The sequence below is a fragment of the Notechis scutatus genome, chromosome 1, assembly GCF_049901735.1.
Source record: "Notechis scutatus isolate UNSWTSFEM ecotype Mainland chromosome 1, rNotScu1.2, whole genome shotgun sequence".
Lineage (NCBI taxonomy): Eukaryota > Metazoa > Chordata > Lepidosauria > Squamata > Elapidae > Notechis > Notechis scutatus.
Genome location: NC_142009.1, coordinates 66,141,410 through 66,285,588, shown reverse-complemented (window position 1 = coordinate 66,285,588; position 144,179 = coordinate 66,141,410). Strand labels below are relative to the sequence as shown.

The window sequence follows — 144,179 nt, the reverse complement described above, 5'->3', positions numbered from 1 at the left end:
TTGCTATCTATTGTAACAAGAACAAAAATTAGAAAAGCCAATGGGAATATAGTAATACAAATTTTATTAATCACTTGACAAAAGATGTACTTCATTGTAATGTTATCAAATGCTCAGTAAAGACTAGCAAAATGTTAGAAGTTACAGTGCTACCGTTTTTTTCAAATTAGGTATGAATCTCTGTATTACAGTAACACATTAAACACATTTCAATAGCCAATCAGAAATGTATACTGTAATCTACAAAACAGCTCTGGATATAACCTGCAAAGAAATGTTTCCCCTTCTTTCTCTCTAATTCTCATCTTGTCTCTTCCTTCACAGCCATTTCTTGGTTTTAAACTCATGCACTGAATTCTTACTCTATGGCAGACCTTAAAATAAATGTTTTGGAAAATCAGAATTTATTACCACCATTGAGTACTACATCAAATGTTTGCAGGCGATTTCAGCAGGTCTCAAACACAAACACAATGGATTTTTAACATCTGAGTATTGTTAAACATTTGAATCTGTCCCACATGCAACCTATATCTGCATAAGAAATCTATTTTTCCCCTTTCTGACTCAATTTAAAATCTATGTTGATCTATTCATTTATTCATCTCATAACTGAGTTGCAGCTCAAGAAATATATCTTTTAATAACATTTGGAAAGGATGCAACCATTCTTCTTTTCTAATTAAAAGCTTTTCGGTGTCATTAAAGAATTTTACCACTGTTCAAAACCAAAATAACTGCAACATTAAGAGATTAGCACTTACATCATATGTCAGTGAATCTGCTTCATTGGCTACTGTAAGGCCTGCCAATTCCCCAAGGCCAAGCTCACTCTCAAGGGCCTCATCTGTTCCCATAATAAAAGATTTCCCAGAAGAAGGAGGGAATGTTAAAGCTTCTACTGAAAGACAGAACACACATGAATCCAAAACATGGTAACGCATTGCATGAAGACAACTTCAATTACTAATACCATTTCAAAAACAAAAAAACCTGGGACTTCTGAGGAAGAAATGGCAAACTGAAGACGGCTCTGCTAAAAGACCACAGTGAAATAAAGAGCTGGTGAGCAGACCATCTTTTTTGTAATTCCTCTCCAGACAAGGAAAGAACTTGAGATCACCCACAAGTGTTCCCTACAGTTGTTCCTCCTGAAGAGATTGCAAACCAATGATCTCTCATCAGGTTTAGAACTCTGGAAGACAAGGGAATAACCATCTTGCTCAAACTACACTCATCAGCACTTTGAACTACACCTTTATGCCTTTTCTTTTATTTGATTCTTTCAAATACATTACCACAAGATGAACTTGCAAGATATAATCTTAGATCAGTTCATTTCATAATTTTCTTAATTTCTCGTTTGCTTAATTTTATCAAGTAATATTGTCCCAGAAAGATTTTAATGATATCATGATGTTTAATAAATCTAGTATTGGACAGTTTTAATAATTCTTATCAAGCCATTTATGTTCAGTATTTTTCTAGTGCCTCAGAATATTTTTCATAAATTATAAGTAGCTCTCATTAGCAAAAACATTTCAAGAATCCTATATAAGTGTATACAAATCTTCCTATTCAAATTATGCAATTGCTCAATTTTCCCTAATTCATTATTTTAATCTAGTAACCAGATATTTTTAGATTAATAGAGGACACCAAAATGATCAAGGTTCACTACCTTGCATTATTTTTACACTATCTTTTAATTCTTAGTTTGATGAGTTTTAGCATAATATTATCAATATGATTCTACTGCTACTTCAAAATATTTACAAAATTCCTGTTTGATTCTTTTGTTTGTAGGTTTCCATTTGTTTGTAGGTTTCCATCTGTCCAGTTTAAATTTAAAAGCCATTTGAATAATGTCTGTTAAATTGAAAAATGGTATATAAAGTGCTACCAATTTAATGACTTGTTTTTGAAAATCTAGCTTTATTTGATTTATTTAAAATAGTTATATAGCCACTCATCTTATATCAAACACTGGACAGCCCCCAATCAATAATTAATATATATCTTATAAAACCATAAACTTTAAAAAAACTAGCACCAATTCTAGTTTCATTGAACTCTGGACTAATTTAACAACTGACATTACCAATTACCAAGAACTTCTAGATTTTTTTTTTTAAGGATGCAATAGGTGTCTATATTTGATATAGAGCTGTCATTTTACTATGGAACCATTATGTGGAGAGTTCCCCCCTCAAAATTAGTCATGTAAGGCAGACAGAAAATACTTAATAGATTAATAGAGTTGGAAGGGACCTTGTACTGTAGGTCATCTAGTTCAACCCCCCGCCCAAGCAGGAGACCCTACACCATTTCTGACAAAGGGCAGTCCACTTTTAAAAGTACTATCAATTGTATTAAAGTTTTTATAAACCTAGGTTGTAAATTTTGATCAATTACTTGGTTAGATTTTAAAATTTTGATCTAATTAACTAAAATTAATCCTTTGAATATTGGGTAATACTGGGATACATTAAAATGGGGGGACCCTCAAGCATGCATTTATTTATTTATCCTATTTACTTTAATAAATAAAAATTGCAGGCTTATACTAAGGCTATTTAAAACAACTTGAATTACCTAATACAACATTAATTTTTAAAACAATAGTTTTATTAAGATAAAATGTTAATACTTACAAATATTAAGATTGTCTTAGAAGTTAAACCTAAGCTAAGCCTACACCTATATTTTATGTATACTGTATCCCCATACTTCTTACCTTCATCTGTTCGATTGATCTCTTGCTCGAAAAGCCGCGAAGTACTGGGTCGCGTGGGTGGCACAACAGAAGGCTGTAATGCAGGGAGATCATCAACATCTCTCAAATTAGCAAGCATATCTTGCAGTTTTGACCTGTTGGGTCCTGGCCAAAAAAAGTGCAAAAGTTGGATTAGTATTAACACTGTCAAAGTCGTTCTGGCACTAATGGCAATGGGTGCTACCTTGAGCAAAGAAAAACATGAATGTGATTCAAGTAGAGAGGACTAGCTTCAGTAACAACTAAGTTAAAAGCATGAAATGAGGTGCTGAGAAGAGATAATAATGAAAACAAAGGTGTGCATACGTACATTCACACTTTTATTCACTTTATGAACTTGCAAAATGTAAAATAAAACCAGGTGAAAGCAAATGATAAAACATTTTTCTGAATATTAAAATACTTGTGAATTGTATTTTTTTTTGCACAAGTTTTGAAAATTTCCCCAAATGGGTAGGGCTGCAGCTTTATCAGTTGTGCAACAATCTTTTAAAAAGTGATTTACTTAAAAAAAAAAAGAGAGAGGGGAAAAATAAACAAAACCAAGCAAGGATAACTGTTTTTGCTCTTCCTCAAACTACATATGGTGAAGACCCCATGCCTTTCTCAACACTTACCTGTGTTTTGCTCCATCATTTTCCCACATCCCTGTTTTGATTGTTTTATAAAGGACTGAGGCTGAAACATATCTTCGGTAGTTTTTCCTGTTGTAAGTTTAATTAAGAATGGGAAAATATCTTACCCACAGTCCATAACTGTTTTTCCTATTCTAGTAAATACAGCTATTGTTAGTAGCTAAAAGCATTCCAACACAAATCTGAATGTAATGCTGCTCACAAGGTCTTGCTACAATAGCCTTGCCAATCTTAGAAATATTCTCATATCAGTTATTTGACCCATTATTATTGATGAAACTCTTAAATGGTAATAGGACTATGGATATTTGATTTTACATAAATTTAATTCAAGTTTAAAAACTGCAAATATATAATATATAAAATTTGACAATTATCATTGACCAGAGCAAAATTAGATCTAGTTTTATACTTGAACACTCAGGTCCCTCCAACTCAGATTTCTACATTTAAATTTTTGTTCTGATAAAAGAACTTCATTAGTTTTAAATTAATGTAGCTTATAAAAATTAATTTCCTTTTCAGTAGCCTTTTGTCCCGAACAGATGCTGTACTACAATTTCTGTAATGGCAAAATGCTACTTGACTTCACACCATTTTTATCAGCCAAATTTTGTTTGGAAGAGACGGAAGGAGCCATCAATTTTGCCCATCGTTACCTCTAAGGCTTCAAAAGAGAAATGCTGTGAGTTTCATAAATGATTGGGTTCCACATAGTTTACCAAAGAATTTCTATTCAAATCCTCCCAAGTCTTTACCTCACACATGGACTACACATTATTAATTTGCATATTAATTTACATGCCCACTCTTTTTGTCAAGTGTGGCAAACAATAAATCTTGCAAAATAGCTTCCCATTTATCAAGCTTAACATGATTCATCTGCTAGGTGACAGAGGCTGCAATACTGGTGAGGTGACAGAGCATAAAGCTAGATATCTGTATCTATGACTGAAGAGCGGAAGCCAGCACAAAGACCATGTTTATGTATTTGGGAAGTCATTTTGTCAACTGCCTATCCCACATTTCTAAGGGATATAACTCACACTGGTCAAGAAGTGTTCTCTAAAACTCTGACGAGAATGTTTTCACAAAAATATGGATGGGAAAAGAAATATAATTTGCAGGTGCTAATTCCACTTGTGAAATCAGTATTGGGAATTAATCTTGAAAAGTAAACTTTTAGGAAGCTACAATATATGTTAACAATCAGCAAGATGAATTAACTAAGCCATGTTATACTTGAAAACTGATGGAACTCCGGCAGTCTACGCTACTTGAAATATGGTATTTAAAAGCCTGATACTTGCATTGTGTGTATTTTCAATTCACATTACTTATTCATCTTATTCTGATTTCCAAATTATGGAATACTGGACAAGAATAGATAGACTCAAAGTGGCAAATGTTCCAAAATCTAATATGAAAATAATTTTCACTGTGAAATCCATTAACTTAGTTAATAATAGAATAAGAATTGCTACACATTTTAAAGTAGGTACTGCTTAGTTTTTAAGCTGAATGGCTCAGACCAGCTCAGTTGCTTTAAGCCTCCATACTTAAAGCAAAAAAAGTATGAACGTCTGAGAAGCTGGGCAAACTTCCAATTTCTGCTAATAATGTTGTGTAATGTTTTGACAGAATGACATGGTAGGGGATAGGACTGCTACAAGTTAGTTATGTGCAATCTCAAATTAGTGAACAGGCCTTGTTTATCTTTCCTGTTAAATTCAAGTGGAGGAATAAAAGGAATTTACTAGGTGATGAGCATGTTCTCTCAAAAGGCTTCATGAGATACACGTTTCTCCTCTTAACAAATGTCTCCCAATGACTTCTGAAGCAAATATACGCAACTTGCTATTCATCATATCTGAGAGACTTCATTCATTCTTCATAAGTCATCTTATTCATTGGTTTGTGGATATGAACAAGTATGCACAGCATATTACATGTATTTTTCATCAAATTCCAGTGTCCAGTGTGCCTTTTGCCATTATATTTATGTTATGTTTAATACCAAATGTTTTTGCACTGTCTCATATTAACAGTAATTCAATTAAAATATGAGCTATTCTTTTTAATTCCATGATAGTAAGAGAGCCAATACTACAAACCACTTTAGAAAAAATACTAAAAATTAGCAATTAGTACAAAATAATGTACCTAACAATTGGCAATAAGCTAATTCATTAAATCAGTGTTGCAAACATCTCAATAATTTAAATTAACCACCTTGTAAAATGTCAACCTCAATGGTACCCTTCATTATTATGTAAGCTTTTGTATTATTCTATATGCATTTATAAATACAATTTCTGTATATGAATTTTAAATCTATGACTTGTATATTTAGAAAATGTCTGCATGATGATTTATATTTTGAAAAATGGAAAACAGAATGATATACAGGGCTGGAAATTAAATTTTGAAAAGTGATCCAATTGTTTGTCTGTTTATATATATCATTTAACTTAATTCAGTTATTATATCAACAGTAATTTTAATAAATAATATATTTTTCCATTTCAAGCCCTGCATTCAAGTTATGAGAACAGCATGACTTCCATGAAGCAAACATTAAAATATAAACAAAGGTAGAAATTAATTTATTAACTTATCACTCTTGTTAAGGATATGTCCAGACCAAAATTTTCTACTCTCAGTTTTTACATATTGATTTCATTATTTATATACTAAGTGTTAGGAATGTAAGTCACCTAACAGTTGGGTTGGAAAATATATAAACCAAGATAGACATTTTAATACTGTCTCTTTAAGGGAATGCTAAAATTGTAATTGGGTGTAGTTCTTCAAACGGCCATAAGATGAAGCCAGAAACCTGGGTTGTTCTGTTGTTGCTGAGAGTGTTGCCGTTCCTGCATTTTTCCCTATTGACTGTTACTGATCATCGTTATTCTTGGATTTGATGTAAGTCTGTTACTGAACTGTTTTTGATACTGGACTTTGTTATTGGATTATCCCTGGACTGAAAACTGACTGCTTTAACCGTGAATGACTTGGACTGTTGAACTTTGCTTAACCGTTTTACTGGAAGTAAAAACCTGCATTTTACTATACAGTGTAGCTGTGTGCTGTTTATGCGTTGTTCTTCACCACTCTCACTATGTCTCCCTGTGTGTGCTCATTCTCCTAACGGGGAATTACCTCAACACTAAGTTCATTATCTGAGTTGTTCCTTTTTTACTGCAATATTCCCAGCACTACAGAAGTTTCTGTTTTGAAACATGCCATTAAATTCAGACAGTCTACACCCAACTATGTATACATACTTAAAATACTAGTATGCACAAAAGGCAAGAAAAACAGGGAAAGCAAGAAATGTCTTTTTATAACATCCATTAAACATTGACTTTATGTAAAGAGAACTTCCCCTAAGGCTGTCATAAAGACAATAAATCTGTGAAAAAAATCTGCACTGAAAGTCAAAAGGCTGCCTTCAGATTAATCAACAACCCGTGTTATTAAAAACTGCTCTACAGAAAAATGGAAAGTCCCAAGTCATCTGTAACATACAGAAATATGGAATGGCTCTTTGGGACTTGATCATAATATAGACAAATATAAATTTAGGTAATATAGAAAGAGAGAAAATATTAATTCCCACTTATTGCAGTATTATCTTTGACATCAAAATCCCAGAAATGCAGATAAGGAGAGATGACACAATGCTATTTATACTACAAAAGTTCTCTCACATAAATATTGCCTGGTTTGGACAAAACTTAGCAAGATGTGTTTTAGAGTTGTCAAAAATCCTATTCAATGTATTTTGTACATTGTACACAATATTAGTATTACCAACACGTTTAGATTTCAAGTAGCATTAATTTCCACCCCTGATAACTGTAAACTGGAAAGCAGTCAGGAGCAGCAAAGAAAAAGAGTAAGTAGTTTGAGGAAAACATTGAAATAAAGATAGCATTGGTGAAGTGAGAGAGGCAGGATTTGTGAATCTATGGTGCAATGTTTTCCACTTACTCTTCACCCCCTTTTTCCCCTTGCGCTCCTTTTTGTATTGTTCCTTCAGTTTGGTTATTACTCCCTGGTCCACATTCCAGGCTTCAGGCATGAGACACTGGTCTTCCTTTTCTAGACAAATTAAAACAAATGAAACATCCTTTTTGTGTTATTTAGTTTCTTAAAAACGCTTTATTTTTGGAGTATTGGCAGCATCTGGTGATGAGTGAAATTTTTGGCACCAATGATGTTGCATTTATCCACTCAATTTATACGGCTGCTCATCTCAAATACATGACTCTGGGTGGCTGATGAATACTTAAATCAATATTCTAAAAGTGTATAATAACATTATAAACAATATGAATAGCAGCTGAGAAAAACAATAAAATAATTAACATAATTGTGATTCAGGCTCAGCTACACATCCAGAGCCCTAGGCTCAACGACAAAACCAAGTTTTAAGGCTTTATGAAAGGTCAGCAGAGAGGATGAACCTGAGCTTGAGGGGAACGATGTCCCAGAGGGTAGGCAAAACACAAAGACTCTCTTCTTGGATTCCCTCAGATGACACTCCATTACAGACAGAACCTGGAGCATGCTTCTTCTGCCAGTTCTTACTGAGTGGGTAGATACCATCAGGAAGAAATGGCCTCGCAAGTGGCCATGAAGGACTTTAACGGTATCTACCAGTATCTTCAATTTAAATCTGGAAACATATTGGCAACCAATGCAATTCACGGACTAGAGGTTTCACATATTTTGAACAACAAGCATCCATAATTGCCCACATCACTACATTTTGCATCAGCAGAAGTTTCCAAATTCTCCTAAAGTATAGCCCACATGTAGAGTACATTCCAGCAGTTCAATCAGGAAGTGACCAAGGCATGAGTGACCATGAGCAGGGTCTCCCAATCCAGGAACAGGGCAACTGGCACATAATATACTGCCACCAAAGATTAAATTAAATTTGATGGTCTTGTATTTCTTTTCATATTCAATCTTGTTCACTAAGAAAGTGTTCTAAGTCAAACCTACCCTCTAACCATCTCTTCTGTTTCTTAGAATTATAGCTATAATATATCTTTGATTTAATCCAGATTATTCTACTTGTTAATACATTTTTAGAACAACAAATCTGTAGCTGGTGCTAATTTTTATTCTGGTCAGAATAGAAAATATTTCAATTGTAATAATTTCAAAAACTTCTGCTTGTGTATCTGAACATCTTGTCAAACTTTTCTTCTACTGTATAAGTCTTCAGAAAAGAAAGCTAAAATTTAAAGTGGAAAAAAGGTGCATGGTTGCATCAACAATATTAACATAACAGCAAATCTAAGCATTTTTTCCTTGTATGGAATTAAAAAATATATTTCATATTTAGTTTACATATTGTAAGATACAACACAAAAAACATGCCACACAACTGCTTTCTGAAATTGCTCTGAATTATACATTGATGAGTCCTGGAGAGGAATTTTTTTCTTCCAATTTCTCTATTTACTTATTTATAGTCCAAGATGAAATTATTGCATTATATCTTTCCTAAGCTTCAAGTTGTACGTAATAGTAATTACTTTGAACAGTTACATTGATAAAACAAATTGCCCGAAAGAACTTTAACTAAGAACTGCGTTACATAGTAGTAAGAAATACATCTGAATACTTGAACTAAAGGCACAAGGCCTGGAGATTTGCTAAAACTATTTCAAATATTGGACAAATATCTACCGTGTTTCTCACAAAATAAGGCCGGGCCTTATTTTTTTTTGACCCCCCCCAAAAACGGCTAGGCCATCTTTTCGGGGGTGACTTAATTCCCCCCTTTGCATCCTCGGGTGGGCGGGCAGCGACGGCTTGGATGTTGACCTCGGCATTGGTGGGGCACTTCGTATCGGGAGACCTTCCACCTCCGTTGCTTTCCCTTCTCCCATGCTGCTGCGGCGTTTAGAGCAATGCCGTGGCGTTTGGCACAGCCACGCGTGGCCAGCCAGGGCTCCTCCCTGCAACCGGAGCCTGGTGGAGACACTTTGCTTCAGGCACTCCTGTCGCTGCCTTCCCTTCGCCTTCAAAGGCAAAGCCAATTCTTTTAAAAACGACGCCCTACCGGTACGACAAAGCCTCCCCTGCCCGAGAGGGCAGCCCAACCCCACGTGGGGAGGCGAATCTCCCGGGGCCGCAGCGCAGGATCGGCCCCCCGGGAGAAGTGCCCAGCCACCATCCCTGCCTGGCACCGGGCAGAGCATGAAGAGCTTTGCCTGGGGTGCCCAGCGCAGCTGACAGGAGCTCTCGCCAAGGCAGCAAGTGCCTCCCCACCAGGCCCTCCACTTATCCCGCCAGGGCCGCACCAGAGCCGTGCGGGCTGGGCAGAGCCGGGAAAGCGCGCCACGGATGCGTGCCCACCTGCCAAGCAAAAGAGCCGGGCCGACCCAAGGTTGGCTTCCTTCCCAAGTCCCTCCAGCCTGAACCCGAAGGGGCCACCGGGAGAGGCTGCCCGAGGCAGTGACAGTGCCCACTCATCCGTGGACAGGGAGGCGAGGCAACGGCAGGCTGCTTCCCTGGCCAGCAGGTCCAGCAGAGAGAGCCCGAAGCCGCCTGTCCTTTCCACCCCTTGGGCAGCTCGTCCCTGTCCCCACGCATCTCCATATGCGCCAGCAGCTCCAAACGCTGCAGCGGCATGGGCATAGGCGCTGACTCGGCGGGGCTCAGCTCGGAGGAGGACGTGGCGCAGGCCGTCGCCTTGCCTCCTTGTTTTTAAAAGAATTTGCTTTGCCTTCAAAGGCGAAGGGAAGGTGGCGACAGGAGCACCTGAAGCCAAGTGTCTCTGCCGGGCTCCGGTTGCAGGGGGGAGCCCTGGCTGGCCATGCGTGGCTGTGCCAAACGCCGCGGCGTTGCTCTAAATGCCGCGGCAGCATGGGGAGAAGGGAAAGCAGAACGTCTCCTGATACGAAGTGCCCCACCAACGCCAAAGTCAACGCAGGCAGCACCATATCCGGGTATGCAACAAAAGTACTTCCTAACGGCAAGCCCCCCCGCCATTCCCCATTTTGCATGTTTAATATAGGCCTTAATTTGGGGAGAGGGGCTTAATTTGATTTTATGCCGATAAAACATGCTGGGACTTCCTATTGGGGGAGGCCGTATTGTTGGAGAAACACGATAAATAATTTGCAGTTTCTGCAAATATATTTAATAATTTCAAATGATACAGGCAATCTTCATTTAGTGACCAGAATAGGTCTAACAACTTGGTTGTTAAGCAAAGTAATCACTACATGGGAAATGTGACCATAATGTGATCTTACTTCACCTTTCCTGTATTTTGCAGACTTGTGAGGTTGTGGATGCAGGTATTGGTCACAATGTTAATTTTTAACATTGTAGCAATGTTACTTTTTAATCAGTGTCATAACTGTGAACAGTTGCTATCTGAGGCAGGTGCTTGTGAAGGCTACCTGTAAAGCAAGTTTCTTGAAACTGTTTTTCAACTTCAGTAGGGATTTTTGGTTATTTCATGACATATGACCTGCTTATACAACCTTGACTTAGTAAGAAGGAAACCAGATGAAGGTGAATTACAGCAATCTTTATTCCTAGGGTGAAGGACCTAATAAGAAAAAGATACAGATTTAAGGGGTTCTATATTCCTAAACCCAACAAGCTGATTAGGTACATCAGGTGAACAGTATTGCTGCTACATTGGCCAGATACTATGTATGGTTTACTTCCCAATGCCACTTTTTTTGGAGAATCTGAGTAAGAAGGAAATTGCCAAACCTCCAACCAAATTGGGGAAGGTTAGGAGATGAGGGACGTGGTACTTTTGATTTGTGTTCTCATTTTCATCTTTGTATATCTTATAGAGATATGAACTTAAACAACCTCTTGAAAAATAAACTCATTCTAATGTTTTAAAAGGAAACTGTTGTATGAAAACAGGTGCTCATTAACCCATGCATGTAAGAACTCTTTAATTGGATAGTTATATATTTCTCTCTAATTTCAGTCCTTTGCAATCTTATCCTTTAGTCAGTCGAAGCGGATTCGGTGAGATTTACCTTATAGAAAATATGTGTGTGATGGTTCTGTTAGCCACACCTTTAAACCATACTACTTAAATGATAGGGGAATAAAAACTATAGATGGCATATGGGAAATTTACCAAGGTGATAGTAACAAATCCAAATGCAAAAAAATAGTAAAAGGTGAGAATTAGGAAGGGACGAGGTAGATAGATTAACAGAAGTAGCTTTCTATATAACAGCGTAAGAGAAACTACAAGAATTAACCAAGCATGACTACATAGAACTTCAAAGGAATGGTCAATTCCTATTATATGTATGAAGGATACAATGGAGAACAATGCCAAAGAAAAGGCCGGTACTTGAAAGGCTATAAAAACTGCAGCAAATGGGTTAGTAATGATGAATAGGGTAGATTTATACTAGATATTAATAAGGTAGCCACATTTTTTAAAAAAATCCATTTCAAATTTACTCCCCTGAAAGAGCAAAAATAAAAGCACAAAATATTGTAGAGGAGATCTTATATCCAGATAATGTACATTAAAGATTGGGTTCATATAACACACTTAAACCTGAATCTGGGTTAACATAATTGCTATGTTTTTATTATCACCCCCATCAGGGGTGAGATTCAAAATTCCCAACAACTGGTTCGCTGCCCAGTTGCTGGGTGGACATGGCCATGGTGGGCGCGGCCTTCCGGAACTTCCGGGAGGGCCATTTTTTGCCTTCCCAAGGGTCCAGAGGCTTCCCTTGGGCCTCTGGGCGGGCAAAAATGGCCTCCTCGGGGCTCTGGAAGCCGTCTGGAAGCCAGAAACAGGCCCGTTTCTAGATTTCTGGAAGGCCCATATTCCCCCCTCCCAGAGCCTCCGCGCGGACCCTGCACTTACATGCATCGAAAATGGGCCATGTAGAGACTCCTGGGAGGAGCAGGAGGGACTAGCCGGTCAGTTCAAATACTGGTTCGGCAAACCAGATGCAAATTTAACATCCAGTTCGCCCAAACTGGTCCGAACCGGTAGAATCCCACCCCTGACACCCATGCAAGTGGTGTTGGTTAGATCAAGAGTGGTGATATATTGGACCTTGTAAGATTTTTCAGTTGCCAACAAATCTCAGTTTGGAGAAGTAAATAGGCAACAAATTCCAGAACAAGAAGAAACAGATGTCTATGAGCAAGAAGGAGATTGGCCAATCAAAAGTCTCAATTATACATTAAGCTGTATATGAAATTAAGAAATAGATTCTTTAAACCTGAGAAAAAGCAGGATTTGCCAATATACTTTGTCTAATGAGATGAATAGATTTAGGGCTAGTCTAGAGATCTAAAATTATGGGTTTGGACCCCCTCTCCTGGAAATGATCAACTTAAAGGGGAAGTTTAAACTTGAAAAGGCAAAGTAGAAGGACTGTTAAAACTTGACAGGACTTTGTTTTCTTGTTTTGCTTATGTAAGTCCCATTAGCAATTGCCATACAATCTGCAATGAATTCAAACTATAAAAAATAGGCAACAATAACTTCAATATTTTAGATATTCTGTAAAATTAAGACACAGCTCAAAAGTTGAATCTCCAGAATTAAAATAACATTTCCCCTATGATGCTTCTCCAGTTCCAGGTAAATGACTGCATTTAGGCTATTTTCTTTCTTTTCTTACCCCAGTCTGTACCGTTTCCTGAACTTCTGGATTCCCCGTCCCCTTCATCAGATGTGGCTAGGAAATCAAACTCCTTCAGGGCCTCTTCAGTATCTCTGTCTTCATTATTGTCAGGCAGGACTCTTTTTCTCACAATCTATGGGAGACATTTTTTCCTTCTCGTTATGTGCTGTTTTTCTTATGTTTGCACCTTTTAGACACATAATATTGCATATAAGCAGAAAGATAAAGTATTTTGATACCAGCTAGTAAAATATAGATTAATTAGTCAATACTTGATCTAACCATGCTTTGAATAGGTTCTTATATATTATAATCTGTATTTGTCTGTGTTTGTCTCATATAAATCTATGGACATTTATTTATTTATTTATCAAATTTGGAGACCGGTCATCTCATTCAGATTTGGGGAACAGTTAAGCCTCTCATGACAACTATTTTGTGTGAGTACAAAAACCAGACTCTTAAAAACAATTTTTTTGCTGGAACCCCTGGTATAAATGTAGACCTCAAAACTTATAAAGCCAGTTAGGCTTTTAACTCTCATATAAAATTCAATATAACTGCATAGCTTTTTTTCTTTCTCATCTTGGGATGTTTCTCTACATGCCGAACACTCATTAAACAACCTATTTAGACTAGAAAGTCCATTATTGAAAGAATATTCAGGCTGCTATATGGCAGCATTTTACAATTAAAAATTTTAATATGTATGTTTTGAATAATCAAGTGCCCTTTTGGTACAATCTTCATTATACTAATTTGTTTTTAGCTCACCGTTGATGTATCCATGATTGTTCGTTCTCTTCCATCAATATCATCATCTTCCTCTTCATCGCTAAATTCTGCAGCAGCATTTTCAAGGAATTTAAACGTTTCTAGCAGAGAGGCAGAATCTGTCAAATCTGGTTTTCTAGATAAAAATTAAAAACAGCAACACAAATCAACCTACCTTAATGCTTCTTTTCATTAAGCTTTATAAAGTCCAACAACATGCATCACAAGTTTCATTTTTATTATATCTACATATTTGAAAGTAGAAAACATAGCTCAAGACATAGTAATAATGTTATATAAGTTTAGAACTTACTTTTGGTAGCATCAAAATATTTTTGATTTTAAGGTTTCATTACCAAACTGAAACCAAGGAAGGGAAGACTATTTTTGCTCTTTTTCTCCTTTACCTTAAAATTCAGTACAAGCAGCCAGGAGGACTAGGGATAACCATTATTATTTTCTCCCCAACCCTAGATCCCGCTATTCATATTTAGATGCTTTTTAAAAAAACAACTATTTATTTATTTTATAAATTTTATATATTGCCATTTTGCCAAGAGGCAATTCTATGTAGCTAATAATCAAATAAAAGCAATAATCTGATAACAATTGTGAAACTGAAGATAGCATAAAAGAGAAAACACACAGACATATATGAAATTGTAACAGTGCTTCTATCACTAAACAGGAATCTCAAAATGTTCATTTTTGTAATTTACATCTTTTTATCTTAAGATTAATCAAGAAAATAACTGCTGTTTAAAGCAATAGATATTTCTAGATTGTTTAAGATTGTTTAAAGATAGAAATAACTGTGCAACCTCTTCTGTTGATACAATGAAGAGCAATTGGGGGCAAGAAGAAAATAACTGAAGATACAAGAACAACTGTCCCAAAACTTAAATTTACTGAAAAAATTAAATTTCAATTTTTGTCACTATTTAAAAAATAAGAGAATAAATTTAAAACAATTACTAAAAGAAATATCTCCCACAATGCTTTATTTTCACACCTAAGTCCTATAACCTGCATGTTATAATTAGTTCTTTTTTTTAAAAAAAAAAGCACATAATACACAATTAATTGAAATGAGAGTTTTTAAAAAAGAAATTGGACAGCCATTTGTCTGAAATGGTATAGCGTCTCCTGCTTGAGCAGGAGGTTGGAATAAAAGACCCTTCCAATTCTGTTATTCTGTTACATCAAAGAAAAGTCATTTTGGAATACTTCTTCAAAACATAAGCAAAGCTACCAGTTCTAAAAATTTTACATTTGTTAAAGACATTATCAAGATAAGAACAAAACTTAAATACAGTACATGTTTACTCATTAGCAAATTCAGGATAACTTATTCCTAAGTAAATACTGCATATTACAAAATATATAATGGTTTATGTTAACACAGTTTCATAACACAGTTATGAAAATTGATTAAATGGTACCATGTTGTACAAATATTAGGAAATGTAGGCCAATCCCACTTTTCCCAACCTGATTCCTTCTTAATACCTTGATCCTTCAGTTCCAAAAACACACAGCCATGATGAACAGATTCCAAATTATTTTATACAGTACAAGTAGCCCACAGAAATATTGAAAATATTTGCATAATTATTTTTAAATGCAGTTGCCAGCCAAAGTAATCATAAGTATCACAACATATACTGAACGAAGCAATAAAAAAAAATTCCAATTCTCTTAATTGATGGCACTCATAACATTTCTGTAATTTTTTTTAAGGCAACCTCTAGTTGGGATCTACCTTGAGATAGTACTTTCCACAGTGTCTGAGACATCAGGAACTGCTGTATTTCCCTCAAAAATTTAAAATATCCTTGTTACCCCTGGGAGTTCACTTGGCACCCCAGGGTGCTATGGCACCAAGTTTAGGAACCACAGCAGTAAAATCAAAGAAAATATTATCAAATTTAAAATAAGTAACCATATAATACACAAACTTATACTTATTCTGTGAAGAATAACTACTTATATCTTTCACAGAACTAAGATTTATTGCCTACTTTCAGTAAAGTTTTTGTGAACTAATTTAAGGTAAAAGTTAGATTTCAGCTCTATGATATATATTCTCTATGAATCATTGGTTGTATGAAGTTTTGAAGATGGAAGATCATAAGCAAAAGAACCTAATTCTAAATTAACCTTTCTCAAGCAAAGCTTTCCAGATGTGTTAAAATGATGATTCTCATAGTTGAACCAACCTTGATTTTATGACTGCTCTAAACCTTTAGGAAACGCACAAAGGGGGATTAAATATTTTTGTTTACCATGAGAATCAGCTTAAATTGTTACAACTAGTACTTCTGTTCTTGAGCATGAAGAGATATTTTATAACATTTGATGCAATGGAGGAGGTTGAAGATGTAGGAAGATGATCAGTGAAAATCCAAGTCTCTTCTTTGGCTTAGTGCAAGTTTATTCTGTTCAGGCAAGCCACAGGCTGCGAACAGTAAGAAGTAACAAGAAAGAAGACAAGTTGGGATGAACTGGCCTGTTATTCAGAAGCAAAGTTCCATCTAGCATATCAAATGCAAGTTTTTGAAAAATATAGTTCTTCCCAAGTCTTTATATCAGCTCATCTGCATGAAAACTTTTGTAGGGATGATATTTCAAACTGAAGTTAAGTCAATGAATTATGAACCTATGAAAATTTTACAGTCTATCAATATAAGACATATTTCTATTTTTTGAATTTTAACAAAATAAAAAGATATTAAATGAAAGTAAATTTTAGGTCAAGATTGCCTAACAAAAAACAGCTTGTAAGTACCCCTCTTAAAAATCAGAATGTTTGATAAGTTTTGGATTTTATTATATATTATATATCCAGTATTAAAATAATGCATATCTAAAATTGGTTGCTTGATTTGCAAAAAAAAACCCAACAACATTAAAATAAAGAAGCAGTGATTAAATGAAAACTATTTGGTATACCATGCAAGGCTATACCAAAACATATGGCATTTCATTGATTTGTCCTTCTTTTATCAAAAAATGTTAATGGCAAGATGCACCCTTCATTTTCACAGCAAACACTGGAAATGCTAGATATTAATATCAGTTAATTGTTTAGTATCCCTGTGGGCTTCATGCTGACATATGGTACTTATCTTTCATAAAAGAAGTCTGCTGATCTGAAGAAGTGCAACATTTCTTTCATTAAACATTATGAAACATATGTCAGTAGTATTATATCTGTCAAACTATCAAAATAATGTTTCCATGGATAGGCTTGAAATCTTCCAGGTTGCATTCGAACTCATACGATGCTCTTGAGTATATAAGTTTCACTGGGATCTGTACATTAGCAAATATATTGGCTTGCATGAAAATACCACGGACAGAATAATTAATTTTTCCTTAAGGAAGCATTAGGTCAACTTTAAATTACTTTGAGGAATAGTAAATACAAAATTTGCTCTTAAAAGAGTTTTCCTTTTCCTGAGTCTTCTTTGTTTCTTGATATATAACTATTCTGGTACCAATAAATAAAAACACATTCCCACAATTGCATTTCCTAGAGGAGTAAAGACCTCTAAAAATGCAGAGTCCACGAATTAAGCCTTCCTACAAACAATTTATATTTTATTTTCTTCCAATTTCCATCCATGATAAGTTCTAATTATTCAACAGAAGCTAATTACTACCTTACACTATAAATTACTGGAATGCCATTGGGAAAGTGAACAGTGATCATCATTGGGTCTTTTGATTTTTCTCTCACATAGACTATGCTAGTGTTGAGAACATGACATACCATAGTATGTCTTTCAGGACTAGCACAGTATTGATTAGAGAAAGAAGCAATAAAATCATGCAGTGGGCTTTTTCTTTCATTTAATATAATAACTGCATAGCTTACAAAAACAAAAATGAAGAGAGACTGCTCCTCCCTTTAAAGAAAGCATCTACATTTTACCACATAGGTGTAACATATAATACTTCATTTTTAACACAGATAAAGTACAATTTCTACAACTTCTCATTATTAAGAACACTTACCCAATCATCACTTTTTGTTTAATCTCAACATCAGTGCCGTTCACCATTGATTCTTGGTTTTTTTCAGTTTCTCTCTCTGGACCATCACCTGAGAGACCCAGCAATGTCCGTACTCGTTTTGATTTCACATCCAGGATTGTGTCAGTATATCCCACCTCTTGCAGGTATCTATATGAACAATTATTCAGGAGCTATCAAATTTGTTAAACATTTGATACACTCTACCCAGAACTGATCAACCATTTAAATAGTAAGAGGAATAATGTGGCTTTGCCTGACACAACAGGCTTACAAATCAACTTGTACCAGCTGCAGAGGGGATGTCTCCTGCAGTACCAGCCTCTACAACTCCCATGAAAAGTAGAGAGCTTTTCTATCCATGCGTACACAATTATTCATTATGTTCGTCAAGAAGAAAATTCCTCACACATCTTCAAGTATATTCTTTTATAAAGGGGAAACCAAGGGAACCAGCAATAATTGGCTCCTCTTTTCATCTTTCCCTCAGTAAAAACTTGGGAGAGGTACTGAATCTAGGGCAGTGAGCTTTATAAGCCAAACATTACAAGAAATAAAATCAAAATAAAGTTATAAAAACTGTCAATTTTACTACAGTGAAATTTGCAAGTTAAGGAAAACAGGTGGAAAAAAGAGATACTAATATTTTGCTTATTCCCACCATATTATGAAGTCATTATTGCGTTTATTATTCTTAGACAACTTACTGTCTGAGTAACTGTCGCCCTTGTTTCCATATTAATTGACTATTAGGTTGTGACTGAACTTCAGTTTCATTTCCTTCATCTGAAAAACAAAGACAAGACTAAAATTAGTATAACAATGTTAGAAGAAGTCACTTTAATGCAAATTTATCTTCTACCACTGATTAAATATTCCTAGCCTATTTAAATAACAGTGAAACAAAATAAAAAGATGTATGAAATTTTAAATAAATATAAATTGGATATTATTGTATGGTTACTCCCAAAAATATATTTCTGTAGAAAATTGAATACACTATATAGCATGCTTAAAGGCATGTTTAATGACAATGAAAAAAATTACACCAATCTAACTATATACATAGAATATACATTGAATTCCTACAACTTCAAACAGAAAATAAGAAGACTTTAGGTTATCAGCACTGAAAGGACAATATTATCATTACCTGCAGTGGTTTTCTATTCTAAAACAAGTTGATAAGAAATGAAATCAGTGTCAATTTGAGTTTGAAGCCAAGAAATCGATCCAGTTCAATTATCCAATCACCTCCAATGCAATTAATCTGAGTCCCATATTGTTTATATTGCTTTTAATATCTGCTTTCCTAGTTATTAAATGTTAAGTAGCCAATATTTTACTAATTCTATGTAAAAGGTTTATGCATAGATTTTTGTCCAGTTGTTAATTGTAACTAAGTTATTTTTCTGACTAACAAAAAATGAAAAGAGGCCTATCAAGTAATTTAACAATATGATCACTCATTATTATTGTAAAGTTGTAAAATACAGGCACAGTTGAGACAAAGTTAGTATCAAAGTTACTTAAGTTATAGGACTGGACTGTCTGTATGGCAGATTAAGCTTCACAACCCGTGTTCTCTTATGATCCCTAAACATTGTTTTATGCTAAACTATTCCAGACTCTCATTCTTTACAAAATGACAGCTTTGCCTTCCTCTGTAAAATTAATTCTTACCAGAATCATAATTTGGTGGCTTCATATCTCCCTGGTTCAGCTCTGTACCATATTTTAATTTGTGATATTTAGCTCTATAAAGGAAAGAGGAATCAATTAGGGTAGAAAAGTGTGACTATCCTCTTTCTCTTTCATATCTACATATTCCCACAAGCATAAATATTTGCTGCTTTTAAAAAAATATCAATGCTTTATACATACTTAAAGTATATAAAGTACACATGTGGGTAAATTAATTTCAAGCAGTTTTTATTAAAACCGTTTGACACGTTACAATCACAAATCCAATTCAGCTATGCTTAACAAGTCTGCAAATAATCTTATGTACAGAAAAACTAAGAATTGCTGCTAAACCGAAAGACATAAACATAAAGCTGCTAAGAAAATATCACAACACAATCTACCACATTAGAATCTCTTTGAGGTTTGGGTTTAACTTTTGCTGATGGATAATAAAACAGATTATAACTCAAAAGAATTTCATACAAATAAAAACAATGGAATCTTGAGATATCTTAAACATTAGAAATTTATTATCATGTACTGTTTGTGAAAATCAAGGGTTTAATAAAAAAAAACCCTTAAGAGATAAAAGAATATCAGTTAAGTTTATTAGGATACTTTTATTTCTTAGGGGAAAAAATTCTTTGATATTAGCATAAAAACAAAACAGATGCAGTTTGATGGATTTTAAAATAAACGTAGAACCAACTACTTCAAGGTTCTTACTCAAACATTCTTGTCCATGGCTTTTTTCTATATGGGATCAGATTAATTTATAACACTAACTTAGAACTAAAAAAAAGTATTTTAAAAATATTTTTCGGTTTTATTTTGCATTATTAACAAACAATTAACAAAGCAATCTTTGAATAATGGCAAACAAACCAAGAATGCAACTAAGGAAAATAAAAATAAAAAATCTACTGTATATTTTATACTTATCAATAGTCACTGGTTATTACAGTTATAAATATATAATTGTAATATAATCAGTACAAAATATTAGTGTAAAGATCTTTGCCATATTAACAGATATTGCTGCATCCCTTGATTGATGGAAAATATTGCCTTTTTCAAAACAGATAGATTAAACGAATCCAACAACCTTTCTTTAGTATCTGGAATAATATCACATTTCCAATATCTCAGTAATGTCAATTCTACGAATAGTATTTGGGATAGAAAATGAGAACTTTGCAAAGTTCCTACTGAAGAAAAAGATGGAAACCATTTATGTCATCTCCACTTCAAGATATTTAGCAAAACCTTTACAATTCAGGGGTCTTCAAACTTAACAGTTTTAAGACTTGTGGACTTCAACTCCCAGAATTCCTCCTCCAGTTGTGTTAGTTCAGGAATTCTGGGAGTTGAAGTCCACAAGTCTTAAGCTTGCCAAGTTTGAAGACCCTTGCTTTACATGAACAACTGATATGAATAAAAAAAATAAACAAAAACATTTTATATACTGATGTATATATACAGTATGTATAAAACCAAAATTACACTAAATAATCTTGAGCATTTAAAATATGTGTAGGCAATATGATGTCTTTAGGATATTTTTGACTCACATGGGCATGTTGATTTTGATTGGTCGGAATCTAAAAATTCAGAGTATTTAGTTTAAGAAAACACATTCAGTCCAATTGATGTGGTAGAAATTAAAATTAGAATGGTGCTTTATTTTCATTTGCACTCTGTATTTACAAATTGATTTCTCATCTCTCTTATCTCATCATCTCTTATCTCACTTGATCAGAATTTTCGGAATGCAATAAATCACCACAAGCTTATTTCAAATTAAGTAAACTAGTAAATCAAATTTCAGTGGTAGAAAATTTTATGAGCTACTTATGTTTCTAATCTTATGTATTAAGGTCCTGCCTAGAATGATGTTTTTGTTTCAGACAATACCTGTTTTGTCTGAAACGATTGTGTTTTGACAACTGATGCACCTTTTAAACAGTAGCAAAAGGATATATCTTTTGTGTGGCAAGTTAAATATAAGATGTCACAGAATGCAAAGGAAAAAGGAGGATTGAGTTTACTTAATTGCTGCTTACTGTTTGGTTTGAATGAAAGAATGGGTATTGCTAAGTGAAAGCTTTTAGGACATGACTTGAGATTTGGGTGGCATGAGTATCTGTGGCATTATTTAAAAAATCATTATGTTAGGCATGCCATACTGAGAGTATGGAATAGATACAAACTCAAATTGTGCCCCAAAACACCTTTGTGGCTCAGCACAGGTAGACAATAAATAACAGGCAAACACAAATAGCTAACTTATCATGAGATATTAGAATTATGTCAAGGAAAATACAAAATAAAATCAAGAAAAAAACTAGTGGTTCAGTTGCCAAAGTTTTCTAATAATAATTGTAATTATTAGAAAAATTTAAAATACAAGAGTTTATAGTTTTGAACACTCTAAGGGTTAGTTTGAAATGCAATTTTGTACAAATGATGAACATGTAATTGCTAAAACAAAAATCAGTTGAAATTTGAAACAGAAGAAAAAAATAAAAGAACATATGATAAAGTGGGCTAAAATTTTTGATTATAATATACTGAAGGAACAGTAGGTAAAATATGCCTTAAATGATTGAAATGTATACTATGTTATAATCTTAAAGAGAATTTTATAAAATGATGTAGCATTGGTATATGATATCAAAGAAATTGTCTAGAATACATAAAGGCACTTCAAATTCATATTGGAAATGTGAATATCAAGAAGGAACATTTTATCATGTTTGGGGGACATGTAAGAAATACAAATTTCTTACATCTTCCCCTTTTAGCTCTCTCTTTTCTTTTTCTTTATACTAGTTTCTATTAGTTTTAAACCTTACTTTTTAAACTTTTAATAAAATTATAAAAATCATGAATTAAGAGTGGCTAGGATTTTTTTACAAATAGTTTCTATTAGATGACTTGCACCTAGCTATAAATTATTTCATAACATTTTATTTTGCACTGGAGAGAAGAATAGGGAAAAGACAGTCAATATTGACTTTGATATAAAATAGTAAATAGTTCTTGCATTTAACAGTTAACAGCTCATAAGATATCTACAACTTAAGCACCATACCATACCGTTCTTGTTTAAGAGCATATTCTAACATTTTTATTCTTCGCACTAAATCCTTCTTCAAATTCTCTTGACCTTTTCTTTCTCCTTGAAGGAAGGCAATTTGCGCCTAAAATAAATAATTTCAAATAGAAAGATTAATAGAAAATCAAACTGTTTTCTTACATCAGTTCCATGACAAAGTATTTGAAAAGAATTATTCTTAATAAAGAACTAAATCCCCAGGCAAAAAATTTTGAGGCGAAGTATTGCTGAAATATACAGTATATGATTATTCAACATCCTGGTTTGTTCATTTGTAACCCATCAAGTAACAGTACTCTGAGAAAAACCACAATAATTGATTTGTCCATCTGACTGAAGCATACACCTACTCATGCTAATTTGACATTCTCTAAACAGATCATTATATCATGGTATGTTAGGGACTTATCATTACATCAAGGTGTATTAGGGAAGGTAAATATTTGGGCCACCAGAACTTATTAACTTGCAATTTTAAACATCCTGTGGCATGTCAGCTTGGGCAGCCTGACATTGAATGTCAGCAATAAATATGAAAGAAGTAGTAGGAAGGGCACTTGTTATCCACCTGTGGGAACCAGAAAATATTGTAAAGAGAAGATTTATATCTCTAGCATAGTAGGATGCATTATTTTAATAAAGAAGAAATAAACTGCTACTCAATGAGACAATAAGAATAATTAATATTAATATTACATGAATGTATCATACTCAGTGTATTTTCTAAATTATTCAATACATTAATGAAGAGCAATAAATCTAAGTGTATACTGTAGATTTATTTATCACAAAGACAACAGTATAATACTCAGCAATAGAACAAAAGTAATTTAATAAAAAGATATAGTTTAGCTAAAAAGCAATGAATGCAACTGTGATAATTTCAATGCTTCAAAGAATTTCAAAAAGGAAAAAGATTACAGTTAGAGGAATCGTAGAGAATACGCTTTTGTGCTTGACAAAAGCACATTTTCTACAGTTCCTCTAGCCCAATTGAATTCAACAGTGTGAAAAAATGAAATCCACCTCACCAATAGTTCTTGAAAATCCAGTGTGCTGTCCAAGCAAAGCCGTATTCACCACTTGGAATGATGGGGCAATTGGGGCTCAGGATTGGATCATACCTATGCAACTTCTTTTCTCATATGGATCCCAGTACTTTCTCTGATTTACAGAGCAATTTAGTGAGAGAAAGCATGAGAAGAGATGTCTCTAGCACCACTGAAGTGGAACAGGGAATAAACTCAATTGAGTATTGATCTACAGATATTATTAGTGTCTATCTCATAGTGGTAAAGATGACAAAACATCAACATTTCTCTGTCTTTATTGTACCTGCATATAGCTACCCAGTGGGCCTGTTTACAGTGAACCTGTCTCTCCTGGGAAAGGTAGAGCTGGATATTCGCTTAGAGAACTATTGAGGGGAATATGTTGAGCATCAATCAAATAAAGTTGCTTAGATTCACTTCAGATTGGACCCTGGCCCTGAAGCAGGTCTTATGGAGTTGACTAAGCTAGATAAACAAGGTCAGGAACAACTCATAAGGTAGACTTCATTTGGAAAGACTTAGATCCCATTGTGTCCATGAAAGTAGACAAGTGTTCTTGGAACTGTGAATACAGTCACCCATGCATTAGTTCCATTCTTGTTATTCTTGCACTCATCTAGGGTTTCAACATCTTTTGTGGCTTCTTTGAGTGAGCCCTCAAAACACTGGGGGGATTCTCTAGGATAGTAAAGGAGATATAACTGGAAGAAATTGGTGACTTCGGAATATTTGCTGAACCTCATTTTGTTCCGCATCCAAAATAAAAGTCTGACATCTATAGAACAGCAAGCCAGTACCTGCCTTACTGCAAAGTTTATTTATATCATGCCATAATAAACAGACTCTCAGGATCTTACAGTAAGCACAACAAAAAGATGATTAAAAATCTTATGCTGAATCTACTAACATAAATGACAATAAATTTAACAGAATAAAATAAAAAATAGTGCAATAAATTAATAAAATTACAATGATCTACAGGATAATAGATTCTAATAGTTTCTTAAAGGCTGGTAGGGGAGGAGACTGATCTCCAATTGGAACTGTGGATCCCGTCAAAATCTGAAAATGTGGAATCACTAGCAATTGTTCCTTACAAATTCTATTAGGTTGAGCTAATAATTGGGAGAAAGTGAACCTGTAACCTTCCAAATGATTGCGAGAATGGAGCCAGCTCTCGTGGTGTTCAGGAATCTCATTCTCCAAATCATGCAATTGTGAGAATGGTGCCCACTTGGAGAATGGTGACAGGCAGATTTAGTAAGCTGAGTATGCCTGTCAGTAGCTGCAGAAAAACCCTAAAGATAAGTACTATGCACATGCTGGTAGGCTTTGTAATCAGACGAGGCCCCTCGGGCCTTATGGGATGGGTGGTAAGCTGATGCCTCCCAAGCTTAGTTTGGTAGTGAATAGGCTGAAGTGTCCTGGGCCACAGCAACTTTGAGCCTGCAGGTGGGCCAGATGGGCAGCTGAGGTGGGAGGAGAGATAGGCAGGTGGGGATAGTTGCAATACCCCTGCAGTCATAAGTGTGAGCAGACTGCCAAACACTTGAATTTTCATTATGAGATCACAGCGATGCTGGAGCAACCATAACTTCAAGCACAGATTGCAAACCGCTTTCTTCAGCACTGTCATAATTTCAAATGGTCACTGAAAACATGCTTAGTGAGGAGTCCCTGTACACCCACTTTGTTTGTTACTAGAACTCCCCCCCCCCAGGCCAAATTGCACAGCTATGTTCTCAGGACCTTCCAAAAGGAGACCAAAATCAGGGCCAATCTGACCTCAGGGGGGATGATGTTTTAAAAGGCAGGTGCCAGTAAATAAAAAGATCTCCTCCTAAGTTCCATCTAATGCAATATGCTCTCTACTGCTCCATCTCACTGTACATAGAGGCAATTAGGGAAAAGTGGCCCCTGAAATAATCACCATCAAGCATGTGAGGCTTTACAGGTCATTACCAGCACTTCGAATTGAACTTGGAAGCAAACTCGATCTTAGTAGTGTGGAGCAGAGATCTAGGTCCGCTATAGCTATTATTCCAATATCTTTTTTCACAAGTACTGTTACCACAGAAGTTAATCTCCCATTTTTACATTTATTTTTTATTTTTGTTTCCAAAGAACAATTTTGCACTTGTCTCTTTAAAATTTCACTCTGTTATTTTCAGACCATTTTCCTAAAACAGAAGACAGCAAAATAATGTGAAACTAAGGCATTAGCTATCCCACCAAAATTTCTAGCATTTGGAAATCTGATAAACATTTGCATTACTATATCCAATACATTCATGAAAATAATGAAAAACCGATGTTTAATTTGTGACATCTCACTTGAAACATGTAACTTATGAAGAACTACTTCCAATAACAATTTTGACTATAATGCAGACCAACTATGCATCTATAGTATTGTCATGTCATCCAGCCCATACTCAGAGTGCTTGCTAATATTTATAAAGGTAAGGCATGTCGCCAAATACTTTGCTGAAACCTGATATCAATTAAATAAGTTGCAAATCAAAAAGTGAGATAAGAGGGAGGATTTGTTCTTTAATGAATGCACACCTGATAAATTATCCTAGCAATTACATTGTTTTCAAAATGCCTACAAATCAATTATCTGCTGTAGAATCTTTCCAGGTATTGATGTCAGAATGACTGGTTTGTAATTTGTAAAAATAGGATTCTTTCCCTTTTTGCAGATAGAGACATTTGTTCTCCTCTAGTCATCTGATAGTTCATTTTCTTACATGCCTCAAATACAAAGCATAGATATGGCAAGATTCTTATGTCTTTTACCATCCATAGATACAATTCATCACCTCCTAGAGATATAGAATTCAAAGTAATGAAGCACTTACTGATGATATTCTTATCAAACTCAAACTTCAATCCTACCTTTTCACATAGCCTTTCACAATTTCCTAGTACAACACACAAAGGTTGTTTTTTAAGAAGACTGTCCAAAGCCATTAGTTAAGAGATCTGCTTTTCTGTACCTGTTACCATTTGGCCTCCTTCTTTGAGCAGCTGTATGCTGCTAGCTTCTTTGTACTGTGAGCCTAATTACTGAAACCATTTTTGTTCTCAGCCTAATGCTCTGTGCTTTTATTTTCCTGACAGCAGCTCTACACTTCAAAGTTATATGCCTGTATTCTTCCTTTGTTACCTGGGCCTCTTTCCATCCCTTTATGTGTCCTATATTTTCAAATATTCACTAGGTTTTTTTTGTATAGACATACTCATTTATTTTGTTGTTTTCCTCACTGCAATCATTTGCAACTATGCTTTTAGTTTTGCCTTCTATAGGAAATCTTGTCCATCTTGAGTTCCTTCTCCAATTAGCTTCTCCTGACTTGAAAAAGTAATTTATCATTACTTAAATAATTTTTCAGTTACAATTATTTTTTTAGACTTACTTTAAGCCACACCTTAACAATATTTAAAGCATTATTTAGTATTCTGTTTATTATTCATAGGTCATCTGTGAAATGTTTATTTGAGGAGTGGTGTATAATTCCTTGCACAAGTTAGTCTCTGCTCTCTTGAATAAATAATGATTGTTTGATTCAACATAGGAATACCCTAAAGAGGAATATGTTTGCTTTGCAAATGAGCTTCTGTAGCACAAATTGGACTAACATTCATTCTCCGAACTGAAAAAGAACAGTTATTAAAAATCTGGAGAAGTAGAGTTAGACAAAAATTTCTATTTATTTGTGGCCAGACTGTTAAACCTGTTAGCATTTTCAGAAGTACTTTTATCACATTTCCCACTCCTGCAGACAATGGGACAAGCGGTTTTTTGCATTAGTACACCATCTGCCTACTTGCACAGTTTGCCTAACTCCTAAGAAATATAACCCACAGCATGCAATCAGCATCGAAGAACTCTTTCTTTTGTGTGCCGGACAGAACATATAGTCCTTAGAAACTGAAAATAACAGGGGCTTTTCTGCTGATCTTTGAGTATGGAGAAGTTTATATTAAGAAAATCCCTGGATCTCTAGAGAAATGCCCTTTAATGAAATACCTCCCATTCTTCGGGATAGAAAATGAAATATTAAAAATGATAGTGTGACAGAATCAAGCAAATGAAGATAACCAGCTGTTAAAAAAGTGAAGGGTATCCAAACTTGCAGTCAGAATTTCAGAATGTGTGCATCAATAGGTTAATAAAATACACATTCTAGTGAATAATACTACTTGAATATCACCTAAGAAGAGTTATTGTTTCATGCTCAAGCATTCTTTAAAATATTTGCGCATTAGCAAAGGAAAAAAATCTTAACTGCTATTGGATATATACGTGTAAAGGTAAGGGATGTGTAAGTGATCTACTAAACCAAACTTTGTATACATGGCATGTTAGCAGCTAGTCACCTACTGCATGTTCATTTAATTGTTCTTCACATCTAAAAGGGCTAAACTTTTTCAAAATTCCTGATCCTACAACAACAATTAATATTTCTAGTTTTCTGCTTGTACAGAAAATTATAGAATGGTAACTTTAAAATATGGAATACCAGACATTTCAGCAATTTTAATTCCAATACAATTATTAATAGTACTTTTGTAAGTTGCAACTTATGAAAATTGAATAAAATACCAAGGAATATATTTTCTACCATTACTACTTGTCTATACTATCTTAGCAAAGTCTTAGAAGATCTGGCTTACTCCAAAGTAAATACACAGCAACATTCAAATTTATATTCAAAAATCAAATGGTACAGTCAATAGATAACAAACCATTACAATAGGTAATATTCAATTATTTAACATTATTTAAACTTCCTCAATCCATATAATTCCAGGCAGCATATAAACCACCACAATGACAATCTTCAGCCATAAAATAATCAACAATACAAAGTGAGAATAACAACAACAAAACCAGAAAAGATTATGTTTACACCAGTAAAATACCCTTGACTTAGAAGCCTACTGAAATAAAATTGTTTCGACAATTTTGTTTTAAAATGTCAGCAGATGGGAACTATTTGGGAGTAGCAGGTTCCATATGGCAGGAGTCACCACCAAATAGGCCTGTCTCCTAGTCTAAACTCCCTTGTCTTCCAATTAGGCAGAAATATGGAACAGGCTCTCTTCTGATGTTATAATTGGGAAGGCTTAGTTATATTAGGGAAAACATACAGGGCTTTACATTAAAAAAACAACAGTAATCAGCACTGGGACATTGATTTTTAAATATATTTCACTATTAATGGGCATCTCTGAGTTCCTACTAGACAAAGTTAACAGAGAAATAACCAATTTCTCTATTAATGGGCATCTCAGAGTTCCTATTAGACAAAGTTAATGGAGAATGACCATTCTTTCATGGATTCTCTCATGGAAGGAAAAGGGAGGCCATCCCACAAGATCCTTTTATTTCTATCCTGCTTTTATTATTTTGACAACTAACTCATGGCAGCAAATACATTGAACGCACTTTCCTCCTCCTATTTTCCCCACAACATCAGCCCTGTGAGGTGGGTCGGCCTGAGAGCGAGTGATTGGCCCAAGGTCAGCCAATCAGCTTTCATGGCTAAGGCGAGGTGTGGGGGGGGGGGGAATAGAATTCCACAGTCCCAAAGCTTTCCAGTCTGGTAACTTGACCACCAGACCAAATTGCAGGGATTCCCTTAAAAACAAACTGTGTCAAGAGCAGCCATAAAATGGGACCGAAGCTCACTTAACCAGTTTGTTCACTTAGCAACCGCTATGGGCAAATAGGTGGCAATATTAAATACATACATACATACATACATACATACATACATACATACATACATACATACATACATACATAAATACATAAATAAAATCAATCGATAAATTCTGGGTTCCGTTGTACTCGTAAATCGAGAACTACCTGTACGGCTATCTTATCACACGGGCTTATTCCGCAGCCAGAAACGGTAGCAATCTTTGCCATTTAACCTCCAGCCACCGAAATGATTTAACCACATGTTTTTAAAGAAAGGAGGGCAAACACGGCACACGCTGGATTTAAGGCGAACTAAACCTCGAAGGCAACATCTGGGTGCCCAACCTCAACTTTCGCACCTAAGGTTCATCCACCGCAGGACCGGGCGGGTAGCGGGGCGCGCGCGGGGGGGTAGGACAGGGAACGAATCCCATTGCAAGGTAGAGGCATCCAGCAACCATCCTCCCAAGTTCCGAGAGCGAGGAAAGGTTGGCGAGGGGAAGGGAAGGCTTCCAACGAGCACCCGGGGCTCCCTCAACACCCCCCCCCCAAAAAAAACCTCCGAAATGCCACCGAGTCCATCGCCGCCTTCCCCGTCGCCCCGCGTCCAGCAGTTGGGAAGGCACGGCGTGGGCGGAGAACGAAGCCTTCTTGACAGGTGCGTGGGGGGGGAAGGAGGAGGAGAGCAGGCGGCCCCTGAGCGAGCAAACCTGCCGGGAGCAGAAAAACAAAAGAAAAAAGAAAAAAAAGAAAGGAAGAAGAAGGCAACGGGAAGGAGGAAGGCTACCTGCAGTTCCGCTCGCTCCGCCTCCCACTCGGCTCTCTCGGCCTCGAAGCGGCCCCACTCGTGCTGCAGGAAATGCAGGATGCCGGGGACGCTGTATTGAGCCCGCGCTGCAGAGGCCGGAGCCGGCCCTGCCGAAGCGCTGCCAGCGGCGGCCGCCGCTGCAGCCGCCGCAGCCGCCGCTTCTCCCGACTCCAACCCCGGCCCGACCCCGCCCGGAGGTGGCGGCAAGAGCAGCGCGTTGTTGTTGTTGTTGTTGAAGAAGACGCCGGGGCCAGCCTGCTCGTCCATGGCTGGAGCCGTCGTCGCGGGCGGGAGGGATCTTCCGCTCTTCCTCCGCACTTGGCCCGAGCGGTCGTTACAGTCGCTGCCGACGTCCGCGGTCCGCCAGCGCCGCTCCCCCGTCCGCCTCGCTCACTGGAAGCAGTAACAAACTGGGCGCGTCCCCTCCGCCGTCAGCGCCTGACAGCCACCCCCGCCAGCGGCTACCGGGCCTCGCTGGAGTCAATTCCAAAAGCGGGTTTAGCGCTTTGAGGACCCGAGGCATCTTGGGAAATGCAGTTCCCTATCGGAAAGAATGGAGTAGCTGCGAATTTCTAACAACAGAACAATAATAATTTGGTGCTCGCGGGCTGCGAAAATGTCGAGTTTGATTTGCAGACTTTTTAAAAGTTAGGTGAAGAAACTATGCTGTGAAAGCGAATAGAATTTAGGACCTTTGAGTGAGTCGATTGGTTAAAGTGATGTACATTGGTGTCAAGGATCCCAACAAATTAATGGGATCGCAGATGGCAGTAACCAATGAAGGGGGGAAAAATCTTGGAATAATGGTAAACAGTTCAATGTGCCTCCAATATTTTTAAAAGGCCAAAACAATATTAGAATGAATAAGAAATGGACTTGACAACAAAGAATATTACAATCCCTTTGTTAGCATCACCTAGAAAATTGAAATATCCTAGGAAATATTAAAAAGGCAGAATATTTCCCCTAAAAAAAGTAGAAATGGATAATTCTTTCAACACCTTTATATAAATCAAGAATGTCATGCCTCTCCGAAAGGTATAGTGAAACTAGAGGAGGGTTCAGAGAAGGGAAATTAAGTTGATCAAAGAGCTGGAATAATGTTGCCAAAACACACTTCAAGCAACAGAAACAGATATCCTTAGAAATCATGAGACAAACACTGGACTTACTGGCTATACAGCTATTTCTAGATTGCTGTTTCTGGTGATCAGTTAATCATTGATCTCAGATTATGAGTTTCAATTTAAATCTGGGTTATAGAAAGCCGTGTAATTACTGAACGTTTATACTTATCTTTCATTGGCAGATTGCCCAGAATTGAAGGGGTAGAAAGGAAAGAGGAAAAAAGGGAGTAACAGAACAGTATTTGCATTGCTATTGATTGGCCTGACCTGTTGCTATCTGAAGAATTTGAATACAATATATGTTTTTATTGGCTTGTCTCTCTCCAAGCAAATTAAGGTATCAACTGGGGATATTTGCACCATACAATTCCAGCCTCTCTGGTTTCTCAAGCCTCTCATTTGCTGCAAGGGAAACAAGTGGCACAGCTGATCCTAGTTGGATTTGGCTAATGGGTAGTTGATACTCAAAGGCAGAACAGTGCCAGAATTGTGGTGGGGCATTTAGTGTAGCGTTGTCTTTTCTTTTCTACCTTCTTTCTATCCAAGAAACTGGTCTCAATATTTACTGGCTCTTTCCCTGAGACAATTTAAATCAGCCCTTAGTCTTTTAGTTGCAATTGCCCACTGCTATGAAAGTACACCCAATGTTTTACAACAACCTTTATGAGAGTGGGGCCTCACTGTCTTTTGTTTTCTGCAGCTTCTGCCATCTGAAATTTCCACATGAGCCATATCCTCCTGAACCACTTAGTGTCCCACCAGACTTTGATCACCAAAGAGGGCTCTGTGTTCTCTTTCATACATGCCTTGTAAGCAGTGGTGGGATTCAAATAATTTAACAACCGGTTCTCTGCCCCAAGGATTTCTTCCAACAGCCAGTTCACCAAACTGCTCAGAAAGTTAACAACCGGTTTTCCCAAACTGGTGCAAACTGGCTAAATCCCACTTACGTTGAATAGAGAAAGTGGAATACATTCCAGCCTTTTGGGGTTCTTCCAGGTTTCAAGATTAGGAATACTGTATTACTTTTATTGTAAAGCTATAAAGAACTTTTGCAAGTCTGAATGCTCTTCCTCTCTCCGTCCCTTTACCTTTGTGAGAACTAGGAAGAAGCTTATCTGGGATGTTTCGTAGGGTAACTTGCTAAAGCCTCTTTTATGTCACAATTGACTTGGTAATAGCTTTTCCTCTTGTCCCTCAAGGCCTTTCTCTCTTCACTCTGTAATTTCATACTTGTCAGATGACTCTGAGAATAGGCCTAGTCCATCTTTGGCAGCATCGTCATTGCTGCCAGGCCATTCCTTGATGATGGGAAGAATGAGTCTAAAGGAGGAGATAGTGTGATAAAACCTACCAGACTTCAAGAACATAGAGAGGCAACAAGACAAGAAAGAAAGAAAGCAGGGCTGGTACAGAAGAGATTCCCGAGTCCTGGTGATGGGGAGAGTGTCAAAAAGAAACTTAAAAGAATTCTATCTAATTACACCAAATGTAAGTTGTGCATGAGTATTACTTTGATAGGCTTTAAAACTCGGTTACATTTCCCTACTAACCATAAAGATCTTGCCATAAGTTCAAGTAATCCTTGTTTCCTAATTTTGCCCTCACAAGGCTTGACATAAAATCCTTTTTAAAAAAAGAGTGCAATTATGGGCATAGCTAGTTAGAAGCCAATGTAGCTACTCCCTGTCCTGCCCTCTTAACAGGTGGGCATATTTGTTGGGCTATGTATACCCAGTTTTCTAAAAATGATTGTGTGGCCTCACTGCATTCTTGAAAATAATGTCATAGCATCCATAAAGGCTTTGCAGCATAAAAATCCTATTTATTCTAGTTAGAAGAATCTAAAAAAACCAAATGAGACATAGAGGTTGGCAGACAGCAAAGAAGCTAATCACAACAATTAGTTTGCTTATCTTTAGCAAATATTGCAATTCTGATTAGTGAGAAAAGGTAAATGAAGAAAATATGTCTCCAATTAAAAAAGGACTCCTGGTTTTAACTATTTTTGCTTTACATTACATTTGAAAATGATATACCTATACAGTATTTTGTGTTGCCTACCACGCGTTTTTTCTACGATGCTTCCCCCAATTAATTCCCTTCAGGGATTTTGACTCCCAAATTCAGCAAAAATATAAAAATAAAATTGATCATGTTTATTACAAAATGTTATAGGTTTACTTACTAGGCTTATAAAGAACTGAAGTATTTATGAGTTCTCATTGTTCTTCATGCCTTAGCCTCTCTTTCTGGGTTTTTCTTCTTCTTCCAGGAACACTTCATATTAGAGTTCGGTAAAGAAAAGATGGCAAAATAAATAAAACCCTGCACATTCATCTCTTTTGTTTTACAATTGGATCATTCCAGCTTCATATACTGTTGCAACAAACTTGCCACTGTCGTGAATTTGGATTCTAAAACTAATGGAAGAGTATGCTGATACATATTTTGCATACCGAAGCTCAATCAGGGTAATCTTAGCTAACTTTTTGTATCAATAAAGACATACTTTAAGGTTCTACAATTGCAGGAATTAACTGTGCAATGCTCGCAGGAAAGGAAAACAAGGGTTTTGGAATGGCTTTCACAACCCTTAGATTTTGAATATAATAGAAAATCTGGGGACATCTCAAATGTGTAGGACCTAAGAAAGAAGAAAAGTAGGGAAAAAATAGCAACACAAGACTAGAAAGACTGGTTGACTACACACACACAAAATGGTAACTATTATTTCTCCCAAAGGAGACATTACAAAATAGTGACAGAAAGGTCAGTCAACCTTTTTGTACCTACTATATTCATTGTCTTCTTATTTTGAAAATATAAACAGCAGCACTTGAATGTTGAGCATGCATTCAAATTTATAGAAATATTGTTTCAGCTTCTTCTCAAACTTATAGTTTGATGAAGAGCCTCTAAATTTTGCATACAGTTGCATTAGAGAGTTTATTGTAATAAATAAAACTTGAATAATTACAGTGTTTAATTTATTACAATTTCTTTAAAATGTAATTAGTTATCAATATTAATTTCTAGCAGTTGAAAAAATAATAGTGACCATAAATATATACCAATTCTACTGCTCCCTTTTAAAGTAAGAAATATTAAACAATTAAATATTAAACAATTAAGAAATATTAAATAAAAAATTAAGGTATAACAGGAAAAATGACAATTTTTTTCATTAAGCAGCCACTGTTTTCTTACAGAAAAACCAATTTTGTTGTTTTGCAATATATATGGTTTGTTGCAATTTGAATCTTACAACAGGTAGAATTAAAGCGGGATTTTCATATGTGTCATGAAAATGGCTTTAAGTAGCTTAATGATAATAAAAGAATATGATCAAAAATATTAGTTCAGGAGACATAGATCTACTCCAATCTCTGTTCTGAACTACTCTCTTATTCTAGGAGTAGACGTGTGATATATATTCATTTGTTGGTGCTTTTATACCATCCCAATTCAGCAACCTGTGAACTGTACTGTAACTATATTTTAGGGGAAGAACAGCTACTGTTAAATATAATTCTAGACCTACAGCCTTCCCCTCTTCCATGATCTTTAGATATGTTTGTCTAAGCTTCATATACATTCTAGCAAGTCTAACCAATGTCCTGTTTGTACCTCACCTTGTTAGTCTTTCCATTGTAAGTCACAAAATGTTTTTAGGGAGTTCAGCTTTGAGTTGACTTTTGCCATAAAAATAAAATAAAATAAAATCCTGGCCAGCCAGGTTACCTCATGAAAATCATTCTGAGAACACAAACACCATTTTTGCAAACAGATAGCAATCTGTGAGAAGAGAACAATCCTGCCCTTCAGAAAAACTTGTAATTTAGAGGCCTGACCTCACATAGCAGAGCCTCACAAACCAGACTGTTCTTAACCCCTGCATGAAAAGTCTTTTAAGGAGAAAATTAAATTGGAGAATGCTCAGACTATGAGCATTGTGTTGATAAAGTCTGAATATGTACAGTCTTCAACTTAAAGACCATGCTCTAATATCAGAGTAAAATGAACCATCAGATCATGCTCTCCAATGAAGGCATTTCTATTTGCTGAATTGTTTTTAGACATAGAAATATGCTTCACAGTTCAAGTGCATCTACAAAATAAGTAGAGTAGATATCTTCTTTATCATTCAATGCAGACTATTTTGTTTATGCCTATACGTGGCAAAAACCCATTCAAAAGTATCTCTTGGTTTATTACAAAATAGTACCCACTCCATACTTTATGAAGAAGATACAATTCAAAGAGAAATTGAATGGTATTCTGTTATAACAAAAATTTTAACCAAAGGGGGTGGGGCAAATGAGAAGGATTTAGCCATAATTTAATGGCGCTGCCCTACAAATTATTTTTAAGTCTGAGAGAAAATGTTTGTACACTAGAAGAACTGGATTGTCGTCTCTTCTCCAAATGTAAGCAATGTTTTAGTAAATGATCCTGTACTTTGGGAATCTTTATCTTTAATAACTAGATGCACAAAGGGAATACATTTAGGTGCTTCATTTATAGCTGGATAAGAGGTAGTAGATGCTACTGGAGAACCATATGCAAGACTGTATATTTTACTATTTTTAAATTCCACCTCAAATTGCTTTCACTGAGACAACCGATATACTGCTATTGCTCCTTTTTAAAATGCTGTATAGGGAAGCAGTGTAGTTCACAAGATTCCACAGATAGTGCCTATGGAAAATATATACCCAACTTTCAGAATTAACGAGAACTCAACATTCTAAAAAGAAAGACAAAGACTACATAAAATACATTGTTAAATGAGACAGTTTAACACAACCTCAGGTGGTCAGCTTACTCCATTTCATAAAAATCTATATACATCCAGATATCACATCTTTTTGCAATGCGCAGATTTCAAACCGTTAATGCAACAATCCCCTAGAAACATACATTGCTAATGCAGAGCCTGTTGACAAACAATGAGAAATAGAGTATGAGATATACAGCAGCACAGAAGGAATGATGTATTTCTTGATGTTTTATGATTGTTCCAACAAGAATCAGAAAAAGCTAGTTTTAAGTTTAATTGTTGGCGTGGAATGTACTGTGGGTGGTGGTTGCCTGGCAGCTGCCTTTGCTTTGCTTGCCTGACTTGCTCGTACTGCAGTTTCCAGTCGTGCTTTCAGTTCAGGAGCTGCTCCCATTACTGTCTTAAATGCAAGAGGATAAAGGGGTCCAATGCGGGTGAGATCCTGGAGAGCAAATTCATGAAGTTCTTTTGATACCAGGGATGCAGAAGAGAAGGCATTTTCATTCAGTAAATAAGATATGAGTGTAGGGACAAGAAGAGCAAGCAATTGTACTCCTGAGGGGGGGGAAAAGAAATCAGTTAAACTAATTAAAATTCAAGAGTGACAATGTAGGATATCTTCAGCATGTTGATATATTACTGTTAGAAAATAAACATCTCCAAAATAATGACAATACATTTCTTCTTGATAATATTTAAAAATGCCCAGTGGTAGAGAACAGAACAACTATTTTTAGGGCCTTCACATCATTCAGTAATGTGCTCAGTTCTAGTCTAGAAAATATTTCTCTAAAATGCTTGGTTACCATGGAGATATTTATAGAATAAAACTACATTTAGCAATATACTGAAGAGGAGGTGACTTTTATAGATATGCTATTTGAATCTGTCACATGGATAAGAGAATTAGAATATCATAACCTCATATCTCAGATCGGTTGCCACAGAGAGATGTTTTCTCAAGAATGCGGAGAGGCTCTCTTCAGTATATATGTATATATATGCCTAGTTGTCTCATGCATTTGAAGACAAATACACCTATTTAAATGAGAAGGGTATATCCACCCATCTAACTACATTTCCATAGCAGGATGATAATTTGTAAACATGATAACTTTTACATAGAAATTATTTATTAGAAATTCTAGGTTTTAGGGCAATATACTGCAAACTAGAATCTTTTTTGGGTTTTTTGCTGATTAGATTAATAGGTATCCTTAAAATCCAAAGGACATTGTTTTTCCTCAAATAGCTCACAGAGCAGATGCTAAGCGTTAGAATGATCTAGCTCCAGTTAACTGTTTCCCAGAATTTTAATTGCTCTAGATGGCTCCAGTCAGAATATTGCACAATATACTTGGAATATCACTGCCTCGAATTTAGGAAAGAGAGGTTAAGTGCTGCACTTAACCAAATGTGTGATACAATGTGAAATATATTTAATCCATTGTTTCCAAGAACGCTTCAAGCTTTTACTGCATGCTAACAAGACAAGTATGGTAATTCACAATCAAGGTACTTACTATTCTGCTCTTCACCGAGAGCAACCAGTGTTTCAAGAACTTTAATTCCCTCTTGGATTGCTAAGAGTTCTGTTTTGTTGTTTGGACGGTTTTTCTCCACACCTTTCAGTTTCTCAACCATTATTGGTGCCAGGGAATGTATATATGGGGTAGAGAGAGCACGGTTTGTATGTTGAAATATAGAAAGTAGAAGATGGTAACATTTGGCTTGAACCTAACCGCAATATATAAATATAGATGTGTTAGTAAGAATTTGCCATAAAATATCACACTCAGGTAATGTTAAAAGAAAAAAGGCAAATAAAATTGTAACAATGGACCCACATTTATTATCTAACTTGCAAACCTTTCCATTATGAAAGCTTTTCTTTAGCTTATCTTTCTGTGGGTCAAAAATTACATACTTCATTCATGACACATACAAGTCTAATCTCATTGGATTCAATGAAATGCTTTTTTAAAAGCCTAACTAGTCATAGTAAAAAGGATTTTTGGAGAGGTCACATAGTATTCAGCCTATAAATACAGTCTATAAATAATATAAATACACATTCTCATCTAAAGCATTCTATCCAATATGATCCTTTTTCAACAACATTAACATTAATGTCGCAATGGATACAGAAGTTTTTCTCAGATAAACAGGGTTGTCATTTTTTAAAAAAATTCTAATCCTCCAGTATCTAATTTTATTAAATTATAAAAAATAAAATTCAGTTTTAATTTTTAGGGTAAGTATGTCAAGTTAACGAAGCATACACCAGAAATCTTTATTTTTTTAAGTTGCTTTGTTGTATTGTTTTATTTTATTTTATTCTAAAATAAAATTATTCTAGGCAGAAGCTAGACCATGCATCAGAGCTTCAAAAACAAATACGGGTGCCTTCTGAAACTAAAAGGGTCCAATATTAGCATCTATTAGAACCTGTTAGTTCCAGAAGGAACCTGTATTTGTTTTTGAAAACTGATCAAATCCTGTAGGTCCTTTGGGAAGCTGCTGCAAAGAACTCAAGGCCAGAGAACAATCTGATCATGATATGGTACTGACAATAACATATATGTAAAATAATATATAAATGGATAAAAGCTAAATGACTTACTCACCCAAGGATCAGATGAATTCAATGCTGTTTTAAATCTGTTAATGCAGCCATTTTGCAATGCTTGAACTCCAATTATTTCAGTGCTTGCAGACCAAAGGAAGAGCGTAATTGCAGTAAGCATACTTACTTCATCTAAAGTAGGCTTGGAGGCTTCTGGGGGGGGGGAAAAACCAAAAAGATGCTGAAAACTTATACCAAATAGAGTTTGGAACAGGGAAATATAACTGCTATTTTCAAAAATGAAGATGTTGATAAATATGCAATGTTCCTAATTTCAAAAATAACAATCTTTTAAGGATTCTATCCTTAAAATCTATCCAAATATATATTTTATGATTAAATAATAATGGTATAATGAAAATGAAAGTGGTCCTAAGACAGTAAGAACATATTTTGTTAACTTTGTGAAAAAACAGCTTTGAGTGAATTGAACAATATGAATTTTTAAAAGTGACATTCTACAATACTTGCTGAATTTGATTAATCACTCTCGCCTAATGAAATGCAGAATTTCATATACATGTGAATTCCTTCAGCATATATGGCAAAATAAATACTCTAGGCATTAAGGAAGATTCTGAACTCTGTTCCATCAAAAACTGTGAATACAATACTATTTGCCTTGATTTCCATACTTTTTTCTATAAATCTAAAACATGTGGTATAGTGACATAATTGTAGCAGATTCATTTCCTAATGCAAACCACTAGCTCTAGTGATAGCATGAAAATTACCTGGCTGAGAGTATTCCAAGATTGAGGCTAGGGTGCTGCGGATAAGATTTGTCCACTGTTTATGAATATTCTCATTCATGGTCATTGGAAGGGTTACTATATTTTTCAGTCCCTGAAGTGCTGCACTGACTGGTGGTAGGACCTGATTTCCCACAGTTTTTACAGCAGTATCTTTCAACACTTGTATTATTAGGAAGAGGATAGTGGGCAATATAGTCATAGATCCTAAAACATAAACATAAACCAGATACTTTCAGAATGCGTAAGAGGTATGATCAATGCCAGAAGCAAAGTATTCATGAGTAACTACCGTACTGGGCTCTTTTGGTGAAAATTTTCATTCATTCATTCAATTTGTCTGATTACCCATCTCATCTAAGTGACTCTGGGCAGATCACAACAGGTAAACAACACTCGAACAACCCAGCAAAACAAGTTAACAAAACCAATATGCAAATATATAAAAACCATAATCAATCAAAATCATGATCAGGGGCAGAATTTATTGTCATCAGCTCAACACAGCCATTGCAAACACTCGCCATTATTGCCATGTTTCCAGACATGGCAGTAGAACCATGTCTTCAGGGTATTCCTAAAGGTGGGTTGGAGGGAGAGAGGGGGAATTAGGGCCCATTGTCTGGGGCAATGATGGTCCACAGGTCCTTTTTATCATGGCATAAAAAGCTTTCTTCCTGGATCCTGTCAATTGAAACTTTTTTCATGAAGGGGACCTGTAACATGCCTCTCCTGATAGCGGGTAGATGTTACTGGGGAGAGGCAGCCTCTCAAATTACCTGGTTCAATGCCACAGAGCCGAGGTCACCAACCCTGGGCCGTGGCCTGTTCAAATATGTGCATGCAGCTCCATTGGTGCACACAGTAAGCAAGTGCACAAGCATGTGCGTGCAGCTCCATTTGGTGCGTGATAGGCACACATACCAGCCGCTTGAACAAATGGAGTTGTGTGCGCTTGCCCACCACTCACATGGAATTATCATCCTCTCTCCCCCCCCCTCAGTCCACAAAACCAGAAAAGCTGGAGACTGCTGACATATAGGGCTTTATAGGTCACAATCATCATCTTGAACTGAACTGTAGCTGGAGAGCAGAGGTATAACATGCACTGATTGAGAAAGACATATAACTTCATGTTGATGCATTCTGTACCAGCTACAGATTCCAAATGCTCTCCAAGGGCATCCCCATGTAAAGCACATTACAGTAATCCATTCAATTCTTTCAAGTGACCAGGGCATGAGTGACTGTAAAGGTCCAGGAATAGGCACAACTGGCATACAATATGGAATTGTATAAAGGCTCTGGCATAGCTGCCATCTGCTCTTTTCAAGCAAGAGATGTGGCTCCAGGAGAACCTCCATATTGTACACCGAGTCTGTTTGAGGCAGTGCCACCCTATCCAGTATGATTTCAAAGGTGCATTGATACATTTGTTAGCAACTCTTTAAAGAAATTAAATCTTTTGTCTGAGATTATGCAAGAATGCTGGAAAGATGTGTTTGATTTAGGGAGGTGCTAACTAAATGATTATGCACGCACTTACACAGACCAATTCAGATAATTGATTAGTCCTATTAAATATTAACCAACAAGGAAATACAGGAAAGTGGACACATGGCAAAAAATGTACATAAAAGATATGTCATGGAAAAGTAGTAGGAGGAAGTGAATGTGGTTAATGTCCCCTTTTTAAGGTGTAACAAATATTGTCCTAAAGAAAAGGAAATGCCAGAACTGAAATGAAGGAATTTAGGACTCTTAAAAAAGAAAAGACAAACTTAAGCCTACTCAAATGTCTCAAAGGCCCATAGAATAAGAATAAATATCAAGGGTTTTCAATTCAATGTATAGAATATGAAGGATGTGTATTTGTGTTTATTTTCATAGTCATAATGTACACTGAAGATGATATTTAATTTCGTTGTACAAGGTGCAGTGACAATAAACTAAACTAAACTAAAACGCATCTTAAAATCGGTTTTAGATTTTTATGCTTGTTTTTGTCCACTCTATCACCAAGCAACGTTCTGTCCATTATTAAGTGTCATACGCAGCACCACTTCCTGAACTCCCGCTGCCTCCTTAAATACTCTACATGCACTTTGTTTTGTTTAAATGTGGGGTTTTTTAAATTAACATTTTGTGGAACCCACTGATTAAATTTTAAGAAAGATCTATTATACTACCAGCTGGGGAACAAAGAGTGGGTAGATCAGACAGGATGGCAATGGTGGCAGCCACGAGACGAGCACTTTCTTCTGGGAGCTGGATTTTGCTGAAAGAATGACTTGGAGAATCTGACATTTTTGTGCTCAAATGTGGCATGTGTCGCACAAGGATAAACATTAGCAGTTCCATAGCAGCAAATACAAGAGATTTTCCTGGCACAAGACCACCGCTGTCTCCTCCTTCACCCAGCCCACAGCTACCGTCTTTTTCTTTCGCATCTTCTTCATCTAAGAAAGACAAAAAAAATGGAGTAATAATATAGTAATATGAAATTCATGGCAGACATTTTAGAAAATGCTACCAAATGTACATGTTAAAACCTTAAGTTTAAATGAAGCAATCAACTGAAACTCATTAGTAGTCAAAAGCTTACAGATTGCATTTGTTTTCTATTTTTTTATAGAAACTACTAAAATCAGGATGAGATATCACAGAAGTTTATGCTACTATGGAAATTAAAAAATGAGATGGTATGAATACATTCCCTTTTAAATCAGTAAGAGATAAACACTGCAAGACCCCACCTTTTTTTTCTTTGCTTCTATCATAAATTGCATCAATGCATATCACATTATTCCATTAAGAAAAGCTTTTTATTCTTATTTCCCCTGCAAGTTAAAAAAACAAGCAAATAACGAAAAAAATATACACAAACCTGCACATACAAAGTTAAATGTGACAGATTTATTTTCTGACAAAAAGGACAATAAAAATGTTTTCAACATTTTCAACTGTTTTTCTTATATTTTACATAGTAATTCACCTCATACCGATGAAGTTAAACACATATAGGATACAAAAATCATGAGAGGACATCAAATCTTCTCATGAACAACTTCCCTTAGAATTCCAAATAAACAGTCAGGCTTATAACTTGGCAGTGATCTGGGTTTGTTTTTCAACTTTCTTACTTTCTACTCTTTTCTCTTAATTTATTTTAAATTTGAACTTATGTATAGATGCTATTAAATCTATATTTTAATTAGCTGACATACACAAGTCCAAATAAATTTAAAACGTCATACATGACATATTGCAGCTTTTCAGAGTAAAAAGTATTTTATTAAATATATTTCTTTTTAATCCTGCAAATGTACCTGGACGTATTTTAAATATTTTGTAAATTCAAAAATGAACATCCAGGACCACTGCAGACATTGGTCAGTTAAGCCAATAAGGTCAGTTAAGCCAAGAAGACAGTTTTATATAGCCTGTCTCATTATTTCTCTAATCTGGACATCTGTAACATGAAAAACAACAAGTATTTCTTACTCAATGTATTTCTTTTTTCTTGTAAATGATCTTGAGCAGCTCTTATAATCTGTTGCACAACTTCTGTAACTAGGAGTTGAACTGAAGGAGGATTGCAGGTCAACAAGAGTCGATGGAGCACACTCAAAAGTTCGACACCAAGTAGCTTAAAAAATTAATTGTAAGCAGAGCTTCAAAAATGATGTTTTCAATATTCTTTTCCATTTTTTAAAATACATTTGTATTCATTTATCAAAGTATAAAATACAAAGAGAAATTTAAAAAAGTAATAAAAAACTGGGGGGAAGAAAAAAGAAAATATCGAATAAAGAGGGAAAAAGAAATAAAAAGGCATTGACTTCCAACTCTCTTTAGCATAGTAAAAGATAACAATATTACAACTTCAACGTTTTACTTTTATACAACATTATATACTAGCCATTTCGGTAGCAACAAGCCTATCTAATCAGCAAAACAAAATTAAAATTTCAATTTTTTTTCCATTGCAAACACAAATCTGGATGCACCTTCCAAATGGAAACAAATATATTATCTGCTTTGGATAAAAGAATCAAGTGAACCACCTCTGCTTCTCCTTGCTGTGGGGAATAATATATGCGTTGATTTACTCATTTATCTTTAACCATTACTTTTCATTGGTTTTCTTTTAATGTCTTGGTTAGCATTTAATTGTTGGAGGTCCAAAATAATGACTTATTTGATTACATTTTTTTTTCTTAATAGCTATTAATAAGAACAATAAGGGAAGACATCCACTAAGCGTTTCCAGTCCATGAAAATTACATTTTCCTTTAATTTCATTTTCAAATAATCTGTTCAATTTTCTGCATGCTTAATGGACTATAATCATTTGTCTGCCACATACCTGATCTTCTGCAATATGGGTTCTAGCACAAGAGGAATCAAGTAAAGTGTGCACTGCTTGCAAGCAGGACATGACATGTTCAACAGGCTCTTCTGGTCGAGGAGAACATAGAAACTGTATGCTAACACCTGGGGAGAAAATTACTTTAAGTTTATAAGGAGTGAAATAGTATTTTTTGCAGATTTTAAGGCATAGATGAAGTACAGGTCCTAATAGTTTTTACATGCAGAAGCTGTATATTAAATGTTGAGTTTTTAGTTTCAGCAAGACAGTGTTGCATACTATAAAGAAAGCTCTGGGTATTTTTGAAGCTAGAATGGTTCTGTTCTAGTACTGCCATAAACCTAAAAATAACAATCCTGTTATTTGGTAATGTGTGATAAAACAACGGATACACTACAGGTAGTCCTCAACTCACAACAGTTCACTTAGTGACTGTTTGAAGTTGCAACAATGCTGAAAAAAGTTATTTAGGATCGTTGTTCACATTTATAACCGTTGCAGCATCCCCATGGTCATGTGATTTACATTTGGATGCTTGACAACTGACTCACATGTACGACAGTTTGCAGTGTCCCTGGGTCATGTGATTACATTTTGCGACCTTCTGACAAGTAAAGTCAATGAGGAAAACCAGCTTCACTTCACAACTGAGTTCCTAATTCAACAACTGCAGTAATTCACTTAACAACTGTGGCAAGATAAGTCATAAAATGGGGTAAAACTCACTCAACACATTTCTCACCTAGCAACATAAATTTTGGGCTCAATTGTGATCGTAAGACTTCTGTAATAGACTGAAAAGCATTACCTAAAATCAAATGCATTCTATCTTTATTTATTTCTTGCAAAGTTTTGGTGGAAGGTGGCGTTTCTGACGCTGGGTTTAACATAATGGGTGTGGCATGCTTTTGTGGAGGTGTTGCTGCTGAGGCATCTTCTGTTGTTTCACAGGCATTAAACCCTGTACTGTTTAGCCATAGTGCAACTGCATGTAAAATTGGGGTCCATGAATTCCGATAATGCAGTCTAGCTGTATCAATAGTCTCAGGAGTGTAAAATGCTCCCCCTGTAAAAAGAATCATAATGCATTTTAATAAGGGATAGAGACAATTTCAATTATAGTATAATTTTAATACATGTTTGTAATATATCACTCAAGACACAGAGGCACCTGATCCCTCGTCTGGATTTAGAAGACAAACAAAGCTGGACCGCCTTGGTTCTAGGATGGGAGATAGTTTATATATATAGGCTTATAAGCTAACATGAGCTATCAAAAAAATACCTTGGAAGGCAGCAGTGGAAAATCACTACAGTATCACGCTGTTCTCAAAAACCTACACAGTTCTGTTGACTCATGCCAAAGTCAAGGGGATCTTTACAATACAGGTGGGTTTCCCCTCCTGCATGGTTCACACACCCACTTTAGATAATTGGGGATTTCAGCATATGTGTAAATATTTTCACTGAGTCAGTCCAGATACAAAGTTCCTAACAGCTTTTGTGTGGCAGCTTTCTCCTCAAAAGTATCTTGCTTGGTTTGTAATAGAGTGTCTCGCCTTTTCACACCATGTGGCTCATGCTGGCTTGTGTAGCTCTGTCACAATCTCAATCCATTATTAGAAGCTGGCTCTCCAGTTTCCTCAAAGTGACCCTGGACAGCACCAGGGTCCAACAGTGTTAACTGCGAGCCATTTACAAACGGTACTACTAGCATTCAGTGGAGCCTGGATTGTGCCAATGGCTGCAACTGTTGCCTGCAGGCTGATGGCGCCAAATTCTCAATTGCAACAGTGGATGATTGTTCACAGACCTCTCAAGCTTGCTCTGACTGCTAAGTAGTTTGCGAGCAACCAGCAGAAAAATCAAGCAGCCCCTTTACTGAGATTGTGAAAGACCAATTTGGAATGAAGAAACTGGGATGAGCCATGAGGCACAAATGAGGGTCAATGAGCAGTCCCAAGGAATAAGGCTAAGCACCATAAAAAAGCCAGACAAAGCCCCACAACCTAGCAAGTTCCACTGTGGCTAAGCAAGGCAAAAAAAGAAGCAAATTCAAGTACATTACAAAAACAAGTGCTGTGAGAAGTCTTGTGGCAAGAAGTGGCTGATCAAAGGCTCTAATTAAGTAATGGCTTGATATCCAGATATCCATCCTTTACATTGGAACAGAACCTTTGTAAATGTAAGCATTTTGGGTGGCTACTAATACATGTGGGGACATTAGTGATATAACACAAATAGCTGTAGCTTATATAAAGACAGGATTCATGACATGGCTGCTTAATATGATTCCAGTATATCATAATGATTGTCAAATTATCAGAAACATTGAACTATTGGTATCACTTATGTTTACCAAACTGCTTCATGCATGAGGACTTGAAGATTAAGACATGACTAAAATGAATTTCAAAGCACTATACTTAAAAGGGAGATGATATAAATATACTGCTGATACATGCAAGTGCTAAGTAACTAACTCATAAATGGCAGTTTAGAAGGAATTAGGAACGATATTTTTGCTGCACCTTCCTTCTCTGCCCAAATCAGTGGTGGGATTCAACCGGTGTTATTACCGGTTTGGTAACTATGTTTTGTGTTTGCTTGCAAGCGCTGCGCACACATGTAAAAGAACCTTTAGCTTTGCACAGGTGTGCAACATTTGGAAAGCCACTTCTTTCCTGCTTTTTCAACCTCAGCTGTGCCGCACAAAGCAGCTGAAGTTGAAAAAGCAGGAAATAAAAGACAGGTAAGAGCCCGGACGGGTGGGTGGGCCAAACAGCAGCAAACACAGAACCGGTTCAGTGTCTGCTGCTCTTCAGAGCTACCGGTTCTATGGAGCCGGGCAGAACCGGTAGCATCCCACCACCCCTGGCCCAAATCCTTTTGACCAATTTTTTGCAATGTTCTATCATGTCAAAAAGGATAGACTTCCGTTTGTCGCTTTATGCGGTAGGGATTCGCGAGCTGCGCGATCCCTACTGCGCTAGCCGCTTTGGGCTCCGATCCGAAGGGTGCAGAGCAAGGCTGCCTGCAGGGGCAGCTGAAGGTAGGGGGATCCGGAAAAGGGTTTGGGGGTGCTGCAGACCCCTCCCTGGCCGGCAGAACTCCCTTTACCAAGACGGTGCAGCGGCGTCCGTAATGGCCGCCACAAAGAAGCCGGCAGCTGGGCAAGTATGTACAGGAGGAAGAGGAGAAAGTTTTTAAAAGTGAAAGTCTTCTTGGTCGCTCCAGGACTCTAAGATATATTTAATTTAATTCCTGAAAATGATGGCTTTTGGATGATTCTTTCCACAAGAGAAAATAAGCGGCAATTTTGAGGTGCTGAAAGGAAAGTTTACTCTCCCTCCCGACGGAATTAATAAATGGATATTGAGAAACCTGTTTTTTTTTCAGGTAAAACTAGCTTTTGGGAAAAGTCGGAAGGGAGAGGACAAAAATATATTTATCTGGCTGGATTTTGTTGGAGGAGATGCCTAAGGATTTGAAAACAGAAATAAAACCTTAATAAGGCTTCAAAACACAGATTTGAATTTTCCTTTGTCTGATACTACCCCTGGAAGAGAAAGGGGGATTTTGGCTTGGCTTGGCTTGATTGAGGATTGTGGACTTTGGGACTGTCTTATTTTTCTTTGGAATATTTTGGTTGGTGTGAGAAGAAAGAGGGAAAAAAGAAAAGAAAAGATCTATAATGGCTTTTTCCTTTGAGGAACTGAGGGATGAATATGAGCAAACAAAAGCAGCCTGTAAAGATGGTATGGAAAAAGCTTTTCTATTTTTAGAAATGGCGTTGGTTAACTACAAAAAGACAATCCAGATGGAAGTAGAAGAACAACAAGAAGAAGATGAAGACGCCATCTTTAATGAATCCCAAAATTCATCTAAGAAAGAAGGAAGGAAGAAAGCGAGGAAAATGAAGGACTTAAGATCTAAAAAACATTTAAGAAAGAGAAAAATATGATGCAAAATAAATACAATGATAGCAAACAAGAGAAAAAGGGAATACAACAGAGAAGGGATGCCAGCAAGACAGAGGTTAGAAGAAGGGGGTAGGAAGATTTGGTGGGGGAAGAAAGAAAGGGGAAAGGCGGAGAAAAGCCACAAAGTTTTAAAATTAGATGGGAAAAGAGGAATCTTTTTAGGGATAATGGGTAAAGCATAAACTTTATTAAAAAAGATTTTGCAAGGTACATAAGATGGTATTGTAACATTTGTATTAGAAATAGAAAATTAGAATGGTTTAAGAGTTAGTAAGAAATTGAAATGTTGAAATGTTTAATAATGATTGATTTTTAAAATGTAATAAAATATTGAAGGGAAAGGCAATGAGAATGCTATAAGATTTATTATTTAGATTTTGTTATTAAAAGTAAAAATTAGTAGATAGAATGTACCAAGCAGAATCAAATTGGGTATTAGGTGTTATTTTAAATGTTAATCTAATTAATTTAGGAGAGGATAGAAAGGCATCACACTCTGGTTAGTGATTTCAGGAGAAATTCTTTTTTTTTTTTTTATTATAAGGAATGAGACAGAGGGATAATAAAGGATGGGCAAAAGATACAAATATAATGATTTAAATTAAGATGGACTGAATAAGATAGAATTATGAAGAGTGAAATGTGTGGAGAAGTTTATGTAGAAGATACAGAATGGTTAACAAAATAGGTAATGATTTGTAAGATGAGCATGAATATAATTAAAGCCCATATAAAGAGAGGTACCTGGGGCCAAGTTACTTTACTAAAATATTTTTTTATGTATGTTTGTGTCTGTTTATGTCTTTGAGAGTATTGGTGAAACCTTGTAGAAACACAGAAAGAGAGTGACGATAATCAGGTCAGAAAGAAATAGATGAAATAATAATAGTGAAATTGGATAAAAGTAAAGAGAAGTAAAGAGAAATTGGATAAGAGATGTTTTTACGCTCACATGGAAATGGTTCAAAATAGAAATGTATTGTATAAGATAAGGTTTTATCTGACTTGTTAAATTTATAATGGAAAAAGGTATCATGTCAAAAAGGACAGCAGAGGCAAATGAATTGGTATAATGTTGAGTTTTCTGCTTTTTACCTTTGCAACTGGATTCTGAATAAAATTTTCATGCCTTACCGTCTGGAGGAAGCTGACTTGCAAATTCAGCTGGTAATGTCAAAAGGGCATAGTCTTTGAGGGCAGCTAACCAGAGACGGCTGAGAGTGGGCAGCTCTGGTTGAACAAGTGTTATCAGACTATCTGGTGGCAGTTCATCTACTGTGCCATAATCATCATCGTCATCATCTCCTCCATTTTTTGCTGCTTTCTTTGGTTTGGTCTCTGCTTCTTTCTTAATCTTCATAGCTACAACATATACCTTTAGGTAAAGCGCATGCAACATATTACTAAGTGTGTAGAGAAGATAAAATATGTCTTACATATCATTAAATAGAGTACATGCTGAACTCTGATAACATAAAAAAAAAAACTTTAAAAAGAGAATTTAGGTGATCTGAATTAGTTTTACTAGTACCATTATATTATATACTGTAAAGAAAGTGTATAAAACAATTGACTAACACAAAAAAAATAGTAATTACATTTTTCATCAGACAAATTACAAGTCCTCCGATTTTCGTTCTCATCACAATCCAGGAAAATAACTCATTATTTTCTTGACTGTTTGGCATTCAGAGAAGAGACGCTCAGAAAAGAACGTTACCTAAGATCAGCCAGCAAGTCTGTACCTGCAATGTATTTTAAAACTTTGCATACCATATCATGCTAACTCCCAACTGTTGTGCTTTATGTGTGCATTAAATTCTGTGGAAGAAATGAACAACTCTAACATTTCTTAGGAGATTTACATGGGCTTAAAGCATCATGGCAGTATATTTCAGTTTAATTTAAAGGCTCCGCAACCATGAAATAAAAAACAAAAAACTTTCAAAATAGCTGTATTAAATTTTTTTAAATGAAAATGTATAAGAGAAAATCCTAAAGGAGCTTAGGATTTTGGTAAGATCTCTACAATATACCATAACACACTTTATTGAAAAGCAGGACTCTCCCCTGCCACCACTGTCTTTATTCTTAATTCTCAAGATCTCCAGTGGGGGATCAAATTTTAAAAGATCAGCATGAAGATAAACTAAATTCAAACCTAAGTATAGAGGGCAGCAAGACTGGAAATTTACAGAACTTGAGTTAACTGAAAAAATCAGTAACCAATTCTTCATTGCAATCTGTATAATACATACAGTCCACCTCATTAGCATGTTAATATAATCTGGGGAAGTGAAGTGTGCAATACAGGACATAAGCTAGCTTTCGGAAGCTGTGCATCCAATGGACAGTACTGATAAACATGGGTGATTTCAATCAGAAGAAGGAAGGCAGATTTCAGGCAACATTAAACTTCTCTAAAACGGTTTAAGATTTACTATCCTCATCAAACAACTCCGAACAGCAGAATATGGATGTTATTTAGATCATAATGAAGTCTGGCAGTAACTGAGTCAGTTAGCAAAATGTTAGAAATAAAATGAAGTGCTTTTCCTATGACTAAATTATGAAAGTGACCACCTTATAGAGGCTATAAGTTCTAAGAAACACAAGATGCCATATAGTCCATTCAGGATCGAGAATCTGGGAAAAGACATTTCAATAGGGTTTGAAAAAACATGGCACAAATTCAGACTTGTCTTTGGGCCAAAAAAAAAATCTCTACATAAACAACAACCTTGTCCTTATGAAAAAAATCAAAGGCCCATCTGAATGAAGGACATAGACAAAATGTTGTGCCAAACTCTGCTATGCCATGTCAAAAAAATGAAAAAGGCATATTCTGGAGACCAACAAGCAATACCAACATGGATAATACTGGACAGAACTGTTACACAGGGGAGATACACTATGGAGAAACAAATTTGATAAAACCTTTTCAAAACTGTATTATAATTGGGTGAAGAAAAGACACTAAAGCCATCCATTAGGGCTATTGAAATTGCCACAGAATTGATCTTTAGCTGAAAGACCATAACTTAATTCATACATTTGAAAGTAGTCCCATCTAAATGGTCAGTCAAATTATTCAGATCTGGTCTAGATGGGAGACAAATATTTTCCTGGGGAGTAATTTATTTATTTATTTGTATCCAACCTTTACTAGTTGTACAAATAACTCAAGGAGGTCAACATATGCACACCTTCCTCCTCCCTTTTCCCCCCAACAACCCTGTGAGTTGAGTTGGGCTGAGACAGAGAATGACTGACCCAAGGTCTCTTGGCTGGCTTTCATGGTTAATATGGGACTAGAATTCGTGGTTCCCATTTTCTAGTCTGGTGCCTTAACCACTAGATCAAACTGGCAATGGGAAAAGCTGATGGCCTCCTGATTAAGATGACCTTGCAGCATCTATAGAATAGCATGAGATCTGTCCTGAATGATTCTGGTGACATCCACAGAATCCATAAAAACAAGAGGAAATAAATACAAGAAACTTTGGAGACAATGGAACTAGAACTTATTTTCTAAAGATTAATAACCAAAGCACTTCTGCTGAAACAGGGAAGAATAATTGTTAATATAGATGGTGCAGAGTTTATTATTGATTATGTACTGTTATGTGTCCTATTATTAGGGTACCCCAGTAAGAGAAGCAGATGGCTAGGACTAAAACATGACGTTTCCATTTGTGCATTGTCATTGCCAGTGCCTCAAGAAGCCAGCCAATACATTGCCTTATTCTACCATAAAAGTGTGCATAGCTGCTACAAAAGAAGGCACAAAATGACATATAGTCACTAGGTTCTAGGGAACTGCACTAACATGCAACTTATCAGTAGAGTGATCTTACTGTTCTCTGGATGAGACCTATCTGTAGTGCCTATCATAATTCCAGTAATGGGAGCAAACTTTGCATGAGTGATGGTATCTTGAGAAAAGACTGTGCTATTTCAAAATATCTGCTGTTCGGAAGTACATGCCAGATAGCTAGAAGGCTCAAACCTACTCTGGTCGAGATAGTCAAGCTGGAAACTAGGAGCCATATCAATTCTAACAATGTGAAACATGTTGACGTTATAGTAGCTTTTTTCGCTCTGTCAACATGACAGTTTATGCAGTTTAAATCTGAAAGTTATTTTCACCACATTTCCTACGTTTTAATGGTGTTTTGGCCTTGCAGTTTTGAGCTGTGCAGCTAGGCTGCTTGTTGATTGTTGACATAACTGACATTTCTGCCTTGAGAAATATTGACTCCTAATGTAATGTCACATTGGAGACTAATCATTGACCAGCTGGACATCTGGAGAAATAAAAGATGAAGCTGGTACCTCTCGTTGAAGCAAATTAGAAGAGAAGCAGAAGCTTTTAAATTGAGGGAGCTAACATAGAACCTATGTGTGAATCATAATGGCCACAACTTTAAGCAATAATTATTCTTTCTGTGCAACCTCAAAAACCAGTCGCTATTTCAGAGTGTTATCAAACCCTATGGAACAGACTCAGACTCAGAATTGGAATTGAGTACTGCTAGCAAGAAGAGAACTAATGGTGATATCTTCCTCCCCCATTCTGCCAGTGGAAGTACTCAGCTAGGCTGAATATCTTCCAAGTATCACTCAAGTAATTGTTTTATACTTAAAACCTAAAAAAAAAAAGATGTTGCTTGTAATAGGAGCAAGCAAGTGTGAATTTGTTAATTAGCTAATTTTGGCTGCATTTCTATGCTATGAAATCAAGAGAGTTACAGCAGGGAACTACAGAGTATTTGCACTGAATGCCACAGGAAAGCTAGAATAACTAATTGCTAGATGATAATTGCTAAACATTTACCTCTGCCCAGGCTTTGAGTACTGCCAGTTTTTCCATCGTAGTGGCACTCTCCCTATACAGCTGGCTGGAAGACCCTTTTCCTGTTTGTACTTTGTCCAAAGAAGAGACAAGAAGGTTGTGAACACGACGGAGGTCATTAAGGTCACTTACTACGCCACTTCCAATCCAAGCACTGCATACCTAAAAATCAATGAAAGCATGGATCCAATAACATATCAATTCAATTCAAATCTCATCTCAGCGAAAGACAGAAAGGCTGAAACAAAAGAAACGAGAATATATTTTCTAGGAGAGATTAATACAAATAATTATCCCCTGCCTTTTGAAAAAGCAGAAAGAATATCCTTCACACCAAAATGGGAAAATCCCTATGCACATATCTTAAAGACCTCCAAAGATAGTTAAATAGCATGATGATACAGATGATCAGAAAATTTAAAGAGACAAGTTGCTTTCTCAGTGTAATGTTCTAAGAAAAATACTGACGCAATATTTACACTGTATATTTTTAGAGTCACATGTCAAAATTGCTGTTCGTTTCTCTCTCATTTCCAGATATTGCATTTTGAATTTCTGAAATTGCATTAATGCTTTTCTTTGTACCTGGCAAGCTTTTGCTGTTATATCTGAAGGGGTATCCTGGGAGAAAGCCGGTCTTAAAGCTGCCCCAACCTAAAGAAGAAAGAAAGCAAAATATCTTGTATCTCAGCAACCAAAATTGGAATTCCTATATGTCTAGGTTAATTGTTTCATCTATCAGTGTCATTTTCATGGAGGAAAATGGATTCAAATTTTAGGAGCACACAGATCCATAAAGTACTGTTATTTTTTTAAGTAGGCTTTATGCCAACATTTCTGTGATAAGCAATGGTGATAATGGTGTCAGTTAAAAAGAAAGTGAGCACTTCATGTGATTTGAATGGATTCTAGTCAGGTTTATTAACATTTTAGGTGATTAAAGAAAGAGCTACTATTAGGACAGGATGGAGAACACAAGATCACTATTTGATACAGCTTAGAATAACAGATATTCTTCTATAGGTTCTTTTAAGTTCAAAAAAGTATTCATAGGAAACAAAAGATATGAAAGAATAACCCACACTATATATTTTAAAATGTAATTATCTTAAATTTGTAGGAATCTAGAGCATCAGCTCGCAACCTTCATATGAAGTTCTACTTTGTAACTGAAAGCTTCTGGGTACAATGGGAAGCAGAAACCACTCTATGCCCTCAAATGGACCCTTGCAATTGCAATACAAATAATTACATTAGTTTTGAATATGTGTCATATTATAATGCAATATGAATAACAACTCTTAATAAGGTCAAAATCTCATAAAAGTGCCAAATCTCATAGAAATTTTCAGTTCTAACAAAACATCATGAAATTTTTATGTATTTCTTCAAATGAATGAATTAATGATGTTTTTCTGAGACACACAATATAGTCTGCGTGCAATATCCACCTAGAGCAAAACAAAACAAGCAAAATCAACATTCATTTAAATTGATGAATTTAAGATAAATTATGGAACATTTTCTTGGAATAATCCAAACTTTTATGAAGAAATGCCTAATCTATCAATCCTCACAAAATGAGATCAAGAGTAAAGCTCTGACTGAACTCCATGTACGTATACAGACCATTGACTATTTTCAAAAAGCATCAGTGTATACAGTTCAAAACTCCAACATAAATAATACTGGGATGAGATACAAAGCTTTCCCCATATGATTTTAAACTGGCATAAAACCCAAAGATTATCTTACATTAGCTTGATACTGTTCTAGAATTACATGGCCTGGAAACTCTGGTTCAGGAACTGCTGCAAATTTCTTGATAATGTCTTCAAGTGTTTGGAGACCAGCCATTCGCAGCTGATTGCTGTGGTCAGTTGCTGCCATAAATGCCATGCGAATAAGATCCGAGAGATGAAGCACTAGAAGGTCATCTGAAAATAAAAACAAGAAAAGAACTTATCTCAAAAGCCACTCACAATTGGCCAGCTTTGATTCAGAAAAAAAACAAGTTGTGCGTTTACTCCAGTTTCAGCAAAGCAAAGCCTCCCCTAAATCCTGAGCAAAAATATTGTTTCAAATGCCAGGACCTTTCTTGTATGCACTGTTCTTCTCGGGACAAGAATTTTTAAAAATTCTTGATGAACAGAGCTTATCTCATGTTCTGCAAAAATCTAAACCATAGTTAGCGAGCTCATAGTACCTATTATTCACAGAAGAGCATGTGATCACTTCTAATATTCAAGGCACTGGCTAATTTGGTTAAGGGAACAACAATGCACAGTATTTCTGAAACAAAAGCTTAATTCAGACTATAAAACAGAACTATTCAAAGAGTACATAAATAAGGAACAGCCTACAATCGTGGCTTTCATTGCATTTAGCATCTTTTAACATTTTACCTTATTTCAATATTAAATTGTAATCACAATTAGAGATTAAATACATTTTTATTGAGTTTAGAAAGACGAAATTCATATACAGATTTCGTGTATTATAATGATGATGATTTATTTTATTGGAAATTGTTTCTCTGGGGCAGTTTTTTGATGAGATACAGATCTCTATATTTTTGTAGGGAACATCAGAAAAAACTATATGGCATGAGCTATGAAAACAGAAGATGTCTTCTGTTAAGGAAGAATCACTACTGGATATAAATAACTTGGCCCATTTAACACTCAGTCTGTAAAATCACTAACAAAAATGACATTCAGTATCTTGTTTTATAAGATACGTATATCAGCGGAAATATCTGCAAATTTTAAGTATGGTGTCCCAACTTTTAAGCACATTGGTCATTCAGATGATTTTGAAAAGCTCACGATAGCCCGCAGGAAATGACTTTTTCCATCTTTGTATCACCACCTTCATCTTCCTTACATTGAAGATTTCCCAGTTGAATTAACTATACTTTGCATTATACCCGACTGCGGAAACTATGATGAACAGTTTTATAATAAACCATGGTCTGAGATATATTCAAAATGTGAACAAAAGCAGGAAGGAATGATATAAGAACAGTATTCAAAAGTGTACATGAGACTATTAAGGAGCAAAACATAATTTAAAATATCTTACTTTATCCAAATTTCAGTTGTAGAAAAACAAATCTAAATAGGCAGCACATAAAGATAATCCTCAACTTATGGCCACAATTGAGCTCAAAATGTATGTTTTTAAGTGAGAAATTTGTTAAGTGAGCTTTGCCCCATTTATGAATTTTCTTACCACACATTAAGTGAATCATTGCAGTTGTTAAATTAGTAATACAGTTGTTAAGTGAATCTGGTTTGCCCATTGACTTTGCTTGTCAGAGATCACAAAACTGGACCGCATGACTCAGGGACACTGCAACCGTCATAAATATGAACCAGTTGCCAAACGCCTGAATTTTATTCACATGACCATGAGGATGCTGCAAAGGTCATAAATGTGAAAAATGGTCACAAGTTGCTTTTTTTCAGTGCCATCGTAACTTCAAATGGTCACTACAAATGGTAACTGTTATAAGTCAGGGACGACCTGTGCTGTGATGAGCAATTTAAAGTGTAGAATAGACAAAAAAACCCTGCAGGCAAACATACTTGTAACCTATCCCTGATGCATTTCGCTATATTATGATAAACCATGTAAGACAGTTTGAAGCATAATATGGCTACAGCAATCCATTTTTCATCAAGGAAATATAATACCTGAATATTCATTCAAGTTACTTGAAAGTGGCTAAGAAACAAATTCAAGGAAAAAGAAGAGGAAAAAATGAACAATTCTTTACTTTTAGGGTCTCTAAGTTTGGCAGAGCGGGCCAGAGCTAGATCAAAGTGGGCTTTATTTGCATGTTCACAGAGCATGATAATCCGACACAGACAATCTGCGGCAAATACTCGAGTAGCCCAGCGAGGAGCCACAGAGGGCTTTGATTTGTCTTCTTCACCCAGTGTAGTAAACATTATATCATCATCCATTTCATCCTTCTTCTCCAAATCTTCATCTTTTTCACCTCCTAATGGAGCCGTAGTTGTCATATCTGTATGTAATAAGAGATTTATTATTTATACAACATATTGAGGACCAAGACTTGAATGAAACTTCCAAGATTAGTTATTAAAATCATATCCTATAAATGGCTGGAAGAACAGCATTGTTTTCATCAGTTGAAAAGACAAGAGAAGACAGCATTCGCAATCTAAAGTGCCAGACAAGAAATAATGGATGGAAATTGAACAAGGAGAGATTTAACCTGGAAATAAGGAGAAACTTTCTGACAGTGAGAACAATCAACCAATGGAACAGCTTGCCCTCGGAAGTTGTGGGAGCGTCATCACTTGAGACCTTCAAGAAGAGATTGGACTGCCATTTGTCAGAAATGGTGTAGGGTCTCCTGCTTGGGCAGGGGGTTGGACTAGATGACCTATAAGATCCCTTCCAACTCTGATTATCTGTTATCTGCTATTGGAATGCCATCACAAAGGCAGCTTTATTTCCGATCATTACCCACCTAATGGTTCCAAATGAAACTAATAGCTCATGGGAACCTTCATATAAAATGCAAGTTATTTCAGGTATTGCAATTTCACAATTGCAGTTTTGCCTTTAAATAGCCTGGTTTCTCTGAAAATCATGATAAAGTTGTCAAGAATGTAGGCAACATATTAACATTTCTACCAAGAAAACAATGACACATAAAGGAGAAAAAAAGATTTGCAGTGCTGTACACAGTGTATAAAAAGAAAATTTCTGCAACTATATCTCAGTTACAAATGAAAGCAATTCAGAACAAAATAACATTTTAAAAATCAAGAAATTAGTCTAAGGGAAAGAATTTAAAGTAAAGAAAGTATATGGCCAATTAGTTAAACTATCAGCTTTTTAATTCAACAAAGATAATGAAGCATGTTAATGCTCTACAAATCTTAGCTAATTGTATTATGTTGCAATGAAATATTTTAAAATATGCCTAAATTACTGAAATTATGAGGTCAGTTATCTAGTTATGGAAAACACAATTAACATTTAAATACATTTCATAGATGTACCATTAAAAGTTAGAAAAATATATGAATGAATGAGTTATTGAGCTCACTTGCTTACAACCTAATTTTACAGATAAATTTCAAATAACATGATTTTTAACATTTAAAAATGTTAATGTAGCACAAAACTTAAGAATCACAGGATTTTTAAAGGGCCATCTCTCCAAATACTCTTCTCCTTCATCTCATTCAAAACATTAATTTTAAAGATTCTTTAAAAAGCCACATTTATGAAGGTATTTATTAAGTCCCACTGCACAAACCAAAGAATAAAAATCATTAAAAGTTGTTTCCACTGTTGTCTGAAGTAATCAGGAAGTATTTATCAGCTGTCCAGAGTTCATTGGAATTAGGTGGCTCATAAATTCAAATAAATAAATAAAAGATGTTGATTTATCATAGATGACCTTTTCATAATTTATAAAAAAGATTTTCTGAAGACACAACAGATTGCAAACTGAACAGTTCTTTAACAGTAAACAAAGAAATCTCTATAGAAAGAGGAGACAATAAATATTTTCTTCACTCATTTACCAAGTCATTTTCAGATTCTTACCGCTAGATGCTGCGAGGACATCCTTACATAACATTAACCAGTGAGAGAGTTTTTCCACTGCCAGAGATGAAAGCATATGGCCCAAAGTATCATGAATATCAGAACACAATTTCCGATCAGTCTCACGATCTAACATTCCAAAAAGAACTCCTTCCAGTCCTGTCTCTGTTATTTTAATTCCTTGATGTCTGCCATGACTATCTCTTCGAGAGCAAAGTCCTAGGGCAAAAGGATTAATATCTGCAAAACATATATTAGGTAGTACAACATCTGAGATTTTTCTAGTGAATTATTTAACTAATTAATACAATGGCTATGATCCATTAAAGAAACCAGAATAATTGTTACATTACAGTACCATAGATCTTCAATGTGAACAAAAACCTGCTAAACTACAGTAAGATTCCATCTAGATTTGCACAGTCAGATTGAATTAATAAGATCTCTTCGATTCATCTTTCCATATCTTAGGAAGCACCCTTCTATGTTACACAAAACAGTTAATTAAAAATGCAGAGGATAAAACTTCTATTTATCTCTGCAGGCCTAGGCTCAGCAAATGCCTTTCCCCGGCCAATCAAGAGAAAACTACCAACAATCTATCAACCTGTGAAAGGAGAGAATATTCATATAATTTGCAAAATTGTGTGAGAGAAAAATATAGCTGAAAAACAAAAACAGGAAATAGGTTTAAGAAGCTCCACTCTTTGGTCCAATACTTACTTGTCCCGTTATTGTCTTTATCTCCAGTATTTTTTGCTAAGCTCATGGCATATTCACAAACTTCTGCTGCTTCTCTTTGGGCAAGCTGCCTCAAACATGCTACTGCAGCCCTACGTAGAAGCAAGTGGGAGCTGCATAGGTGAACCTATAACCATCAAAAAGCAGCCAAAGGGGGCTTGGTTACTTCAAAATGTTTGTAGCTTCTACAGATTAATGGCAATCACTTGCTGCTACATATTATGTAAGAGCATTTCAATCTGTGTTTCTCAACCTTGGCAATTTTAAGATGCATGGACTTCAACTCAATTTATGACAAAGCTGAATACAATTTTCAAACAGAGATGTTAAATATTTTTCTTCCAGTAAAATACATTTAAGTCGTCCACTTTTACATAACATAGCAACGTCCTGATCTTTACTCACAGAAAGAAACAATATGCAGATTGTCTAATTATTCTGCAAGGAACACTTTTTGAACCAATTAATTTATTAACAATTATACTGAAAATCTTCGTGTTTTTGCATTTCAGCAAAGTGTAACAAAAGAATTAGTTTCATGAAAGGTTCATAAGTATACAACACTGTGCCTCATCTTCATTCAGAGGATAAAAGCATTTTAAGAATTTGAAAAATCTAAATGCCAAACTGACTTTTTTAATGCACTCCAACTTATAGATTATACTTATTAAACTTATAGATTAACAGAAAGATCTGTATACAATTTATTACAAAGATAGAAAGTACATTTTATACATGCTTGCAACAAGCAGCGATCTGACAATGTTGGTGTCATCATGAGCATTTGTGGGACACTATTTTGGGATATAAGAGCCGTGGTGGCACAGTAGTTAGAATGCAGTTTTGCTGACTAATTCTGCTGTCCACCAGTTTCCAGCAGTTCAGCACTTTGATTCTCATCAACTCAAGGTTGACTCAGCCTTCCCTCCTTCTGAGGTGGGTAAAATGAGGACCAGATTGTTGGGGGCAATATGCTGACTCTGTAAACCGCTTAGAGAGGGCTCGAAAGCACTGTGAAGCAGTATATAAGTCTAAGTGCAACTGCTATTTGCTGTTGCTACATAGAGGAAGGACAAAATATACTTACACAAAGACTGGGAACAAGACTGGAAAGGTTAACATGTCGTGGTGCAAACATGTGAAGTTGCTGGAGACAGGAAATGGCAGCTGCTTGAACAAGAGAGTCAGAATGATCTTGTGTAATTGCACATCCCACCAGACATGAGGAACGAATGGTAGAAATTGTAGCTCCATTACCTATCAAAATTAGCATTTTTAAATCAACTTTCATAAATTGTGAAATGAAAGACAGCCAAATGAGTATCTTGCTATTTAATACCCCAGAAAAGTACAATCCTCTAAGGAAATATAAAGACTCAGTTTGGGATATTCACCACATGCTAAATAATACATTTCTGAATATTTTCTCCCACCATCAGATGTCTATTATTATGTTTTTAAGTTCCTGTAGTGTTGAAGTTCTATCTATTCTTTTGAGTTTTCTCTGTGTATTATGGATAGATTTTATTTTGTTCCTTTTCCTGCCAAACTCTCCACTTTTTTAATGAACACTAGAGAACTTGTGATCTTTTGGATTATTACTTCAGAGATATTTGCTTACCTAAAGAGAAATAGAATGACCACAGTTTTTTGGGCAGTTTCCTTTTGACTTTCTTTGGGGGGGGGGGGGGGGGGGGGGGGGGGGGCGTAAGTTTTTGTGGGGTTCCTTTTTGATTTTTTTTGTAGGGGGGGGGAAGCTGGCAGGGAGCATTAGAAATCACAATCAAGTGACTTGGCTGACCACGGCAATAAAGCACTATAGCAACTTTTAATGAAGCAGCCTCAAATTTGTCAAATTTCAGTGTCATGGGAGTCATGGTCCTGGATTTTGGATGCATTCTGTCACTTAGGCCATCTGAGGTAAGTTAATTAAAAAATTAGTGCCTATGAGGTACCATTTCACCCAACTGAAGGCTACAACCAATCAAATCACAAGAGTTTTAGATTGTATAAATATGTTTACATAGTTTTACTTCCAATGTAATGTTTTAATCATTTCATTGTACACTATATTAAGATGCAGCTTACACAAAACAGCATAAAACTATCTTAAATAATAAATTGAGCTGCAAAAGAAAGGAACTGAACTCTATAGTATAATTTCTGAGGGGTATTCTCCTCAAGACACATTTCAAATGGTAGCAAATCTTAAAGAAAACTCTCTGATAAGAATTATTAAAAGATCAAGATGAATTCTCAGAATTTTGCTCAGAAAATGACCTGGACCCCAGACAATTCAAGAATCACTAGTATGGTATATCATAAAACCAGCCTAGAAACAATTGGACCTACATACAATTACAGTTGAATTGAAGAGCCAGTTTAGTGTAGTGGTTAATCAGGAGACAGTGAGTTATAGTCCCACCATAGGCACAAAGCAGCTGGGTGATCTTGGGCTAGGCACTTTCCCCAGCCCTAGGAAAAAAGCAGTATCAAACTACTTCTGAAAAATCTGGCCAAGAAAACTGCAAGGACTTGTCCACGCAGTCTCTGACAATCAGACACAATTGAATGGAAGAAAAAAAATCATCTTGACTGAACGTTGGTGGTTATAATTCAGTTTATTACAACATGGTTAAGTGTAACCCATAAATTTTACCAGTCAGGTATCTGTGCCCAAGAAGAACTACCAGTTTTCTCTAGTCAATAAAATCTTGACAATGTGAGTTACATAATTAAAAGAAAATGTTCTTAGATATAATGTATATAGTACACATAACACAGAATAAGACTAGAGTTGCATCTGGAAGGTAAAAAGAATAAAAATAGTAAACTTGCCTATCACTAAAACCTAGGGATGTGGAGCACTTTGGATTTAAAGCCAAAAAGTGTCTTAGAACAAACATTTGTTGGCACCTCCTTAACGAAAACAATGTCACTCCTAGAATCACAATAACCACCTGGGGTCAAAAAAAGTACAAGTTAGGAGTTTAAGAAGGTACCAACAGTGTGAAAACATGCGTTTAGGAATGGTTGTAGGTGCACTGTCAGTACCTTTTCAATTTAAAATACCTATTTTTCCAGGGATCGTGCTTCTACTTTGCAATCTCAAGAAAAGTAGTAGCTTTATTAAGAATGTGCCAAGAAGAGCAGCATGCATGCTCACGTCTGCTCTGAAGAACCTTTTTAGCTTTGGGTCCAAAGCACTGAACATTTGTATTAAATTGCAAGCAATGTAATATGCATAAAACCGTAGGGAAGGTCCCAACACTTTCATTGTTGTCGTGCTAACCTTGTAGCTCAGGACCAACGGTAGTTATTATAGCTCCCAGACATCGACCCAAACATTGGTGAACTTCTGTATGGGATGGAGGCACTGTCAGAAGTAAAGTAAGGACCAAAGATAGGGTAGGCTCCACATATCCACGATACATTGGTCCACTGGAATCCACTATTAGAGCAAGTGAATGGAGAGACCATGTCTAGAAGAAGAATGACTAATTTAATCATATGCTTTCGTCTTAATTAGGATCCTTAAAAGGCTACAACTACTTCTCTACTTACAATTTCTCCATTGAGTGACCATTCAAAGTTATAACAGCACTAATAAAAATGACTTATGATCTTTTTTCTTATTTAAGACCATTGCAGCATCCCCACAGTCACGTGATCAAAATACAGGAAGTTGGCAACTGGCATTTATTTATGACAGTTGCACTTCCTGGGGCCATGTGATCACAATCTTCCCATTTGGCTCCTGACAAGCAAAGTCAATGGGGGAAACCAGATTTGCTTAACGACTGTATGATTCACTTAATAATTGCAGTGACTTGCTTAACAACTGTGGCAAAAAGGTTGCAAAATGAGGCCCAACTCATTTAACAACTGTCTCACTTAGCAAGATAAATTTTGAGCTCAACTGTGATCCTAAGTCAAGGATATCTGTACAACAAATAGATTCTCATCCATATATACTAACATCATTAACATGTCTCTCTAGATTGGGAACTGTACAGGAACTACCTATTATAATAATAATTAAAGAAACATAAATATTCCCATGCCTCACAAAAGAAGAGGTAGCAGAGCCACCTAGACTAACAAATATAATTTATGATTTCTAGCCAACAGTTCCCTAAAATACAAATAATATTTTTTTTAATTCATAAAAAGGATAATGCATAAAATTTTTAAAGCAAGAAGTTTGCGTTATTATGGTAAAAATATTTTATCACAATAAGAGCCACACTAACCTTAATAACTGGATTCCTTAAAGCAAATTTGCAGAATACCAAAAAAGTCATGCTTCTTAACTAAATAACAGCAAGATTATACATTTGTGTAAAGTCCAAAGCATACCTGAATATTTTTCAAAGCACAAATATTATATTCCTATAACGTATGTTCATATAATGTGTATTATTACACATTATTTATTAATTTTACCTGGACTTCAGGAGAGGTCCCATCTTGTGCTAGGGCTAATAGAATGCTGACACTGGTTTTCAAATGCTGCCCAGAGCCTATTCCACCAACATAGCGATGCAGGCACCCAAGGGCCAAAGAGTGGCCAGTTCTTGATACAACATCTCTAGCAGATTTCAACCTGCCAATATTTGTTTAAAAAGTCATTAAATCCACAGTCAAGATAGCAAAACTCTAAGCACAAAACTTTTTTTGTAAATGACAAAAAGCAATGCTATGCAACTCCATAAGCTCATAGACATTTTGGAATTACCCAAAGCATCATTGTGGATATTCATAAAATGAACAGAGCTACCTAGTTGTCATTTCAATTTTATTTTAAACAAAATTTTATAATTACATTGTTAAAACCAGCCTATACTTCAAAATAACTCAATTTCCCCATTAAAAACACACTTTTTAATTCCAATGATAATAGAAAATTAATGTAAGATAGTAGCAATTGGGTCTCAGTTTTTGTCTTTAGGAGACAGGATTATCTTTATGATATTTGTAATAAAAAACATTTATAAATAATTCACTAAGTAAATGAACCTGAGAGTAAAATTGAATTAGAAAAATGTTATGAATGTTCCCTCCTTTCTTGCTCTCATTTCTTCCCTCAGTTTCTTCACATATAGAAAAATATTCCACATTGCAGTATTAAACCTAACAAATGTAACCATTTAAAACATTTGTAATAAACAAATCTTTTATTTTTCTACAACCATGAACGGATATAAAATAAATACATGCAATTAAAAGAATTGTAACTCTGGAACTACAAACCCTCTCTTTAAAACAAATTGATTTTCTTCTTTTGATTCCACACTATTCCAACCCTTTATAAAACTTAGAACCAAAAGTCAATCAAGTTATCTTGACACCAAAATAAGCCATGTATTTGCCTTCACTTCAAAAACATTCATTTTTGTATTATTTTTCAAAGTGAGATCCACTGAATTCAAAAGTATTTACACCTTCTGAATTTGCTTTGAGTTATGTGGCAATAATCTTGGGGGGGAGCAGCAGCAGAAGAGTTTACAACAGAATCTCTTTGTCTAAGGTGTTCAAGCTGTGTTAAAATCTCTCTTGAACCAAGGCACCTGTCCTGCCTACTGCCAAAGGGCCTGTAATCACCTAATCAGAGGTTTCATTGAATAATGTCTGCTTTCAACCACGTACCACTGCTTGACATGCCACATCTGCATCTGAGACCACAATTCAAGCAACAAGGGCTTTTAGCCAAGCAGTTAGGTAGGGGCTTTAATGGGAGGAGGGCTGGATCACATCTACTATTATCTCCTAATCCACTTCCAAGCAGTCATTCGGCCTTTACTACCTCAGGATCCAGAACCACAGCCTTGCCACCTACACTCATCCTCTGGAATTCTATCTCTAATGGTAGTAGTGGGTGAGAGAAGGGGAACAAAAACTGCATAGCATTATAGCAAGCTTCCAAAGGTGCAAAGGCCATACTTCTTTTTAGTCAACAAACTAAGGAAGTAATACTGATCAGCTTCATTTATGTGCGTTCTTACAGCTGAATTTCTTCAGTTATAGTTCATTCAGCCAAAATTACTGGAATATTATTGTTACACACAGTTTGTGTATTGGCAGTTTTGAATTTTCACAACTGTTACATGTAGACAACATTTGAGTATACAAATAAGAGCTTCACATATTCACATTTTGGCTTCTATTTCATTTTGTTATGTTTGTACAAAATGCAGATGAGCTTTTACACATCTGTAAATAGAATAATGTCACAATAGAGTTAGATTAGAACTAAAGAGAAATTTCCTAATAGTTAGAACAATTAATCAGTGGAACAACTTGCCTCCAGAAGTTGTAAATGCTCCAATACTGGAAGTTTTTTTTTAACCAATTGTCTGAAATCATTTAGGGTTTCCTGCCTAAGCAGGGGGTTGGACTAGAAGACCTCCAAGGTCCCTTCCAACTCTGTTATTCTATTCTATTCTAGTATATTTGTTACTTCTTCTCACTTGATTATAACAGATCTTGTTGGATCAGCCTGGCTGCAAATGGCTATCCTGTGGTATCTGGTTGCTTTCTTTTCTGGAGCAATTACTGGCTGATGATGAAGGGTACTACCTTCTTCATGCCAAATGTCTCATGCTAACTTCTTCAGTCGACATGACTTTCACAGTGAAAAGAACCTCTTAATTGGGCTTAATATGGCAGCTGGAGAATGCCCATGGCTCGGGCCAGTGGGGTTGGGCTGAGGTAGTCCTTTTTTTTTTTTTTTTTTGAAGACTTAGAATAAGGTACCAATGACAGAGACTGGTACTGCTCTTGCAAGCTGGAAGAAAACAGCCTCTCTTGGCTGAAGAAAATGAGCACAGGCTCCAGAATCTAACTACTCATTATTCATGGTTTCACTATTGATGGTTTTATGTTGGAACAGAATCACTACAAATACCAAAAGCTAATTATATAATTTATATATTTTTCATATTTGTACAAAAGAAAACAATTTAAACAATAAACAAACAAGCCCAAACAGAAATAGCATTTAGCCCAGTTCTTGTTTTATGTAAAGTAAAATTACAGCATACTTATCAAAGCTGTATTGAGCCATCCTGGCAATGAAAGTTGCTTCCCCAACCACCTGGGCCATTCTGCCCAGAGCTTCTCCTGCAGCACATCTCAAAATAGGATTAGGATTGTCAAGTGCTCCCATTACAAGAGTCAAAGCAGACTTGCGGACTTCTTCTGGTCCTAAGGTACTTTTGTTCTCAGCCAAGCCCTTTTATGAAAGATAATACTTTAAAACATGATCTAGAACGTCTTTAAAGCAGTCACAGATCAGCTTAAGGAAATACATTATGAATGTGCCCTTATATACCTGCTTTTCAGCATCTTACAAATCATTACATTTTAATTATACAATTATCGTTATGTGTCCACTTTACAATCTACCTTTCTACCCAAAGGGCACTCAAGGCAAGTAATGATAAAAATACAATCACTATTTAAAGTGTGATTAAAAAAAAATCAAAAATCATTGTTTGCTAATTAAACTATAAAGGCCTCGCTAAAGTAACAAGTCTCTTACTAAAAACCAAGAGAGCAGGCAAAGCTCCTAAGAGTGCATTCCATTGCTTGAGGGTAACACTATAGTTTCATCTTTTGAAACAGATTTACCTTTAGTGCACTGAGAACAGCAGTAAAAATATTAAGCTGTACTGCTTGTTGACGAACACCTTTTGCCTGCTTGATGCATTCTGCAAAATGATCCAACATTTGTAGCCTGAAAATATAAAAATGAGGAAACTAGCATTAAATTAGCAAACATTCACAGTCCAATAATAATGGCTGCTAGATATCTTGACCCAGTAAAGCAGCTTTTATCAGATATGAACTAATGTAATTAGAATTAACTCTGAAGTCTATTTTTACTTGTAAAAAACTAGCCTTGTGCTGCCCAGATTCACTGCAACTATGATGAAACTTGTCTTATTTATTTAATCCAAAATGGCATAATCACTTTTAAGTTTATTGGAAATAAATGAATACATTTAAACTTATTCTTGAACAACTTAAAGTAGTTCTTGCACTGAAATTATCATTTAATTAATTCTTTTCCCCTGTAGCGTGATATCTTCAGTGTGTGGGTGGTGTTGGGAATATTACGTCTTTCATTTATTCACAGCAACCCAATGAGTCACTAAGAGCATATCCATTGTACAACAAGGATGGGAAAAAAGTTGTTGCGCCTTAGTTTTATCAGTAAATATCTCCTGAGTGTTTCATTATACAATTATCCTTATAAAGGATACCTGTGTTTCTCTTGTCTTTTAACTGTACTGGTAATCTCTTTTTCTTCTAACTTTAGCTGTCTTTCTCCTCACCCTCCTCCATTACCATCCCCTACAGTTCCCCAAATTCTCTTAGATTTCTAGTTGCCTCCCATATTTAGAAGCATCCAAATAATTCTTTAACTTTATCAGTATGATCTTTAAGTCATGTTGGCTAGCAGTTCTGGATATTGCAGTCCTAATATACCTGAAGGGCATCAGGTTGGGAAGCAGTGCTTTAGCCCCTTTTGATAACTGATAACAGGTGGAAACCAACAGCTGCATTAGAAGGTAACATCGGAAAACTTCTAGATAAAAATTACCTTTGAATGTCAAGTCAAATCCTATTCCTGCTAACTATAGCCATTTTATCATATTTAAATAGCTAACTAGTATGCTAATCGGAGTACTGAAAATAATGTAAACGGAACGTCCACTAGCTTTTTCCAAAAGATAAGTTGTAACATTTGAAAAATTATAAAAAAGGAAAAAGGATAACTTATTTTTATATATTGTTCTCATTTTGATGAGGTATAGAGGTGTTATGAAGTGTAACAAACCTGTGTTTGTAGGACACATGAGGGAAAACAACTCAAGTGTAAGTGTCAGAAGTGTAACAAACCTGCGTTTGTAGGACACATGAGGGAAAACAACTCAAGTGTAAGTGTCAGAAGTGTAGCAAACCTGTGTTTGTAGAACACATGAGGGAAAACAATTCAAGTGTAAGTGTTAGAAGTGTAACAAACCTGTGTTTGTAGAACACATGAGGGAAAACAACTCAAGTGTAAGTGTTAGAAGAGTAGCAAACCTGTGTTTAGAGGACACATGAGGGAAAACAACTCCAAAGAGAGCCACTGAGGCATCAATGACTGATACTCCCAAAGGAAGGGGACCTGGCACTGCTTCTCCAGCTGGGATGCGCAAGTAAATAGAGGAGGGATCGTGTTCTAGGGCACCACTTCCTGAGGCACTGTTGGGCTGGAGCTGTAAAGCATCAGAACATTTGAAATCAGAGACATGTATTTTTTATCCCATAACATTTCATATCAGTTAAAAAATGTTGCCCTGGTTAAAAGAGTACTCTACGGGGCCTATATAATATATCTTCAGTTTTTACAGAACAATTATATCCCCAAATAAGTCTATCTGCTATTCATTATCCTTTTTTCATTATCAAAGAATCAAAGTGTTGATTCTTTGTGTAGGGGCCTTGGAATTCTTTTAGTCCAATCCCCTACCCAATACAAGAATCTTGACACCAATTCTGGACAAAAAGATGTCTAGTCTTTTCTTGAAAACCTCCAGTGATGGAGCACCCACAACTTCAGGAGTCAGGCTATCCCACTGTTTAATACTCTCACAGTCAGGGAATTCCATCTTAGTTCAAGTTTAGATATCTCATTGTAAAGCTTCTACCCACCAGTTCTTGTCTTATGCTTAGGTAATGGGAAGAAAACATCTACTGCCTCTTCCCTGTGACATCCCTTCATGTATTGGAAGACTATCCTGTCTCACATTATCCTTCTCTTCTTTAAGGTAAACAGACCAAGTTCCTTCATAGGATTTAGCCTACAAGATCCTTACCATCTTTGTTGTTCTTCTCTGCACTCTTTCCAATTCCTCAGCATCCTTTTTGTACTGTGGTGACCAGAACAGGGCAGAGAATGTCAGAGGTTGTCTGATCAGTGCACTATAGAGCAGTACTATAAATTCCCATGACAACACTATGCCTCTGTTGATACAGCCGTAAACTGCATTGTCTATTTTGGCAGCTGTAGCACATTCCTGTCTCACCCTTAATCTATGGCCTACCAAGACGCCACCTCTCTTTTGCAAGTACTATTGCTCAGCCCCGTATCATTTATCTTGCACATGCGCATCTGGGTTCTCCTTCCATGTAATAGAGAAAGTCTATGTTATTGGTAGGCTCCTCAGCTCAAGCAAAGTGAAGACCTTCTCATAAGCTGCATTATTCAGTGAAATGGATTCAAATCACATAATTATCAGTATTGCATGAAATTCCTAAATTACTATGATAACTACATAACATACATTTTCATCCGAAGTTTCTATCTGGAATATTTACTGATTGATTGATTTGTATCCTGCCTTGATTATTTTTACAAATAACTCAAGGTAGTGAACATATCCAACTCACTTCCTCCTCCTATTTTCCCCTCAACAACCTTTGAGGTGGGTTGGGCTGAGAGAGTGACTAGCCCAAGATCACTCAGCTGGTTTTCATGTCTAAAATGGGATTAGAACTCATGGTCTCCCACTTTCTTGCCTGGTGTCTTAACCACTAGACCAAACTGGCTTTCGAGTATATGAAAAGGAAGTATACGTCACAATAGAATATGTAAAAACTAGAGAACCACAGCATCTAATAACTATAGAAGGTACAACTTTGTATTCTTACTAGAATCTTCTCCGCTTCTGTCCAATATACAACATTCATTAAGGTCAGACAAATATTCATATACATTCAAAGACAACTTTCTAGAAATAATTTCTAATTTCTTATACATTGCATTAATAGATTGCAAACCTAGTGTTGCACTGTATTTCAGCTCCTACTAAAAGTTACTGAGGTAGGGAACCTGAAGCAGGAGCCTTTAGTGATATTGAGAATTATATTGTATACACTAGGTCTAATTGCTGCCTTGCTCTCAATGGCAGTCTACACTTTATAAGAAGGTATTTTTGCAGGCAGCATCAAAAGAATGAGGAGAAAAAGCTGGCATCACTTCAAAAGTATGGTTTTTTCTCAAACATTAATAACAATATAATTCTCTCTAAGACACCCTCTATATACTAGTCCTTATTCCCCAAAGCAGAAGTGAAAGCTGCATGGTGAAAAAAATGGGGAAACCCAAGATTTAGGGAAGTTGTATATCTGCTATGGAACAATTAATTACATTAATTGGGGTAAATATGTCTATATCAGCCATGGGGGATTATGGCTCTCCAAATATTGCTTTATTGCATATTCCCATATTAGCTAGATCTATGGAGAACTGTGCTCAGTAGCATTAGGGGTATCAAAAGATCTTTTCATTTCTTTCATATTCTTAGCTATACTATATTGTTCTGGAAACTGATTGGGCAACTCTGAAAGGATCGAATGCAGAACCCATTTTATTTTTGGGTGGGTCGATTTCGGTGTCAAATAGCCATCCAGCCACCCGAGTTCATCTTTAGTAAATAAACAGTTTCCCTAATGAATTTTTGCCTTAACAATCTGACTCAGATTTAATATGCTAATATTTAAAAAAACAGAAAATGTGTAATTTATTTATTACACATACAACAAGTGTGTAATTAAAAAACAACTGACACTTGGGAAGGATTGGAAAACAAAACTGGATACCTGATCTTCAATTGATTTGTGGTCTGTTTCTTGCAGCCAAGAGCCAAGAAGGACGCTATCATCATAGTGGCAAAGTGATCTAAGCAGGGAGGTAGTTGTATTAGCAGAATTGTCTGTCAGAGTAAATTCTGCCACCAGCTCCCGAAGAAGTGGATTAAAAGAACCTAGAGCAAAACAATAAAATACCGTTTTTTACATGGGCCGTTAAACAACAAGCAGTACGATTCAGCCTAGTTTTAAAACAGGAAAACCAGAACTAATAATATTCTAATAATATATCAATCCCATGGCAAAATAGTGTATTCCAGAAGCTTCTGTAGCTTTGTATGATGAGCAATTCCCCCATAACATTTGTATGATTACAAGATCATTATTTGAATACAACTCCTGGATAGTTGCAGGAAATGTTATTTGATGGTAGTGCTATTATGTATGAAAGTGAGTATATGGAAGCACAGAGTTCTCCTGCTGAACTTTATTTCTTTATTTCTCTATTTAAAAAAAACAGAGAAATAAAATGTTTACAAAGCTTCTACCTCATGTTAAAGTGGTATTTTTAAGATTTGAAAAAATAGTGAAAAGAAGTGAATTTTACCTTCGTATGTTTTTGGTGGTAACAAAGCCAAAATGTCATAAAGCCTTAATCGAACCATTGCTGCACTTGCCTTCAGATGTGCTCCATGGGTTTTGATTACAGAAGGAATGCTAAAAGAAATGTTAAAAAAAACACAATCATGAAAGTTACTATTACATTAAAAAGCTATTTAATTTATACTGTAGATACAGAATACTGGGAATAAAACCACCTTTTCCCCTATAAATTTTGGAAGATGTGTGCCAAAAGGGGAACATGTTATTTTGCTCTTTGAAATTACAGAGGGAGGGAAAGTTGGTGCGATCACAAGGTAGAGAGAGAGAATGCAGGGTATCAATGAACTTACTCCAAGTTCATCACCCATACACACCTGAACTCTCTTTCACACAAATTTATTACAATTTAGCCATCCACCACAGCCATCCACATACACATGTTCATCTGGGGAGGGAAAATATAAAAAAGATTAACAGAGGAGAGAGAGGTTGATTAGCAGTTGCAATAAGAACAAAGATGACAGATTGTGTTCCATTAGTGATTAGGCAGACAAACCTATTTTAAAAGAAAGCTAATTTCAATTTCTAAGAAACATACTTACTGAGACATCATTGTCATAGCACATTCAATAGGTGTCATCAATTTTCGAATAACATCTTCTGTTAGAAGTTCAGGACAGTGAGCAACAAAACTCCTCATAGCTAGCAACAACAAAAAATTGTAGAAATGCTAGCTTTAAAAAGAATCAGTGTAATTTAAGTATCTATTAAATATATAACGCAATTAACAGTTGAACTGATATATGTTCAAAATAAAATTACTGAGGAGAAGAAAAGACATATGGAGCCATGGTAGCGCAGTGGTTAGAATGCAGTGTTGCAGGCTAATTCTGCATTCCACTGCCAGTTCGATTCTGACCAGTTCAAGTTTAATTCAGCCTTCCATCCTTCTGAGGTCAATAAAATGAAGACCTAGATTGTTGGGGGCAAAGGATTGTAAAGCACCGTGAAGCAGTTGCTGATTTGCTTCCGGGTGCAATTCAAGGTGCTGGTTGTCACCTTTAAAGCCTTTCATGGTTGGGACCAGGTTATCTGAGGGACCGCCTCTTGCCAGTGACATCTACCCAACCCATCTGAGCGGGGAGGCAGGGAATGTTGCGGGTTCTGTCCCTGAGGGATTTACACCTGGTGAAACCCAGAAGGGCCTTCTCTATGGTGGCTCCCTCTCTCTGGAACAACATTTCCCCAGCGATTAGAATAGCCCCCACTCTAATACTCTTCCGGAAGGCCTAGTTCTGCCAGCGGGCCTAGGGAACCCAGAGCGGGATGGAGCCCATTAAATGGCTTGTGTGCTTTGCTGTCATCAGGACAAGGTGGGAGGGAGTTGGGGGGTGATTTTGTTATATTGTACTTTATTAATTTATTTGATTATTTTTGTTAGTTTTTATTGTTTTAAATGTGGTTTTATATTCTGTAAGTTGCCTTGAGTCACTGTGGGCAAATAGGTGACAATATAAATTCGATAAATAAATAAATAAGTGCTATTGCTATGCCATTTGCTCTTTTTCTCTCTCTCTTTGAAACAGGGCTCTTTGCTTAAACTACAGCTTTCCACTAAAAAAGAAAAGATAAATTGGCTATCCACAAACACACATACATAATATAGTGACCTAACAAATATAGTGTTCAATTCAACTATACTTGCATCCTGTTAAAAAAATTAAGAACATCGTATTCTATTCTCATATATTAGCATATTCTAAATATGGATACGATGAAATACAATCTGGCTGCATGTTTTCCAAATATATTCTTAGTAATTTTTCATTTCAATGCTCATAGCATATGTACCAGTTTTTCCTCCACTTTGTCACAAGCAATCATCTAAAGATTACTCAAATAGATGTTTTAGTCCTTTTGAATCTAGCTGATTACTTTATTCCTAAAATATGGAATTAGGCTGGCTGAAAAAGTATTGACAAGGTTACTGTATGTTTGAGATTCATACCACAGAGAGCTCCTGCACGTCCTTCCAGTGTTACTTGCCATGTAAAGGAATCTCCACGAGCTTTTTCAGCTTCTAATTCCTTTAGCGAACGGGGAAACACATTTCGCCACAGTAACAACATTTTAGGAAGATGGTAACGGACAACTGAAGGACCTACCAGGAACACAAATCATACTGGAGCTTAATAAGTCTTCATGAAAGATAAAACAAAAGAATTCTAAACAGATGTCAATGTATCTGTAAATGACATTTTCTAAAACTAACTTTGTATTTTATATGCCACTTTGACAAATTTTTAATTAAAATACAATTATTCATTAAAATAAATAACTTGCAGAGTAAGGTTAGGAATCTTACTACCATTATAATTGATTTTAACATTAAAAAATTTGTACTTTTATAAATATACTTACATATTAATAACATTAAAAGATTCAAATCAACTAAAGCTAACTTTAATATTCTGTTACCATTCAATCTGAATTACAATTTAATATTCCTAACTACTGATCAGAGTATATTTCTACGTAGACTTTTACTTCATAACAAAAGTATTCTAGCAAGGCAATTGCACTTTCAAAATAATCTGCATTTTGGTAGCAAAAGCAGAACATGGTAAGGTCTAGTATTAGGGAGATAGCCACAATCTTGCTGCTAAATTCAAGTCAGACTGCTAAAATAAAGGAATGTGTGTATACACACCTAAAGTCATTAGAGCACCCAGTAAAAGCCACCCAGCCTGGGTTCGCTGTAAGGACAGCCTGCTATTTTGTGCAGCAGTCCGCAAGAGATCCTCAGCAATGCTAACAACCATCTAAAATAAAGGGAAAATTAACTTAGAAGTGAATTAGAAACCATCTTAATAAAACTCATAGCTGAACATTAACACAGGATAGAAAATAAAAACTTTACTTAATATTAATATTATGTTCATTTCATTTCAAATTATTTTTCCCTTTAAACAGTAAAATGAACAAGTCAAACAAAAGAAGGGGTTGAAAAACTCAGTAGGGGTTGGTTGAGACTCGGGGTAGGCAAACAAAAAGATTACTAAAGAAAACAAACCAAGATATGGAATGTGCCGAGAAACGCCTTGAAAAGAAGAGCAAAAAGGAGGAAGTGCTCCAACATAAAATGAAATTTGCTTCCATTGTTGTGACGATAAACATATTTACCCAGGAATAAGCACTATTATGTAATAAAAATGAGCATGAGAGTATAAAATACCTATACCAATTTAAGAAGCATTTTAGTATCTTATAAATAGGAAGGAGCAATTATAATTTCAAAACTGATGCTTCCTAGCTTTGGAGCATAACAGTGTTTACAAAAAGGTATTTCCTTTTTGGCATGGCTAATGTATCTCAGGTTCATAGAGAGGTACATGTTCGTTGATAGCTATAGCTTGAGCTTTTCAGACTTTAACCTTGAATATACGGTAACTGGGAAACTAACATTCAGCAATGCAAATCTTTGAATGCAGCTTCTTTGGAATATACCTGTGATGGCGAACCTATGCTAGAAGTGCTAGAAGTGGCATGCAGAGCCATCTCCGCTGGCATGCAAGCCGTTGCCCCAGAGCAGGTTCACTGCACAGGTGCACGCGCCGCCCGCCTGCCAGGTAATCGTTGGGTAGCTGCTGCGCATGTACGGGGAATGGGACACATGCAGATGCACACACATGTGCAGAAATGCATGGTGTATGTGGGGGTCGTGCACGCATGCGCAAGGGGCATGCCCCCCGCATGCATTGTCTTATGGTTGATGGCACGCGTGCACTTTTGGCACGCGAGGATGAAAAGGTTTGCCATCACTGGAATATACCATTAAACCAATTCATGTTATTTTGTAACAGCATCCTTCTGTATCCCAAAACAATTCCAGAAATGCAAGTAATTAATAATCTCACCTTTCCTTTGGCATGAGGAATGCCTAGAGAACATTGATGAACTCCACCTAACAAAGCAGCCATTGCAAAACTGTACCCACTAACAGCTTCTGGGGAAGTCTTCAGGTTGTTAAGCCTTTCTGCACACCGGTCCAATAACGGAGTCAACTGGAAAGGCAAAGCAACAGCCACACAACGCAAACACCACGCAGCAGCAAGTCGAGCAGCCATACTGGGATGGAGAAGAACCGAAGTAACAGTCTCAAGCAATCCTGAAAACAAACCAGAAAAGGAAATATTTTGAGGAAACTACCCAAACATTTATTTGTAGTAGATTTGGTCAAAGAAAGAATTGAAATGATGTAAATCTTTCAAACTGAGTAACAAAAGATAGAAAGCTATCTATTTTTGATGTTTAAGTCTTGAAAACGTCAAAAAGCATTCCTAACACAAAAGCACTCTTTAGATGCCAAGTTCAGATTCAATGGCTTTTGTCTATTCTAGAAAATAGGCTTTATCTGCCTTGCAGTTCACTAGCATCTTAATTTGTCTTTTTCTGTAGGAAACAATTTTAAGAAATCACACAGATTTCTGATCAATATATGCACTATACATTATCTAGATTTTTATGGCTACCATTCCCACCATAGCAACTCTGGACATTGAACAAAGCTGAAAATAGAAAATATAATACTTTTTTAAAAACCCAATTAAACAACTGAAGGTAAAAAAAACCCTCAAAATCACACCAAATCCCAAGTCTCTATTATGCTTTATATTTTTATCGCTATGCTTTATTTTTTATGCTTCATCTTTTTGATTATGCTGAAAAATGAAACAAATAGCATCAATAAAATCAACATTTTAGTATTTTATTATTTTGATTGCATGTTACATTCTTAAATCTGTATCTATTATATCACTTTCACATTATTAACTGCCCTGATGTATTAGAAAGGTAGGAAACTGAACTATAAGTAAACAAAACAAACAAAAGTATATTGGTGCATACCTATGCACTGGGATGAAAACTAGAGAAGCCATCTGATGAGGAAACATCTCATTTTCACTGGTACTTTGGCTTTATATTTTATATCAGTATTGCATTACATACATAATTAAATGGTAGAAATAAATAAATAACTTCACAATTATTCTTATTGTGCCTAGCATGGCAGTCTTAAACGATTTACCTATAGAAGGTTCCTGTATAAGGGGTGATGCAGTGGCATTCAGGCTTTGAACTAAACTTCCTAGCTCCTGAAGAGCACAAACCATTACATGTTGACTTGCGGCAACTTCTGCTGCTCCTGACTTGTTTTCAATATTAGCATCATTCACAACTGTTTCTGTCAAAGTAAATTGAAAAATGGTAAGTAACCCAGCATTCTGTTCCATTTAAAACATACTGCTTCGGACTAGGTTCCCAAAAAGGTATTTCAGAGTGCATGAGGAAGAAGCCCAGTAATAGTGAGGCCTACCCTCCTTCCCTAACCAAGGTTCCAGAGATCTTCAAAACATAAGTATGAGATGGATGATGCAGGGTGAGAAGCAGGATGTGGAGCACAGTGGTGTGGAATGGGGAAGACATAGGCAGTGGGGCGCTACAACTCATTTGTAAGGGTGAACAATCATGGGGATGCTGTAATGGCCTTGACTTTGGGACTGAGTCATAAGTAGCTTTTGGAAGATTCCCCATAACTGGTCATAAATCAAGGACTACTTGTACTGCATTATATTTTCACACTCTTTATTCTTCAGGCACACAATTGCTGCAAAAGATCTCATTTATATCATAACCACATAAGCCAGTGTCATACAGACGTAGATCAATAAATGTGAAAACCACCTTATCCTAGACTTAAAAAGATTGGATAGCAATAATAAAAACAATACATGCATGCACTAATTTTTTTTTCTCTTACCGACTGCCTTCATCTGTTTATCAATAGCCTGACAAATATCTTTAGCAGCAGCAATCTGTGCTTTCTCTCCCAATAAACTTCCTACTGTCGCTCTGAGGATAAAAGAGACACATCTCCGAGAGTAGACAGCTTCTACGTGAGTTTGAGTTGCACGAGGATGAGAAACCAAATCCAGCACATGTGACAGGAAAGTTGCAAAATTGCGTTCTAGCCACTGACCTCCTAGGGTTGTGACAAAGACAACATAGGCCTGGAAAATTTGAAATGATTAAGTTACTTGAGGTATAGGGGATTTGTATTCTGAATTTAAAATTCTATTTATACCTTTTACCTTCAATTCTCCAATATCCCCTATCCCACCCCTTAAAATTATATAATGTTTTGTTTCTGAAGTGAAAATACCAGATCAGGCCCTCTAATATTACAATCACATAGGTTTATCAAACTCAGTAACACCCCATCTATAATGAAAACTAGTTACAATCTCTATAACTAGTTCCCATCATACTTATAGCTTTTTAATATCATGATAATATTGTGAGGCTATATGACAATCTCATTATATATGGCCTCAAGGTTGTTCGAAGCCCCCAAAATGCTACAAGTTTCTTGAAGAGGACTGTCAAGAGTTTGAGCAAAGGCTTTTCTCTTAGGAATTTAACAAGCATCTTCACTTATCTACCGAATTTAATCTACTCCCTTGTAGAGCATGTTATAATTAGGACCTGAAGGATGAGGTTATTCTTGCCTATGTCTGCAGCAGTCAATGTAGTATTTCTATTCTTTAGAATAAACAAGTAGGTAAATAAGTTTTATTCACTGCCACTTGTTATTGCTGTTGAAAAAGCTCTGCATTTCAAAAGAATTCTATTCCTTGACTTTTCAAAAAACAGCGAAATGGCCACTGGGCATACCTGCACGCTTCTTCGAATCTCATTATATACTTATTTGGCTGGAACTGTAAGAATATCATTGAAAAATAATGAAAAGCAATCATTATATGCTCATTAGTATGTACAGAACTAGCTTCTAGCTAGTTCTATGAAACTGTGTGTGTGGGGGGGTTGTTTTCCTGATTGTGAAAATACTTTATAGCATTTTAAAATAAACCTACCTGAGTAACCCCAACTCGCACTTCTCGATTAACAGATCCTCCTACTTTTAACATCTCTCCACCACTTTTTAAGAATCCAGATCCTCCTCGCAAAAAACCAGTGGCCATGAGTTCTAAAACCTCTTCTAACGTTGCTTTCTTCACATTCTGGCGCATCACTTAAACAAATAAAGAGAAAATGTTATTCAATGGAATATTCTCAATCAGTTCTCATTGTATTTTTGAGATTCTGGTAAGTACTATGTCATGTTAAAGATACCAATGTCTTTAAAGACATGAAATTAATACAAAATTTTCACAAAATTAAAAACTGTAAAAATAAATGGCTTTTATCATTGTTTACAGTTAATAGTAAACACTTTAAGTTTATCCATGTGTCTATTGCTGAAAAACAAAATAATAATGATATGAATAACTCAAATGGATTATACCTGCTGCTTGCTTTGGTATCAGTGCTGTAGCCATAACTGTCCCCAGAAGTTTGGATACTGCAACTCGTACACCATAATTTGAGTTCTCCAGTGCCTTAAAGCATAGAGTTGCTACATTTTCTAATTCTGTTGTCCACATAAACACAGCTTCATTTTGCAGTTCTAGTAGACACTGCCAAGAAAAAAATCCCAAAACTGTTAATACTTTTTGAAATTTTGTCCATTCATTCTTTGAATTCAGCCATCACAATTACTATCCTTTTTCCTTTTAAAAACAAATTGTAACTGCTGAAGAAGCTTCTTGAATGAGAAAGCGAAATGTCTTCAAAGGAAAACAAGAAAGTCCAGTTGCCTTTTGAAAAAGCACCTTTGGGATATTTGATTTTCACCTCAACTTTAACACCTAATGTCAGAAATAAGACTGTGAATGTGAATATTGCACTGCAGCAAGCTACACACCTTCATAAAGTGATAACAAACTAAACTGCAAGCATATCGCTGTATTTTTCCAGAAGAATCTATAACAGTGGTTGTAGGAGAAAAAATGCTGTATGATTATAGGGGCAGTGCCTATTTCTACAACAAGCTGTACAATGCAGAAAGCATACTTAGAATCCTAGATAACCTAGAAAATGCTATGAATGATGCAGTAATGTTTCTTCCATTTAAACATTTAAGCAAGCTTACCTTTGCTACTGCACAGCGCACAGCCATAGCTCTGTCTGTCAGGAGAGACCGGGCATTCTTATAAATATCTCGGTGGCAAGAAGCTGCTGCACCACCCAAGCCACTTAAGACTTTTTGTAAACTCATTAATATTTCACTCCGTCCCTGTGACTGCAAATCACCAGAAGACATAAATATATTGTATTTTTACCAAAACCATGCTTCCCATTTATTTAAAAACAGTATATGTTGTAATGAAAAAAATATTCTTGAATCTCTATGTAAAAATGGAACTTATCATAATAATAAATATTACCTTTTAATATAGTATAAAGATCATAATCCTTATTCCTAAATATGATGCTGGAAAATTCTGTTCCAAGATCACAATTTATGGAACTCATATAAATCAACATTCATTCTTTTTTAAACATATATTGTAGTATTTTATTTCACAAATACTTGACACATTTCACGCTTATTGAAAAAGATTATCATTCCCTTCAGCCATTTCTTAAAAAAAGAAAAAGAAATTGCTTCTAATTTTCTTTTCAAAATTAAACTAGGAAATCATAAGAGGTGATTGATAGAGGCAATCTCTATTCACCTCACAAGTTTAAGATCTGATGGAAACACGACTTCTCCAACATTTATGATAACCACTCCTGTCCTGTAGTTGTAGAGTATAAATTATTTTGTATAGTACATTGTATGGCTCTATATGGATGAATCTAGCCAAACAGTGCTTCAGATCATCGTAGGCTTAGCTGGTTGCCTTTTAATAATGTGAATTAGCTTTACATGAAAATGTATTAGTTGAATGTGGAAATACAAAAAAAGCATTAAGATTCAATGCAACATTTATTTCAAGCAGTAACTATGTTAATTACAAGTCACATCTCTATTTTTAGCTCACCACAACCTTGAGAAGTACAAAGATTTTGGTGACATCTTAACATCAGGTAAATTTATTATGCCACAAGCTTTCATGAACATAAGCCACTGAAGCCCACAAAAATCTATGACATAAGAATTTTGTTTCTATCTAGATCCGTAATGGCGAACCTATAGCACATGTGCTGGAAGTGGCATACAGAGACATCTCTCTGGGCATGCCAGCATGCCAGCATGCCCATTGCTCTTCTGGGTTCCAGCACACACATGCCACCCATCTGGTCTTCACGCACACGGGAGCGCCAGAAACTGAAGAGCAGCTCCCAGTTGGTCTTTGCGTGTGTAGGAGCACCAGAACCAGACAGCAGCTCCGCACACCATGCATGCACGCTGGCCAGCGTGCACGCATGCACATTAGAAACTGGAAAACCAGATGGCTGGTGTGCATGCGCATGCCAAGGAGCTGCTCTTCTGGTTTCTGGTGTGCACGCACGTTTCAGCACTCGGTGCTGAAAAAGTTAACCACCCCTGATCTAGATGGTCCAAAATTACTTTTTGTTGTACAATAGAATTACCAGACTCTTAATTAATTAAATGAATACAGTGCAAAAAATGCAAATATTCTGTGAACATTTCTTTTACTTACTTCAGCACTTTTCAAAGATTTTAAGAGATTGTTAACTGTTTCAGGAAAAGAACTGCCCAGCATTCTTCCCATTTTCTCATAAAATGCTCCAACACATGCCACTGCAGTACTACAAAAATCAAGATAATTTTGATCAGATAATTTCTGATTATTTTACACTAATAGATTCTGTCAAAAAAAGGACTAAGGTGAAACCATGGAAAGGAGACCAATTGAAAATCCCAAGTCTTCAGAATAAACTTTGAAATAATAAAAAAATAATGTGGAAGATGATGATAGCAAATCATTTCTCCACCGTTGTTTAAAGTGTCCATTTAATCACTAGCAGTCAAACTCAGCTCAAAAGTTTCTGTCTTTTAAATGGGAGCATCAAGCCAATATGTTTTCAAGCAAAGATGCACAAACTTTAAAATTTAAATAATCCAAATGTATAATCTGGATACTGCAATGATTTTATAGATGAACAGATTAGTAGTGAGGTAACAAGGACACAGATGTAAAATTTCCTAACTTTGACCTTGTGGTTTCAAATAATTTTTTCTTCAAATAAAATGCGTCTACCAACAATTTGGCATATTTCAAGCATTTTATATGTAAAATAATCAAATGAAATAGTCTCATATGACTTTACATATTGGATGTATTCCCTAATATATTTCTGAGATTGTGGAATTTTTCTGGTAGGTGACATTTACTTACAGTTTGGTCGGTAAATAGGCAGAAGTATCATCTTTACTCCTGATGATATCATTACATTTGTCAAGTGTTTGGAAGACAGTAAAAGTATCTCCAATGCTGTATAGAGCAGCAAGATTTTTAGCAAGCAATTTCCTTGTTGGTGGTCCAGGAGAACTGCTGATAAGACCTGTCAGCTGTTCAACAAGCTTTTTTTGTTTTTCTTTTACATCTGTCTGTTAATGAAACAAATGCAAAACTTGTTCAGTATTTATATGAAATTAATGAAGTTCATTATAACTTTGTTATGTCATAGCAACATTTAGTTCAGATGTTTTCTGGAAGTTTATTTTTTTATGTCTGAATATGAACATAAAATCAATGCCCATGTATTTAGACTAGAGGATTCATTAAATAAAGCTAAAAATACTTGCTTCATTCTCAAGTTTATTTTCATAAATGCCTTTGGCATTTTTCAAAATACTGATCCCATTCAGTTGGAAAGGAAATTATAATGCATAGTTTAAGGAGCCTTTCATTGCAAATTAATAGTTTAATTTAAACTAAAAACTTGAATTATCAGGTTAAGAACTTTGTATCAATCACAGCTTTTTTTTAAAAAAAAAAAAAGATCATAGACCAAAAATAGCAATCGCAAAGCACTTAGACTTAATAAGACTTAAAGTTTTACAGAGTCAGCATATTGCCCCAACAATCTGGGTTATTTTACTGATCTCAGAAGAATGGAAGGCTGAGTCAACCTTGCCTATACATACATACATACATACATACATACAATACTCCCATAACATAATCTCAGAACAGAAAATGGAGTTTCTGTATAAATATGCATTATTAAAATCATAAACAACAAAACAGCCCAATTATTTTATAGGATAGAATCAAATATTTAGGCAGTTCAAAATATTTCAGGCATGTCACTTTGGCCATATTACAGAAGAGTCATTAATACAAAAATAAGGGCTGAAAGAAATATATTATCAAAGATCAAGTCAAACCATGAGATGGGTAGCAAATAAATTTAATAATAAAAAATAAAATTATACCTTGTTAGCAGCTACAAGCACCTTCTCAAGAAACCGTAGCCACTCAAAGATAAAAACTGGCCGTTTTGCTTCAGTGATCTGAGCCAAAGCCTCTTCATTTAATAACAAACTATGAGCAAGTTCCATAGCTGGTGAAATTCTTTTTGTACAGTAACTACCCTTGTTTCCTGTTATACAAATAAATAGAAAAACAACAGATTTAAAATATCCCACCTAAAACAGTCTTAACATGCATTTAAACTGGTTAATCTATTATTTTTCTAGAACGTCTTTTATTTATTAATTCAGCCACCTACATATCTGCTACAAGGAACAGATTTTTTAAAATCTCCATCAAAGAGAGTAAATGAACAACCATAACAATGTGACTGATATATGGTAACTGAATTATTATGTTCAATCAATAAGCCAGTTAAAACCCCGGTTTGATGTTGGATATGTAAAATAGTTCCATACTGAAGTCCTTTTACCCCACACAGTAGCTGGGCTGATATGACATACTGAAACACCAAGCAGCTAAATACAATTCCACATAATAGTTTATGGTTCAGTACATCATGCTTCACCAGAAAAAAATGTGGATTGAGTAAATTGATTATGAATGGTTTTTATACATTTGTATATCAGCTTTTACCTTATTTTTATTGGCTTGTGTTTAGCCATTATGAACAACCCAGAATCACTTACATGAAATGGAAGGGCAGTCAAAGCAAATCAATAATAACAAAGCAGCTATAATGTATAGACCGGTAAGCATATTATGCAAACATGGCTTATTATAACAGGGTCCCACCCTGGACACAACTATGTAATACAAGTACTGCTTGACTTATGACCACAATTGAGCCCAACATTTATGTTGCTAAGTGAGAAATTTGTTGAGTTTTGCTCCATTTTGCGACTTTTCTTGCCTCATATGTTAAGTATGTCACTGCAGTTGTTAAATTACGGTAATAATGCCATTGTTAAGTCAATCTGGATTCCCCATTGACTTTGTCAGAAGGTCACAATCTTCTGTTTGTCGGAAGATCACAGAACCCCAAGACACTGCAATTTGTCATCGATATGAACCAGCTGTCAAGCATCCAAAAGTAAGTCACGTGACCATGGGGATGCTGCAATGGTTGTAAGTATGAAAAATGATCATAAGTCACTTTTTTTTCAGTGCCATTGTAACTTCGAATGGTCACTAAACCAACTGTTGTAAGTCGAGATCTATCTGTATATCCTTTGGATCCTAAGGTCACCAGCTCTGTACTGCCAAAACCTGAAGGGCAGGTTAAGGAGAAACACAAGAAAACTGCGCCTCTTTTCTGCCACCTAGCAGTCTCCGGAGTTTTGCAACCCAAGATCGGAGACTATCCCGTGACGACGGTCCAAAGTGTAATTGTTGGAAAGGGACCTTTAAGAGGCCGCTGTCAATTGGACAGTGCAGGTCCGAGCTTCCCGGGCCACTGTCACACCCGCCTGCCATCCATCCATCCACCCATCCAGGGAAAAACCAGCCACAAGGACGATGGATGCCACCCCGGCGGGCGGTGCCTCAATGGGGAACCCGAGGTACAGCGGCTCCCACCCGGAGAGGCTGCCATCGTCCTGCGCTCCTTCTTGCGGTCTTTACAGCTCTCCCACCCCCTTTCCCCACCGAGCTCTCCCCCACCGAGTGCAAGCCCCGCGTCTCCCTGCCCAGCCTTTCCCGACTGATGGTTCCCACCTCAGGCAGCGGCGGCCACCTCAGCGACACAGCGGAGCCCCGAAGGTCGCCGCGGCTTAAGCCTCCGGTCCGGCCCTTCCCCGCGACCAGCTGAAGCAGCGCCGGCTCCTGCGCATGCGCTCTCGAGACCCAGGAAGTGAGGCCACCACCGAAGCGCAGGCGCAACGGTGCGGCGGTTTAGGAATTGGGGAATGGAGGATTTCGGCGCGCTGCGTTTTTGTTGTCAGTAAGGAATCGCACTAAATGTTGAGTATTGTTGCCCGGGGTTGCGTGATGGTTAGATCAGTCCTAGATCACATCTGTCATTCAATAGCAATCTAGATAAGTTGAATTAAGTAAAATAACCTCACCCAGTGAGTTACCACGAATGAGAATGACCTGAATTTGGAGTTTACATAGCAAAAGACCAACTGCTTTGGCTTTCTTCTGTGCTGATGCTGATACTCTGGCTAGCTAAGAAATCAGGGTGTTGGGGGGCAATCATACACAAAGATCAAATTCAGGATTTGTTTACGTTGCATCTAATAAGTATGGAATTTTCCTCTCGAAAAAAAAAAGTGTTTTTGGGTGCATTTTAAATTAATCATGAACTGTATTTATAGGTAGCAGGGTTGGAGGTGGAAGATTGATATGAATCATGGATGACGTAGAAGAGGATTATATGTCTGATTCCTTTATTAAGTAAGTGGGTGTTTTTCAAGTATATCCTGCTTGCCTTTGCCTAGTAAGGATGCTGAAGCTTAAATGGGTTTATAATATCCAATACCCAATTAAAAATTTGGGTACAATTTTACAAATACACATGTTGCTTTAAAATTCTGCCCACATAGAACAGCTTTGAGGAATGTAATTTACAGAGTTAAATTAGCACTAAAATACAGGTGAACAAGTAAGCTTCTACAGCATATTTATGTTTTATTTTCCAAAAGAAAATGGAAGAAGGAAAAATCAGTAAGACTTTAATCACTATCAATATAATTCATTAGTTATCATGCATATATCCTAAATAATCTTTACAGTATGTTAATTTATTATACAGAATATATTTATACATTGAGGCAAAAACAAATAGAACATTAAAATTATAGATAAATATTAGGGTAACAAATTTAGAGTATTCCTAACAATAGAACTCTTATCCAGTTATGACAAGAATTAAACTTGGATCACTATAAAATTGAGAAGGAAGAGATGTCCTTCCGTCTTTGTAGAATTATGCTTTTTCCAGCTATAAGACATGTAATGTCCATTTCTTACTTTCTAACTTGGCAAGTTTAAAACTTGTGGACTTCAACTCCCAGAATTCCTGAGCTAACATGACTGAGAAGGAAATCTGGGAGTTGAAGTCCACAAGTCTTAAAGCTGTCAAGTTTGAAGACCCCTGTTTCTAAATCATTGGTATGCAGTTCTAAAGAACATGAATATCTACAAAAATTAGAAATTTCCCAAAACAAAATAGGCTACATTTGTAAATCCAGGGAAACTGCTATATCACTGTATGAACTGTGTACTCCATTTTGAAGTCTCCAACCATTAGCTGAATACTTCAGCTTTTTTTTCCCCTCTTGAATTGGGATATAGATGTCCAATGAGGAATGGCTAAGGTACTAAGTAAGGGTACTCTTTATTAGTAGCCTAATGAAGAGAAGGTTTAGGGGTGACATAATAGCTATCTTCCAATATTTGAAGAGCTGTCATCAGGAAGAAGGGATTGATGTATCAGTAGATGGAAGCTTATCAGAGGGAGACCTAATATGGAACTAAGGACAAATTTCTTAACAGTGAGAACAATTTGTCAATGGAACAGCTTGCATCCTGGAGTTGTGTGTGGTTTGTTGCTGGAAGTTTTTAAGAAAAGACTGGACAACCATTTGTCCAGAATTGAATAAGTATTCCTGTCTTGGGCAGGGGATTGAACTTAGTCTTCTTCTAAGGTCTCCTCCAGCCCTACCGTATGTAATCCTAACCGTAACCTGCAAAAAGTTTTAAAGAACTATAAACATACTTAAAGCAGGATAATGATTTTTTGACAGTATCTTGTATTTAGGTAACTTGTAAAATTTTTGTTTTATTCAGTCAGGACATCAGGCCAGGAATGCCGATGTTGAGGCGTGTGAAGGAAACTTTTAAAAAAGAGGAAAAAGTAAAAGAAGCTAACCAGAAAAGTAGGCAAAAGAGCATCAAAGAACAAGAAAAAGAGCAACGTGAAATGTTTCTAAATGTTGCTTTGGGGAATGAAAATAAAGGTTTTGCTATGCTCCAGAAGATGGGGTACAAAAGTGGCCAGCCTCTTGGCAAAAGTGGTGAGTTTTTCCACATCCAGTTTTTGAACTGTGACTATGCTAAGGAATCAGGTTTTAATGCCCCATATATAGTTGTACTGGTACAAAATCTGCAGCTGACACAATAATGGAAAAGGGAGCCAGAGACATCTAGCAATTTACTTGTTACATTTATATTCTGCATTTCCTCAACATAACACATTTGTTCTCTTTCTTTGCTCTCAATTTTACTTTCTCAACTCAATGAAATAAATTAAGACTACTCCAGAAGTTGCTTAATTAACTTTTTGTCTGGGATTTGAGCTTTGAGTTCTTGCCAATTCTAAGCCAACCTTCTAATCTCTGCCATTGTCTGTTGATACATTGGAGAGAAAAACAAAATTCATGAAGTGACTGACTTGGGAAGATTACAAAAGAATGGAGTGTCTTTCTGAGTTCCTTAAGACCAGAGAACCAGTATGGTCTTGCAGGCTAACCTGCTTCAATTAAACAGATTGTTGAGTTCATAGAAGACAAAACAGGGTATAAATCTAAGAAATTAAAAAATATACATATAGGAGGGAATACAGTAAATACTATTGTTATTAATATTTAAAATTTGTATAGTTCTCAATAACTATGCAGCTTACAGCATAGTTCTCAATAACTATGCAGCTTACAGCAATCAAACAAAGATATTACAATAAAATCAAAAAGATAAAAGGTAAAGATAAAAGATAGCAAGTACAATGATGCTATTTTGTTATTTTACTGTTATTTTGTTATTTTACTAATAGCAAATACATTTTTTCCTTCTGCAGGAAAGGGGATAGTTGAGCCGATTCCTCTGAATATTACCACAGGTTTGTGAAATATCTGACCTTTTTTCTTTCATTTAAACATGGCATTGCTCAATTCGTCAAACAACTGCTTGTATTTGGGACAGGAAGAAGTGGGCTTGGCCATGAAGAATTACAAAAACGAAAAGCTGAGGAAAAGCTGGAAAACTACAGAAAAAAAATGCATGTGAAAAAACAGGTGGAAAAGCAGACAACTGAGCTCTTCAAGTAACATTCTCCATTTATCTTATTCCTCTCACAGTTTCTCTTAATTGCTAATGCCATAATTAGGCAAGAGCTGTATTTAACCTGGACAGCATGTATTTTGTGTGTTGAAGGTCCTTGGTATAAATCCTGGCACTGAGATAAAGCTGAATAAAATCCAGAATTTTACAGAATTAATGCTGATTGCTGTATACCTAATTCAGCACTCAGCATGACCCAGCATGATCATTGTGGAAAGATGCTGGGACTTCCAGCTATTCCTGGAGGATCTCAGATTCTTTCCTGTCTTAAAAAACAATATTAGGGATGAAGCTACTCTGTTTTAGTTCATACATTGAGTTTATTAATATCCAGAACAGGAAAAATGTTCTCATAAAAATACTTTACTGATTGTGGTTTTGTCATTGTTTTATTAAGAATGAGATTGAAAACCAAGCAGGAGCAACTGCAAGTAAAACGGGACCTCGAGAAAAGTCAGAAAGCCTGCCAACAGTTAGATACACAGAAAGTAAGTTTAAATTAAACTTTTATTTATGATTTTGGCCTATAGAGGCTTATGGAAATCAGAGTTTATGCCCTGCCTTGATCTACCTACTTTAGCCTTCCAAATAGATAGAGTTCAACAAACTAAGGAAACATTTTATAAGAACCTTGTTGTAAATATGTATCAGTGTAGATACATTTGGTACGTCCATGAGTTGATTTTTTTTATTTAAAGTCTTTTAGATTTATACAAATGATTGGCCTGGATTCATCGGTCAGCAAGCAGGAGGCTGTTCACAAGACTGCTACCAACAAAAGCAACTTTTTGAAAGATTTCTTTTTTAGTACTGCAATGTAATATGCTTAAAATATCAAAACTATGATCCATGCTGTAGTGCCTTGGGCTGCATTTTTATTTCTATTATTATTATTAACTGAGTGTATATACAACCCTTTCTATAAAAGTAATGAAGCAGTTTGTAGAATGAGAATCCAATGCAGAGTATTAGAAACAATACTGTACAACAGTATGTCATTCCAACATCTAGATGAAAAGCATACATTAGGGAATTCTGTAGGAAAAACATAACCCAAATACTCAAGCTGAAATTAACTACCATGCTGGAGGTATCAGTGGTTGTGCAATCAATGTTTAAAGTCCTGGCTACTGCATACATGAAATAATTTTCCAGCAAATATTTGGGCGTCAAGTAATCTCTTTGAAGTATCAGTAGTAACTGGCAGCTAGCAGATTGTAGAGACTGAATGTAATATGACTCTATCCTTACACATTATTTATGGAGAAGTGACAACTTGGAGCAACGGAAGCTTGTAGAACAGCCTTCATTGGAATTACAGGTAGTCCTGAACTTGCAATCTTAATTGGGATTGGAAATTTTGTAGCTAAGCAAGGTGGTCATTAAATGAGATACACCTGATTTTATGACTTTTTTTGGCCATGGCCATTAAGTGAATCACACAGTCATTAAGCAAATCCAATTCCCCCCATTGACTTGGCTTGTCAGAAGCCAGCTGAAAAGGTCGGAAATGGCAATTCAATGACCTGAGGACACTGCAACCATTGTAAATACCTGCAGATTTCCCAGCAATTGAATTTTGATCACATGACCGTGAAGATGCTGCAACAGTTGTAAGCGTGAGGACTGGTCATAAGTCATTTTCTTCAGTACCAAACTTTGAATAATTACTAAATGAATGGCTGTAAGCCTGCATAGTAATCTAAAATTGAAATTGAGAAATGAAGATGTAAGGTGGCCTCACACAGTTAGGTTTGCCCAGGATCTCTGAATTACTTTACCCAGCAGTTTCATAATATATATGTGAAAAAGCATTGTGGATGGAATTCTACATTCCCTGCAGTTTAAACACTGCAGGTCTAAGCAGACCTGGCACAGTGATACTATGAAAGTAGAACTCACCTCATCACCAAAAAATCCATTTTAAAAGGATAATCTGATTGATAATATGAAATAGACCACGAGGTCTAAGAAATCAAGAGCTTTATTAATATGCAGTGTCTCCTAAAATTTCTCTTTGTCTTTCATATAATTTTTTGTCACTTGGGCAAAGGTTACAGCATCTAAAAAAATCTAATAGTGTAGAGTATGAGTTATTAGCCATGTTTTTATTTAAGGGCCTTGAAGTCCCCAAGGAGGATTGGTATTGGTTAAAGACAAAGACTGAAGAAGACAAAGATGAAGAAGAGGAGGAGGAGGAGGAGGAGGAAGATGAACTCAATGTAAGTACATGTTCAGATATTGTTTTAGCAATTGTCTTTGGTAGACTGGCTGGTAATTCTTTATATTATGATGCTCCATAGTGATCACCAAACTAGGTGAGACATAAATATATTTACTGCCAGGAAATATATTGAACAAAATGCATGTGTTCTCATCACTCTTGATTGAGTTTGGTTTAGCTTGAGTGCATCCATGTATGTGTGCATCAGCACAATATACATTGATTGCTCTATGATGTGCCATGAAAGGAGTTTCTGCTCTTAGAGGCCACATAGATTTTCTTCATAATGGTCTGTCACTAACCTAGTCCTTCAGATTTTCCAACAGTATAATAACCTTTGCCACTATAACTGTGTCCCATTTTGCTGCTGGTAGTCCTGTTTCCTGAGTCACAATAGTATAAGCTCTGGTATTTCAAAAATAATATACGGCAGGGGTCGCCAACATTTTGGATCTCAGGGACCACCAAACTCATAATTTTAAATCCCACGGAGCAGAGTCCCTGGGAAAATCCCCCCAAAAGTCTGCTGGAAAATTTCCCACCCCGTTTTCCTACTGATTCTTTATTTGGGATCGCGGGATAATGACTCCAGCTCTGCTCGGGGGGGGGGGGGGGGGGGGATTTTTGGCTTCATGTAAGGGGAGCAGCAGAAGTCTTTCTTTCTCTGCCCCAAATTCTCTCCGCCAGAAATTAATCTGAGACTTGTCGCGCCGGCGCAGCCTCTTGGAGCAGGATGCCTTGCAGGGTCCCAAAGACTCATTTCTGGTGGAGTTTGGGGGAGAGAAAGAAAGACTTTTGCTGCTTTCCTTGCATGAAGCAAGAAGCGGAAAGAAGCAGCCCGGTGGCCAGGCCAGGTGCATGGGGCGACTGGGGCAAGTCCCCCCCCGCCTGCCCTTTTCCCCCTCACCTCACTACGTATTGTTCGCAATGCAAGCAATGCAAACCTTGTGTTCCCGTGGGCCATGTGGGCAGCACAGCCTTGTGTTCCCGCGCCGCCTGGATTAATTGCTTTGGGGCGTGCTTTGGGGGTGACATTTCTCTGTGAACTACCAAAATGGTTGGCGACCACTGCTATAGGGTATTTACACTTTTGAACTTTGGTGTTTGAGAAGACTCCTTAGAATACTATGAACAATCAAGAAAAGAAACAAATCGATCATGGAACAAATCAGCCTGAAGTTCTCACTCAAGTCATAAAGAACCAAGCTCAATTGATTCTTTTTCAAAGATATTATATGAAGGTCTAGTTCTCTGGAAAAGGCTCTAATGCTGGAAAAGGTTAAAGGAAAGAAGAGGAAGGCCAACAGCAAGGTGGATGGATTTAGTTACAGTGGCAATGAAGGGCACGTTGAGAGATCTGAAAGACCATGTTTGGGTTAGATCATTATGGGGAAAAATCTATGTGATCACTATGAGTCAAAAAATGACTTGTTAGCATATAATGAATTATATATGATGTATGTTTTGATGAAGTGCCATCAAATCTATTGACTTTTAGTGACATCATTGATCAATCCTTTTCATGCATGATTTTATGTGCTCATAAATAAGATGCACCTCAGTTTTTCTTCTAGTAGTAAGAAATAAGAAGTAATAAGAGACATTAAGAGTCCTAAAACAGTCATTTAATAGGAGCAGCAAAAGTGGAAATTAAAGATTCTGATTTATTTAATGTAACCTTTCATTGCCAAATCAATGATTACACACGTCTTTCTCAGATCGTTTGATCTATTCAGTGGCATTTAAAGATCTATTTATTGGTGCTTTTTCAGGAATCAGAAAAGTTAATCAGTTTAACAACTTATTTAAGAGAGGAGTATCTCTATTGCATCTGGTGCGGAACAGCCTACCAAGGTAAACCTAAACTGTTTTTTTAAAAATATCAAAACAATTCAATTAGAAATAACTGTGGAATTTGCTTCTTTGTTCATGATCTATTTTGATTGCATTGCTTTTTTATTACTTATTTTCTAGGGTTTTCCTTGAAAACGTTGATGTTTCAGAATGTTTTACTATAGTCATGGATCTTTTATGTAAAAAAAATCTTTTAATGGCCTAGTATGGCTGTGTTTGCGATGGTGTAAGTCAGCAAAAGGAGAAGAAAATGGAGAGGAAATCCAGTTTTACCCTGGAAGTGCAGATGTATTGATGCAAGGGCTGATGAGCTGACCTTGCTGCTAGCAAAGAGCATTGTGGGATTACATGTAGACAGCATTCCCATTAGCCAAGCCTTGTATATAGGCATTGTTGGGGGACATGCTGCTGGTCTAACTCAAAATTGGGGTGAGAAGGAGAGAAAACAAAACGAGGAGAAATAAGGAGAGGCAACTACAAGGACTCTTGTAGAAGGAAGTGGCTTGAAAGAAAAATTGGAGTAAAGCTGCAATCACTGCGCAGAGCGGTAGTTGATTCCCAGGTGAGGGAGAAGAAAAGTCAACTATTAGTTTCCCTGGAGGAAGAGAAATAAAGTCCCAGAGAAGATGATATGTTCACCAAAGTACAAATCAGGAAAGAAAGAGATTGGATAAAAGTTGGGATCTTACTCTAAATAAGTTTGTAAATTGTAAAGAAGGATAAAAGCTTTCACTCACCATCTCAGTTTCTCTATGTTGATTGCCTCTCATGAAAACCTAAATATTATTCCAATTTTAAAAGAGCCCAGTCGCACTGTGCCAATCTCCTAAGAGTATTGTTCTGAGGTCAGAATAAACCTAGGTGTCCTGTTCTAACCTTGGAATAAAACTTGGCAACTTAAAGAAGAAATAAGCTTGGAACTGCCCATTTAGAGTATTCAGTGCTTGAAATAAAATTCAGAATACAGTCAACTCAGAACATTTCAGATGCACTATTTGCTTTGAGTTTGAAACAAAATACATTTTCCATTTCAAACTTCTAATCTAGTACTGGATGCATGTTTGCTTGTAAATTCTGCAAATTTCTATTTTTTTTTTTATTTTGCAGATCAAGAAGATCTATCTTCAAATTGCCCTGGGACCACATACACAGATCATGAATAAATCTATAAAAATTCAAAACGATAGCAAAATTTTGTAGTTTCAATGAAAAGCAGAGCTGTGAACTATGTTGTTCTCTATTTTTCATTGAGCAAATTGGTCGTTTCTCAATGCTCTATGTTTGGGTATAAAATGGGTTTTCTGCTCTATTTAAAAATTATTTGGAATAGGAACTAATTTGTTATTTTACCAAGTTATTGTTTTTTTTAAATGCTATGTTTACTTCTGAAAAACAAAATTAAAATTAACACAATTGACTAGATGGTGTAGATTCAATAAATGCATGGTTTGGTTTCAGCAAAGTAAAAATTACAAGAACCCCTAAAACAATAATGAATTTAACTGTTCGAAGATCATTCTGTTTAGGTTCACAATAAAACTTTGAACATAAGATTTGATGAGGGGCTCATGGAAAATAATCCATTCTTCAACATACACAAAACCTTGTGCTTTTCTTCTCTTTATTAAAGTTTCTTAGCTTTTTTTTAACCAAAATTATTAGGCAACATTGAGTTAATGCATAGACATACAGCTGTGATTTGGTTTATGCACCACCATTACTGAGTTAATCATTGATTTGAGTTTATTTTAAGCTTCTTGCAATTTGAATAACTTTTCTACAAAAAGTTGACCAAAAGTAGGAATAACCTGGCTGACAGCATAATGCTGTCTTCAGTCTTAGCCCTGGGGGGTTCCTTTGTACTAATCGACATGTCACATGTTGTGGTTTAGCCATTTATCTTATTTTTTCAATGGTTTTTTTCAGAGATTCTTCAAGGGTTTTCTCCCAAGTTGTCTAGAACAAAATGATCTTTAGCAGCCAGCAAAACAAGTACTTAAGCTTTAACTAGTTCACATAGTTTAATATGGCTACAAATTCACATTGGAATTCTTCCAAGTTGCTAGCTTCCGAACCAAGATATTTTTGTAAAAGGAGATGGAAAATCTGAGATTCAGGGAACTACCATATATAATAATAGAGTTCATCTGTTAAATACTTATTGTAGTCTAGCTCAGCCTTTCTCAATTTTTTTACTTTGGAAAACCCTTGAAATAATTTCCAGGTCTTAGGAAACTGCTGCATACAAATGTCCATGGTTCAGTAAAACCATGCCTTTATTATATCTACAGGTCACAATTCATTGGCATGTTCATAAGATATACATGTAATAATCCACTAATAATTGTCTGTTTTTGAGCCAAAATTTTTGTGGATTTACTTATCTTGACCAACATATTAATCTTTCCTTTTGGTTTGATTCCTCCTCCATCTTATAGGATATCATTTCTAATGTTAGTCAGTAGATGCAGGTAGAAAAAACTTCAAATTTTCCTTTAAAAAAACAATCCTTGATTTCTTCCTTACCTTATCCAAGCATAGGCCTAAAAGTCTGGGTTTTTTTCTATTGAAAACTAATGCTTTAGCATACCTGTTCTTAAAAATAAAACAGATAGCTTATCTTTCTTAAAATTAATATTTCATTTGCTTTCATATGTTTTAAAAACTCATAGCAAATATAATTTTTATTAAAAAAAAAAAACAAGCTTGAAACAAAATTTTCAATCCCCCCCCCTTTTTTTTTTACAAAGATCTGTCAAAGATCTTCTAACCCACCTCTTGCAGAATCTGGGGTTGAGTTCAGAAGTGCTCTAGCTTTTCTTTTTCCAAAGAATTTGCATACACTAGATAAATTACACAATTTATACTGGACAGAAAACAATACTGAAGACGTGAATTCAGGAGATATATTGTTCATTTTTAACATTTCTTTATATTATAGAAATGAGAAGACAAAACAATATGTGCTAGATGACATATGAAAGGACTGAGATAGTTGTATATCTGAATTCCATTAATGTTTGTCTATTTGTTTAAAAGTTTTACATCATTTTATCATTATTATAGATATTTTTTCAACCTTTGACTGTATCCTCACTGTTGTGTTTTATATTGTTTGTTTAATTGATTAATACATTAAATGATTTGGAACATGGATAGCAATTTTTGGCTTGCCTGGGACTATACTGAGTGCAGAATTGTCTTGGGCTGCATATAAAAATATAATTAATGTATATAAATAGCAAATGTCCTTTGTTTTTTATATGTTTTATTAATCATGTGGAGCTACAGTGTTAGCTACCCAGGTTTACATGCGCCTGCAGACCTGGTTTAATACAGTACTGCAAGCTACTCCTACTGCAGTTTGGCAGATCGAATCTCACCAGGCTCAAGGTTGACAGCCTTCCATCCTTCCAAGGTGGGTAAAATGAGGACCCAAATTGTTGGGGGCAATATGCTAACTCTAAACTGCTTTGAGAGGGCTGTAAAGCACTATAAAGTGGTATATAAGTCTAAGTGCTATTGCTATTAATAGCAATAGCACTTACTTATATACTGCTTAGTGCTGGAAGACTGAGTCAACCTTGAGCCTGGTGAGATTCAATCTGCCAAATTGCAGGCAGCTGGCAATCAACAGAAATAGCCTGCAGTACTGCATTCTAACCACTGCGCCACCACGGTTCTTAAACTCTCAAAACACAAATGCAAGTTAGCATATTAGAATGTATTCTATAAATCTGTTTTAGAAACAACATAATTATAAGCACTGTTAGATGCATTACTCTTGATTGTAAGAAAAATGAAAGCTAAGTGCAATTAAATGCATTGTCTTTCCAAAACAATTGCCCATGTATGCATTGCAAATTAAAAGGTTGATTTATGGATTTACATCTACAGTTCTGCAAAAGAAACCAACCCATATCATCTATAACATTTTCATAAATCAATACTGTAGTATATATATGAAGCTCCAATAGCATTCATTTGCAAAGATTCAAAAAATCTGAAAGGAAGTGAATACTCTTGTCATAAAACTGTAGATTTATCACATAGTACTATTTTTCACAAAGCAAAAGATAGCAACTAACACTTGATTACGAGTAGTTCCATGAGTTAGAAGAATAGTATTAACTTCCCTAGACAATATTAAACTTAACTGTATAGCAACAGTATTGGAATGGCACATTAAAACTCTTTGTTAAAAAAAAAAAATCCAGATACTTCAGATTGCCATTATGCATTTGCACACAGGATGAGATTAAAAGGTCTTGCAAAATGCATTCTTTCTATTTCCATTAGATCTTCCCATTCTGCTGAAGTTCTTTGCATTTGACTTCTCAGGAAATCCCAAATATAGCAATGAGTAACCCAATTCTTCACATTTCAATGGGTCTCGCAATCTGTGTATTCAGACATCAGGAAAAGCAAAAGAAACATGAACCAAAAACCTGCGCTTTGACAAATTCACTAATAAGTGTGTAGTATATGAGGTTGGCCTTTTAGGGTTTTCAAAATATCAGCTGCTGATGGTCTTTCACTTGGCTTTTTGGAAAGCAGTTGCTTAATTAGAGAAGTCTATAAATGAAGAGGAGGATATAAAAATTAAGAAATGAACATGGAATTAAGAAAAACATTAAAAATTTTAAAAAGATGTTTTACAAGAGTATACCTCTTTTGTAAACTTCTTAGTGAATGTTTTTGGAAGGTTTCCTTCTTTAATGTTGGGCCATTCCTGAAAAATCAGAGTATATTTAAAGTACACAACTCTACTTTAAAGGATTTGTGCTAAATTTCATAAATCTAGCCAGCTCTCCCAAAAGTAGTTTACCAATCTAGCAACAGAAAATTCCCACATTAAAACAGCTAAGAGTATTTGCTTTTGTAAGATGCTTTCTAGAACGGGTCCTCAGGCACTGATCCATGGACCAGCACCAGTCCATGGCATGCCAGAAACCAGATTGCACAAACAACCAAAGCCGCCTCCGCGGGATGCAGTCAGCAAACAAAACCTCACCCCACCCTCTCCGGTTCACGGAAAAACCTCCACAGAACCAGTGAAAATAAGACTACAAATGTGTGCATGCAGAAAGACTATTTGGTGTCGTAGCATAGGGATGCATGTATTCATAAGCATATAAAACAGTAATATGTATATTACAAATAATACAAATATATATGAAATAGGCCTAGTTCCAATCCACAGACCTATAGACACTTTCTAGGCCTGTAAAAAGTTACAAAGTCTTCACTGATATGTAAATTAACAGACACCCATGGAACTTCCCAACTCAAATATGTGATGCCAGATATGTACAATTCTGCCTAGCTTTGTAACAAAATGTTTATAACCCAAAAGCCTACTTCAAAACTCCATATCTACAATATGTACATAGTAGCCAATAATAGTAGTAGCCAACCCCTATGGCCTTTAATCAGCAGATGAAAGAAAATTTGAGAACTTTATTACTTTTCTTTCAACAATAATCTTTCTCCCCATATATCTGCTGTGAGTCTTACACCAAGGCATTCCATTGGTGAATATGATGAGCGGATAGCTTTTCTCCTTTTGCTCAGCTTGTTAAAATGTATACCTTTTTGGAGTTATCTATTTTAATTTATTTTTCTAACATTACATTAAATAAGTCAGTCTAAAAAGCAGCTTGAACACGTTTTCCCTATCTTTATTAAGAAATACATGCAAGGCAGATGTAAGGAAAAAAGTGGATTATTTACCTGATATTTCTCACTGACAGTGTAAAATGGGGAAAGCATTTCGTACAAAATTAATCCTAATGGAAAGATATCTACTTTGTTGTCATAACTGCTTCCTTCCTAATGGACAACATAACACAAGGATATTAGATATTTCAAACGTAAAAACAAAGAACAGGGTGAATCAGTGAATTTTGTTTCAAAGATGTGTGCAACCTTCAATCAACTTTTTATAGTTTCTAGAAGCAAAAGAATTGTATACAATCTTATGCTGTTGAGGAAAAATGCATGAGAATAAATAATAACACAATAAAAGTTAATTTTTAGCATAAGGTTATTTGGAAAAATTCTAGACAATTTTCTCTTAGATGAAATGGAACAATTTAATGCTTTTTTGGGGGGGGAGGGTTATTGACTTGTAAGAGTCTCACTTTAAATTATAGCACAAGAGAGAACTTACAAATGGAAAACTATATAAATAGTTCTCAACATACAACCATTCATATAGTAACCGTTCAAAGTTACAATGGCACTAAAACTTATTTGTGACCAGTTTTCACACTTAACCACCATTGTAGCATCCTTATGGTCAAAATTCAGGGACTTGGATTAAAATAGATCAAAGGTTTGAAGAATCTGCAATTGGGTTAAACCAACGGAAAAATGTCAGGAGTATGCATACAAGAGAGAAGTTAAATGTGTGGATGAGATTAATACCTAACTTATTATTAATGGATTTGATGGAGAAAAAGTTTTACCTAAGAAATGGAGGCATATCAGAAAATGTGCAAAAACCTATTAATGTGAAAGTGAGGGTGTGCATGCACATGCACGCTCACTGGCTGTTTCTGCAGCCCAGTTGCAAACCGCTCATAGCCCACCAGTGGGCCATACCACACAGTTGGGGACTCCTGGTTTACAGACAATATTTTGGACTTTATAAGAACATGGAAGCAGCCCATGGAGTTTCTGCAAGTTTAATACAATAACAGTCTGTTAATGAAGACTTTAAGATCAATTCATTTTGGGAGGCTATTAGTAATTAGGTTTTTTTTTTCAGCTAACAGATATCGGGTCTATTTGATATCAACTTTCTACATTTGAGATATCTTTCAAAGAATTGTGATGTCAAATATAATAAATATTGCAGTTATAGATGTGAAATTTTACAATTATTTGTAGACTCACAAATTTAGGGGAGGGGATTATAAATTATAATTATAAAAGCTTTAATTATAAATATCTGTCAACTTTCAACCAGGGTGGGTGAAGTATGTTTAATGTTGGATTTATACATGTTATGTACATTTTTATTATTATTATTTTGTTGTGTTTGTAATTTTGGTCTTTTTTTGTTGTTGTTCTTGTCATTTTTTTAATATTTTATCTTTGGAAAGAATAAAAAAAATAACGCAATTGGAAACTGGCATGTATTTATGAGAGTTACACTATCCTGGGTCACGTCACCATTAGTAACCTTCCTAGTCAGCCACTGACAAGCAAAGTCAATTGGAGAAGCCAGATTCGCTTAATGACTGCATGATTCACTTAACTGCAGTGATTTGCTTAACAACTGTGGCAAAAAGGTCATAAAATTGGGCAAAACTTACTTAACTACCTTGTCAGCAACATAAATTTTGGGCTCAGTTGTCATAAATTAAGGACTACCTGTATATCCAACAGAAATAAGCAAATGCATTGCAAAATAAGCAAATGCATACACCAAAATAATTATAACAATAATTACCTGCTCAGGTGCCATGTAATTCCATGTTCCCTTGTTCATTGTCCGTTGTCTGTTAGTGACCCCTACTGTTACCAACCCAAAATCACCTATTTTTATGTGATTTTCATCATGAAAAAATACATTTAGAGGCTGTAAAAGAAAAAAAGTAGAGTGAGAAAACATGTTATATTTAGGCATACAAAGAACAAATATTTTTTTCCTAGGACAGCAGAGGTCAATTTGGGCACAGATTCTGGGATTACAAATACATTTTTTGCAAATAAATGAATCTGCAAATACCGAACCTGCAAATAATCAGGACTGCCTGTACCAGATAGGAAAAGTAAAAGCTAACAAAGTCAGAAGCAAAGGCTATGTGATCAGATTTATCTTGTTAAGAAAATACATGTAAAAACCTGTTTTGAGAAATGGAAGTTTTTACTCCCTAAAATAGAAGAGTGAGAGAAAGAGGCATAAGATTTGAGCCTTGGGAGTGTTTTATATATAATGACTAAATTTTAGAGCAGGGGTGTCCAACCTTAGGAACTTTAAAAACTATGGACTTCAACTCCCAGAATTCCAGTTGAAATCCACAAGTATTAAAAGTTACCAGGATTAGTCACTCCTACTCTACAGCTTTGTTTGGTTGTTTAACTTCTATGTTACCCATCTAGCCGACATGACTCTATAGGACTTATTCACCAAATGAAAATACCATATAAAAAAATTAAAACAATAAATAAAACAATAAATTTAGCTGGTTGCCTTCTTCATTAAGGGCTCTTCTCATACAGGTGAAAGTCGAAAAATTAGAATATCGTGCAAAAGTTCATTTATTTCTGTAATGCAACTTAAAAGGTGAAACTAATATATGAGATAGACTCATTACATGCAAAGCAAGATAGTTCAAGCCGTGATTTGTCATAATTGTGATGATTATGGCTTACAGCTCATGAAAACCCCAAATCCACAATCTCAGAAAATTAAGAATATTACATGCAATCAATAAAACAAGAATTGTACACAGAACAATATCGGACCTCTGAAAAGTATAAGCATGCATATGTACTCAGTACTTGGTTTGGGCCCCTTTTGCAGCAATTACTGCTTCAATGCAGCATGGCATGGAAGCTATCATCCTGTGGCATTGCTGAGGTGTTATGGAAGATCAGGATGCTTCAATAGCGGCCTTCAGCTCTTCTGCATTTCTCTCATCTTTCTCTTGGCAATGCTCCATAGATTCTCTATCAGGTTCAGGTCAGGCGAGTTTGTTGGCCAATCAAGCACAGTAATCCCATGGTCAATGAACCAGGTTTTGGTGCTCTTGGCAGTATGGGCAGATGTCAAGTCCTGCTGGAAAATGAAGTCAGCATCCCCATAAAGCTCGTCTGTGGAAGAAAGCATGAAGTGCTCCAAAATCTCCTGGTAGACGGCTGCGTTGACCCTGGACTTAATGAAGCACAGTGGACCAACACCAGCAGATGACATGGCTCCCCAAATCAACACAGACTGTGGAAACTTCACACTGGACTTCAAGCATCTTGCAGTTTGTGCCTCTCCATTCTTCCTCCAGACTCTGGGTCCTTGGTTTCCAAATGAGATGCAAAAGTTGCTCTCATCAGAAAAGAGGACTTTGGACCACTGAGCAACAGATCAGTTCTGTTTTTCTTTAGCCCAGGTAAGACATTTCTGACGTTGTTTGTTATTCAGGAGCGGCTTGACAAGAGGAATACGACATTTGAAGCCCATGTCCAGGATCCGTCTGTGTGTGGTGGCTCTTGATGCACTGACTCAGTCCACTCCTTGTGAAAGTCTCCAACACTTTTGAATGGCCTTTTCCTGACAATCCTCTCCAGGCTGCGGTCATCCCTGCTGCTTGTGCACCTTTTTCTTCCACACTTTTCCCTTCCACATAACTTTCTATTAATGTGCTTTGATACAGCACTTTGGGAACATCCAACGTCTTTTGCAATTACCTTTTGAGGCTTTCCCCCCTTATGGAGGGTGTCAATGATGGTTTTCTGCATAACTGTCAGGTCAGCAGTCTTTCCCATGATTGTGATTCCTACTGAACCAGACTGAGAGACCATTTAAAGGCTCAGGAACCCTTTGCAGGTGTTATGGCTTCATTAACTGATTAGAGTGGGACACTGAGCCTAGAATATTGAACCTTTTCACAATATTCTAATTTTCTGAGATTGTGGATTTGGGGTTTTCATGAGCTGTAAGCCATAATCATCTCAATTATGACACATCGCGGCTTGAACTATCTTGCTTTGCATGTAATGAGTCTATCTCATATATTAGGTTTACCTTTTAAGTTGCGTTACTGAAATAAATGAATTTTTGCACGATATTCTAATTTTTCGAGTTTCACTTGTATCTGTGCAAAATTGCTTATAGGAACTCTGAATCTCTGGCTCTGACCTTTGTAGTTCAAGTAAAAATCTGAGTAAAGCTTGATATAATGCAAAAACTAAATAGAGTGAAGGAAAGGGTTATGGTTCACTCGTTTTTTTCCTACATGCTCATTTGTAAAACTAAAATACATATAATTAGATATAAACCCCAAGCTGAAAGATATCCCCGTCTTTCATTCAGAAGCTCAAGACAGCATTTAGCACTTTTCCTATTTTGTCCCCTCAACTACCCATGAAGTAGATTGGGCTGAGAAAGAGTACCTGACCCAAGGCAGTTTTCTGTAATTGTGGGATAGACCATCCCTAGGTCACACTCTAATAATATAGTAATTACATTATACCAGCTGTCACCAAAATCTAAACCTAAATCTAGGGCTTAATTTCTAAATTTTGCATCATTGAGATCTTCTACATACTGTATGCATGGCTTCTTTCCTCTCTGCAATAAAGCAAATGATCTAGACTATTAACTCCTGAGACTTGTGATATTATCCAGGCCTGAATCCAAGGCTGAATTTCAGGAAAAATACTAAAGTTTTAGGGCCAGGTCTGATATTTTACACAAAGGAAGAAAGTCACATTTCTTTCTGGGTAATGAGTGTTTCACAGAAAACAAGGAGCCTATATAATTCAGTCAAAATTCTTAATATTGTATACCAGTGGTGGGATTCAACCGCTTCGCACCAGTTTGGGAGAGTTAACTTAAGGGGTTAATCCTGTCAGGAAGACAGGAAGGAGACTTTCTAGTGTGCCTCTGTGTGTTGTTTCTAGCCTAATCCTGCTTATTGCCCTGCTTAAGTGTTTTCAGAAACTGCCTCTTCAGCTAAGCCTTCTTACATTGTAACAGCTGTTAATGGTTCTTGGCAGTACACTCAGACTTTCTGAGCAGCTTCTCTGGAGGTTTTTTTGTATGCTGGTACTTTTATTCCAGGGCTTGACTTTTTTTAAAGGGGAAGGGTTGTTTTAAGCTTTTTACACTGCTTTAGTGGTTCCTGGCACTGTCCTTTTGAAGTGTACTTCCAACATGGCTAAATCCCCTCCCAGCCACCTCTTCCATTCCCAATTAAAGGTCGGAGGGAGCGATCGTGGGCCTCTTTCTTCCCTGGATTCACAATCTTCTCTAAATGGAGCAATCTGGCTAGTCTTTTGCTTCTTTGTTTGTTACAAAAAAGGAAGGGCTTCAATAGGTCTTCCCCCCTCCCCACTGACAGAAAAGAAGTATTTTGAATTGTTGACATTACGCACCTTGAGATCTCTATGAATTAAATTCTTAGAATGAATATAATCCACTCCTTCCACTATTTGCTGAAATAGAATTATAGAAACATCTTTGCAAGAATCTCCCTTTTTTTTATCTAACCAATCCGATAGATTTCCTTTTTCACAAAGTTCCATTTGAATGAAGAGGCACTTAAGTTTCTCTGAGCTGTGAAGAATGTAAAACAAAAAAAAGACAATAATATTAAAACTATCTACCTCCCAATTGCTTTATGGACATCAGTGGTAGGACCAATTGTTTGCATTGATCTAACCATTTTGTTTATTTATGGGGTTCAAATACAGCTGAGAACTCCATGATATAACTAACCATGTTTCAAGTAAAGTTCTGAACTATCAGGAAAAGCCAATTTCTACACTAATGCCAAAGGATGACAGAAAGCCCAATTTAATTTAGATAAAAATTTACTGACTCGCATACAGAAAATATACAATAAAATTATTTCTTCTTAAAGGCTAAATAAATGCAGGCACTCCTGATGAGGATTTCCCTTCCTCTTCTGTAGCTGCATCTCCAAGATCAAAATGGTTCCTCTATTCTTGTAGCCTTCTAGCACCTTGGCAAGGTCCTAGGAGATATAATAATTTGAGTGGGCCTGGTGCTAGAATATGAGGATTTAGTCAAGAAGTGGTTATTGTTTGATTGTATTAATGCTCTACTGCATTATTACTCTATTGTTATAAGAATATCATTTACAGGCTTGTTGGGTTGGTTGGGGTGGGATTCTACTTCAGACAAGTTCGGAGAACCAGTAAATCGGGCCTCTGGCTGGCCCTGCCCTTCTCTGCCCGCTTCTCTGTTCCCTGCCCAGTCAGTCCTTATCGCGCATGCGCGACATCACATGCATGCACGACATCACTCCCTGGCTGAAGAATTCTGGGAGTTAAAGTCCACAAGCCTTAAAGTTGCCAAGTTTGGAGACCTCTATATTAAAGGCTCATCTATGTCTGAGTAGATGAAGACCACAAAGTTTTTGAGGTTGAGACTCACAGGAGAATTTCTGAAAAGGAAAACCACTTTGGAATCTAAGAATGAGGATGTGTCAGAAGACAGATGGAATTGAAAAAAAGACCAAAAGTATGTCCGATGGTTATAAAGTCCACACTCATTCATTGCCCCTGAGATATAGAAAATTGCCACTAACTTAATGTAAGTGCTTTTCTTAAATCTGGTTAAATAGAGAATTCCTAGTGCTTAAAAACAGAGAGGGGTATAAATATGTTAACATATCACATATGTTAAGCAAAGAGACTTGAACCTGGGAAAGTGAAATTGCTTTTTAATGTCTGTTAAATTAATTTTTTAAAAAGTATGAGTAAATAAGGTTTTGACTCCTTTGTTTTCTTGGAAGGGTATTCCCTTTTCAGAGCAGGGATTCCTTTTCTTTCCTTGCCCCCACCCTGGGATTTCTTTGGCACAACTTTATCTTTTTCCCTCCTCTGGGCTTTTTAAAAAACTAACCTAACTCCCCCCCCCCTCCCCACATACAGAGAGGTTGGATCTTTCTTTTTTCCTGGCCCATTCAAGCAACACCCACGCAAATGACTTAGAGTTGGCCACACCCACCCAGTCAAATGACCAGGCCACGCCCAGCCAGTCACATGACCACCAAGCCACACCCACAAATTAAACCACGCCCATAGAAACAGTTGTTAAGAAATTTGAATCCCACCCCTGATACGGAAATGTGAACAATTTGACTCTGTGATACTGCTCCATGCCAACTTTCCTTTTTTTTTATTTTAGCCTGCTTTGTAATAAAAGGAAAGACACTTTCTGCCTATTTATGTTCAATATAAGTTGGATGCATTTAAGACTGCAAGATATAAGTCTGAATGGAATAAATTGAGTGGAATATGTCCAGTAATTGCTAAGCTAACTAAGCACAAACAAAACAGATATTCAAAACGTTTTCATTAAAAAAAAATACACATTATGTAATGATGAAATTACCTGCTGTTCACAGTATCAGGAAACTGGAAAATATCTTCTCCATTCCAACAATTATAATATCGAACAATGTGAGGGTGATCCAGTATTGCCAATGCTTTAACTTCTCTTGTTTCATCTTCTGTTTTGCTGTTACAATTGGGCCAAAACAACAATCATAATAATAGCTACAATAAAAAACCGTTGTTGCTAACAGTTGGTCCAAAAGCCTACGCTACAAAATTATTTCCAGAAGTAGCTCTTTACAAGACTAATTAACATACAAGTTTTTCTATAAAATGAAACAGGACTCTGATTTGGAGTTCTGCAAACATGTGTCAGAAGGTATACTGCAGATAATGAAATCATAAAAAAGGAAAATCTGGAAAATTAGTGATTCACCTAAGTTTTACTATTAACATAGGAAATGTTCTAATATAAAACTTAGACTTAACAAAAAAATAGCATACAGAAATTCATATTTCATAAATTCATAAACAAAGAAGACATCCCTAATCTATTCTTATCTGCTTTTCCTAATTCAGATACAAAATCAAGTCAGACAGAAATTTCCCTGTAACTCTACTTTTTACGTTTGTAAGTAACATCCCTCATAGACAAAGCACAAGAAAGAAAAATAAAATATTTCTGTTACCATTTTGAAACTTTATTGGTGGCAACTGCAAGTTTTTCACTATCTATGACGCAGGTCATGATATAGATACCTAAGTATTTTCAAAGTCCAACAAAATTATATGGGACTAACATCTGTCCTTATTGTACAACTGATTCTCAATACAACATTAACTCAGTCTTCTACGCATAAAATCTGAAAGTCTCTAGAATAGATTTGAGAGACTTATTCAAATTGCAGACTACATAAGTCATTAAGATTCTACCCAAATTGTTTCAAAACCTGTTAGAACTTCTCTGTTCAGGAGTCGTCCTGCATGTGTGTGATGAAGCTCAAGTATGACATGCACAGCTAGTCCTCATTTAATAACCATTCATTTAACAACTGTTAGAAGTTGACTCACAATGGGTCATTGCGCACATGATCAATGCAGCATCCCCACTGTCATATATTGCGATCCCAGCACCTGAATACCAACTTGTACTTATAAAAAATAAAATGAAGCACAGCATAACTTACTTTGAAAGGATGCGTTTGATAGCACATAATCTACAATCCAGGGTATTCTTTGCCTTGAAAACATTTCCAAATCCACCAGAACCAATTTCCTCTATATCAACAAACTCTTGAAGAAATCTGTTTTAAAAACAATTAAAATCTTAGAATGGCATATAGCAAAATGTTTGAAAATACCTATAATACCAAACATATTAACATATAAATATATAAAAACCTGCTACATAGATCTATAACCAAGCAGGCATATTTCCTCACCTTCATCTTTACCAAGACACTTCAACAAACTTCTTATATACTATTAATATATCCCTGCCTTTCCATCTTAAAAGTGCCTAACAATATGACTATTCCAGAATTCAATTTTGAGGAATGTATAAAAAGAAAGAGTACAAATAATTAACTATGCAATGGAAAAGGAGCTTTTGCAAAGCATAAAGGGTTGACCAAAATACCCTTCTCTGAAGCATTAAAACATTGATATCATCTGGAAGGCTCATCATGACCACTTCAAAGGGTTTCTCCATGTAGATGCCTAGACAAAAATCACTTCTGGTGGGTTTGTAGGCAAAAAGGCTGTGCCTAAACAGGCATGCAGGGACAACGATAACAAAACTCTTTCAAATTGCCATGACTTTAGCTCTATCCTTTTAGAACAATGTCAGCATTTTAAAAAAATATGCAAATGAAATTATCTTCTGGATGCTTTTCATAGGGAATCTAATCTATTGGTACTGTGGTAATTCCATCTGCACTTAAGTAACACAGTAAGCCTACATTCAGAATTCAGTGGCACCTACTCCTAAAGATGTAAGTATAGGATCATCACCCAATGCACAATGGTGGATAGTTTCCTGAATTGGTACAGCTATGGAAGCAGCCTAACCAGATTAAACTTATGCTGTCCACTAACATTTTCTTGTCAAAAAGCAGTTCCAAATCAGACAGAAGCTCTGAATTTATCTTAAGAATTAAGGAAAACAGCAAGTCCATTTGGTGTAGACTATATTTGCAGATCTTCTGTTTGCCGTAGCTCAACTGAATTAAAAACTACTCTTCAGAAATCTATGGTGGCCGCATTAAAAATATCACTGGAACAAAAACAAATTTGTAAGGCTGACATCAGTTCTGTTTTCCAGAACACCTCTGAAATAACACTATTAACATTAAAGAGCATTAGTATTTTTTTCTTTTTTTTAATAACTTTTATTCTTTAAAAACCATAAATACAAAAGTCTCATTTCCATTAACAGTAATTGTGTCATTGTATATACATGTTTCTCGTTTGTGACTATACATCATTTTTATCTTTATTCTTCACCCATTCATACCACCTCTCCCATATCGCATAATATTCTCGATCATCTTTGCCTTTTAATTCCATAGTGAATTTGTCTAGTTCAGCACAATCCATTATCTTTTGAATTAGAACTTCATCTGGTGGTATTTTATTGCTCTTCCAATTTTGTGCAAAAGTGATTCTTGCTGCAGTTAAGATGTGTACAATAAGATATCTTTTATCTTTACTCAAATTCCCTTTAATCATGCCTAATAAAAATGTTTCTGGTTCCAATTTCTGTCTATAGTTTGTAATCTCAAAAAGCCATCTCTGTACTTTCTTCCAGTATTTTTTAACCTCTATACATTGCCACCACATATGGAAAAACGTCCCTTTCTTTTGTTTGCACTTCCAGCATTCCGGTTTTATATTTGGATACATTTTCACCAATCGTGCCGGTGCTAAGTGCCATCTACAAAACATTTTATATTGATTTTCTTTAAATTCCGTCGACAAAGTCAGCTTCCAGTTCTCAGTCCAAGTCTTTTACCACTCATCCAAATTTATGTTATGGCCCACATTTTTTGCCCAGGCGATCACTGATCCCTTGACAATTTCCTCCTCTAATTCCACCTCCAGTAAATAATTTTACGTTCGTGTTATGAATTTTATATCCTTACCTGTGAAGATTTGGTCCAATTTTGTAAATCTTTATCTATCCCTGGTTCTTTTACATCTTTCTTAAATTTGGTTTTAATTTGCAAATATACTCACCAATCTAATATTATTCCTTGTTCTTTTAGTTTATCCAATGTTTTTAATTCCCCCTGTTCATCTATTAGTTCTTTATATCTAATCATTTTTAAGAGTATTTCTATCATCTGCAAGTTGGTGCAATTGAGAAAATAAGGCAGCATGATAAACATTTCCCCTTCAAAATATTTATTCTCATCTCTTAAAATTCTGCCTGTGAAGTGGAAGGCTCAACAGAAAACTTTGCCTCCTTTGGACAAGTCAGCAATTTGAGGAAATGGGAAGAATTAGTTTCAATTTTTATTCATTCAACTGTTGACCCCAAACAAAAATTCATTATCTCCCGAAGTTTGTAGAAAAGGAAAGATCAGGGCAACATCACAACATCATCTAAAGCTGTGCCAGGACTATATTTGATAAAGATATATTTTTAGCTACCACTTAGATATGAAGGTACAAAGTGGGGGCTGCTGAACATTTCATTATCAAGAAGTATTTGTCTGGATGAGATTCTGAAGAGCAGGTATCTTATCACTTCCATTCCAGCATTTGAAAATTGAAAACAACCAGATAGCTACTTTCTTCCAGACATTTATGAGATCAAAATAAATGTTTGAGTACAAAGAGATTTTATTGTATAAAACAAGAAGTGTAACAAAGAGTATCTGGAAGATCTACTTTTGTTGACCAGGTCCCTCAGATCTGCGGGGTCCTTGGTACTATTTGAGCTTGGCTGTTTCCTTACAGATGTTTCATTACCAAACTAGGTAACATCATCAGTGCTATCAGGGAATGGGGTTTGCTCTCATTTTATGTGGCTTGCCCTGTCAGTGAATAGTCTTGAGGTTTCCTTGATTGGGCTGTTTACTGGTTGTTTGGCTGAGCTACAAATATTCTCTTCTGTCAGTACCTCACATCTTCTCATCATTTTATATTTTGCCTGGCCATCTTAATAATGGAAGTTGTATATTGTGTATTTGCATGCATGTAATGAATTCAAGCAATTATATTCTAATAAAGAAAAATGTTGATTTGATATAAGCCTCTCAAATTTCTGACAATAGAGTGACTTCAGCTTTGATAGGTGCATAGCATCCAAATTGTGACAGCATAAGTCTTTGCATGATCACCTCTATCAAGCATGCATTACCATAGAATAGTATGAGTATGTCTTGCAAACCAAAGGTATCAGGTTCCGCTACCACAATCGGAATATAAACAACCAAGAAACCTTGCTTTCCAAATGTGTTTATCTCCGTTGTAGTATACGTGGCACTGACCAGCATATGATGCAGAAAGAGTTAGGGCTACTCACCTGGTGCTCCCCTCCACCGTTTATACATGCGCAAAACAACCCCGCCTCCACCACACCTGGTGACGCACGCCAGTTACCCATCATGGTAAACGCTGTCCCTCAGCTGTGTGTAGCACAGCGCCTCTCAGCTGTTCACGATGCAGCGCCTCTCAGCTGTTCGGGCGGGCTCTGAAGTTCCGAGCTTGGTGTCCTCAATGTGGCCGCTATTCATCTCATTCAGCCGCTTGGCATACCAGCTCATCACGGCAAGGCAGGGCAATGTGGCATTGCTTTCTGCCCCCCCACCCCGGTCAGTTATGGCACCACACAGCTGCTAACAGCTCCACCACCCAGAATGGCAGCCCTGTGTGACCCAGGGCTGACAAAAGATTTATGGAAGGAACAGCAGTCTTCTAGCATTGCTGTCCAAGACTACCTGAGAATCAGTAGGTATGTAAAACAATCCCACCATAGGAAAATAATCCAGGATACCACAGTTAGTTGTACTAAATCCTCTGGCAATTCTAAAACAAATAACCAACCTCTTTATTTCCCCAAATACCTGAAAAACTAAAATAGTTTCCTCATTCCAAACAAATCAAGAAGCCAAATTAAGGGTTTCTTGTGATCAGTATCCCCAACAGTATTCTAACAAAACATGCAGGAAAAGGATAAGCAAATGTTTTAAGTAAGGACTCAAGAAAGGAAATGGCAAATTTATTTTTTAAAAAATCACACAAAAACTATCTTGTGCCATACAAAGCAAGAGATAGTTTGTCACTCATTTTCTTACCACCTGGATCCAGTTCCTCTTATTCAGCTGCTGTGGATATGTGACAAATAGCTTTTCAAATTAACCTGAATCAGATATCAATCTATATCCAATTATTAGATTTCCTATTAACCCAACATCAAATTAAGAAAGATAATTCTTATTCCAAGAATTGAAGTAGTTTGTTACCTGTCGTTTTTGGTGAATTTACTTGTTCTTGTAGACAGATTTGAAAATCTTGCAGCCAAGGGTGTTTCTTTTCTTAGAAAAAAATTGAAATGAAATACATTGAAATACATAAATGGTATACCCAATTGTATATAAATACTATTGATTTAATATGTTTATTGTACAGCTAATAATTCAATTTCAAAAGAAGGCACATACCTTTTAGGTTTCACAGATTGACTAGGTGGACTGACCTAAAGCAAAATGGAGGTAAAGAAACAAGTGTTATACAGTTATTCTACCGTGAAGCTAAACATTGAAGTTCAAAGGTTTGACCAAAATTACAATGGAAGGAAAGACCACTGTGAATGTTAAAACCAGGATCTCTGCAAGCAATTTCCCATTTCTGAATCAGGAATTTGAACTGGAATTTGATTAGCTATATTTAAACTAACAAATCAATACATTGGCTCCTCTTAGTTTGAGTTCCTCACTCTCCAAGAGAGGAAAGAGGAGATGAGAAGGGTAAGAAAGACACTTCCAAGATTTTCTACATTTTCTCCCTAGAAACTCATCAATATAGGCAAGAACTAATCTTCCCAACTGTTCTTCCAGTTACTTTTAGTTGCTTCCGTTCTGTGTAGCCAGCTCAGTTTGATAGTGAAGGGCCCTAGAAAGTGGGTGCTAAAGTATACAAACACATTAAATAATGAATTAAAGGTAGTTGCTTCTGTTTATTCATGATTCTAGCCAATATAACCTTATAGTCAAATCAACATGCCAAACTTCATAACAAATATACACTGCTTATGAAACACAAAGTAAAGATACATTTAAAAATACTCTTTAGAGGTTTGTATATTGCCTATATTGTATATGAACCTCCACACAAATGTTTTAACTTCTATAGAAAGAATATCAGTGGACCTCAAATTAGGATTCATACAACAAAAACTAATATTTGGAATTTATTGGACTCAATTACATTTGTATAGAGAAGAACTGTCAATAACAGCATTTTGTTGGAGATACAATAAGGATACAGGTAATCCTCAACTTATGACCATTTGTTTAGCAACTGTTTGAAATTATGACAACACTGCAAAAAGTGTCACATGACCAGTCCTTGCACTTACAACCATCACTCTGTATTTGTAGTCATGTGATCAAAATCAAGATACTTGACAACTGGCTTGCATTTATAATGACTGCAGCATCCCAGGGTCATGATTGAAATTTGTGACCTTCCAGCCAGCTTCTAATAAGCAAAGACAACAAGGAAGCCGGCTGCAAATCACAATCACATGATATCTCGTATAATTAATGCACAAATTGACAACAAATTTTCTGGTCCCCATTTCGACTGAAGGTCAAGGACAACTTATAATGCTTCTTTAAAACACAATGTCTTACACTTAAAATTAAGTTTTGGCAGAAAGCACTGGATTATATAAATATAATTGTGCAACAAAAAGCTACAATTATCAGATGATATGATTATTTGGATTAAGTACCTGATATTTGGAATTTGTTAAACAGATAATGTAAATGAATTATCTATGCCCTGATATTGCAGCATTGGAAAGATAAATTCACAGCCCTTTTCATTCAACAGATTGAGAGTGATTAATTTGCCACATAAATAGATAGCCTATAGACAAAGACTTGTATGGACAAATATGATGAAATATGGGACATTTAAACAGAAAAAAATAGATTAAAAATTATAGTTATATAAATGCATGAGAACTAATATGTACTTTCATAATAATTTAATTAAATAACTACATATAGAACTATTTACTGCCAAAATGATATATTTTTTTCAGTTTCCTTTGTTGTATCATTTCATTTTTAAAGCACTTTCTATATGTTTTTTTCTTTTTCTTTGACAATCTATGCATTTTTAGTTTTGTGGAATTTCCCATTTTGGGCCATTATTTTAAAAGCAATAAAAGAATAAATAGAAAAATATTTTAAAATTTTGTTTACAGCGTTCTGAGAAGATGAAGTTCCATTTAGCTGAATGGCATCAGCATGTTCAGTAAGTGTGTCAGATGTCTTCTCCAGTTCCAAATCCAAATCTGTACTGCTACAGAATTTTAAAAAAATACAGCATAATTACAATCTGACTTAACAACTATCTACAGAAAACTAAAACAATCTTCACAGGTCATCATGATTGTATTTTATTGCCATTAAGTTTGCCACATATATACTTTTCTACATCTACACTTTGATGACAGTCAAGCAAACAACTCAGTGATAACTTGAACTAAATCTTTATATTACTACTAAAGTATGCACAAAATAAAAAACAAGGTTTGTTCCATCCATGTTTCTTGCAATTCTGCAGAATTTATGATCTATCCAAATGAAAATGCAGATTATGTAGGCTGTTCCAGATCCATCCATCCATCTATCCTTCCTTCCTCCCTCCCTCCCTCCCTCCCTTTCTGTGCCTTCAAATCAGTGCTGACTCCTGGAAATAGACTTTAAGGGCTAAGAGAGTAATGCTGGTGTTCCTTGCTCCCATCTTCTTCTAAATAGGCTGATGAGAGAGTCAGAGTAAAATAAATGGAGACTTTTCTAGAGCCATCGGGATTTATCTATTTTTAAATTGCCATTGAAATATTGCTTACTTTGCATATTGGCTGGAATACTGAAAAAATCCACTCTGATTTATTGATATCAATATCCACTGATACTGATATCCATTTCTAACTGAAAGATAATTTTACACACTGAAGCTTTAGATTATTACTACATTTTTATTGTAGAAGAAAATAATAGAGAACAAACAGATTTTCTGGATAAGCAAAGACAGAAACAAATGTCTGAAGAAACCTTGAAGCAAAATGTAGCACCTTGATAAACTGACTTTGCTTTGCTGCTAGAGTTTTATTCTATTTTTGCTTGTCTAGAACTACTATAAATCTACTTTAATGGCTCAGAAACACTGTGGCAATGCTTCTATTAGAACAAAACTAGTATCTAGGTATGTATTTATATTTATGTACATAACTTTAATATGATGCATTTTTATTTCAGATAAATACCCTGTTTCTCCAACAATAGGGCCTCCCCCAATAGGAAGTCCCAGCATGTTTTATAGGCATGAAATGAAATTAAGCCCCTCCCCCCAAATTAAGGCCTATATTAAAACATGCGAAATGGGGGAATGGTGGGGGCTTGCCGTTAGGAAGTGGGCGATAACACGATCTTCATTTTAAGGGGAAATTTCAGGAAAAAAAAATTAAATTTCTAAATAAAAACTTTGAAGCAAAATAAGGGTAGCTCAGAACTTTTTTTATTAATATTATTACCACTTATAAGGTAAATCAGTGGTCCCCAACCTTTTTACCAGGGACCGGTTTCAAGCAGAAAATTTTTGCAAGGACCGGGGGAGAGAAGAGAAGGAGGCTTCGCTCTCTCGCTGCTCCACTCCAAGGAAGAACTGCTTCAAAGAAGCGGGGGGCTTTTCCTGTCGCCGCAGCTATTCGCGCCCGCTTTCACCCTCACTCCACCCGCTGCGTCAATCCACAGTGTCCCATTCTGCCTGCCTGCCTGCCTGCCTTAGTTTCTGGTTGTTTGGGAGCAGCTTCGGCTGAGAATAATAACTATTCGCCCTTTTACTCAGCCGAAGCTGTTCCGATTCAACATTATCAAGAGGCAGGCAGGCAGAACGAGCACTGCGGGGTGGCGGCGGACGGGGTGGGGAGAACGGGCGCTTCGGGAAGCTGTGGCGAACAGGAAAGCTCCCCACCCCCGCTTCTTTGAAGCAGTTTCTTCCTGTGCTGTGGAGGAGCGAGAGAGCACTGAGAGCTGACCCAGAGAGAAGGACAGGCTTCGGTTGCTTCCTCCCTCCCTTCTTCATTTGTGTCCTTGATCATCCCAGCAGCATTCACCGAAGGCTTCTAACATTACATCGCATAACACGCGCCCCTATTTTCAGGGGGAAAAAGTGCTGTATACGCCGATAAATACGGTACTTTGTTAGCACACCCGGATATGGTAGCCCGCCTGAAGATGCAAGGGGGGAATTAAGTCACCTCCGAAAAGACGGCCTTATTATGAGAAACACGGTAGATACTTGCCAATGAGTGTTGTGTAAACCTTCCAGATGATCTACATCTTTTACTTAAACATAGTTATACAGTATTTAAAACTCATTTAAATCAAGCATGACTCCTAGTAACCACATGGACACAAAAATAATGTTTGGTCAACAGTTCATGAAAGTAGTTTTGTCTTATGTTGCAGGAATCTCAAAAAAAAAAAGTCTTTTTTTCCTCTAGAATTCTCCTCTATTTCCTTGGAGAATAAACTGCATTACTTTATGGCCTTGGCTCTGTATTCCTTGATATTGCCCTAAATATTGCTTTGAAAACAAGAGAGTTAGCACCATGACTGGACATTCATTCTATCACCACCTTAAATGGCCCTTTCATTTATATGAACTTCACTAAAAAGATAAGTAGCATTGTGTTCCTTTTCAATGCATTCATCCAATATTTTGACTCTACTTTCTCCATTTGTATAGAAGCCTAGTTAAGTAAGAACTTCTGATACGCCAGGGCATGCGAGCATCACTTAAACTTGCTTCTTCTCTCTAACCCGAACCTGAGTCCTCTCAGTGGGCATGTGCACCATCGCCAGCTGCTCTTCTGGTTTCTGGCACGCATATGAGCTGGTCTTCACAGGCACCAGAGCATTGGAAAATGGCCTGGAAATGGCCTTTTTCCGGCCATTTACAGACCGTCAAATTTACTGAATTTGCTTTGAAATATATATATATAGTTAATTAATTTTTCTGGCCATCTTTGGGCCATTTTCAGGCTGTTTTGGGGGCATTTTTGGCATGAAAAGGCCCCCCAAAATGGCCAAAAAACCAGGCATGCATGCACCGGCCAGCTGCTCTTCGGTTTCCGGTGCCCCAGCATGCACAAATGCACGTGCATGCACACACGTTCCAGTTTGGGCACTCGGTGCTGAAAAGGTAAACCATCACTGCTTTAACCTATGAGTTGATTCCAAAATACTAACTCCTAGCAAGTAGTCCTAGACCTACAATCTTTTGTTCAGTGATCATTCAAACAGCAGCACTGAAAAACGTGACTTATGACCCTTTTTTCACACTTATGACCACTGCAGCATCCGCATGGTCATATGATCAAAACTCGGATCCTTGGCAAATGACATGTATTTATAATGGTTGCAGTGTCCTGGGGGGTCAAGTGATTGCCTTTTGCAACCTTCTGACAAGCAAAGTCAATGGGGAAGCCAGATTCACTTAACAACCGTGTTACTAACTTAACAACTGAAGTTATTCACTTAACAACTGTGGCAAGAAAGGTCGTAAAATGGGGCAAAACTCACTTAACAACTGTCTTTTTTAGCAATTTTAGAAATTTTGGGCTCAATTGTGGTTATAAGTTGAGGACTACCCGTAATTAGAGTTGATGCGGTTTACCTCCCTTAATTCTTTTGATTTCCTCACAGATAATATAAGAAAAAAAATAGAAATAGAACAGGTAGAAGGGAAGAAGATACTGTCAAGATAAACTCTACCCCAAAAGGAGCATCATGGAAGCAAAAATTATGAAAGCAGCAAAATATCATAAGCTCTATCCATTTTGAACACACATCATCACACCACAAGTATATACAAAAGGGTGAAAATATAAACTAGACAGAGAGACTCTGTCAGCAAGCGATTCAGCTAAAGATATCCAGCCTATTAACCTGAAAAACATAAAAGGAGCTACATAAAAATTCCACAATCACAATAAAATTATGGAAAGGCCTTTCATATTGATTACCATACCTTTCCTAATTGGTATTCATTTTGGGATGTTCTGTTCTTTATGTCAATTTACTTAAACAGTATTTTTTAAAAAGTAACTCAGTATAATCTTACCTCCCAGATGCTTCATTCGATAGACTTTGACTACTACTAGATGTCACATCCGAAGAATCACTGAAAGGGTTAGTACATTCTTCTGCCTAGAGAAATAGTAATTCCAAAGCAAAAGATTTATTCAGCAAAAGATAACAATGTAAGAAAAACCATTTATTTTATACCTGGGAGTTTTAAACATATGCAGGTAATCCTTGGCTTATGACTGGTTGCTTAACAACCATTTGAAATTAGGACAGGATACCACCCCCTACTCCGCCAAAGCTTCTTACAGCCCAATTTGACTGCATATGCAGAAACCCATGATCATGATGGAATCGCATTTTGAATGCTGGCATCTGATTCATGTTCATGGCTATTTGCAGGGTCCCATCCATCTATCTATCTATCTATCTATCTATCTATCTATCTATCTATCTATCTATCTATCTATCTATCTATCTATCTATCTTATTTGCACCCCATGAAGCAGTTCAGGCAACTCTGAGCAGCAGCATCAAGATAAAACAACTTATAACTATTATAAATATAAAACATATTAATATCACAAAAATAAAACAAACTGAAAACCAAGGGTTTTGAGAAGAGGCTGTCTTCTCTGTTAATCTACCAACCACCTCCAGCAAGCAGCTTCTTCTTTAGAAGAAGAGCAATGGTGGCGCAGTGGTTAGAGTGCAGTACTGCACTCTGCTGACTGCTGGCTGACTGTAATTTGGCAGTTCAAATTTCACCAGGCTCAAGGTCAACTCAGCCTTCCATCCTTCCGAGGTGAGTAAAATGAGGACCCAAATTGTTGAGGACAATATGCTGACTCTGTAAAGCACTTAGAGAGGGCTGTGAAGCACTGTAAAGTGGTATATAAGTCTAAGTGCTATTACTATTAGGACCTCATGCCAGCCAGCATAGCCAAATTTTAAGGACTTTCTTGAAGGCTAAAATAAAGAGGGAGGATCTTACCTCCTGTGGAAAGATGTCCCAAAGGGCAGGAGTTATGGTAGAAAAGGCTCTTCTCCTGGATCCCACCAGCTGAAATTCTTTGGCTGATGGGATCCGCAGTAGGCCCCCCTTCTACCAGCACAAGTGGGACAGGCCAATCCCATTGGAGAAAGATGGTTCAGTTTTCCAATCAAACCATGTTAAGGATCTGTCCAGATGTTATTCAGGAATGAGTAACTATGGTCAGATAAACTCTACTCTGGAGAAATTACAATGAATGCAACAATAATAAGTTGCTTAGATCTGAGATCCCCAATCTCTGGGCCATGAGCCACTACCAGGCTGTTGCCTAAATGCAAACAGGCTGTGTGATGGGTGAGCGAGTGCCTGTGTGCGCAACTCGACTCATGCGAATAGCAGGCTGGCAATCACACACAGAAGTGCACACAGCTCAACATGCGCCACGTTGAGCTGCGTGTAGATGCACGCCAGCCTGCTACTCACATGAATCAGGCTGCACGTGTTAGCACACCGCTCATGCGTCCCAGTTCCCCTCCCCCTAGCTTGACCACCAAGCGACAAAGCTTGTCTTAGATACAAGTTGTTCTTCACAAATCTTATATCACCTTTTATAATGAAAATAATAACGTTCGAACATTTTGAAAGGTTTTCTTTCTGTATGTCAGAAGACTGTACCATAATTCAACCTGTTAACAATTCCATTCCATGGAACTAGAAAATGAAACTTAGAGAGCAACCTGATTTCTTTTATCCAAAACATTACACAGACTATATGGTATATTTCAGTTTACATACTCCGAAAGTTGAGGACCTAGTCAACTTTTCATATGCTAGTTTGGCTGCTTCATTTTTGGCTGCTTTAACTTTATTTCCACTTCCAACATCAAATACTTTATCACCAATCTGACACACATAAGAAAAGCTAGAAGATATAAAAGGAGAAAAAAATTATGTTCAGTGTTGTAAAAGAAGGCTGCTGATCAGTTCCTATCTATCTAGAAGTAACTTTCAGTAAACCAAAGGAGCCTACTTCTGATATAAAAGCTGTAATGTTATACATATATCTGAATATAAGCCCAGTTCAATTCAGTCAGATTTACCTTTGAGTTTATAGACCTAAAGTGCTTCAAGGTTTAGTAATCAATCTTTAAAAATACATAATTTATTTAGCTATATAGCAGTATATATTTCCTAAGTAAATAAATGAGCAATGCAATGTTTTTTTATTCATTTGTTTAATTGGGTACTCTTCATCTAGTTTTAGGACATGTGGAGAACAGTTTACTTTTAGATCATGTTTATGCAAAAATGTTGAACGTTCAAAAGGATTCACAAACTTTTTTAGTACCACACATGTCAACCTTAAAACCAGAACATTAAAACATCACTGTTCCTTTTTTATTCTATGTTGGCTAAACTGCATTATCTGTAAGAGAAGATATGACAAAATTGTTCAAAATTGTTCCAGAGGAAATAATCCATTTGACTTACAAGGAAATAGATTTCAGTTGGACATCAAGAAAAGGTTTCTTTCCACAAAATGTAGTTTCAGGAGACAGTGAACTCTCTTTCATAGATAATATTTAAACAGAGTATGGATTATCCTCTATTAGGGATGCCCTATCAGTGGATCCCCAGGCAGGGGTTGCACTAAATCTCTTCAAACCTTTACATTGTATGATGGTGTGATTCTGCTTATCTTCTTAAGCCTAAACAAGGCTTGTTAAAATATGTAACAATATATTATATATGACAAATCTGGTTATTAGAGCTACATTCCTGTTGTTGCAGCCTAAACTTGCATTTGTTTGTATGCAACATCATCTGCTGGTTCACACATTCTCTGTGTGAAAAGATTTACTTTGGGTTTAGTGTGATATGTAAATACAGCTACTGTGATTTATAAACCATGATTTATGACTAAGCATGGTACATACACCCCACCATTATTCAAGAAACCACTGCCACATAAAACTATGGCTCGTTGCAATGAGTGAACCAGTCTCCTATGAATAAAATTCAATACCTTCATATCTCAAGAGATTTTTTTTTAAATGCAACCCTATTCCCCAAGATAAAATATTGATCAGTAACTCACACTGGTTTATGTTGCACTCCAGTTTTAGATTCCAAGTTATACTGAATTTTCACATTGTTCTTTGATGCATATTCGTTAAGCCAGGAAACATAGTTAATTGGATTTGACAATGTAAATTCAGGAACACTTGGAGAAAGCAAGGATAACTTTGGCTCCTTGTGCTGCTCACATGAATCCAGTTCTCCCTACAAAAAAAATAAGCATAAGTTAATCTGCTTGAGGAGAGTGAAATTGTTCTTTTGACTCCTGCGCAAAGAGCAGATAACTTGCTCTTAATTTATTATCTCTTGTAAAGAGAGAGAGTAACATAAATTGCAGTATTTTTGGAAAAAGTATTGTTCTGATTTAGGAAAATGTATAACGGATCACAAATATATAATTACCCAAGGCAAAGAAAATGAGAAAGGAAGGGCAGATTTACTTTATGACCGCACATGACTATGTAAAATATATGCGGGTTGAAGAATTGTGCAAGCTATAGAAAGCTTTGGACTGGAGGTAGGGGAGATATCCTGTAGTCTATCAGTAGAAATGGAATTTTGATCAAGTTACCTTTAGCTTATGTCATAATAAATCTGTTAGTTTGAAGGAAGTCAAAGATGTTTTTGTGTAACCTTGAAAAATCTTGCTTTACAGAGAAAAAACAACTTGCTGAGAGAGTTTCCACATGAGGTGATGTGCCCGACAGTAGGACTTAGCAAAAGTTGAAAACCCTTCAAATTGTACAAAGAGAAGCAGGGTTTACAGGGGAAAGATAGCATAAAAGGTAGCATCCTTTCGCCTGTAGGTACCACTCCTTAGAATCAGCTACCTGGAGTTAATCACTGAAAGGACATTCTTTTCCTCAGCAGACTTCCTGGAGAATGCCTAATTTGAGTTTACAGCAAAGGTAGTCAACTCATAGCCTTGAACCCTCAAGGAGACCTGTTCTAGAGCTCTGAGAAATGGTAGTTGCCTCCCAATCTGAAGTGAGAAACATGAAAACTAGGTTAATTCCTAAAATAAGTATTTTAAAAGGAAAATTTCTAATCCTCTCCCAAACCTAGACAAACCCTACTCACTTTGGCTGTTGCCATTCTTCAAATTTGATTTCAACCTCCACAATAAAGGAAAAATAATTCTAACCACTCTTTATGGACACAATAGGCAAGAACATATTAACGGAGCTCATGATGTCGATATATAACAATGTTTGTTTAAATTAAAGTTTGTAATTTTTTTAGGGTTGGACAGATTTTTACAATGTAGTCAGCTTATCCTAATCAATTCCAGTTTGAAAATCTATACACCTTTAAACCTAATCTATGCAACGACATCCAGCTGACGTCACTATGATACCAGATGCAGAGAAATGGGGCTCTCCTGTGCTAACTTGTCCTTGTTTATGGGTTCCGAATGAAGCCTAAGCCGCCCTGGTGGGGTGGTGAAGCTAAGGAGGGGTGCTCTGTGAGGCACAGGAGAGATCGCAACTCTCCTGTTGAACCCCAGGGCTTTTTCCCTCTATGCCACAACAAAGAGAAGAGGCAGTCAAAGATGGCAGCCGAATTGGAACAGCTGAGGAACATGAAGTTGGGACAGCCGAGAAACATCTAAGAATAGTGCTGGACTGAAGTTGGTGAACAGTATTTGGAACTGGGTGAGAAGAATCTTTTTTAATTTAAACTTTCAACCCCCCAAAAGAATCTGGAAAAGGATTCACAATTATATGTAGCAGCGACTTGCACATTGAAAAAATATTAAAACTGGAGGAGGAAGAATTAGAAGGGAAAAAGACAGAAAAAATTGCTAAATATTTAGAATATCAGACTTTTAAACTGGGCAGGCATTTTACTGGACAGACATTTTGAAAACATTCGAAATATTTACACAAAAATTAACATTATCTTTGCATCATGGAAAATTGGAAAAACAGCTTAATATTGAAATAAAATTAAAGAGTGGCACCTGCTGAAGAAAGGAAGAATAACACATTCCCAAAATCTTATTTGTCTACTAGAGATTTAAACGTAGCATGAAAGAAAATTTTACTGAAAAGACCCTTGAAGATTTTAACATAAGACTGGATTTATAGAAGGACCCAAGGAGGTATTGGAAGATTTAAGGTGCTTTCCAGAGGAACTGGCAGACTAAATTTGGGATATAAAGAAAGAAGAATATTGAAACTGTTTCAGAAGTCTTTGCAGATTTGAACATATGGTCTTTGGATTATTGAACAAAAGAGGGATTTAATAAAATTCAACGAGATCTTCATCAAGAAGAATGGAGTGGAATTTTGGGAGAGGTGGCGTCGGCAATTCGAAGTACAAGGGAGGCATTGACAAGACATTGCCAGGAAATCATGAAACGACTGGAGGGTATAGATGAAAATTTAGGAAATATATTGCAAAAGACAGTGAGTGTCCAAGAGGCCCAGGAAGAGGAGGAGCCAACTGAAAGAGGAGATAAAAAATGGGACAGACAAAACAAATGGAACAAGAGAAAAAAAGGAGATAATGATAAAAACACCAGGGATTGATGATGTAAACCAAGGTGAGAGGCCATTAAGGAAATTAAAAAAGAAATAGGGGAAAGAGGAAGATTGTTATGGGAAAGAAACAGGGGCAAGAGTAGATATTTTGAAAGCTACACAAAGAAAAAGGGAAGAGAAAGGAGAAAAACTTAAAATGAGTAGCCAAGATGTGGAAGCAGACAGAAATAAAGATCCAAGAGAGGAATATGGGAGGCAAGCTAAAAAACGAGCAATCAAAGCTTTAAGGCAGTTAAGAGATGATGGTTAGAAAAGGGGTTTTGATTAATATAATAGTGGCACAACATAAAAAAAGAATAGAGAGAGGGGATTTGGAGAAAGGGAGATTAATAAAATGCACATTTTTATACAATAAGTAGTAGTAATAAGAGGGGAAATTAATTCATTATGAATGTGAGTATGTTAGCTAAATGCAATAAATATGATTAATATTTTATTTGTATTAAAACATATGATACGTAGAATATAGTGATTGCTATAAAAATAATACATTGTAATATAGAAGGATTATAAATTGAGTAAGCATACAATGAAAGATCTAATTTAACATAAACCATGGTATTATTTTTATTATTATTAGAAGTGTATCAGTTTGTTAAATGAAATAAATATGATGGATAATATTCTGTGAAAGATGGTATTGTTAAGTATATTTAAATGATATGGTGATTGGCATAAAAACAACATATAGAATTATTAAATAAATGGAAGATTATAAATTAACACTATTAGGTGTACTTTTGCTAAATGTAATAAATATGATTAGTAATATCTTAGTTGTACTGTGCAGAATAGGGTGATTGACATGAAGATAACATATTGAAACTCTGAATAACCAAATAATGAAGGATTACAAGTTGGAAAAAAAAAGTGGAAGATTTTAATGTAATATAAATGTTTGCATTAATATTAGGATTATATAAGTTTGTTAAATGTAATAAATATGATTAACATTTTATTCACAGTAAAAGGTATGATATTCAAAACAGGGTGATTGGTATAAAAATAGATTAACACAAAGTTGTGTATTATTATTAGAATTATATAAGCTTGTTAGATGGAACAAATTTGATTAATATTGATTTATTTGTATTGAAATGTATGATACCTAGGTACCACAGTGTTCACACAGATGTTTGTAAATAATAATAATTGAAAAAAATAATTAAAAAAAACCCTAACCTATGCAGTAATGTGAGAATTTAGACTAGATTTGAAAACATAATGGAGTATAGAGTGTGAGGAACAGGACCACGATAGATGTGTGCAAGAAATGTTAACAAAGCAAAATGGGTTGAAATATTAAGTCTACAAAAATGAAACAATGTTTATAATAAAATTTATAATAAAATCTAGAATATCTCGTATAAAATGATGGAATAATAGTTTAGTCAAATGAATGATTAATAACTGATAAATATACAAGCATATGCTAGATTGACAATTTGAGAATCTATACAACTTGTAAGGACTATGAAAGGATAGCACAAAAGATTTGTAACCAACTGATGCACTTTATGTATATAATTGGAAGATGGTTTTATGTTTTTATGTCTCTGTCTGTATATGTTTGTCTTAAAAAATAAAAATCTTTTAGAAATAAATGGAACAACGTTTATGAATGACTTGGGGAGATGACCTCATGATTCACTGGAGTAGAAAGAGGAGGGGGAGGTTCAATATAATTTGCCTTGCAATATTCCATTATTATAGCTAATCTCAATAAAAGTAGTTTTAGCCTTCCCAAGGAGTTATTTCCTGGTTTGGTATGGTCCAGTGGTGGGATTCAATTTTTTTTACTACCGGTTCTGTGAGCGTGGCTTATTTGGTGGGTGTGCTTGGGGTCATATGAGGCGTGGCTTGGTCATGTGACTGGGTGGGTATGGCCAACTCAATGTCACTCACGTCAAGGGGTGCTTCGCCTGGCCCTTCCCTCCCAGCCATTCCTTGTCATACCCAGCCTCAATGTATCTATAGTTCTGTAAAAATATTGTTCACCCTTTTTTGACTTTATTATCTACATACTATAGATGTATTTTCATGGACCATTGAAAGGAAGAAATGGCTCACATGCTTTGCCCAAGAGTGTAATAGGCAACAGGCTTTTAAGGGGCTGCCAGAAAGAAGGGTGGCAATGAATTTTCCAAAGCACCTGAGGGCAAGACAAGAAGCAATGGATGGAAACTGAACAAACAGAGAAGCAACCTAAAATTAAGGAGAAACTTCCTGACAATGAGAACAATTAACCAGTGGAACTGCTTCTCTCCAGAAGTTCTGGGTACTCAACCACTGGAAGTTTTTAAGAAAAGACTGGACAGCCATTTATCTGAAATGCTATAGTGTTCCCCCCAAGGTCCCTTCTAAATGTTATTGCTATTCTGACACCTTTCCTAGGACCTCTACTCAGAGTTTGACATCCTCAGTTTTCCTGCCTGAGCAGGGGGTTGGACTAGAAGACCTCCAAAGTTCCTTTCAACTCTGTTAAACACACATGTATTTGTGCTCTGGACTATAGACATTGAATGCATGTATTGTAAACCCTGAAAAATACCTGGGCAAAAGAAAGGCAGTAAAATCACTCTAGGTGTAGGGACAGTGTAAAATATTAATATATGATAAATAATAGGACAATTAAAAATAATAGCACAGAGGGGTTTTTTTCTTTCTCTCTCTCTCTCCCTTCCTTCCTATTTTTCTTTCTCACTTCCTATTTCTGGCATGGGTAGCCAGAACTTACTACTGGTTCAGCGATCCATGCTAAATCCTTGCTACCGGTTTGTGTGAACCAGTGCAAATCGGCTGAATACCACCACTGGTCTGGTCTACTTAATGAGGCTGACATGAAGCGGGGATTTTATTTCCCCACACAGCAGAAATCTGCCTATCTCAGCTCCAGTCTAAACATCTGGCTGAGTGTGCAATCATATATAACTATAACTATACACACACACACACACACACACACGTTTTCGTAGATTTTCACGGGTACAAGTATGCAGGTCTTGGTGTGTTTGGGTCTTTTCTCATGTAAGATTGAGAGCATCTTGGCAACGTTTCAATGAGGTCCCACTCACCATCTTCAGGCTGATGGCGAGTGGGACCTCATCTAAACGTTGCCAAGATGCTCTCAATCTTACATAGCCTATAGACATAGACTTGTATGGACAAATATAATGAAATATGAAACGTTGCTCATCTTGGCAACGTTTCGACGAGGTCCCACTCGTCATCAGCCTGAAGATATATATATGTAAACTATAACAATAATATTTTATTGTTATATGCTGCAAGAAGATCACACAGACTGACTACAAACAATGACATGGTAAAATAGGAACAATGTTGCATCTGAAGATCTATAAGAAATATCATTTGCCTGCAAGCAAGAACTGGTGAGACCTTAAAATAGAGAAAGTCATAGAAAATGAAGAGACTAAATTGCTCTGGGACTCTGGAATTCAAACAGAAAGGTACCTGCCACATAACACCCCAGACTTAACAACTGTTGATAAGAAAGACAAAAAAGTCTGGATAGTGGACATGGCAGTAGCTGGGTACAGAAGAATAGAGGAGAAAAAACTGGAGAAGATAACAAAACAGAAAGAACAGCAAATAGAAATAGAATGACTGTGGCAAAAGCAAGTAAAGGTAGTGTCAAGGTAGCGCGTGCAATCCCAAAATAACTGGAGCACCATTTGAACACCATTGGCATTGACAAATTCACCATCAATCAACTGTAAAAGGCAGTTTTACTTGAAACAGCTGACATCCTGTAATGATATCTGTAATACCATCAAACATCTGACTATCCCAGGTCCTTTGAAAAAACTCGATAGGAAGACAAAAATGCCAAATCCAGTCTGAACATCTGGCTGACTGTGTGACGAACCATATTTAAAAAATTATTAAATGTATATGCTTCCTGAGTCCAGAAACTCTGGGTTGTTAGGAAAGGAAGTAACTAATGATTTCGTTGTTGCTGCTGCTGCTGTTGTTTTTGATGTTGGAATATTTTGTGACATGATGATACTGGCATACTTTATTTTTAATTTAATGAACATTTTACTAAATGGCTTATGACCAGTCACATTTTGGAAAAGCTATTTGTTAAGTGCAGAATGCTGCCATAGCGATACTATGGTTGCTTCCTTTTCCATGACAAACAGAAATGTATGCAGAGGGCAGATTAGAACACAAGTTGATCCTGCTCTATAGTAAGTTCTGGCTTATATAAATATAAGTGTGCAACAAAAAGCTACAATTATCAGATGATAAGATTCTTTGGACTAAATACCTAATATTTGGGATTTGATAAACAGATAATGTAAATGAATTCTCGATGCCCTTTTTATAGCTAAAAGTGATATTGCAGCATTGGAAAAATAAATATACAGCCCTTTTCATTCAACAGATTGAGAGTGATTAATTTGCCACATAAATAGATAGCCTATAGACATAGACTTGTATGGACAAATATAATGAAATATGGGACATTTAAACAAAATACAATAGGTTCAGAATGATAGTTATAAATGCGTGAGAACTAATATGTACTTGCATAATAATTGAATTAGATAACTATATATAGAACTGTAACTATTTACTGCCAAAATGATATATTTTTTCATTTTCCTTTGTTGCATCAATTCATTTTTTAAAGCACTTTCTATATGTTTTTTTTCTTTTTCTTTGATAATCTATACATTTTTAGTTTTGTGGAATCTTTCCCATTTTGGGCCATTATTTTAAAAGCAATAAAAGAATAAATAGAAAAATATTTTAAAATTCTGTTTACAGAGCTCTGAGAAGATGAAGATTCATTTAGCTGAATGGCTTCAGCATGTTGTGTAATTGTGTCAGATGACTTCTCCAGTTCCAAATCCAAATCTGTAGTGCTACAGAATTAAAAAAAACACACAGCATAATTACAATCTGACTCAACAACTATCTACAGAAAACTAAAACAATCTTCACAGGTCATCATGACTGCATTTTATTGCCATTAAGTTTGCCATATCTACATCTACACTTAGATGAAACTCAAGCAAACAACTCACAGTGACATCTTGAGCTAAATCTTTATATTACTACTAAAGTATGCACAAAATAAATTATCCAAATTAAAATGCAGATTATGTAGGCTATTCCTTCCTTCCTTCCCTTTCTTCCTGTGCCTTCAAATCAATGCTGACTCCTGGAAATAGACTTTAAGGGCTAAGAGAGTAATGCTGGTGTTCCTTGCTCCTATCTTCTTCTAAATAGGCTGATGAGAGAGTCAGAGTAAAATAAATGGAGACTTTTCTAGAGCCATCGGGATTTATCTATTTTTAAATTGCCATTGAAATATTGCTTACTTTGCATATTGGCTGGAATACTGAAAAAATCCACTCTGATTTATTGATATCAATATCCACTGATACTGATATCAATTTCTAACTGAAAGATAATTTTACACACTGAAGCTACGCCACGGCATGCAAGTGGTCACTTAAACTTGCTTCTTCTCTCTAACCCGAACCTAAGTCCTCTCAGTGGGCATGCGCACCATCACCAGCTGCTCTTCTGGTTTCTGGCGCGCATGTGAACTGATCTTCACAGGCACCGGAGCATTGGAAAATGGCCCAAAAAACTGCCAAAAAGCAGGCCTTTTTCAGGCCTTTTTCGGGCCATTTACAGGCCGTTTTTCACACCAACTTTTCTGCATTTGCTTTGAAATATATATATAGTTAGTTAATTTTTCTGGCCATATTTCTGGCCGTTTTGGGGCAATTTTCAGGCTGTTTTTTGGGCCATTTTTGGCATGAAAAGGGCCCCAAAAATGCCCCGCAAAACAGGCATGCGTGCACCGGCCAGCTGCTCTTCAGTTTCCGGTGCCCGAGGCATGCGCATATGCACGCACGTTCCAGTTTGGGCACTCGGTGCTGAAAAGGTAAACCATCACTGCTCTAACCTATATGGGTTGATTCCAAAATATTGACTCCTAGTTGTATTACAAGTAGTCCTAGACTTACAACCCTTTGTTCAGTGATCAAAGTTACAACAGCACTGAAAAACGTGACTTATGACTCTTTTTTCACACTTATAACCACTGCAGTATCCGCATGGTCGTATGATCAAAACTCGGATCCTTGGCAAATGATATGTATTTATAATGATTGCAGTGTCCAGGGAGGGTCAAGTGATCGCCTTTTGCAACCTTCTGACAAGCAAAGTCAATGGGGAAGCCCGATTCGCTTAACAACCGTGTTACTAACTTAACAACTGAAGTTATTCACTCAACAACTATGGCAAGAAAGGTCGTAAAATGGGGCAAAACTCACTTAACAACTGTCTTTTTAGCAATTTTAGAAATTTTGGGCTCAATTGTGGTTATAAGTTGAGGACTATCCGTAATTAGAGTTGATAAGGTTTACCTCCCTTAATTCTTTTGGTTTCCTCACAGATAATATAAGAAAAGAAAAAGAAATAGAACAGGAAGAAGGGGAAGAAGATACTGTCAAGATTCCCTTAAACTCTACCCCAAAAGGAGCATCATGGATGCAAAAATGATGAAAGCAGCATAATATCATAAGCTCTACCCCTTTTGAACACACATCATCACATCACAAGTATATACAAAAAAATGAAAATATAAACTAGACAAAGAGACTCTGTTAGTAAGCGATTCAGCTAAAGATATCCAGCCCATTAACCTGAAAGACATAAAAGGAGCTACATAAAAATTCCACAATCACAATAAAATCATGGAAAGGCCTTTCATATTGATTACCATGTTGTTGTTGTTAGTTGCGAAATCATGTCCGACACACTGCGATGCCATGGACAATGTTCCTCCAGGCCTTCCTGTCCTCTACCATCTTCCATTTAAGCTCACGCCTATCGCTTCCGTGACTCCATATAGCCACCTCATTCTGTTTTCCCAATCTTCTATTGCCCTCAATCTTTCCCAGCATTGGGCTCTCTTCTCCAGTGAATCCTTACTTCTCCTTAGGTGGCCAAAGTATTTGAGTTTCATATTGATTACCATACCTTTCTTAATTGATGATCATTTTGCGATGTTCTGTTCTTTATATCAAACTACTATATCAAACAAACTACTGTTAAAACTAAATTCTTATGACATTTCCAGATCCCCTCACAAGTGGATTACTGTGTTCCTGTCGAACAGGCAACAAATAGTAAAAATAGGGAGCACCCTATCAAACCCTGCACCAGTTAACAGCGGTTTCCCCCAGTGCAGCGTTCTAGGACCCACACTCTTTATACTCTACATAAATGATCTTTGTGATCAACTTATAAGCAACTGTGTCCTCTTCGCTGATGATGTAAAACTATTCAACACGACCGACAATGGTACCGTCCTTCAAAGTGACCTTGATTATGTATCTGAATGGTCAAACAACTGGCAACTCAAAATCTCAGCCAACAAATGCTGTCCTTGGTAAAAAAAATCAGTACACCAAATACAAGCTAGGCGGATATGACCTCATTGATGACCCTCACTCTGTCAAGGACCTTGGAGTACTCATATTAAATAACCTAAGCTCACTGTAACAGCATTGCCAAAAAGGCATTAGGAGTTGTAAATCTAATCTTCCGAAGCTTCTCCTTCGGTAATATTGAATTGCCAACTCGGGCATACAAAATGTTTGCTAGACCAATACTCGAATACAGCTCATCTGTCTGGAATCCACATTGTATATCAGACATTAATACAATTGAGCGAGCCCAGAAGTATTTCACGAGAAGAGTTCACTCCTCTGCTCGCAACAGAATACCCTTCACCACCAGGCTTGAAATTTTGGGCTTGGACAACCTACAACTATGCTGTCTACAGTTGGACTTAAGCGTAGTACACAAAATTATCTGCTACAATGTCCTACCAGTCAATGACTACTTCAGCTTCAACCACAATGATACAAGAGCACACAACAGATACAAACTCAATGTAAACCGCTTCAAACTCGATTGCAGAAAGTACGACTTCAGCAACAGAGTAGTCAATGCCTGGAATGCACTACCTGACTCTGTTCTTACATCCTCAAACTCCCACTTCTTTAACCTTAAGCTATCTACTATTCACCTCACCCCATTCCTAAGAAGTCTGTAACGGGTGTGCATGAGTGCACAATCGTGCCTACCGTCCCTGTCCTGCAATCGCCATTTATTCGTACCTATTTCCTGTACATATATTCATGTTTATTCTTATACCTATTATCTTGTAAGCGATTGACAAATCAAATAACTAAAATAAAAATGAATTTACTTAAACAGTATTTTTTTAAAAAGTAATTCAGTATAATGTTACCTCCCAAATGTTTCAGTCGATAGTCCTTGACTACTACTAAATGTCGTTTCTGAAGAATCACTGATAGAGTTAGTACATTCTTCTGCCTAGAGAAATAGTAATTTCAAAACAAAAGATTTATTCAGCAAAAGATAACAATGTAAGAAAAACCATTTATTTTACACCTGGCAGTTCTAAACATATGCAGGTAATCCTTGGCTTATGACTGGTTGCTTAACAATCATTTGAAATTAGGACAGGATACCCCCCCCCCCCACTCCACCAAAGCTACTTACGGCCCAATCTGACCACACATGCACACACCCATGATCATGATGGAATTGCATTTTGAATGCTGGCATCTGGTTCATGTTCATGGCTACTTGCAGTGTGCCATGTTCACAAGTACAATTCTCATCTCTTTTTATCTAATCATCTATCTATCTATCTATCTATCTATCTATCTATCTATCTATCTATCTATCATCTATCTATCTATCTATCTATCTATCTATCTATCTATCTATCTATCTATCTATCTATCTATCTGCACCCCATGTAGCAGTTCAGGCAACTCTGAGCAGCAGCATCAAGATAAAACAACTTATAATTATTATAAATATAAAACATATTAATATCACAAAAATAAAACAAACTGAAAACCAAGGGTTTTGAGAAGAGGCTGTCTTTTCTGTTAATCTACCAACCACCTCCAGCAAGCAGCTTCTTCTTTAGAAGAAGAGCAATGGTGGCGCAGTGGTTAGAGTGCAGTACTGCACTCTGCTGACTGCTGGCTGACTGTAATTTGGCAGTTCAAATTTCACCAGGCTCAAGGTCAACTCAGCCTTCCATCCTTCCGAGGTGAGTAAAATGAGGACCCAAATTGTTGAGGACAATATGCTGACTCTGTAAAGCACTTAGAGAGGGCTGTGAAGCACTGTAAAGTGGTATTTAAGTCTAAGTGCTATTACTATTAGGACTTTCTTGAAGGCTAAAAGAGGGAGGATCTTACCTCCTGTGGAAAGATGTCCCAAAGGGCAGGAGTCATGGTAGAAAAGGCTCTTCTCCTGGATCCCACCAGCCGAAATTATTTGGCTGATGGGATCCGCAGTAGGCCCCCCTTCTACCAGCACAAGTGGGACAGGCCAATCCCATTGGAGAAAGATGGTTCAGTTTTCCAATCAAACCATGTTAAGGATCTGCCCAGATGTTATTCAGGCATGAGTAACTATGGTCAGATAAACTCTACTCTGGAGAAATTACAATGAATGCAACAATAATAAGTTGCTTAGATCTGAGGTCCCCAATCTCTGGGCCATGAGCCACTACCAGGCTGTTGCCTAAATGCAAACAGGCTGTGTGATGGGTGAGCGAGTGCCTGTGTGCGCAACTCGACTCATGCGAATAGCAGGCTGGCAATCACACACAGAAGTGCACACAGCTCAACATGCGCCACGTTGAGCTGTGTGTAGATGCACGCCAGCCTGCTACTCACATGAATCAGGCTGCACATGTGTTAGCACACCGCTCATGCGCCCCAGTTCCCCTCCCCCCAGCTTGACCACCAAGCGACAAAGCTTGTCTTAGATACAAGTTGTTCTTCACAAATTTTATATCACCTTTTATAATGAAAATAATAACATTCGAACATTTTGAAAGGTTTTCTTTCTGTATGTCAGAAGACTGTACCATAATTCAACCTGTTAACAATTCCATTCCATGGAACTAGAAAATGAAACTTAGAGAGCAACCTGATTTCTTTTATCCAAAACATTACACAGACTATATGGTATATTTCAGTTTACATACTCCGAAAGTTGAGGACCTAGTCAACTTTTCATATGCTAGTTTGGCTGCTTCATTTTTGGCTGCTTTAACTTTATTTCCTCTTCCAACATCAAATTCTTTATTACCAATCTGACACACATAAGAATAGCTAGAAGATATAAAAGGAGAAAAAAGTTATGTTCAGTGTTGTAAAAGAAGGCTGCTGACCAGTTCCTACCTATCTAGAAGTAACTTTCAGTAAACCAAAGGAGCCTACTTCTGATATAAAAGCTGTAATGTTATACATATATCTGAATATAAGCCCAGTTCAATTCAGTCAGATTTACCTTTGAGTTTATAGACCTAAAGTGCTTCAAGGTTTAGTAATCAATCTTTAAAAATACATAATTTATTTATACATAGCTATATAGCAGTATATATTTCCTGAGTAAATAAATGAGCAATGCAATGTTTTTTTATTCATTTGTTTAATTGGGTACTCTTCATCTAGTTTTAGGACATGTGGAGAACAGTTTACTTTTAGATCATGTTTATGCAAAAATGTTGAACGTTCAAAAGGATTCACAAACTTTTTTAGTACCACACATGTCAACCTTAAAACCAGAACATTAAAACATCACTGTTCCTTTTTTATTCTATGTTGGCTAAACTGCATTGTCTGTAAGAGAAGACATGACAAAATTGTTCAAAATTGTTCCAGAGGAAATAATCCATTTGACTTACAAGGAAATAGATTTCAGTTGGACATCAAGAAAAGGTTTCTTTCCATAAAATGTAGTTTCAGGAGACAGTGAACTCTCTTTCACAGGCAATATTTAAACAGAGTATGGATTATCCTCTATTAGGGATGCCCTATCAGTGGATCCCCAGGCAGGGATTGCACTAAATCTCTTCAAACCTTTACATTGTATGATGGTGTGATTCTGCTTATCTTCTAAGCCAAAACAAGGCTTGTTAAAATATGTAACAATATATTATATATGACAAATCTGGTTATTAGAGCTACATTCCTATTGTTGCAGCCTAAACTTGCATTTGTTTGTATGCAACATCATCTGCTGGTTCACACATTCTCTGTGTGAAAAGATTTACTTTGGGTTTAGTGTGATATGTAAATACAGCTACTGTGATTTATAAACCATGATTCATGACTCCGCATGGTGCATACACCCCACCATTATTCAAGAAACCACTGTCAAATAAAACTATGGCTCGTTGCAATGAGTGAACCAGTCTCCTATGAATAAAATTCAATAACACCCTCATATCTCAAGAGATTTTTTTTTAAATGCAACCCTATTCCCCAAGATAAAATATTGATCAGTAACTCACACTGGTTTATGTTGCACTCCAGTTTTAGATATGCAGTTATACTGAATTTTCACATTGTTCTTTGATGCATATTCGTAAAGCCAGGAAACATAGCTAATTGGCTCCTTGTGCTGCTCACATGAATCCAGTTCTCCCTATAAAAAAAATAAGCATAAGTTAATCTGCTTGAGGAGAGTGAAATTGTTCTTTTGACTCCTGCGCAATGAGCAGATAACTTGCTCTTAATTTATTATCTCTTGTAAAGAGAGATAGTAACATAAATTGCAGTATTTTTGGAAAAAGTATTGTTCTGATTTAGCAAAATGTACAACGGATCACAAATATATAATTACCCAAGGCAAAAAAAAAATGAGAAAGGAAGGGCAGATCTACTTTATCACCGCACATGACTATGTAAAATATATGCGGGTTGAAGAATTGTGCAAGCTATAGAAAGCTTTGGACTGGGGGTGGGGGAGATATCCTGTAGTCTATCAGTAGAAATGGAATTTTGATCAAGTTAGCTTTAGCTTATGTCATAATAAATCTGTTAGTTTGAAGGAAGTCAAAGATGTTTTTGTGTAATCTTGAAAAATCTTGCTTTACAGAGAAAAAACAACTTGCTGAGAGAGTTTCCACATGAGGTGATGTGCCCGACAGTAGCACTTAGCAAAAGTTGAAAACCCTTCAAACTGTGCAAAGAGAGGCAGGGTTTACAGGGGAAATAAAGCATAAAAGGTAGCACCCCTTCCCCTGTAGGTACCACTCCTTAGAATCAGCTACCTGGAGTTAATCACTGAAAGGACAGCACAGACTTCCTGGGGAATGCCTAATTTGACTTTACAGTAAAGGTGGTCAACTCATGGCCTTGAACCCCCAAGGGGACCTGTCCTAAAGCTCTAAGAAATGGTAGTTGCCTCTTAATCTGAAGTGATAAACATGAAAACTAGATTAATTCCTAAAATAAGTATTTTAAAAGGTAAATTTCTAATCCTCTCCCAAACCTAGACAAACCCTACTCACTTTGGCTGTTGCCATTCTCCAAATTTGATCTCAACTTCCACAGTAAAGGAAAAATAATTCTAACGACTCTTTATGGACACAATAGGCAAGAATATATTAAGGAAGCTCACCATGTAGATATATAACCATGTTTGTTTAAAGTTTTTTTTCAGGGTTGGTCTGATTTTTACAATGTAGTCAGCTTATCCTAATCAATTCCAGTTTGAAAATATATACACCTTTAAACCTAACCTATGCAGCGACATCTGACAGACATTGCTACGATACCAGATACAGATAAATGGGGCTCTCCTGTGCTGGCTTGTCCTTGTTTGTGGGTTCCGAAAGGAGCCTAAGCCGCCCTGGTGGGGTGGCAAAGCTAAGGAGGGGAGCTCTGTGAGGCCACAGGAGAGATCGCAACTCTCCTGTTGAACCCCAGGGCTTTTTCCCTCTATTCCAGTGATCCCCAACCTTTTTGACGCCGCGGCCCGGTACCGGCACCAGCTGGGCGCCGCGGCCCGGTACCGGCATCAACTGGGTGCCGCCATCTTTTTTTGACGAAAAAGTGCTTCCGGTGACCTCACTGGAAGCACTTTTCATCAAGAAAGATACGGCATGCGCTCGGTGAGCTTTTTCGGTAGAAATGGCTTTTACCCGGAAAAGCTCACCGAAGCGCTAGGCGCCGCCATCTTTTTGATGAAAAAGTGCTTCGGTGAGCTTTCTACCCGGAAAAGCTCACCGAAGGCGTAGCGCCGCCATCTTTTTGATGAAAAAGTGCTTCCGGTGAGCTTTCTACCGGAAAAGCTCACTGGAAGCACTTTTTTACCAAAAAAAGATGGCGGCGCCCAGCAACCAACGGCCCGGTAAGACTTGTTCCGCGGACCACCGGCGGTTGGGGACCCCTGCTCTATTCCACAACAAAGAGAAGAGGCAGTCAAAAATGGCCAGTCGAATTGGGATAGGTGAGGAACATGAAGTTGGGACAGCCGAGAAACATCTAAGAATAGTGCTGGACTGAAGTTGGTGAACAGTATTTGGAACTAGGTGAGAAGAATCTTTTTTAATTTAAACTTTCAAACCCCAAAAAGAATCTTGAAAAGGATTCACAATTATACGAAGCAACGACTGGCACATTGAATGTAGCAGCGACCTGGTACATTGAAAAAATAGCTATCTGATAAGTGCAGAATGCTGCCATAGCAATGCTATGATTAGAAGACAAGTTGATCCTGCTCTCTACTGAGAGGAACCCCAAACTATCCTTTCTTATTTAAAATATGAGCCTGGTTGCTCAAACCTGCTGTCTAGATCAGGGTTCCCCAAGCTGTGAGCCGTGGCCCACAAGTGGGCTATTAGGGTTTTGCAACTGGGCTGTGGAAATGGCTGGCGAGTACACGCACACATGCATCCTCACTTGCACAAGCAATGGGCAAGCATGGGTGCTCATGCTCCATTTATGTGAGCAGAAGACATACATGCATGCCTCTTGCACAAATGGAGTTTCATGCGCGTGCATGCTGGCCACTTGCATGAACCAGTCCCTTCCTCCCTGCTAGTCCACAAAGCTGGAAACATTGGGGGAACTGTGATTTAGATCTTGGTCTGTAGGCACTCCTCCGCTTACCTTTTTTTGCTCTTGTATGGTATTCCAGGCTAATACAGCTGCCAGAGCTTTTGCTTCTTTCTTGGTTTTACCAGTGGCAGATTCATATTGGACCTTGTCAATGAAAACTGCTACAGTGAATCTACAGTGAAGAAAAGTAATTTATAAAACATTGTGAAGAGGGAGGAGAGATGTATCATCTGCAAAATACACTCCATTGCACAACTATACCTCCCATTTTCTCCATCATCAGAAAAAGTTAACAACAGGATAATCTTGGAAGACACAACCATCATTTGTTTCCCTTTTCTCCTGAAATCATCCAGATGGGCAGGGGCTGTTTTATGAAATCTCAGATTCCCCAAATTCCAGTAAGGGATCTGATAGGAGAACAAGGCTATTTTCTCTGAACTACATTTCCATTCCTGTCTCTGTCTTGAAACCATCCCTCTAGCTAAATGCTGGGCACGAAGAACAGGGATAGAGCCACTTCTCATTTAGTGACCACCTCAGTTAGCACCGTTTGAAATAGATAGCAACCATAATAATAAAAATATCACTTTCTGACCAACACTTACACCCAGGACCAAATTTTAAATGCCCGATAGCAAAAGCCTTCAGTATGATTAAAATTTGGTCAGTTTCAGGTAGGAGAGGCCAGCTTGCCAAAGAGTTCTTATCAACTCATTAAGGTCACAGAACTCAGCTCCTTAACTTATGGTCAGCACTTTTTACGGACATGCTCAGGGGCTGGATTCAAATTTTTTAACAACCGATTCTGTGGGCATGGCTTAGGCAGTGGGCATGGCTTGGTGGTCATGTGACTGGGTGGACATGGCTTGGTGATCATGTTATTGGGTGGGTGTGGCCAACTTAATATCACTCACATCGAGGCATGCATCTCTTCACCTGGCCTCTCATGACTGTGGGGATGCTGCAACAGTCGTAAGTGTGAAAAATGGTCATAAGTCACTTTTTTCAGTGCCATTGTAACTTTGAATGGTCACTCCACACAAGCAAAGTACCAGCAAAGGAGGGGGGGAAAACTCCAGAGAAGTTCCTGAGACAGGAAGTCTAGTCCTGCCAAGAATGTAATAAGGGTTAACGGAGAGGCAGTTTCTGTAAGCAACTCCAGAATGTTTCTTTCCTGCCTTCCTTACGGGATTAGGCCAGTAATTTCTTCTAACAACCGGTTCTCCAAACTGCTTAGAATGTTAACAACCGATTCTAGCAAATAGGTGTGAACTGGTAGAATCCCACCCCTAGACACACTGTTCTGTGGAGAAAAACACTCCAGGAAGAAATAGCTTTTTAAGCACAGTCTGCTGTGGAAGGATGCAAAAAAGGAACGGGAGAAAACAAGTCTGACCCAGGACACTTATAAGATAACTTTAATCTGAATCAGACAGCAGCAACCAATCATCTTCATAAAATCTCTCCCTCCCTCTATGTGTGTGTGTGTGTGTGTGTGTGTGTGTGTGTGTCACACAGTTCACTTAGTAACCATGTAGCTTAATGGCAAAGTTGATGGAACAGACTGCAGCCAGTAAACAAGGACAGGGTATACAATATCTGTAACAGTGGTTCCTAAGCTGACACAATTATTCCTTTTTCCCTGTCTCAATAATGCCATTATCCCCACATAAAAAAACCCCAGACTGCTCTATTACCCCAGGATATACCCAAAGTATTTCCTTAGTCAGCCCCCGCAGTTTAAGAGCCACTGATCTATATGCCGATGAACATTTTTTTAATTAAGAACCCGGCATCAGTAGACATATAGTAGAATAGAATGGAATGGAATGGACTAGACTAGACTAGACTAGAACAGAACAGAATTGAATTCTTTATTGACCAAGTGTGAAAGCTATACAGAACATGTGTCATCACCTCTTATCCAAAGTAGTAACATGATTTGGGAAGTAAAACAAAAGTAGAGAGAATAAATTTTGGACCAGTCCAGTGAGGTTGTAAAAAATCAGAAATGTTTTACATAGCAGGGCTATTAAGTAGTGGTTGGGAATAAACAGCCAAGGGAGGTGGACAGTTCTTACTATTATGAAAAACATTTTGCTCCACAGCACACATATATAAGGGGGGGGGGAAGTACTGTCTTTTTATGATCTCTGGATATTGTTCATCAACTTACAAATGATCATGTGATGAGGCTGTGTTATAAATGTCTCTATACTCCAATTGTAAAAAGTTCTTCTGACAATGTTCATTAAGTTTTGCCATGCATAGACATGGGTCAATCTGGTTGTCAGCCATGTTATAACCTAGAAGAAAAAAAATCACAATAGGAATATTTACTAGCAACTCCCTAAACATAGCAATGGATAAGAGCAGCCCCATGTATATTATGTTGCAATAGGTAACTAACACATGAATGACAATGAATAGGACTTCCCAATACAGTAAATTGATGAGTGGAAAATCCACAGTCACTCAGTTTCATTAGGTTAATTCTGAGCCTGTTCTTTCCAATCCAGATGCCTAAAGCCTCCCAATCTAGAGACAGATCAGCCAAGTATTGAGATAATACAACTAAATATCAAATACTGATATCTGAACTCATACTGATACATGACCCTGGCCAGTAGCCTCACATAGAAGTTTAGGGAAAGCTGGCTACAAACTCGGTTGGCTTCAAAAAGTGTTGAAACAATTCAGGGAAGTTATGGCAATCAGTGGCTACCTTGATTGCAGTGTGATTGCCTCTGAAAGCCATCTTTAAGAAAACTATGGAATTCCTTGTGCAGATGGCCATTGTGAGAACAGACTAGACTAGATGAGCAAGGAATCTGATCCAGTATAGCATGGTTTTTATTATGTTCATTGAAATCTCAAGAACCTAACAAGAAAAGGTAACTTAATCTCTTCCCCTATTACCAAGACCAATTGGAACCTTCCTTAAAGAAAAGAAAACCACTGAAATACTGTCTTTTCTGCATTTCAAACACAGGCCACAAGGGTTCCATGACCAGCACTCCCAAAGGTTGCTAAGAGATCATCCAGGACCAGATTATCTTCCACTACCCATATTCTGGTCATGCCAGAGGTTGTCCACAAGAGCAATCAATGCCACTGTGATTGACTGAGAAACAGAAAGGGTTATTTAGTTGGTGTGTGAAGCACCAGCGTAGTCCAGATATGGGGGCCAAGAAAAAGAAATATTCTAAAGAGATTCTATCTTAATTGAGTTGTTAGAAGGCTGCTTTGAAATTCATTTTCACAGTTTTTAAGAACATGTTTTATTCTAACTAGCATTAAAGATGTTTCTTAAATTCGGAAATGTTTATCTTCTTAACTCTGTCAGTTAAGTATAATAGGGCAGCTTTGTCCATACCGGTATTATACTGGGCCCTAAAGCCTAACTGAAGATATAATCTACTTCATCCAGGGTCCTCCTCCAAGGCTGCAGACTACTGAGAAATGTTCCAACACTTCTAGATTTAGTTATGGCTTCTGAAGAGGTGGAACTTCCTATCTTCCTGTCTAAGTAGAAACATCCTTTCAAGCAAAGATGAATTGGCCCAGCCATACTTCAGCTTCTGGGCAGCTTTAACCAACCAGGATGGACAAGGATCTAATGTATATGTGGCCATACAGAAACTCCTGAAAATCCTGTCCACTTCCGCAAGATTCACAGGCTCAAACTTTCCCCAGGCACAGGACAAGATCCAATTATAGTGAGCTCCTTCGAACCTACCCAGCCAGAGTTCAACTAGATCAGATCGGAGTGACTCTAACCAATTATTTATAATATTGTCTTCATTATTTTCCCTAAAAGGGCACAGATAATCCTAAAAGTGGGCAAACTGTGGGCACAATACATTTTGCCACTCTTCTTGCCACCTTATTTCACTACTTTAAGACAAGAGTCCCCAATAGTGGGGCTGTGGCCCATTGGGAACTGGGGCGCACAAGGCGGCAGGCGAGCAGGCAAAAACTCCATTTGTGCAAGCAACGGGCACATGTACTTGCACACGAAGCTCCATTTTGTGCAAGTGGCCGCTGCGCACGTCCACTGCTTGTGCAAATGGAGCTTCGTGCATGATCGCAAGCACCTTGCACTTGCGCAGAGCCATCCCCTGTTCCCCCCCCCCACAGTCACCAATGCTGCTGCCGCCAGACCACAGAGCTAAAAAGATTGGGGTGCACTGCTCCAAGGGATGGAGAACCTGTGACATTCCAATTGTTGCAGAGTTACATTTTCCATTGATTCCAGTTACCATTATAAGGGATGTTGGGAGTAGGACACAAGTTCATTTTACCCATTTTAGAACTTAATAACTTATAAATCCATTCCTAGTATTCATACATTATTATTATTTGAATATATTTTAATTGTATAACTATATCAAACGTTCTATCTTTATCTAGATACAGCTTTCAAAATAACTCTTAACACCACTAACTGCTGCTGGAAATTGTTTTTCTCTGCTCCTACTCTATGAAGGCTCATGACATATACTGAAAATCTATATTTTGACATTCAAACTCAGGTTGCAATAGGTTCAGTAAAAAATGATACCAAAGCATGCACAGAATTGCAGCATGTTGTACTTTGGTTTGTCATGTCAAACTAAGCTAGAAGAATTGGGACAGAATTCACAGCAGAATTAGGACTTCCAGGGACAGCAGGAGCTTCTCTACCAACAGTGGCCCTCTGTGCACAATACAATAAACCAAGGGTCTTCAAACTTGGCAAGTTGAAGACTTGTGGACTTCAACTCCCAGAATTCCTAAGCTAACATGACTGGAGGAGGAATTATGGGAGTTGAACTCCACGAGTCTTAAAGCTGTCAAGTTTGAAGACCCCTGCAATAAACAGTAAAAATATATATGTTAATGTCTGTTTGTTAGCGTGCCACTTTTATTCACCATCATGGCTGGTTTCTATCTGCAATTTACCATACTATCCTATTGTTCAAACCCAAAATGAAGGCCATCTACAAAATCCAAATATCAGCCTTTGTACTCAAGATTTGCTATAGTTTAAGGCTTAAGCTGCTTGGTTTGTAACCACAACTGCATTTTGGGTATAGGCAAAAAAAAAATAATCATGCAAAATTCAGTTACACAATTATGTGCCATTTATAAAGGGAAACTAACTAGGCAATATGGGCTCATCAGTTGCTAAATAACACTTCACCTCTCACAAACCTAGAATTGAAATCAGCATCGACCAATCAATCCTCTACAGCCCCGTTTTTCCAATCATGGCGACTTTTAGATGTGTTGGACTTCAATTCCCAGTCTCCCTTGGGCTGCTGTGAGTCAGTACCTGGCGCAGGATCGCCGCTCTCCGGGGTGCGGGGGAATCCAAATTATACTGCTATACAATCTAACCCGATGATTTTCCAGCTTCGTGTGCAAGTATATGTGCCCGTTGCTTGCACAAACCGGAGCTCCGGGAAGAAACCGGGAATTTCACAGGGAAATCTGTTGCGTTGGGTGGGTAGGGAGTCCTTCCTCAAGAACACTTGAATCGAACCTCGATTTAATTTAGTAAACCGATTTAATTTTTAAAAAAGCCTTCATTAATATCAGTGCGCCCTTCGCCTCCCCCTACTTTCCATATATACAGAGCCAACGGCATCTTCAAGACATGGAGGCTCTTCCTCAGCAATGACGAGAAACCTGTCCCCCCACCCCACCCCCCATTCCGTCTCCCGCCGCTTCAAGACTCACCGAAGCAGCAGAAGCTCTGGAACGAAAAGTTTTTCCCGACGGGAAGAAGCCCTGTCACCCTTTCTCCTCTGGCAGAGCGCAGCCGAGGGGAAGCGCCACCGCTTCCGACTTTCGTTTCTCCGAGGCTCGCTCGGCTCTGCCCACAAGGCGAAATCTCGGGAAAACCACCCAAACCCGACGAGAGAATCGAAAGTAAAATTGTACCGGGCGGGAAAGCGCACCGCCCACCTCGTAGCTATCAACTAAGGCCAAGGCTCTACTTGCTGGTCGGTTCCCGGCGGCCGGGCCAAGAGGAAGAGGGGAAAAAAGGCGCGTCTGAAACGCCAATGTTTCGCGCTCTTCGCGGGAATGAGGCGGGGGGAGGGGAACCTGCAAACGGAGCTGCTTGACTATGAAAGGCTCTGCATGGGAGAGACGGCGGTGGGTCTCACACCCCCCGCCCCCTGATGCCGGGAAAGCGTGCCAGTTTTCATAACACGACTGCGAACGATTTCAGGCGTAGATGGTTGTGAGGGCGTAGGAGCCGGTGGGAAGCTGTGGTCTCGAGATAAGATAAAAAGGATGTGCTTTGACTTTAGTGAGAAGAAAAAAAAAGACATCTTGGCATCCTAAGTTTGGATGAAATTTAGCGGGATGGGTAACCCGAATGACAACGTGGGTAGTAGCAGCGCTGGCCTCTGGCCTGAAATTATAGTGGGGGGAAACGAGGACAAGAGAACTTAAAATAACTTTATTGTCACTTTGAATGTACCTTAATCGTAAGGTGACCAACTTTTTTACAATGAAAAGGAGGACACGAATAAATTGAAGAAAAAACAACAACAAAGCCACTTGTGCACGGCACACTCTTGCGCACGTCTAGACAATGGAGAGGAGGACCTGTACATTGACTACCATGCTGACTGTATCAAAAGTAAGTCACACAACCCGCAACTCAGCTTTAACCTTCAACCACAACCCTACCTCAACCAATCCACCCAAGACTAGGCACGCACGCCCCTAACTACCTCAATTCCAACTACTGCTGGCCTTAAATGCAAGCTACTCAATGCAAGAAGCCTTGCGAATAAAATACCTGAATTTTTCCTCTTATTAAATATGGCTAAATTCGACATCATATTTGTCTGTGAAACATGGCTCAACGCATCTCTCCCTGACTCCATTACCACAGTAAGAGACTATCATGTTTACCGATCAGATCGTGAAATTCGTAGAGGAGGTGGTGTTGCTATCTTCTATAAAAAGTCCTTACATCTAAAAAATATCCAAGTTACCCAGGAGCTTGCTCTTCCTGAGACCATCATCTGTGAACTATCCTTAAATATCACATTTCGATTCTTACTATGTTACAGAGCACCTGATTATGACATCAAACATGTAAACAAGCTAAATACACTACTAACATGGGCAGCATCCTGCCCATACCCTTTAATCTTTCTTGGTGATTTCAATCTACCTCATATTGACTGGACCCTAAATGAATGTACAGCTGAAACCATACATGCAACGTTCTACAATGCTGTTACAAATCTGAGACTGGAACAACTAGTAACCAACAACACTAGACTAAACAACTGCCTCGATCTCATCTTCTGCAATAGTTTGAATTTAATTTACGGAATACAAACTAAAGAATCCTTTTCCAGCAGTGACCACAATATGATTGACTTTTGTCTCAACATACGCCCACACAAAAATCATCACAATGATGTAATCCCCAATTATAACTTCAAAAAAGGCAACTATGATCTTATAGACAACGATATATCTTCCCTTGATTGGCAATCTCTATTCACTGGATGCAATACTGTTGAAGACCATTACAACATATTCTTACTTGAAGTCAAAAGAGTCATCAAACTATATGTACCAACAACAACTCCCAAAAATAAAAACAAAAAAACAGATTACCCATAACAATAAGGAAACTTCAATCCAAAAAGAGATCACTCTGGCGGAAAAACAAATCTGGTCATGTTGCCAATTTCAAAAGCCGATACAAAAATTTATGCCACCAGATAAAGACTGAATGCACCAATTATCACATTAAACAAGAGGAAAACCTTCTATGCACCAATTCCACCCGCGCTTTTTACAATTTTGTAAACAACAAACTAAAAGACTCAAGGTCCATCCCACCCCTGATAGGACCTAATGGTAAAGACTGCAACGACGACACCATTAAAGCCAATATCTTTAACACATTCTTTGGCTCAGTATTTGTAAACAGCAATGGATCATGCCCAGTATTTCCTAGCCGAACCACAGAAAATTACAATGATCTAATACATATCGATTTTACAGAAGACAATGTTGAAAAAGCACTACGCAATCTAAAACCATCTCTATCTATTGAACTGGATGGAATATGTGCCTACTTCTTAAAAAAGCTATCCACTGCCATCGCCAAACATCTAAGCATAATCTTTGAAAAATCTTTCAGGACCAGCTCCTTGCCTAACCTATGGTCACAAGCCACAGTCATCCCCATCTTCAAAAAGGAAGAGCTCAGCCTAGTTGAAAATTACAGACCAATCTCCTTATGCTGTGTGACTATGTATCAGAATGGTCAAACAAATGGCAACTTCAAATCTCAACAAATAAATGCTCTGTCTTACATATTGGCAAAAAAAATCAGAAAATAAAATACAAGCTGAATAGTCAAGATCTTGTTGATGATCCAAGCTCTGTAAAGGACCTTGGAA

At 36.7% G+C, this 144,179-nt stretch overlaps 4 protein-coding genes across 15 annotated transcripts in view; 1 reads left to right on the top strand and 3 right to left on the bottom strand.

Annotated features, from left to right (window-relative positions):
• Window positions 1-30,725, bottom strand: part of STRN (striatin) — a 42,442-nt gene extending 11,717 nt beyond the window's left edge. Inside the window, exons 1-12 of one of the 4 annotated variants that reach the window (XM_026669339.2) lie at window positions 30,251-30,725; window positions 22,677-22,780; window positions 19,575-19,648; window positions 18,599-18,677; window positions 17,874-18,041; window positions 13,854-13,989; window positions 13,077-13,212; window positions 7,411-7,521; window positions 3,394-3,480; window positions 2,738-2,881; window positions 765-901; window positions 1-7 (exon numbers count right to left, since the gene is read on the bottom strand). The exon at window positions 1-7 is cut by the window's left edge and continues 169 nt beyond it. In XM_026669339.2, coding sequence (XP_026525124.1) covers window positions 1-7; window positions 765-901; window positions 2,738-2,881; window positions 3,394-3,480; window positions 7,411-7,521; window positions 13,077-13,212; window positions 13,854-13,989; window positions 17,874-18,041; window positions 18,599-18,677; window positions 19,575-19,648; window positions 22,677-22,780; window positions 30,251-30,538 — 1,471 coding nt within the window. In that variant the 5' untranslated portion in view covers window positions 30,539-30,725. The remainder of the gene's footprint in view (window positions 8-764; window positions 902-2,737; window positions 2,882-3,393; window positions 3,481-7,410; window positions 7,522-13,076; window positions 13,213-13,853; window positions 13,990-17,873; window positions 18,042-18,598; window positions 18,678-19,574; window positions 19,649-22,676; window positions 22,781-30,250) is intronic. The other 3 variants (XM_026669340.2, XM_026669341.2, XM_087966625.1) reach the window with 3 other exon arrangements.
• A 5,425-nt stretch (window positions 30,726-36,150) lies between these two features.
• Window positions 36,151-84,510, bottom strand: HEATR5B (HEAT repeat containing 5B). 4 transcript variants are annotated; one of them, XM_026669336.2, is made up of 37 exons: window positions 84,380-84,493; window positions 82,666-82,832; window positions 81,623-81,834; window positions 80,924-81,032; window positions 79,405-79,554; window positions 78,718-78,889; window positions 78,287-78,444; window positions 77,173-77,422; window positions 76,441-76,596; window positions 75,269-75,519; window positions 74,062-74,173; window positions 73,360-73,512; window positions 71,954-72,053; window positions 71,356-71,465; window positions 70,761-70,924; window positions 68,975-69,028; window positions 68,199-68,374; window positions 66,738-66,843; window positions 66,149-66,339; window positions 63,552-63,711; window positions 62,398-62,587; window positions 60,193-60,362; window positions 59,088-59,232; window positions 58,365-58,604; window positions 56,551-56,802; window positions 54,525-54,706; window positions 53,355-53,423; window positions 52,752-52,931; window positions 49,049-49,289; window positions 44,740-44,997; window positions 43,929-44,056; window positions 43,064-43,208; window positions 41,749-42,018; window positions 39,542-39,766; window positions 38,809-38,960; window positions 37,705-37,918; window positions 36,151-36,736 (listed from the first exon to the last, which is right to left on the bottom strand). In XM_026669336.2, exons 2-37 carry the CDS (start codon window positions 82,789-82,791, stop codon window positions 36,432-36,434), a joined length of 6,276 nt encoding a protein of 2,091 aa, XP_026525121.1. In that variant the 5' UTR covers window positions 82,792-82,832; window positions 84,380-84,493; the 3' UTR covers window positions 36,151-36,431. The 4 variants fall into 4 exon arrangements, with proteins under 4 accessions (XP_026525121.1, XP_026525122.1, XP_026525123.1 ...); XM_026669337.2 differs by having other exon boundaries at window positions 58,365-58,583; XM_026669338.2 differs by lacking the exon at window positions 68,975-69,028 and having other exon boundaries at window positions 84,380-84,510.
• A 30-nt stretch (window positions 84,511-84,540) lies between these two features.
• GPATCH11 (G-patch domain containing 11) lies at window positions 84,541-93,360 on the top strand. 3 transcript variants are annotated; one of them, XM_087966581.1, is made up of 9 exons: window positions 84,541-84,601; window positions 84,982-85,060; window positions 86,456-86,682; window positions 87,462-87,503; window positions 87,587-87,707; window positions 88,122-88,212; window positions 89,842-89,946; window positions 91,721-91,802; window positions 92,910-93,360. In XM_087966581.1, the coding sequence occupies exons 2-9, from the start codon at window positions 85,017-85,019 to the stop codon at window positions 92,963-92,965; spliced, it is 768 nt and encodes a 255-aa protein (XP_087822707.1). In that variant the 5' UTR covers window positions 84,541-84,601; window positions 84,982-85,016; the 3' UTR covers window positions 92,966-93,360. The 3 variants fall into 3 exon arrangements, with proteins under 3 accessions (XP_087822707.1, XP_026525117.2, XP_026525118.2); XM_026669332.2 differs by having other exon boundaries at window positions 84,541-84,605; XM_026669333.2 differs by having other exon boundaries at window positions 84,541-84,624.
• A 1,063-nt stretch (window positions 93,361-94,423) lies between these two features.
• On the bottom strand, window positions 94,424-141,612 carry EIF2AK2 (eukaryotic translation initiation factor 2 alpha kinase 2). Of its 4 annotated transcripts, XM_087966549.1 has the most exons (21): window positions 140,947-141,042; window positions 137,927-138,056; window positions 135,799-135,919; window positions 133,194-133,327; window positions 131,883-132,009; window positions 130,095-130,180; window positions 126,584-126,681; window positions 119,412-119,437; window positions 119,260-119,360; window positions 117,957-118,083; window positions 116,205-116,290; window positions 112,277-112,376; window positions 110,504-110,538; window positions 110,306-110,377; window positions 106,022-106,138; window positions 104,893-105,018; window positions 102,906-103,086; window positions 99,262-99,390; window positions 97,536-97,634; window positions 96,472-96,534; window positions 94,424-96,377 (listed from the first exon to the last, which is right to left on the bottom strand). In XM_087966549.1, the coding sequence occupies exons 1-21, from the start codon at window positions 140,963-140,965 to the stop codon at window positions 96,270-96,272; spliced, it is 2,085 nt and encodes a 694-aa protein (XP_087822675.1). In that variant the 5' UTR covers window positions 140,966-141,042; the 3' UTR covers window positions 94,424-96,269. The 4 variants fall into 4 exon arrangements, with proteins under 4 accessions (XP_087822675.1, XP_087822667.1, XP_026525116.2 ...); XM_087966541.1 differs by lacking the exon at window positions 140,947-141,042 and adding an exon at window positions 141,475-141,612 and having other exon boundaries at window positions 119,260-119,444; window positions 126,582-126,681; XM_026669331.2 differs by having other exon boundaries at window positions 119,260-119,444; window positions 126,582-126,681; window positions 140,947-141,483.
• Window positions 141,613-144,179: the final 2,567 nt, after the last annotated feature.

Coding starts and splice junctions, on each gene's coding strand:
- HEATR5B (XM_026669336.2), bottom strand. CDS start 82,791: ATGGAACTTGCTCATAGTTTGTTATTAAATGAAGAGGCTTTGGCTCAG. Junction 39,767..41,748: donor CACTCTTTGTTCCCCAGCTG/GTAGTATAATAG, acceptor TTTATGTTTTAG/GATCTATGACTATATTGCCC. Junction 38,961..39,541: donor CTTGGAATACTCTCAGCCAG/GTAATTTTCATG, acceptor CCCCCCCCCCAG/AAGCCTCCAAGCCTACTTTA.
- GPATCH11 (XM_087966581.1), top strand. CDS start 85,017: ATGGATGACGTAGAAGAGGATTATATGTCTGATTCCTTTATTAA. Junction 85,061..86,455: donor ATGTCTGATTCCTTTATTAA/GTAAGTGGGTGT, acceptor TGTTTTATTCAG/TCAGGACATCAGGCCAGGAA. Junction 87,708..88,121: donor CAGACAACTGAGCTCTTCAA/GTAACATTCTCC, acceptor TGTTTTATTAAG/AATGAGATTGAAAACCAAGC.
- EIF2AK2 (XM_026669331.2), bottom strand. Junction 110,539..112,276: donor CTTCATCTTCTCAGAACGCT/GTAAACAAAATT, acceptor ATTTTGCTTTAG/GTCAGTCCACCTAGTCAATC. Junction 96,535..97,535: donor CTGTCAGTGAGAAATATCAG/GTAAATAATCCA, acceptor CTGATTTTTCAG/GAATGGCCCAACATTAAAGA.